Source organism: Drosophila takahashii, chromosome X (assembly GCF_030179915.1).
Source record: "Drosophila takahashii strain IR98-3 E-12201 chromosome X, DtakHiC1v2, whole genome shotgun sequence".
Taxonomy (NCBI): domain Eukaryota; kingdom Metazoa; phylum Arthropoda; class Insecta; order Diptera; family Drosophilidae; genus Drosophila; species Drosophila takahashii.
The window spans coordinates 13,693,076-13,831,686 of record NC_091683.1 but is presented as its reverse complement, the minus strand read 5'-3'; the positions used below and the strand labels follow the sequence as shown (position 1 = coordinate 13,831,686).

Here is a 138,611-nt window from a genome sequence, read left to right as displayed (position 1 = left end):
TAGTTGCAATAATACAAAAAAAGTTTAAAATATGATTCGATAATATTGGATCCCAATTCTTAATTTCTAGTAAACCTGACAGCGGTGCTTTATCTGCCTAATGAGTTGTGAACGAAAGGGTTGGCTACGGGAGGATGAGGATGAGGACGGGGGAGCACAAATCATCTGTGGCCAACACCCACCCAAAGTTGTGAAAATAAGCCCCACGATAAGGGAGTGTGAGGTGGGCAAATACCATGCCCGCCACCAGAAAACACACCTTTTGCACCGCCTACGCATCCACATCCGCATCTACATCCGCGTTATCAGCGGGACAGGCGGCTCCTTTGAAGCCCCCAGTGGGTGGTGATGGGGCGCAATAACTGGCCCAGATATCACACTGCAAAAAAAGGGGGTTTACGCATAGGGTTTATGGCCTAGACTCTGGAAGGTGCGAAGATAGAAGAAATCAGCATTCCTATATCGTAATTTAGATCGCCAAAAAACCCATGTTTATCATCTATTTAGTAGCAATAACTTTCCCCTGCTCCTCTTCCCCGTTTTAAATCTATTCGAGAGCACAAAGTGTGTGTTTTCAAAGCAATTGAAGTGTATAATCAGCGACAGATGTGCCAGTAAAATTGGATGTTGTTGCTCAAAAAATCTACAGAGATGAGAAAGTCAACAAACATGGGTAGAATCATTTTAGAGGCAGTGGGGGGGTGGGGGCAAAAAGGGTGGGAGTAGCGATGGGTGTGGGTGGGATGGGGAAATATATGTATTGTTTACCCAGCTTATTAGCAAACATTCTTATCAGTCAACTCGGCTCAGTTCAGTTCGGTTCAGTTCAGTCAGGTTGGGTCGACATCGATGACGCTGACGATCATCGGTTACAATAACGATGATAATAATGATAATTATGATAATAATGACGATGGTGCGACGAAGAGATGTCTGTGTTGGCGTTGGGAAAACAAAACTGGAAACTAGAAAAAAAGGAAAAAGTGACGAGACGAGATGCAATAATCGATAATGGGAAACAAAAGCCAAACGAAATCCAATGCGTCCAAAGAAAACACACAGTATCCGTGAGATAGAGATACAGATGCAGATACATTCAACTCGGCCGACACATGCGAGGAAAAAACGCGATTATTTGCTTAAGTGTATCTCAATGCGGCTGAAATCGAAAACTCCAGTCAGTCGGCCAGATACAGATACAGATACAGCTATAGGTATAGATATAGATATAGATACAGATACATACCGATCAGTTGACAATCAACGTTCAAACAATAAAGTCGAAAATGAAAATGAAGAAAACAACAAAACTACGAAACTTTGAACGTTTATTTTCACAGATAAAAGATACAAATAGCGCAAGGCAGCGCCACAGATACACAGATACATCTACAGCTAAAGATACAGATATAGTCAGTCAATATAATACCTTCTTTGGACCAAAGCTCACAGCAAAAGAAACCCTCGAAAGCTGAGGCTGCTCCTCATCATTATGATAATCATCATTATAAACCATCATCATATTAGCCATACCGTATACCATACCCATCCCATCCCATCATCCCATTCGCAATCCCAATTACGAGAGCATCTGTGTTGTCGCATTTACAATTCGCAATTACACTTGAGTAAATATCAACATCAGCACCCAGCCAAGACGATGTCTCCAACCTCTCATCGCAATGCCAATGTCTGGTGACAATAACCCAAAACCTAATGAGCAATGTATTTTGGCAGAGGAATACGAGTACGAGTGCGAGTACGAGTACGAGAAGATGAGACCAGGTACATAGGGAGAAAAAGTGTACTGAATATTAGCACACTTGCAAACAATATCCGAATATCACTTGTAATTAAGAAAAACGATTCTCCTAGATCCTTTTTTTCGGAAGAGTGAAAAATTAGAAGAAACTTAAAGGGAATCCCAAAATATTAAATAACTTAAAAAGGCTTATAGATTGATATGATATGATATGATATGATATGATAGGTAACCTAGTATAATTTCATATTATATTAAAAACTATCTATCAAATATCTATTATTCTTCCAATCCATGAAGATTTCCGTTCTGTGTAAGGACTGGTGAGAATATAAAACGCAGAACAGACTCCGATGACGATCCGCGAGATCGTCTCTGTTTCTGTTTCAGTTTCTGTTGTCGTTGTGATAAATATAAATCTTGCAATCGACGCCGCTCGCTCGCAGAGTTTTATTGCCTGATAAGGCTTGTGTTTCGCTCTCTGTGAAAACTGTGAAACTGTGGGAAACACATCAAGACATCACCCAAAAAAAAAAGTAACATCAAAGCACAAAACGCTGGCCAAACAATCCGGATTCCGGAGCAGTCCACACGATCACCGGAGTCAAGGCCAAAGCCGCAACGAAAGTGCTTATAGGATGGGCCCATGGGTTTTCTTAAAAAAGCGGAAACGGTAACAGAAAACCAGATTTCCAGATTTACGGAACTGTGACTCATATGTTTATTAGATAACGGGCGGAATTACTTTATCCAAACTAAAAGATGCCTGATTGTAATACTAGAAATCCGAGAAATATTATAGGGATATTATATTCAAGGTTCCACTTAGGTTTTACATACATGCAATTAGTTGCATGATTCCATACTATTTATTTTTTCGAATTGATATCATAATTTTTACATGAAACTCTGCCCCTTTAAAACTGCTGTAATAGTCAAAAACATAGGACACCTGTAAGATATAACCATTTCAGATGCACAATCATCAAAACTGCGCTAGGAAAAGTTTTTCCAAGACGTAAACAAAGGTGAATCACCATCCAGTAAATTGTATAATCTACGTACGCCTTGAAACTTACCAGGGAGTTTCAGATAATCCCCATAACGGGGTACTCCTAACCGTTCATCACCCTTGGAGGAGCTGCTCGAAACTCCCCCACTTATCTGAACCGCACACCTTTGCTTGTCCGCTGACTAAGTGCCGATAGATCTTACAAAGCGTTTTGTTATTTTATTTTTTTTTGGACACCCCCGTAACGCCCGTAATGCCCGTAAGGGCCGTAAGGCACACCCGCATGCGGCACCGATACTTTTCACAAAATTCCGCAGATCCCAGATAATGTGAAACCACAATCGAGTTAGCAGAACTTGGTAGTGAGTGTGTTCGACAACGATTTCGAGCGAAGTACTCCACGGCTCCTATCTGCCACCCCCCCAGCGCCCTGAACACGATCTATATGGTGTATATATACACTCATAAAAATAATTTTCTACATTTTAGAAAATCGCCCTAAAAAATTTTTCGCCTTTGAACTGAGAAAAATTTTCTATTTTCAAGACAAATTTGCCATAAATTTAAGGCAGGTGACCATAAAAAAATATTTTTAGGGTTAATTTTTCTATTTTTCTTATATTTAGGGCGATTGTTTTCGATTTGCTTCGTTTTGACCTTTTCTAAATCCAACGGTGAATTGCCCTAATTTTTTTTCTAAAATTTATCTAAATACAAGGGCGATTCGCCTTAAAAATCACTCCAAAAGTGTGAAATTCGGTAGCCCAGCGGTCTAATCACTTGCGCTTGCGCACTTGGTGCAGCGGTAGGACGTTAGACTCTAAACCGAGAGGTCGTGGGTTCGATTCTCGCAATGACCAAAAAAAGTAAGTTGTTTTTTCTCCTCATATTTATTTCCCTAATTCATTTACAAACATGATTTTTCAGTTCTAACGCCTGTGCTGTATAGATCGGGCCCCCTTCTTAACGCGGCTCCCATATAAGCTACACACCAATACAATAATATGAAACGGTGTCCTCCGCCGGTGTTGTTTAATTAAAGCAGTCCCAGTTCCCAGAATATAGACTATTAAAAAAAAAACATGCTTCCCAAATTCAGTTAAGCATGCTCAAACACGATTTTTTTTAATTTGTCTAATTTTTTAGGGCATTTGCCTATAAAAACAGAAAATTCGCCCTTAATTTTAGAAAAATACACCTTAAAATTAGGGCAAATCACCCTAAAAACAGGAAAATATTTCTTATTTCAAGAAAAATCACCCTAAATTAAACCAAATTTCCATCAGGATTTTTTAGAAAATTTTTCTAAATACACGGGCGAATCGCCAGCGGATACGATTTATGGGCGATTTTCTAAATCCACGGGCGAAAAGTCAGTTTTTTAGGGCGATTTAGGGTAAAAATTTCTATGAGTGTAGTATATGGTATAGCGCTCCAGCTGCTTATCGTTGGTGGAGGTGCCTCTCCGGGGTGCTTGGATGTTCGGAAGGTGCTCCGGTGGGTATGGGTGGGTTCGGTGCTCAATGAAAGCGTCTGATGACGATGATGAGGTGGGTGCTGCAGTGGTTTAGTGCTTGACTGTTTCACTGCTTGTTGCTGGTGGCTTGTACCCACTGGACGAATCTGATTCATAGCCGCACTCGAAAAAAAAGTAGCATGGTTGACATAGTAATGTTAATTACAGGACTCTATACAGTCCAGAAAAATGTAATACTTACATATGGGCACTTCCAAAAAAAAGTCCACCAAGCCAAAAACCTTGAAACTTGAATAAAACATATTTCCACATGATTTTGCCCCGATATTAGTTTCTAATTAGTTGGATACTGAGCTTAACTACAAATTTGGAGTACAGTTTGATTATTTTTATGACAAACCCCACCAATATACGCAAAAATCACTTTTTGGCTATTTTTTTGTTATTTTTTGGACCTATCTTCTTTTGTAAATTTATCCTATAGGAATGCTAATATGTGACATTTTTCTGTACTAAATGCTTCATTCACATGCTAAACTATTAAGTTAAAAGCAAAACATCCAGCAATTGAGAGATAGAGGTAAAGAAATCCGCTTTACAAAACAGTCGGAAAAAATGTCCCGAGCGACATGTCCCGAGCGAATGTGGTTGAAACTGCATTAAAAAAAAACGGCAAAGAATTTTTGAGTAAAACCAAAAGCATTTCATAGCGACATGTTTGAACGACATTCTAAAAAAAATCGCATTCAAATATTCCATCAGAATTAGCTAATTTCTGGTGTTGTATGAACTTCCCCGAAATCCACTTCTATTTTTGTCCCGAGCGAATACGGCAGTTTTTTACCGATAACTTAAAAACTAAAAGTGGTACAAAATCAAGATTTTTACCAAAAATAGAGCTTGGGAAGAGTGAAAGGAAAAGCCCATAATTAAAATTTAAATCCATTGTTTTACAATTTTTTTTCAACTTTAAAGGTGTGCAAATGTCCCGAGCGACATTTTGGAAGTGCCCATATACAGAATACAAAATTAAGTTTTAATGTTGTTTTAAATTAGAACAATACACTGCGATTTTTACCAGTTGTTTTAAATTATATTTAAAACCATTTTTTATTTTTTGGTTATTTTATGAAATTTTTTGATAAGTTTTAAGGGGTTTTAAGAATAACACAGATACACATATTATTATATCAAAGGTTCTAATATTTCTTGTGCTTTTAAGAACCCCCTAAACTTCCCCCAATTTTTTCATCGTGCAGATAGGAAACAGCCCCCTGAAACGAAAGCCACTGACCATGATGATGATGCACAATGGGCAAGGGCACAATGGCCATCCAAAATGAAGAGGTGTAAATTTAGAGCGCCGTGTGATTAGACGGATGGATCGATGGATCGATCGATGCTTTTGGCGCCCGCCGGTGACTGACGAAATTAGCACAACACAAAAAAATCGGCACGAGGTCTTTCATTCTGGAAAACCCCCAAAATAAACCCAGATACGACAAATGGTCGCTGGCCAACTAATGAACCTTATCTCGAGACCCCGCAAGACGTTGGAAAATCGGGAGAAAGGGGGTTACTGGGGGCTTTCGTTGTTCGGTCTTCGTTGTTCGTTATTCATCACGGGGCAATCAATTCCCGTACGGCATGATTTAGTGATATGAACGCGGTGTTGCATCAAGCGAAAACCATCCATTCAGCCATCCATCCATCTATCGATTGCCGCCGTCATAATTCCCGTCGCCGCAGTATCATAAAACCCGGTCTCTGGGGGAACAAACATACCATATAATATAATAACATCTACCTGCCTGAAGGAACCAAGAAACGAAGAAACGCGGCGCGTGCGCTAATCGGCGACAGTTGTCAGCCCAAAACTATCTGCTACTCGGGATATCCATATCTATATCTCTGGGTGCATAATGGCAAAAAATGATGGCCAGACTCGGTTTGCAGACCGGATCTCCTTTGGACCTTTGGAGTGTCGTTGATCCGGCAAAGTCAATTGGTTTCTAACGAGCTTAGCTCCTGTGCCGACAATGTCTGAGTTTATGGGTCCGTAGAACCATGAATGGTTGGGCAATAAACGTAATGTTAACCGGTCAACGGAAGTAATGATATGAGACTTTATGATATATTCAAATTTTAAATGAAAGAATAAAAGAGTTTTTTAAACTTATTTTTGATTATTAGCGGTATGCAAGGCCTGGACTCATTAAATACTGAAAGCTAAACTCACTACTCTTTCTACGCAAACAACTCTTATCGGTGGCATATCAGCATGATATTTCGAATATATTGAAATGATTTTTCTTTGACTTTCTTGATGAAATTATTAAAAATGTATGCTATGTTCGATATATTTAAGTTGTAGACTTAATCGAAACATCATATTATATAATATTATGTTTATAAATCACAAGAATTCTGACTAACCTGCGACTCCACAATTTAGAGAGAATTTTGATTCCGATCCGTATCACATTTTAAGGGACTTCCCCCAAACGCAAGGGAACTGCAATCTGTCCTTGTCACTTCCGCTTAATCCAATCCGCTTGCAATAGCCTGTTGGCTGGAAAATGTGGGGGCCCGACCAGTTCTGCCCACTTGTTGTGTCATATATAGCTATTTGTGCGGATCTATATGTTCTCCTTTCTGTGGCAATAAACACAGTCGGTCCCCCGTAACCCCAAACACAAGTTGGCGGGGAATTTCACCAAAAAGCAAACTGTGAACTGACGCATTCTGCCAGCTAGCGGCATTTGTTTGGCCACAAGTCGCTAATACCCTGTATCACTAGGGGTATATCATCGTGAGCTTATTGTGTTAAAAGTAAATTTTTATAATTATTTATGGTGGATTTTAGGGCTTGCCATTTAACAAGCAAGATGAAACATTTTATTGAATTTATGAGGTTCTTTACTATTAAATGTTTTCTAAGACTATTTCTTAAAATTTAAAAAAAAATGTCAAAATATCTAACAATACATTTTAAAATGAATCGCAATTTTAAAATTCCAGGGTATCAACCAGTTCATCCCCTTCAAGCCCTTTCTTCTTTACGATTTTCCGTTGCTTTTTCTGCCTTTATTGTTATTATTAAACAAGCTGTTTGGCTGGTCATAGTTATTGTTCTTTTGCCGTTGTTTCTAGGTTTTTTTTCGTAAGGGGCGGGTGTGCAAAGTTTAGGCAGAATAGCAAAAAAAAAACCAATAAAAAAGTAAAAATAAAAACTAACAAAAATGCGGCGCGCGCCTTTTCAATAATGTTTATCAGCTGGATGAGTGTTTTTTGGGTGGAAGTGGGTGGCAGGGTGGCGGTGGGTGCCCAGTCACCTTGACATGTCACTGGTGACAACAGCAATGGCAATAACAATAACACCCATTAAACACATTAACAAAACCACAACAACGGCTAACAGGCAAACGAGTGCGAATTAAAACAATTATGGGTCTGGCTTGGCTTTAACAAAATAATAAACCAAAAACGAAAGTGAATTTCAGGCATTGCTACGACAGAAACCATATATAAATGGAGAGCACTAAAAACAATTTATGTCAATTATAGTTTTATTGTAGCTATTTTTTTACTAGTATTTATATACATTTTATTTTTTATTCACTTACAAAATTTAAACATTTATGCACGATTTATGGGTAATAAATATTTAATTTTAGGCATACTTACAAATATTTATTCCTTTAAATATTTTAATAAATACCTTGAATATTTACAAGTCGTTATTATTTTTAATATTTTAATGGAATATTTTAAATATTTATTCCCGAATTATTGGCAATAATTATTTAATTTTAAGCAATTTACAGGTATTTATTTCTTTAAATATTTTATAATCTCATACTAATTAGTAAAATGTTAGCTTTTAAATGTTACTTATTTCTCTTCAAGATTTTGATAATAATATTATTATATTATTAATAATATAATTAATAATATTTTAATTGTTTTCTGTGTAGAAACTCCTACAACGAAGTGATAAACTGGGGGAATATTATATGGGGCAAAAAGTGCGGGTGGGGGGTGCTTTTCAAGTTTGAAGAGCAGAGCGTGGGACTTTCGGCTGCTGGCATTGTTTGCCATTTGTTTTATGCTAAATTAAATGCTAACTAAATGTTGGCAATTAAATGCTAATGTTGTCGCCTCTTCTTCTTCTGCTTCATATTTTTCCGCGGCGACTGCACTTTACCGTTATTACTTAGTACCGCCAACACTTTCCGCCTCCATTGAAAAAAAGGGAAATTGATACAGAAACCGAAAACGAAACTGAAACTGAAACACTTTGGTTTCTCAGCTGTTTGCATATGGCAAAAATGCAATATATGGCTTGGCTTTTAATGTTTATTTAGCACGCATTGCCATTACCATTATATTGTTGTTATTGTGTTGCTGTTGCTGTCGTTAATGTTATTGTTGTTATTGGGTTTTTATTGTGCCACCCACGCGCATGCGCAACCAACTCAAAATACAAAAAAAAAAAAACAGACTGTGACACATTCAACATTTCCAATTGGTCATCGATTTTTTCGATGTTTCTACAGTTTGAAAAAAATGTTTTTCTTTATAATTTAATATTTAATGTGCATAGGAAAATGTATAAAAAAAATTCTTTTAATATTTTAGAATTTAAGTAACATTAAAGTATTTATACATTAGTTATTTGGAAACTATTTACATTTTTTAATAACCAAAATACATTTTTTTTTATTATCGCTGAACCACTGTGCGAATTTTTCAAGTTCATTATAAATAAAACGTAAATATTATTAAATTGTGTACAAACAGCGCGATGCACGTGTCGCTATGTGTGTTTGTGTGCGTAGGGGCGCGTGTTTGTGTCGGTGTGAGTACACTAGTGTGGGTGAGTGGGCGAGTGTATTGAACTCTTGCTGCATTTTTTGCACAATTTTGCCGTTGTTTTATTTTACTTTTTTGTCTTTTGCTTGCATTGTTTTATTGTGTTCATTTATTTTATTTTTACTTTTGCACTGTTGTTACAATTGTTTTGTATTCTCATTTTGTATTAATTTTTTTCGAGTGGAGAATCAATTGAATGCATCGATTTTGGGAAGAGATGCTGAGGAAGGGTAGTTGGTCACCTAATTTACATTCTTTCGGCAGCTGACACTCTTTAGAGTTGACCTCTCGTCTTCCTTATTTTAAGTTCTATAAGGCGGTCAACTGTAACGACGACGATGTTGTCTTTTCATTGAAAACACTGAGAAAAAAAAAATACATCATCCAAAAATTTAAAAAAATATACAAATTCCTTATAGCTTTAATTGTAATAAATTTCATAAATATTCTGTAAAAATGTGAGTATTAATATCAACATTAAAATTAAAACTTTGTTTAAATTACTTGATTATCTGGTTTATAACTATTTACATACAAATATTTCTTGCGACATTTGAAAAAAAACTTGAAGGAGTTTTTAGTAATCTTAAAATAACTCGATTGTACTGATATCACAGAGTTAGGGGTTATTGACTTGTTTTTCCCAGTGCATTAATGTTAATTTTAATGCTGCTTGATTGTTGATGACACACCCTGAAAAGGTGAAAAGGTGAAAAGGGACCAAGAAGAGTACCGATCGTCTCCGACTTCCGTTCTGGGCAAAGTTAGAGGTTAAGGTTGAGGAACTGCCCAGGAAGTGTCCGCACGGGGGTTAATGGATACGGATGTGGATGTACGAAGATATAGATGTGCATATATGTACGTGTGCATGTGTATGTAGATGGATCTGGATGTGGATGTGCTCATCGCTAGATGATGTGCGACAGAGAGAGCAACAAACATGGCAATCGTGGCCAATGGCAACGGGATTTACCCAAAAATCCAAAATGCATCCAGACACATATGCATTTGTGTATGTGGGTGCTATATACAGTGGGCACTCGTAGTCGTAAGTCTCTTGAAAAATTAAAAGCTTTTTGTAACTCAGGTAACTCAAGTTAGGTCTTTAAATTTAATTATTATTATATTATAAAAGTTATTTTATCTTTAATGCGGTTAAAAGCAATCCATTATCAGGCCTTTTAGTCGTAGCGGTTTTCATCTAAGGTCAATGTTTTTAGATATCAACCGTTTAGTAGTGGAAACTATCATTAAACAGTAATATTTATAAAAATGTTATTTTTCATTCTAGAAAATACATAAATATTGAAGGACTATGTGGTATCCATTTCCAGTTCTCCAATTTGTTCACTGTACTTCCAATGGGCACAATTCTTCTCCTCTCTTCTTCTTGGCTCCTCTCCAGGAAGATGTGACCCTCTCGCTCTTCCACACACACACGCACCCAAAGTGTAATCCTACCCAGCGGGAATGTGAGAAGTTGGTTTTTGTGTTCTTGAAATCCTGTTCCTTTTTGCAGGCGGCGGTGTAGGGATAGATAATTTCTGAGCGCTAAATGAGGGTGGGTTTCTGAGTAGCATCAATATCGGGCCATTTATGCGCTGTGTGATTTCTGTGGCACTACGATTATAATATTTTTAAACAAGAAAATCACCAACTTATAATATTCAAAAATCCTATGATTTACACCAAAACCAAAAGACTTGTTCTCACATTTAGTTTTAATTTTTAGTAATTTTAAAAGTCGTAGAAAAAATATTAATAATTGTTAATCAAAAAAATTAAACTATATAACATTATTATCATAATGTCTATAATGATAATTTTAATTTATTTTACTCAACATTTTTCAAATAATAATAAGGATGAATGTAGGATTCAACCAAATTATAGAGAAAAGCCACGGTAAGACGATTAAAATATTTGATCACATTTATCAAGGAATTACATTAAATTACAAAGAAAACTATTGTTGCTTTTTACATTTTTAAACATTTTCTGTGAAATAAAATAATTTGATCGTCAGATCGTGGCCTAAGCCATTTTTAAGTGTTGTTAAAATATAAAAATTCGTGTTGGTGGTATTGATAACACGAAAAATGCCTAACATACCAATAATATACGTAACCTTTAATGATTACGGTCCCTGAAAAGTATTTTTTAAACGAAATACTTATTTGGCGCCAAAGTGTGACCGGACTTGACAACGAAATTTTTATCAAATCTGCATTTAGTATTATCAAGTATATGATGCAGGGTCACATCATTTTTAAATTTGTTGGAAAAAGTGAAAAAAAAGTGAAAATAGTTAATTTTAATCTAAAAAACAATAAAAAGGTGAGTGATAAAATGAATTTTGTCTTTTTATAACCTTTATTTCAGCGTTACAAAGGTTAGTATCACAGATATTTTCCCCATTAATAAATATACGCCTCCGGATGCTATCTTCAACACAAATTCTGCATTTCAGTGACACTTGAAATGTTTTTAATCTTTACCAGTGGTAAATGGTGTGAGGTGTTCATTAAATGGTTGTATAAATAGTACTTCAGTACTAACTTAGTTGTTTAACTTAATCAAAATATTACATTTATTTCAGCCAGGCCGACTGAGACTTCTTGGGACCAGAAGTGTTGCGCCTGCGATTGTCATATTTTATTTTTTCTTCTCATAGTTTTTGATATAGATACCCGACATAAAACAACTGAACAGAGGGTAAATGATCGGCCATGGCAAACCAGGCATAATTTCTGGAGAGATCCTTTAATTTTGTGCGGAGACCTAATAATGGTAATTACTCTTATTATTATTCCTGGTCTTAAATTCATATCTAAATTATGTTTGATATTTTCAGAAGACAGACAAGAAATGGATATCTAAGTACTGCATTCGGCCAAGCAAAACCCGGGAATGCTTCAGGCATTAAAAATTTGTAGTTCCAATGCTTCGATTGTAAATATTATTAATAAATACACAAACAAATATTACAAAAAACATGATTTTTATTGTGGAAAATCAGATACTGCAAAGCAGTGCAAAACCAAAACTGCGAGGGTCTGGAAAAACCAAAACTGGGAGGGTGTAGAAAAGCAGATATTACAAGTGGAGGAAAACCATAACTGGGTACGTGTGGAAAATCTATAATGCGGGAAGTCGAAAAACCAGTGGATTTTGTCCTGCATTCTTCTGCCAGAGATCCAGATAGAAACCTCATTTCCCCCTTACTTTTTGTGTCACCCCCGTGTATTTTGAAACCAGAGATGGAAGAAATGTAAGGGGTGAATGAGGTTTAGTCCCTTCCGCTTCTATGGAGAAACCTCTTGAAAATATGTTATTTTCCAGAGGAATTTTCCCGGTGGGTATTTGCGCCCAAAAAAGAAAAAGAGACGAAGAAATCCAAGCTGCGCTGCCTCCGCTCGAAAGCAGCGCAGTCGCCAGCTTTATCTAACACACACACAGGCAAAAGCGCCGAGACGCGCTCAGGCGCTCTCTCGCTCCGCAGCTCTCCGCTGCTCTCTGCAGATAACTGCGTTCGCTCTCGCGGGCAGAGACGCCGGCAGCGCAGCGGCAGGCGACGTGCTTTTATAAATACAACTCGTAGATACATCTACCAGTCGATTTTCATCTGCCGAATCGGTTGCGCTGCGGCTGCGCTCAAAACTCTGAAAACACTGAACTCGTGCGCGGCGCTTCAAAAACTAAAGACAACCAACTCAGAAAGCAGACGAATCAAATAGTTATTTGAAAAAAAAAACCAAACGGAATTTCTCAATTCTAATCCTACAAGCAAAAACATTTTTTTTAAGTTTCTCAAACACAAACCATTGGGAATTTTGGAATACCCCAAGCTTGAAAGCCAAAGAAGTGTGAAGAATATATAGTGAACCCAAACTTAACACAAAGTGCTATCAGAATTAAACCATCTGATAAAAATTACTACTCAACACCAAAAAGATACCAAAAACCATGGGTAGTTGTTCGACCCAGCTAATCGCAGGAAGAACTTGACCCAAATAAATTGGTACAAAAATGTATTGCAATATTGTGCACATAATATTACAAGAAAATTGAAAAACTAAGAGTTTATTGCAAACACGGTTATTCTGTTACGAGATTACAACAAGTCTGCAGTAAGTATTTGTGAATATAATATTAAAAACATATTCTTAAGACTGCTACATTTGTGCGATTTCTAAGGGCTTTTAAAAGTTAGTTTTTATAGAACTTTCGAACCTGTATTATTTAGAGTTTATAATTTTTCAAAAACTTTTAATATATTCTGCATTTTCTAAACGACTATTCCAAGTAAGAGAGAATTTTGAGAATTTTTCAATATCATGGAAATTTATATTTCAAAGTTAGCTTTTATATTTATTCAAAATTTATCCTTTTCATAATCCAAGTTTCCACTTGACTAGAGTCTCCAAAGCGACAACAACCAAAAAAATGTTTTAATCCAAAATAAATAGAGTAAAAAATATTACCTTAGTGCTGATTCAGTTGCGAAATTTTGTTCAACAGTTGCGACGGCATTTCGACTCCGGAATCGCTTCCCTTTTAATGACTGTGGCCAATGCCAAGACCCTTGAACTTTGACGCACGGTCCGAGAGGGCAAAGAACCAGAATATTCGGTCAGTAGGGTTGATGAGACCCCGTTTATAGGGTTTAATGCAGATTGATGATCTGCCTAATATCACATGGGGTTGTGCCGTGTACAACATGTCAAACGGTTCACTTCACTCGGTTTGATTTCGTTAGATGGCGATTAGAAACTTGTTTTTCGCTGACCAACTCGTGTTCATTGATAATTCCCAGGGTCATAAAGGTGTGAATTTGTTCTGAAATCGCCTTACGATTCCCCGCCCCAAAAATATGTGTTATTGGGAGGGAGTCTTTATCTCAATGACTCTCCATGACTCACGACGACGAATTTGAAATCAGCCAACCAAAATGAAAGGCCAAGCCGAAAGCCAATGGACAACAAAAAACTAACACACATCCACGAAAAATAAGTGATATATATATGTATAAATACGTATAGCGAATAGGTGGGCTCGTTATCGGTAGAAATTTTTGATCAGCCTCTGAGGTTTTTTTTTTTTGTTTTTCGGTGGGAAGTTAGGATTTCCAAATTGATCCACCCCGAAAGCAGCAACAACAACTGGAACACCGCTAATAGTCATAGCCTTGATAACGGTAAATGCTAATGAGCGTGCCCACATTTTTCACCCACATATGTGTGCACACACTGGCAACGAGATAAGCGTGCGGCGTTGCCAGATGCGTATTGAATTCAATTCCTCGCACCTTTTCCGCGGATGCACTTGCAACAGTCGCGAATTCTTCTTATTGGCTTTTCTCGCTAACACGATTTCAAAGTGATTCTTCGCTTCTGTTTTCTGTTGTTGTCGTTGTGTGGAGCATTGTTTATTTTCCTGGGTTCGAGTTCGATCAGCTGTTTATGGGAGCGAAGATTTAGTGTAGGATTACGCGACAATCGGAGAGTGTTATTATTTGATTATTTGAACTCTAGACGGAATAAAGATATAACAGCAAACGTAGTCAAAATAAAGGAATAGGATTTGTTTACGGTGGAAATCTTCAGCTTTCTGCAAAGACTTGTACTTTTGTCTTAAAATATTTTATTGTGAACTCTTATCTACTTACAAACACTAGTTCAAGTGTTGTGCTTGCTTTATTGAGTGTTATTGAATGACAGCCCACTGACAGACGGCGGAAATACCTGATTCCCCATCACTAAGAGTCCTTTTCTCTCTCTCTCCTCCCCAATTCTTTTCTGCAGACTTTCTACAAACACTTGGGGAAAAATGCTCGCCGCACAGCAACAGCAGCAGCAGCAGCACAACAACAGCACAGCGGAAACGGAAATGGAGCGCCAGCGCCGGGACTCCACCACCTCGGAGTCATCCCTGGAGCACCTGGACCTGGGTCGCACGCCCAAGAAGCTGGGTGGCAGCGGTGGCTCCGCCCAGACCACCTCCACGCCCCACGAATTGACGGCGGCGACGTCGCGCAAGCGCAAACTCCGCCAATTGCAGCAGCAGCAACTCAATCACCAGCAGCAGGATTTGCTGAGCGACGAGGAGGAGGAGGAGGAGCGCGACGAGGACGAGGAGCCCCGGAATCTGGGGCGGCACAAGCAGCGCCGCAGCACCCAGGCCTCCATTGTGGTGGACTACAGCGGCGGCGATGCCAGTTCGCTGCGCAAGAAGTTCCGCCTGAATCGCTCGGCGGCGGCCAGTCTCTCGGAATCGGGATTCGTGGATGCCAGCAGCACGGCCCACAGTGGCTATCTGGGCAACAGCAACAGCAGCACCGCCAATAACAACAACAGTACCACCGCAGTTTCTAGTGGTGCAGGTGCTGGGGTGGCTCCACCTGGCGGAGCCTCCAGCAGCAGCGGCAGCAGCAGCAGCGGCGGATCCGGCGGCTCCTCGCCGCAGGGCGGCCTGTGCCTCTCCAGCGGCGAGTCGGGCATCGGAGCCGGGGACGAGCACATGAAGTACCTGTGCCCCATCTGCGAGGTGGTCTCGGCCACGCCGCACGAGTTCACCAACCACATCCGGTGCCACAACTACGCCAACGGCGACACGGAGAACTTCACCTGCCGCATTTGCTCCAAGGTGAGTCATTGGGATCATGAGTGGGATTTTTTTTAAGATTAAGGGTTAGTTGTTGATAAATATGATATTTTATAGGGGGATTTAAATAGGGGTCTTTGTAAATTACCAAATATTAATTAAACTTAATTATGAGGTTGAACCTAAAACACATTTATTTATTTATTATCATTTATTATTATGAAAACCAAGAAACATTTAAACAAATAATTAAATAATAACCAAACAATTTAAAGATTATTTATTATAGCATATTATAATAAACTTAATTGAGAGGTTAACCTAAAAAAATATAAAACTTTTATTGACACTTCAATTTTGATTATCATCATTAGACATTTTTGATTAAAGATAAATTGTTCTTAGAAATTCAAAATTATATTTTATATAAAAAATATAAATTTAATAATTATAAAATTATATAAATATAAAATATTTGATTATCATTATTATTGGACTATATGCAAAACTTATTCAAAACTTTTGATTTCTATAGTTCTTTGATAAATGATAAATTGTTCTTAAAAATTAAAGGAAATATTAATTAAATGTTTAAATGTTTAAACTTAAACCAATATAGATTATTTGAAATTTAATTTTTTTCATAAAATCCGATTATTAATATATTATAATCTAGACTATTATGTTGAATAAATTAAGTAGATTTTTATTTTCACAAAGATCAAATACTAGTTGTTTCTCCAGTTTGTTGGATGAAAAGACAGGTGTGCCAGGGTTTTTTAATAGCTGTAACCCCCGATTGCCTGATTACTCACTCACCTGTTCTCCGCTTCTCCCACTCCTCCCTTCTCTCTCTTTCTCTGCTACCCCAAACAGGTGCTATCCTCGGCCTCATCCCTGGACAGACACGTGCTGGTGCACACGGGCGAGCGGCCCTTCAACTGCCGCTACTGCCACCTGACCTTCACCACCAACGGCAACATGCACCGCCACATGCGCACCCACAAGCAGCATCAGGCAGCGCAGTCGCAACAGCAGCAGCAGTCTCAGTCGCAACAGCAACAGTCGCAACAGTCGCAACAGCAACGCAGACAGCAACAGCAGCAGAATCCCGCCCAGCAGCAGCAGCAGCAACTGGTGGCCACCGCGGGACGAGCGGAGAGCTACGAGAGCGACGCCAGCTGCTCCACGGACGTCTCCAGTGGCCACAGTCGCAGCAGCAGCTCCTTCAACAACAACAACAACTCGCACAAGGCCAACAACAACCTGAAGGAGCTGGAGGACGAGGTGGTGGTGGTGGATCCGCAGGAGAGCAAGCAGCGCCGCCAGAAGACGACCATCAATAACAACAACATTATCGATCGGGAGGAGGATCGGGATAATTTAGATGACGAGGAGGATCGGGAGGAGGAGGCCGATGTGGCCATGCTGACCAGCACACCGGATGTGGCCACCTTGCTGGCCGGAGCCAGTGCCTCCGGCGCGGCCTCCCGTTCGCCCTCCCCCTCGCCGCCGGCCTCGCCCGCCTCCCTGCTGCTCAGCTGCCCCGCCTGCGGAGCCTCCGACTTCGAGACGCTGCCCGCCCTGTGCGCCCATTTGGATGCTAGGCACTCGGATATCCCGGCCAAGTGCCGCGACTGCGAGGTGATCTTCGCCAGCCACCGCCAGCTGCAGGCGCACTGCTGTCGCGGATCCTCTGTCCTGCCGCCGCTCCTGGGAGCCAGTAGTTCGCCCCTCCATGGGGATGAGGATCTGGAGGAGGAGGATGCGGACCGCAAGGAGCGCATGCCCAGCGACGACTTCTTCCAGCAGCTGTACCTTAAGCAGAAGGCCTCCGCCTCCTCTGGCGCCATCTCGCATCCTCCCTCGCCCATCAAACACGAGCCGGCGGACAGCAAGGATCTGGCCGACATCCAGAGCATCCTGAACATGACCAGCTCCAGCTCGAGCTTCCTGCGCAACTTCGAGCAGTCGGTGAACACGCCCAGCTCGAGTCAGTACAGTTTGGATGGCCGGGATCAGGAGGAGGAGGCCCAGGATGCCTTCACCTCGGAGTTCCGCCGCATGAAGCTGCGCGGCGAGTTCCCCTGCAAGCTCTGCAGCTGCGTCTTTCCCAATCTGCGTGCGCTGAAGGGTCACAACCGGGTGCATCTGGGTGCAGTGGGTCCGGCGGGACCCTTTCGCTGCAACATGTGTCCCTATGCCGTGTGTGATAAGGCCGCTCTGGTGCGGCACATGCGCACCCACAACGGAGATCGTCCCTACGAGTGCGCCGTCTGCAACTACGCCTTCACCACCAAGGCGAACTGCGAGCGGCATCTGAGGAACCGGCATGGGAAGACCTCGCGGGAGGAGGTGAAGCGGGCCATTGTCTACCATCCGGCGGAGGATGCCGGCTGCGAGGACAGCAAGTCGCGTCTGGGCGAGGATCTGGCCGATCTGAGCTTCCGTTCGATTAGCCCCACGCCTCCTCCATCGGGAGTAGTGGCGCCTCTGAATGAGAGCAGCACTAGCAGTTCCCAGCTGAAGCACATGCTCCTGGGTGAGAACCTTCATCCGGTGGCCCAGCCGCCGCTTAAGATTCAGGTGAAATCCCTCGACCAGCTGGTGGACAAGAAGCCCTCGGTGGCAGCTCCTCCCAAGCAGCAGGAAGTGGAGAAGGACTTCAGCATGGATGTGCTGGATCTCAGCAAGAAGCCTACAGCCTCTGTTACGCCCACACCCACTGCCCTGCCCACTGTGGTGCCAGGTGCTCCCTCGGATTTGGCTGCCCTCGCTTTGGAGCAGCAGCAGTTGCTCCTCGCCCAGCAGCAGCTGTTCGGCGCTGGCGGGGATGCCGCCTCCCAGTACATGCAGCAGCTCTTCCGCAGCCTCATGTTCCAGTCGCAGACCTCCGGCTTTCCCTTCTTCCCCTTCATGGCGCCCCCGCCGCCCCAGCAGCAGCAATCCCCGCTGGTGAGTTCCGAGAAGGCGCCCCTGGTGAGTCCACCTAGTCGCCTCAGTTCCCTGAATCCCCTGCCAGTGGGAGTGGGTGTGCCCGTGCCCGTTCCACCCGGTGGCCCCGTGAAAATGGTCATTAAGAACGGAGTGCTGATGCCCAAGCAGAAGCAGCGACGCTACCGCACCGAGCGACCCTTCGCCTGCGAGCACTGCTCGGCGAGATTCACCCTGCGCTCGAACATGGAGCGCCACGTGAAGCAGCAGCATCCGCAGTTCTACGCGCAGCGGCAGAGGAGCGGTCACCATGTGATGAGGGGCAGGGGAGCCTCCAGTGCGGCAGCAGCAGCAGCAGCCGCCGCAGCCGCCGCAGCAGCCTCCTCCACCACCTCCGCGAATCACCACCATGGCAGCCATGGCCATGCCCCCATCTCGGAGCAGGTCAAGTACGCCATTCTCGCCCAGCAGCTGAAGGCGCACAAGAACACCGATCTGCTGCAGCAGGCCTTGGCCCATGGCTCCAGCAGCGTGGCCGGGAATCCGCTCCTGCACTTCGGCTATCCCTTAACCACGCCCAGTCCCTTGGGAGTCAACGGGGGTCATCCCATTGCCATGGATGATGATGAGCCCAAGCTGATCATAGACGAAGATGAGGATCATGAGGTGGAGGCCGAGGCGGAGGAGGAGTTCGAGGAGGACGAGGAGGAGGAGCTAGAGGAGCTGGATGAGCCGGAGGTGGAGATGGAGATGGAGCAGCCCGAGCAGCAGCCAGTTGAAGAGGATGCCGAGGAGGAGGAGCTGCCCAAGCCACTGGAGCAAAACGAGGCGGCCCAGAAGATGGCCGAGACCATACTGGAGCAGGCCATCAAGGCGGGCAAGCCAACCGCCAGTCCACAGGAGAATCCTCAAGAGGAGAAAGCACTAGTGACCATGCAGGAACCACCCAGCTCGGCAAGCAGCCTCAAAAACATGATTGCCCAGGCCGAGTCCGTGGGCAAATCCCTCAAAGAGGTGGCCAGTTCGCCGTTCAAAGACGAATCCCAGGACCTGGTGCCGGTGGCCAAGCTGGTGGACAACGCCACCAGCCAGACGATGAGCTTCAACAGCTACTTCCGGCCCAGCGACGTGGCCAACCACATGGAGCAGAGCGACGAGGAGGGCCTGGTGGCCTCTGGCAGTGCCAGCGAGAGCAACAACAGCGGCACCGAGGACGTCACCTCCAGCAGTTCGGGCAGCGAGCCCAAGAAGAAGTCCGCCTACAGTTTGGCGCCCAATCGGGTCTCCTGTCCTTATTGCCAGCGGATGTTCCCCTGGAGCAGCTCGCTGCGCCGGCACATCCTCACCCACACCGGGCAGAAGCCCTTCAAGTGCTCCCACTGCCCGCTGCTCTTCACCACCAAGAGCAACTGCGACCGCCATCTGCTGCGCAAGCACGGCAACGTGGAGTCGGCCATGTCGGTCTATGTGCCCACCGAGGACGTGAGCGAGCCCATTCCGGTGCCCAAGTCGGTGGAGGAGATCGAGCTGGAGGAGCAGCGGCGTCGCCAGGAGAAGGAGAGGGAGTTGGAGCGGGAAAGGGAGCGGGAAAGGGAGCTGGAAAGGGAGAGGGAGCTGGAGAAGGAGCGTGAGCTGGAGAAGGAGAAGGAGCGGGAGCGCCAGCAGCTCATCCAGAAGCTGGCGGCCCAGATGAATGCCGCTGCCGCTGCCGCCGCTGCAGCAGGAGGATCTGGCGGAGCAGCTGCAGCGGATGCCCTGGCTGGCGGAGATCTGCCCTACAAGTGCCATCTCTGCGAGGGATCCTTCGCAGAGCGACTGCAGTGCTTGGAGCACATCAAGCTGGCCCATGCCCACGAGTTTGCCCTGCTCCTGGCCAAGGGAGCCATCGAGAACGAGTCGCTGGAGGCGGCCAATCCCCACCAGCAGCAGCAGCAGCAGTCGTCGTCTGTCCACTCCGATGACGAGGCAACCAATGGCAACGGAAGTCGCGGCAAGTATCCCGACTACAGCAACCGCAAGGTGATCTGCGCCTTCTGCGTCCGCCGCTTCTGGTCCACCGAGGATCTGCGGCGCCACATGCGCACCCACTCGGGGGAGCGACCCTTCCAGTGTGACATCTGCCTGAGAAAGTTCACTTTAAAGCACAGCATGCTGCGGCACATGAAGAAGCACAGTGGAAGGGCCCACAACGGGGACAATCCGGGATCCGATTGCTCCGATGATGAGCAGGTGATGAGCAGCCCACCGGGCACTCCAGCTCCAGTTGCTCCTCCTGCAGCCACTCCCAATCCTCCAGTGAACAACAACAATAGCTGCCATGTGAACAACAACAATGGGGGCGGCGCCGCCGCCAAGGGATTGGGCCTGAAGCTGCCCAAGCTGCATGAGCTCCTGGACAAGGCCAGCGAATGGAGGGCCAGTCGGCTGGGCGAGCACAAGGAGAACCTGGGCGAGGCTACTCCCTCGCCGGCGGCAGTCGCTGGTTCGGATCTAATTGGCAACCTGCTGGGCATCAGCGACCAGGGCATCCTCAACAAGCTGCTCTCCTCCGCCGACGAGGCGGCCAAGCTCCTCGGCGTGGACAACAAGTGAGGCAGTGAACCCATAGCCATACAAACTGATTCTGGAGCAGCAGCAGTCTTACACCGCCTTACGTATACCAAAGCTTAAATAGTTTTCATTAATGGTAGTCTATAGAGAAAAGTACTTAAAAGTAAAAAGTAAAATAGGGTGCTCGATTATATCGTCACAACTGAAGAACCCTGTTTTATAAACCCCATATCATTTTTTTTTTTTGAGACCTCTTCTTTTTTTTTGCCCACCCTTATTTTAAGCGGTCCAACCAACAAAAACCACAAGCTAATCAAAATCTTTGGAGACAAACACTATTTTTTTTAACACTTTTTTTTCCTAGCTATAGTACTTATTTAAGAATTAAACTTAAGTAGCTGCAATGACAACAAAAAGACAAAGAAATACCGAAAAACAACGAACATTTTAGCATGACAAAAGAAAGACTTGACACGAAATACAAAAATACACAACTAAAATAAAAATAATAATATAATGTACATTGAAAGAGGCCTTGAGAACCGCAGCGTGGCTTAAACCTAGTTATATAAGGAAGAGGGCAGGCGAAATAGTGCTGCTTGCAACTAAGTATAGTCAAGTAGTCGTAAGCCTAGATCTAGATACATTTTTTTTAGGATCTTATTTAACGAAACTCATTCATTGCTGTAGCCTAGAAAACAACACATAAAACATATTAAATATATAGCTATTTAAATATACGAAACGCATGATTCTTATATAACTAAATTAGTGGACTTCTTACAGCAATAACCAAAGCATTTCGCGTTTGTAGCGTTGTTTAAGCTAAACGAAAATAAACGAAATTACATTTACCCAATACATGCCTATACATATATATATTTATAAAAAGCACACCCCACTACTATTATATAGAATACATATATGGTTCTAGCCGCAGCCGCGAATCGGTTATATTTAATGTGGATGCAGCAGCAACAAACTACTGAACAAATTAAACTATGTACTTAGCGATTATGAATGTACTTAAAACCGTAAAAGTGTACTTAATTGTAAACTCAGAAAGACACACGCAACGAGAATGGATTACAAATTGAATTCAAATAAAATAACGATGAAAGAACAAACAATCTGCGATGGTTCTACATTTTGGGGATTTGTTTTAGGTTTTTTCATTTCACTTTAAGGACACTTTATTTTTTGCCATTTTTCATAAAAAATTATTTTAAAAATTGGCGAAAATTTTATTTTTCCAAAATTACACGGAAAGTTTTATGGATTTATAGCAAATTTTGTTATCTGTTCAAAACAGTATGAATTTTTGGTGTAGGACCATTTTTGGCCAAGTTACAGCAAAAAAACCAAAAGAAAAAATTCCAATTTTTGTCAAAAACTGAAATCGCGAATTTCCAAAAAAAAACCAAACCCGTTTTTTCGCTAAAACATTGCAGTTTTTTCGCTATAACAAAGCAAATACTGATTCAAAGTATGGATTGTCATACCTTTCTGAACTCGTTATTAAATTTCCTAACGATTGGCATTTAAACCTTGACAATTTATTCATTTTTAATTTTTCGCAAAAAATCATGGGGTACTCCCTTATAAAAAAATTAAAAATTGGCGAAAATTTTATTTTTCCAAAATTACACGGAAAGTTTTATGGATTTATAGCAAATTTTGTTATCTGTTCAAAACAGTATGAATTTTTGGTGTAGGGCCATTTTTGGCCAAGTTACAGCAAAAAAACCAAAAGAAAAAATTCCAATTTTTGTCAAAAACTGAAATCGCGAATTTCCAAAAAAAAACCAAACCCGTTTTTTCGCTAAAACATTGCAGTTTTTTCGCTATAACAAAGCAAATACTGATTCAAAGTATGGATTGTCATACCTTTCTGAACTCGTTATTAAATTTCCTAACGATTGGCATTTAAACCTTGACAATTTATTCATTTTTAATTTTTCGCAAAAAATCATGGGGTACCCCCTTATAAAAAAATTAAAAATTGGCGAAAATTTTATTTTTCCAAAATTACACGGAAAGTTTTATGAATTTATAGCAAATTTTGTTATCTGTTCAAAACAGTATGAATTTTTGGTGTAGGACCATTTTTGGCCAAGTTACAGCAAAAAAACCAAAAGAAAAAAATCCAATTTTTGTCAAAAACTGAAATCGCGAATTTCCAAAAAAAAACCAAACCCGTTTTTTCGCTAAAACGTTGCAGTTTTTTCGCTATAACAAAGCAAATACTGATTCAAAGTATGGATTGTCATACCTTTCTGAACTCGTTATTAAATTTCCTAACGATTGGCATTTAAACCTTGACAATTTATTCATTTTTAATTTTTCGCAAAAAATCATGGGGTACCCCCTTATAAAAAAATTAAAAATTGGCGAAAATTTTATTTTTCCAAAATTACACGGAAAGTTTTATGGATTTATAGCAAATTTTGTTATCTGTTCAAAACAGTATGAATTTTTGGTGTAGGACCATTTTTGGCCAAGTTACAGCAAAAAAACCAAAAGAAAAAATTCCAATTTTTGTCAAAAACTGAAATCGCGAATTTCCAAAAAAAAACCAAACCCGTTTTTTCGCTAAAACGTTGCAGTTTTTTCGCTATAACAAAGCAAATACTGATTCAAAGTATGGATTGTCATACCTTTCTGAACTCGTTATTAAATTTCCTAACGATTGGCATTTAAACCTTGACAATTTATTCATTTTTAATTTTTCGCAAAAAATCATGGGGTACCCCCTTATAAAAAAATTAAAAATTGGCGAAAATTTTATTTTTCCAAAATTACACGGAAAGTTTTATGGATTTATAGCAAATTTTGTTATCTGTTCAAAACAGTATGAATTTTTGGTGTAGGACCATTTTTGGCCAAGTTACAGCAAAAAAACCAAAAGAAAAAAATTCCAATTTTTGTCAAAAACTGAAATCGCGAATTTCCAAAAAAAAACCAAACCCGTTTTTTCGCTAAAACGTTGCTGTTTTTTCGCTATAACAAAGCAAATACTGATTCAAAGTATGGATTGTCATACCTTTCTGAACTCGTTATTAAATTTCCTAACGATTGGCATTTAAACCTTGACAATTTATTCATTTTTAATTTTTCGCAAAAAATCATGGGGTACCCCCTTATAAAAAAATTAAAAATTGGCGAAAATTTTATTTTTCCAAAATTACACGGAAAGTTTTATGGATTTATAGCAAATTTTGTTATCTGTTCAAAACAGTATGAATTTTTGGTGTAGGACCATTTTTGGCCAAGTTACAGCAAAAAAACCAAAAGAAAAAATTCCAATTTTTGTCAAAAACTGAAATTGCGAATTTCCAAAAAAAAACCAAACCCGTTTTTTCGCTAAAACGTTGCTGTTTTTTCGCTATAACAAAGCAAATACTGATTCAAAGTATGGATTGTCATACCTTTCTGAACTCGTTATTAAATTTCCTAACGATTGGCATTTAAACCTTGACAATTTATTCATTTTTAATTTTTCGCAAAAAATCATGGGGTACCCCCTTATAAAAAAATTAAAAATTGGCGAAAATTTTATTTTTCCAAAATTACACGGAAAGTTTTATGGATTTATAGCAAATTTTGTTATCTGTTCAAAACAGTATGAATTTTTGGTGTAGGACCATTTTTGGCCAAGTTACAGCAAAAAAACCAAAAGAAAAAAATTCCAATTTTTGTCAAAAACTGAAATCGCGAATTTCCAAAAAAAAACCAAACCCGTTTTTTCGCTAAAACGTTGCTGTTTTTTCGCTATAACAAAGCAAATACTGATTCAAAGTATGGATTGTCATACCTTTCTGAACTCGTTATTAAATTTCCTAACGATTGGCATTTAAACCTTGACAATTTATTCATTTTTAATTTTTCGCAAAAAATCATGGGGTACCCCCTTATAAAAAAATTAAAAATTGGCGAAAATTTTATTTTTCCAAAATTACACGGAAAGTTTTATGGATTTATAGCAAATTTTGTTATCTGTTCAAAACAGTATGAATTTTTGGTGTAGGACCATTTTTGGCCAAGTTACAGCAAAAAAACCAAAAGAAAAAAATTCCAATTTTTGTCAAAAACTGAAATCGCGAATTTCCAAAAAAAAACCAAACCCGTTTTTTCGCTAAAACGTTGCTGTTTTTTCGCTATAACAAAGCAAATACTGATTCAAAGTATGGATTGTCATACCTTTCTGAACTCGTTATTAAATTTCCTAACGATTGGCATTTAAACCTTGACAATTTATTCATTTTTAATTTTTCGCAAAAAATCATGGGGTACCCCCTTATAAAAAAATTAAAAATTGGCGAAAATTTTATTTTTCCAAAATTACACGGAAAGTTTTATGGATTTATAGCAAATTTTGTTATCTGTTCAAAACAGTATGAATTTTTGGTGTAGGACCATTTTTGGCCAAGTTACAGCAAAAAAACCAAAAGAAAAAATTCCAATTTTTGTCAAAAACTAAAATCGCGAATTTCCAAAAAAAAACCAAACCCGTTTTTTCGCTAAAACGTTGCTGTTTTTTCGCTATAACAAAGCAAATACTGATTCAAAGTATGGATTGTCATACCTTTCTGAACTCGTTATTAAATTTCCTAACGATTGGCATTTAAACCTTGACAATTTATTCATTTTTAATTTTTCGCAAAAAATCATGGGGTACCCCCTTATAAAAAAATTAAAAATTGGCGAAAATTTTATTTTTCCAAAATTACACGGAAAGTTTTATGGATTTATAGCAAATTTTGTTATCTGTTCAAAACAGTATGAATTTTTGGTGTAGGACCATTTTTGGCCAAGTTACAGCAAAAAAACCAAAAGAAAAAAATTCCAATTTTTGTCAAAAACTGAAATCGCGAATTTCCAAAAAAAAACCAAACCCGTTTTTTCGCTAAAACGTTGCTGTTTTTTCGCTATAACAAAGCAAATACTGATTCAAAGTATGGATTGTCATACCTTTCTGAACTCGTTATTAAATTTCCTAACGATTGGCATTTAAACCTTGACAATTTATTCATTTTTAATTTTTCGCAAAAAATCATGGGGTACCCCCTTATAAAAAAATTAAAAATTGGCGAAAATTTTATTTTTCCAAAATTACACGGAAAGTTTTATGGATTTATAGCAAATTTTGTTATCTGTTCAAAACAGTATGAATTTTTGGTGTAGGACCATTTTTGGCCAAGTTACAGCAAAAAAAACCAAAAGAAAAAATTCCAATTTTTGTCAAAAACTGAAATCGCGAATTTCCAAAAAAAAACCAAACCCGTTTTTTCGCTAAAACGTTGCTGTTTTTTCGCTATAACAAAGCAAATACTGATTCAAAGTATGGATTGTCATACCTTTCTGAACTCGTTATTAAATTTCCTAACGATTGGCATTTAAACCTTGACAATTTATTCATTTTTAATTTTTCGCAAAAAAACATGGGGTACCCCCTTATAAAAAAATTAAAAATTGGCGAAAATTTTATTTTTCCAAAATTACACGGAAAGTTTTATGGATTTATAGCAAATTTTGTTATCTGTTCAAAACAGTATGAATTTTTGGTGTAGGACCATTTTTGGCCAAGTTACAGCAAAAAAACCAAAAGAAAAAAATTCCAATTTTTGTCAAAAACTGAAATCGCGAATTTCCAAAAAAAAACCAAACCCGTTTTTTCGCTAAAACGTTGCTGTTTTTTCGCTATAACAAAGCAAATACTGATTCAAAGTATGGATTGTCATACCTTTCTGAACTCGTTATTAAATTTCCTAACGATTGGCATTTAAACCTTGACAATTTATTCATTTTTAATTTTTCGCAAAAAATCATGGGGTACCCCCTTATAAAAAAATTAAAAATTGGCGAAAATTTTATTTTTCCAAAATTACACGGAAAGTTTTATGGATTTATAGCAAATTTTGTTATCTGTTCAAAACAGTATGAATTTTTGGTGTAGGACCATTTTTGGCCAAGTTACAGCAAAAAAAAACCAAAAGAAAAAATTCCAATTTTTGTCAAAAACTGAAATCGCGAATTTCCAAAAAAAAACCAAACCCGTTTTTTCGCTAAAACGTTGCTGTTTTTTCGCTATAACAAAGCAAATACTGATTCAAAGTATGGATTGTCATACCTTTCTGAACTCGTTATTAAATTTCCTAACGATTGGCATTTAAACCTTGACAATTTATTCATTTTTAATTTTTCGCAAAAAATCATGGGGTACCCCCTTATAAAAAAATTAAAAATTGGCGAAAATTTTATTTTTCCAAAATTACACGGAAAGTTTTATGGATTTATAGCAAATTTTGTTATCTGTTCAAAACAGTATGAATTTTTGGTGTAGGACCATTTTTGGCCAAGTTACAGCAAAAAAACCAAAAGAAAAAATTCCAATTTTTGTCAAAAACTGAAATCGCGAATTTCCAAAAAAAAACCAAACCCGTTTTTTCGCTAAAACGTTGCAGTTTTTTCGCTATAACAAAGCAAATACTGATTCAAAGTATGGATTGTCATACCTTTCTGAACTCGTTATTAAATTTCCTAACGATTGGCATTTAAACCTTGACAATTTATTCATTTTTAATTTTTCGCAAAAAATCATGGGGTACCCCCTTATAAAAAAATTAAAAATTGGCAAAAATTTTATTTTTCCAAAATTACACGGAAAGTTTTATGGATTTATAGCAAATTTTGTTATCTGTTCAAAACAGTATGAATTTTTGGTGTAGGACCATTTTTGGCCAAGTTACAGCAAAAAAACCAAAAGAAAAATTCCAATTTTTGTCAAAAACTGAAATCGCGAATTTCCAAAAAAAAAAACCAAACCCGTTTTTTCGCTAAAACGTTGCAGTTTTTTCGCTATAACAAAGCAAATACTGATTCAAAGTATGGATTGTCATACCTTTCTGAACTCGTTATTAAATTTCCTAACGATTGGCATTTAAACCTTGACAATTTATTCATTTTTAATTTTTCGCAAAAAATCATGGGGTACCCCCTTATAAAAAAATTAAAAATTGGCGAAAATTTTATTTTTCCAAAATTACACGGAAAGTTTTATGGATTTATAGCAAATTTTGTTATCTGTTCAAAACAGTATGAATTTTTGGTGTAGGACCATTTTTGGCCAAGTTACAGCAAAAAAACCAAAAGAAAAAAATTCCAATTTTTGTCAAAAACTGAAATCGCGAATTTCCAAAAAAAAACCAAACCCGTTTTTTCGCTAAAACGTTGCAGTTTTTTCGCTATAACAAAGCAAATACTGATTCAAAGTATGGATTGTCATACCTTTCTGAACTCGTTATTAAATTTCCTAACGATTGGCATTTAAACCTTGACAATTTATTCATTTTTAATTTTTCGCAAAAAATCATGGGGTACCCCCTTATAAAAAAATTAAAAATTGGCGAAAATTTTATTTTTCCAAAATTACACGGAAAGTTTTATGGATTTATAGCAAATTTTGTTATCTGTTCAAAACAGTATGAATTTTTGGTGTAGGACCATTTTTGGCCAAGTTACAGCAAAAAAACCAAAAGAAAAAATTCCAATTTTTGTCAAAAACTGAAATCGCGAATTTCCAAAAAAAAACCAAACCCGTTTTTTTCGCTAAAACGTTGCAGTTTATTCGCTATAACAAAGCAAATACTGATTCAAAGTATGGATTGTCATACCTTTCTGAACTCGTTATTAAATTTCCTAACGATTGGCATTTAAACCTTGACAATTTATTCATTTTTAATTTTTCGCAAAAAATCATGGGGTACCCCCTTATAAAAAAATTAAAAATTGGCAAAAATTTTATTTTTCCAAAATTACACGGAAAGTTTTATGGATTTATAGCAAATTTTGTTATCTGTTCAAAACAGTATGAATTTTTGGTGTAGGACCATTTTTGGCCAAGTTACAGCAAAAAAACCAAAAGAAAAAATTCCAATTTTTGTCAAAAACTGAAATCGCGAATTTCCAAAAAAAAACCAAACCCGTTTTTTCGCTAAAACGTTGCAGTTTTTTCGCTATAACAAAGCAAATACTGATTCAAAGTATGGATTGTCATACCTTTCTGAACTCGTTATTAAATTTCCTAACGATTGGCATTTAAACCTTGACAATTTATTCATTTTTAATTTTTCGCAAAAAATCATGGGGTACCCCCTTATAAAAAAATTAAAAATTGGCAAAAATTTTATTTTTCCAAAATTACACGGAAAGTTTTATGGATTTATAGCAAATTTTGTTATCTGTTCAAAACAGTATGAATTTTTGGTGTAGGACCATTTTTGGCCAAGTTACAGCAAAAAAACCAAAAGAAAAAATTCCAATTTTTGTCAAAAACTGAAATCGCGAATTTCCAAAAAAAAACCAAACCCGTTTTTTCGCTAAAACGTTGCAGTTTTTTCGCTATAACAAAGCAAATACTGATTCAAAGTATGGATTGTCATACCTTTCTGAACTCGTTATTAAATTTCCTAACGATTGGCATTTAAACCTTGACAATTTATTCGTTTTTAATTTTTCGCAAAAAATCATGGGGTACCCCCCTTATAAAAAAATTAAAAATTGGCGAAAATTTTATTTTTCCAAAATTACACGGAAAGTTTTATGGATTTATAGCAAATTTTGTTATCTGTTCAAAACAGTATGAATTTTTGGTGTAGGACCATTTTTGGCCAAGTTACAGCAAAAAAACCAAAAGAAAAAATTCCAATTTTTGTCAAAAACTGAAATCGCGAATTTCCAAAAAAAAACCAAACCCGTTTTTTCGCTAAAACGTTGCAGTTTTTTCGCTATAACAAAGCAAATACTGATTCAAAGTATGGATTGTCATACCTTTCTGAACTCGTTATTAAATTTCCTAACGATTGGCATTTAAACCTTGACAATTTATTCATTTTTAATTTTTCGCAAAAAATCATGGGGTACCCCCTTATAAAAAAATTAAAAATTGGCGAAAATTTTATTTTTCCAAAATTACACGGAAAGTTTTATGGATTTATAGCAAATTTTGTTATCTGTTCAAAACAGTATGAATTTTTGGTGTAGGACCATTTTTGGCCAAGTTACAGCAAAAAAACCAAAAGAAAAAATTCCAATTTTTGTCAAAAACTGAAATCGCGAATTTCCAAAAAAAAACCAAACCCGTTTTTTCGCTAAAACGTTGCAGTTTTTTCGCTATAACAAAGCAAATACTGATTCAAAGTATGGATTGTCATACCTTTCTGAACTCGTTATTAAATTTCCTAACGATTGGCATTTAAACCTTGACAATTTATTCATTTTTAATTTTTCGCAAAAAATCATGGGGTACCCCCTTATAAAAAAATTAAAAATTGGCAAAAATTTTATTTTTCCAAAATTACACGGAAAGTTTTATGGATTTATAGCAAATTTTGTTATCTGTTCAAAACAGTATGAATTTTTGGTGTAGGACCATTTTTGGCCAAGTTACAGCAAAAAAACCAAAAGAAAAATTCCAATTTTTGTCAAAAACTGAAATCGCGAATTTCCAAAAAAAAACCAAACCCGTTTTTTTCGCTAAAACGTTGCAGTTTTTTCGCTATAACAAAGCAAATACTGATTCAAAGTATGGATTGTCATACCTTTCTGAACTCGTTATTAAATTTCCTAACGATTGGCATTTAAACCTTGACAATTTATTCATTTTTAATTTTTCGCAAAAAATCATGGGGTACCCCCTTATAAAAAAATTACAAATTGGCGAAAATTTTATTTTTCCAAAATTACACGGAAAGTTTTATGGATTTATAGCAAATTTTGTTATCTGTTCAAAACAGTATGAATTTTTGGTGTAGGACCATTTTTGGCCAAGTTACAGCAAAAAAACCAAAAGAAAAAAATTCCAATTTTTGTCAAAAACTGAAATCGCGAATTTCCAAAAAAAAACCAAACCCGTTTTTTCGCTAAAACGTTGGAGTTTTTTCGCTATAACAAAGCAAATACTGATTCAAAGTATGGATTGTCATACCTTTCTGAACTCGTTATTAAATTTCCTAACGATTGGCATTTAAACCTTGACAATTTATTCATTTTTAATTTTTCGCAAAAAATCATGGGGTACCCCCTTATAAAAAAATTAAAAATTGGCGAAAATTTTATTTTTCCAAAATTACACGGAAAGTTTTATGGATTTATAGCAAATTTTGTTATCTGTTCAAAACAGTATGAATTTTTGGTGTAGGACCATTTTTGGCCAAGTTACAGCAAAAAAACCAAAAGAAAAAATTCCAATTTTTGTCAAAAACTGAAATCGCGAATTTCCAAAAAAAAACCAAACCCGTTTTTTCGCTAAAACGTTGCAGTTTTTTCGCTATAACAAAGCAAATACTGATTCAAAGTATGGATTGTCATACCTTTCTGAACTCGTTATTAAATTTCCTAACGATTGGCATTTAAACCTTGACAATTTATTCATTTTTAATTTTTCGCAAAAAATCATGGGGTACCCCCTTATAAAAAAATTAAAAATTGGCGAAAATTTTATTTTTCCAAAATTACACGGAAAGTTTTATGGATTTATAGCAAATTTTGTTATCTGTTCAAAACAGTATGAATTTTTGGTGTAGGACCATTTTTGGCCAAGTTACAGCAAAAAAACCAAAAGAAAAAATTCCAATTTTTGTCAAAAACTGAAATCGCGAATTTCCAAAAAAAAACCAAACCCGTTTTTTCGCTAAAACGTTGCAGTTTTTTCGCTATAACAAAGCAAATACTGATTCAAAGTATGGATTGTCATACCTTTCTGAACTCGTTATTAAATTTCCTAACGATTGGCATTTAAACCTTGACAATTTATTCATTTTTAATTTTTCGCAAAAAATCATGGGGTACCCCCTTATAAAAAAATTAAAAATTGGCGAAAATTTTATTTTTCCAAAATTACACGGAAAGTTTTATGGATTTATAGCAAATTTTGTTATCTGTTCAAAACAGTATGAATTTTTGGTGTAGGACCATTTTTGGCCAAGTTACAGCAAAAAAACCAAAAGAAAAAATTCCAATTTTTGTCAAAAACTGAAATCGCGAATTTCCAAAAAAAAACCAAACCCGTTTTTTCGCTAAAACGTTGCAGTTTTTTCGCTATAACAAAGCAAATACTGATTCAAAGTATGGATTGTCATACCTTTCTGAACTCGTTATTAAATTTCCTAACGATTGGCATTTAAACCTTGACAATTTATTCATTTTTAATTTTTCGCAAAAAATCATGGGGTACCCCCTTATAAAAAAATTAAAAATTGGCGAAAATTTTATTTTTCCAAAATTACACGGAAAGTTTTATGGATTTATAGCAAATTTTGTTATCTGTTCAAAACAGTATGAATTTTTGGTGTAGGACCATTTTTGGCCAAGTTACAGCAAAAAAACCAAAAGAAAAAATTCCAATTTTTGTCAAAAACTGAAATCGCGAATTTCCAAAAAAAAACCAAACCCGTTTTTTCGCTAAAACGTTGCAGTTTTTTCGCTATAACAAAGCAAATACTGATTCAAAGTATGGATTGTCATACCTTTCTGAACTCGTTATTAAATTTCCTAACGATTGGCATTTAAACCTTGACAATTTATTCATTTTTAATTTTTCGCAAAAAATCATGGGGTACCCCCTTATAAAAAAATTAAAAATTGGCGAAAATTTTATTTTTCCAAAATTACACGGAAAGTTTTATGGATTTATAGCAAATTTTGTTATCTGTTCAAAACAGTATGAATTTTTGGTAGGACCATTTTTGGCCAAGTTACAGCAAAAAAACCAAAAGAAAAAATTCCAATTTTTGTCAAAAACTGAAATCGCGAATTTCCAAAAAAAAACCAAACCCGTTTTTTCGCTAAAACGTTGCAGTTTTTTCGCTATAACAAAGCAAATACTGATTCAAAGTATGGATTGTCATACCTTTCTGAACTCGTTATTAAATTTCCTAACGATTGGCATTTAAACCTTGACAATTTATTCATTTTTAATTTTTCGCAAAAAATCATGGGGTACCCCCTTATAAAAAAATTAAAAATTGGCGAAAATTTTATTTTTCCAAAATTACACGGAAAGTTTTATGGATTTATAGCAAATTTTGTTATCTGTTCAAAACAGTATGAATTTTTGGTGTAGGACCATTTTTGGCCAAGTTACAGCAAAAAAACCAAAAGAAAAAATTCCAATTTTTGTCAAAAACTGAAATCGCGAATTTCCAAAAAAAAACCAAACCCGTTTTTTCGCTAAAACGTTGCAGTTTTTTCGCTATAACAAAGCAAATACTGATTCAAAGTATGGATTGTCATACCTTTCTGAACTCGTTATTAAATTTCCTAACGATTGGCATTTAAACCTTGACAATTTATTCATTTTTAATTTTTCGCAAAAAATCATGGGGTACCCCCTTATAAAAAAATTAAAAATTGGCAAAAATTTTATTTTTCCAAAATTACACGGAAAGTTTTATGGATTTATAGCAAATTTTGTTATCTGTTCAAAACAGTATGAATTTTTGGTGTAGGACCATTTTTGGCCAAGTTACAGCAAAAAAACCAAAAGAAAAATTCCAATTTTTGTCAAAAACTGAAATCGCGAATTTCCAAAAAAAAACCAAACCCGTTTTTTCGCTAAAACGTTGCAGTTTTTTCGCTATAACAAAGCAAATACTGATTCAAAGTATGGATTGTCATACCTTTCTGAACTCGTTATTAAATTTCCTAACGATTGGCATTTAAACCTTGACAATTTATTCATTTTTAATTTTTCGCAAAAAATCATGGGGTACCCCCTTATAAAAAAATTAAAAATTGGCGAAAATTTTATTTTTCCAAAATTACACGGAAAGTTTTATGGATTTATAGCAAATTTTGTTATCTGTTCAAAACAGTATGAATTTTTGGTGTAGGACCATTTTTGGCCAAGTTACAGCAAAAAACCAAAAGAAAAAAATTCCAATTTTTGTCAAAAACTGAAATCGCGAATTTCCAAAAAAAAACCAAACCCGTTTTTTCGCTAAAACGTTGGAGTTTTTTCGCTATAACAAAGCAAATACTGATTCAAAGTATGGATTGTCATACCTTTCTGAACTCGTTATTAAATTTCCTAACGATTGGCATTTAAACCTTGACAATTTATTCATTTTTAATTTTTCGCAAAAAATCATGGGGTACCCCCTTATAAAAAAATTAAAAATTGGCGAAAATTTTATTTTTCCAAAATTACACGGAAAGTTTTATGGATTTATAGCAAATTTTGTTATCTGTTCAAAACAGTATGAATTTTTGGTGTAGGACCATTTTTGGCCAAGTTACAGCAAAAAAACCAAAAGAAAAAATTCCAATTTTTGTCAAAAACTGAAATCGCGAATTTCCAAAAAAAAACCAAACCCGTTTTTTCGCTAAAACGTTGCAGTTTTTTCGCTATAACAAAGCAAATACTGATTCAAAGTATGGATTGTCATACCTTTCTGAACTCGTTATTAAATTTCCTAACGATTGGCATTTAAACCTTGACAATTTATTCATTTTTAATTTTTCGCAAAAAATCATGGGGTACCCCCTTATAAAAAAATTAAAAATTGGCGAAAATTTTATTTTTCCAAAATTACACGGAAAGTTTTATGGATTTATAGCAAATTTTGTTATCTGTTCAAAACAGTATGAATTTTTGGTGTAGGACCATTTTTGGCCAAGTTACAGCAGAAAAACCAAAAGAAAAAATTCCAATTTTTGTCAAAAACTGAAATCGCGAATTTCCAAAAAAAAACCAAACCCGTTTTTTCGCTAAAACGTTGCTGTTTTTTCGCTATAACAAAGCAAATACTGATTCAAAGTATGGATTGTCATACCTTTCTGAACTCGTTATTAAATTTCCTAACGATTGGCATTTAAACCTTGACAATTTATTCATTTTTAATTTTTCGCAAAAAATCATGGGGTACCCCCTTATAAAAAAATTAAAAATTGGCAAAAATTTTATTTTTCCAAAATTACACGGAAAGTTTTATGGATTTATAGCAAATTTTGTTATCTGTTCAAAACAGTATGAATTTTTGGTGTAGGACCATTTTTGGCCAAGTTACAGCAAAAAAACCAAAAGAAAAATTCCAATTTTTGTCAAAAACTGAAATCGCGAATTTCCAAAAAAAAACCAAACCCGTTTTTTCGCTAAAACGTTGCAGTTTTTTCGCTATAACAAAGCAAATACTGATTCAAAGTATGGATTGTCATACCTTTCTGAACTCGTTATTAAATTTCCTAACGATTGGCATTTAAACCTTGACAATTTATTCATTTTTAATTTTTCGCAAAAAATCATGGGGTACCCCCTTATAAAAAAATTAAAAATTGGCAAAAATTTTATTTTTCCAAAATTACACGGAAAGTTTTATGGATTTATAGCAAATTTTGTTATCTGTTCAAAACAGTATGAATTTTTGGTGTAGGACCATTTTTGGCCAAGTTACAGCAAAAAAACCAAAAGAAAAATTCCAATTTTTGTCAAAAACTGAAATTGCGAATTTCCAAAAAAAAACCAAACCCGTTTTTTCGCTAAAACGTTGCAGTTTTTTCGCTATAACAAAGCAAATACTGATTCAAAGTATGGATTGTCACAAACCCGTTTTTTCGCTAAAACGTTGCAGTTTTTTCGCTATAACAAAGCAAATACTGATTCAAAGTATGGATTGTCATACCTTTCTGAACTCGTTATTAAATTTCCTAACGATTGGCATTTAAACCTTGACAATTTATTCATTTTTAATTTTTCGCAAAAAATCATGGGGTACCCCCTTATAAAAAAATTAAAAATTGGCGAAAATTTTATTTTTCCAAAATTACACGGAAAGTTTTATGGATTTATAGCAAATTTTGTTATCTGTTCAAAACAGTATGAATTTTTGGTGTAGGACCATTTTTGGCCAAGTTACAGCAAAAAACCAAAAGAAAAAATTCCAATTTTTGTCAAAAACTGAAATCGCGAATTTCCAAAAAAAAACCAAACCCGTTTTTTCGCTAAAACGTTGCAGTTTTTTCGCTATAACAAAGCAAATACTGATTCAAAGTATGGATTGTCATACCTTTCTGAACTCGTTATTAAATTTCCTAACGATTGGCATTTAAACCTTGACAATTTATTCATTTTTAATTTTTCGCAAAAAATCATGGGGTACCCCCTTATAAAAAAATTAAAAATTGGCGAAAATTTTATTTTTCCAAAATTACACGGAAAGTTTTATGGATTTATAGCAAATTTTGTTATCTGTTCAAAACAGTATGAATTTTTGGTGTAGGACCATTTTTGGCCAAGTTACAGCAAAAAAACCAAAAGAAAAAATTCCAATTTTTGTCAAAAACTGAAATCGCGAATTTCCAAAAAAAAACCAAACCCGTTTTTTCGCTAAAACGTTGCTGTTTTTTCGCTATAACAAAGCAAATACTGATTCAAAGTATGGATTGTCATACCTTTCTGAACTCGTTATTAAATTTCCTAACGATTGGCATTTAAACCTTGACAATTTATTCATTTTTAATTTTTCGCAAAAAATCATGGGGTACCCCCTTATAAAAAAATTAAAAATTGGCGAAAATTTTATTTTTCCAAAATTACACGGAAAGTTTTATGGATTTATAGCAAATTTTGTTATCTGTTCAAAACAGTATGAATTTTTGGTGTAGGACCATTTTTGGCCAAGTTACAGCAAAAAACCAAAAGAAAAAATTCCAATTTTTGTCAAAAACTGAAATCGCGAATTTCCAAAAAAAAACCAAACCCGTTTTTTCGCTAAAACGTTGCAGTTTTTTCGCTATAACAAAGCAAATACTGATTCAAAGTATGGATTGTCATACCTTTCTGAACTCGTTATTAAATTTCCTAACGATTGGCATTTAAACCTTGACAATTTATTCATTTTTAATTTTTCGCAAAAAATCATGGGGTACCCCCTTATAAAAAAATTAAAAATTGGCAAAAATTTTATTTTTCCAAAATTACACGGAAAGTTTTATGGATTTATAGCAAATTTTGTTATCTGTTCAAAACAGTATGAATTTTTGGTGTAGGACCATTTTTGGCCAAGTTACAGCAAAAAAACCAAAAGAAAAATTCCAATTTTTGTCAAAAACTGAAATTGCGAATTTCCAAAAAAAAACCAAACCCGTTTTTTCGCTAAAACGTTGCAGTTTTTTCGCTATAACAAAGCAAATACTGATTCAAAGTATGGATTGTCATACCTTTCTGAACTCGTTATTAAATTTCCTAACGATTGGCATTTAAACCTTGACAATTTATTCATTTTTAATTTTTCGCAAAAAATCATGGGGTACCCCCTTATAAAAAAATTAAAAATTGGCAAAAATTTTATTTTTCCAAAATTACACGGAAAGTTTTATGGATTTATAGCAAATTTTGTTATCTGTTCAAAACAGTATGAATTTTTGGTGTAGGACCATTTTTGGCCAAGTTACAGCAAAAAAACCAAAAGAAAAAATTCCAATTTTTGTCAAAAACTGAAATCGCGAATTTCCAAAAAAAAACCAAACCCGTTTTTTCGCTAAAACGTTGCAGTTTTTTCGCTATAACAAAGCAAATACTGATTCAAAGTATGGATTGTCATACCTTTCTGAACTCGTTATTAAATTTCCTAACGATTGGCATTTAAACCTTGACAATTTATTCATTTTTAATTTTTCGCAAAAAATCATGGGGTACCCCCTTATAAAAAAATTAAAAATTGGCGAAAATTTTATTTTTCAAAAAATTACACGGAAAGTTTTATGGATTTATAGCAAATTTTGTTATCTGTTCAAAACAGTATGAATTTTTGGTGTAGGACCATTTTTGGCCAAGTTACAGCAAAAAACCAAAAGAAAAAATTCCAATTTTTGTCAAAAACTGAAATCGTGAATTTCCAAAAAAAAACCAAACCCGTTTTTTCGCTAAAAAACTAAAATCCCGAATTTTGTACCCCCTAAAAGCGAAACGCTTCCTTCTACCTGTTACGTGCTTTTGCACGAATACAATATACCCTTTTACTCCATGAGTAATGGGTATAACTACTTATTTCAATTCATTTAATAACAAGTTCATCGAATCCGTGTTGATAAATTTATTTAATTTAAAAACATTACAAATTTAGTTAAATGCTGGTTGTACAGTATAAACATAGAAATTTATGTTTGTAGTTAACTAGCCTATAGCCTATATTCGATTTCAACGTTTCCTATAAACTAAAGCATTCCTTATTTCGCGGTTCAACAAGTGTAAACGATTTGTAGAGTTTTAAAAATAGAAAGCCTAACAATGGCACAAAAAAAGAAACGAAACTGGTGGGCTGTGTACTGGGGTATTTCGTATTTCCACCTTTGCTAGATGATTGTCCTGCTGTGATTTAGCGAGAGTTGTCCATTGGCCACGCGACTTTGAAGGCGCTAAAGGGATATAGGATTAATAAAATAATATAAATAAATGGAAAGGCAGGGAATTTCTTGCCTTATTAAAGACATCCCGCATCAGGCGATTGCAGCGACGCCTTCGCTCCTCCTTTTCGCGATTCTGAGCGGCCAACACTTCCGGCAAACTTTGACAACGTTTGGTGGTCATGGCCTTCATTTCCCTGGTGGTAAATACCCTTAAACGAGCTGTCAGAGAATAAATAGGGTTACTTTCTTTACTACAAGTTTGCTTATTATAGCAACTTACAAGTGGCAGGCGGCGGCAGCTGCTGCAGTCGCCTGTCCAGCGTCTCCAAACTGGTATTCTCGCCCAGCAGATTGTCCATCTCGCGGCGCCGCACATTCCGGATCATCTGCATCTGATTGAGGATGGCCTTGCGTTGCTTGGACTTGGCACAGAACTCGGGACGGGCCAGCTGCAGTTGATCCTGCAGGGAGCGCGTCTGGGGCAGCACCTCACTGCCGCCCGACGCGGTGAACTGGATGACGTAGGCGATGGCCTGGGGACGCACTTGCAGCGTCTGTCGCTGCATGCACTCCGGTTGCCGCCTCGCCTCCTTGGGCAACCTCCGCACCCGCTGGCAGGCCACATCGTCGTACTGATGCGTGGTGGTCGTGGTGGTCGTCTCACACGTATTCACCATGCCCATGGGTATGGATATGTCCGAACTGATGCACATCATCGAGGACGAGGAACTGGTGGTGGTGGTGGTTCTGCTGGTTCCTCCTCCCGCTGCCGCTGCTCCTTCGTTTGGCGATGTCCCTGCGACCACCATGGCTGCCTGCACGTAGCTAGAGGCTCCCTGGGAGTTGACCACTTGATAGTAGATGGCTGCCCCCTCGTTATCCGCACAGCTGTAGCCGGCACTGCCGCTCAAATGGGGCGTGGCATAGGCACTGCCCGCCGCCTGGGCGTACTGCATCTGCATGTATTGCTGCTGCTCCTGAAAAGGAAAGAGAGGGCATGAGTAAGAGGAAAAAGGATTGTGTCCTTTGTTTCTAACTCACCGAGCTGTGCTGCCGTTTCTGTTGCTGCTGCTGCTGGTGGAGCTGCTGCTGCTGGAGCAACAGCAACTGCTGCTGCTGCTGCTGGTTTTGGTAATGCTCGCGGAACTGCCGCTGCCTTTGCTGGACAAAGGAACAGACGCTCTCGCTGCGGCCACCGCCGCTGGTGGAGCTACGCGATTGGAGCACTGGCGTGGCCATCTTCTTGCGGCTCTGCGGCTTCTGCTGGTCGAGATGGGGCGGTGGTGGTGGCAGCTCCTTTGTTCCCACTGATTCTACTCTTACGGGGGGCTGCGGAGTTCTTCTCTCGGAATCCGGCATCTGCACCGAAGGCACCGCCGACAGCAGCTTATCGCTGGAGCACTGCGATCCCTTGTCCGTCTCGATCTGCACCGAACTGCGCGGCAAAGCGGCTTGAGTGGTGGTATCGCCCAGAAGTTTCTGCAGCGCCTGCAGCCGTCGAATCTCCGTGTCGATCCAGTTGAGCTGGTTCCGCCGCTCCGATTCGGCGCCTCCCTTCAGCCGCTGCTCGTACTCTATTTCGCTCTGGGTCATGGGATTCAGCCACTCCTGCAGATCGCCATCGGCATCCGTGGAGGCGGCATCGTTGGCCTTTTGGGTGATCACCTCGTGCGAGGCGCTCGTTGAGCCGCTGTTCGAGAAGCTGGTGGGCAGTGGCGAGGGTATAGATGCGGTGATTGCCAGCTTTCGAGGAGCGGGAACGGGCAGAGTGACGGGCTCCCCAATTTCCGACGTATTCGTGGCCATATCCTGCCGCTGCACAGGAAGTGGGTCTGCAAAAAGGGTCAAGAGTGAGTAAAAATTACGGTAGCTTGATGGATTTGCTCACCCTTCGGCTGTTCCCTCGTGTTGCTGGACTGATTGCTCCGCAGGGAGCGCAAACTGCTGCCGGATTCGGCCAAGTCCAGGCAGGAAATGCGCCTGGCTATGTCCCGCACAAGCTTCTTCTTCTGTCCCTGGCTGAGGCTGCGGGTTTTCACCAGGGAGCACAGCAAATCGATGCCCAGATCCAGTTCTCCCCGGGGCCCCGAACCCGATCCCATTGCCACCGAGGATGTGGAGGATGTGGGTTCAGCGGGTTCAGCTGCTTTCTGCGGCTGCTGATTCTCCTTGTTCTCGTGCCGCCGACTGCCCAGGATCCTCTCGAACTGGGCCGCCGTGTACTGGCGCTCCTGCTCGCGCTCCTTTTCCCGCTGCTCAGCTTTCCTCTGCTCCTTGGCCAGCTGCTTTGGTTCTCTATCATGCTCCTTCCTCTTTGGCTCCCTCTTTGACTCATTTTCCCTCTGCTGCTGCTCCATGTTGATGTGGTAATCGAAGCTACTGGCCGCCGAACTGCCATACAGCGAGGTGGCCTGGGATTCTCGCCTGGAACTGGCGCGGGAATGCTCCACTCTGGAGCTCATTTGTGATCCTATTCTCGAGCTGTTCTGCGAGTTGAGCCGCGAGTCGTCTCTTCTGTAGCTGCCCAGCGACTCCCTTTGCGAGCCAACCACCGATGCTCGGCGGGAACTGACCTGAGGATCCTGTACCCGTGAGCTGAGTCTTGGTTCCTCTTTCCTGGAGCTGCCGAGCGAGTCTACCTTCGTGGAAATGCCTTGGCTAACCTCTTTCGAGGAACTGCCCCTCGCAGACTCCTTCCTTGAATCTTTTGGGAGAGAACTAGCCGAGGAATCCTCCTTCCTGGACCTGCTGTGGTTAATCTCTTCGGAATCCTCCCTCCTGGAGCTCAGGGAACTCCCTAGGGAACCCATTCTAGAGCTCGAGGGCTTCCCGCGATCGCTGCGATTGACAAACGTACTCGAAGCCAGTGGTGGCGCCGGTTTATCCGGCATGGGCGACGGCTCCTCCGCCTCCTGGCGCTGCAGCCTATCCAAATCCGTCTCGGATCGCTGCTGGATGGGCTGACGCCAGCCGCACTCCTCCAGCACGGAGCGCTCCAGGGTGCTGATGTTGCTGGTGGACACCGCCCGCTTGTAGTAGCCCACATCGGCCGCCGGATCCCATTCCAGGCGCTTGTGCGACTTGAGAGCCGACTCGGGTGTCTGGGTTTTCTTCGTCTGCATCTCTTTAGGCGGCTTGGTGGGCGTGCGCAGATCCTCCACGGATTGGGACATGGTCTGAGTGGCGGCCACGGGACGACGACTGGGACTGCTGGACATTAGAATGGGTATAATGGTGTACTCATCGGTTTTCTCCCGGCTTCCTGGGGTTTTTGCTGTGCTCGGCTGGGCGGGATTGGGTTTACTCGTAGCCGGTGAAACTGGCAGCTGCAGGAGCTGCTCCTCCGCCGCTGGACACTCCCTGCGACGCCCTAGGACGCTGGCCAGGGGGCAACTGTGGGTGCTCCCGCTGGCGCCACTGCTCGCCGTCGAGGAGAAGGCCATGAATCGCTCCAGTTCCCGATCCTCGGCCAATTCCGTGATATATTCCCTCGCCTGCGGCGGAACGCGAGAGGATTTCGCCGGCCTGCGATGCCGGGAGCTGGACATCTCGACTCTACTGCACCTCCACTGGCGGTTCCCAAGGATTAGCCAGTTTATCACCTGGTTTTATGGCAGTTTTCGAAGCTGTGTTTTCTTGTAAAGCGCAATTGTTTATGTTTTCTGTATTCAATCAGACCTCCCGCCAAATGGTATCAAGCAACTAATTTTCCACTACAAAATGCACTTTCCTCCTTCAATCTAATGGCGCACTTTCCTATAGAAATCCTCCATTATTTTAAAGAATATTCAGTGTTTTTGAAAAATTAAATTATCGGACAGCAGATGCAATTGGTACGCGGTCTATCGTTAATCGATAGCAGGTAGTCTGTACATTTGGGGATGACAGCTTGTGCGATAGTTGGGCGGTTCAATTACCAAGCTCTGTAAAAGTATATAAATATAAATGTGCGTTCTTTACTCATTCAATATTCTTTACGTTTAAAAAAATAAAAGGTGAATTTTCAATTTAGTTATTTATATATGTAAAATAAATCGCACATGTGAAATAAAAATAAATGAAACTAAATAAATGAACTTAATAGTTAAGAAATGCATTTAACATAATATTAACATAGCCCCTTTTAACAGCAACTATCGATGACACGGCGTGCCATCCCTTGCTGAACCGGTTCGCTGCCAGTGTTGGCTAACGGCGCAATCGGTTCCAGCTGCCTGAAGGATTTTCAAAATGGCATTCTGTGTCGTCTTCGGTTGTTTATAATTGCTGTTCGCTGCGTGTTAATTCGATTTAGTCCCGTGTAAAGGAGCTAACTAAACTAATAAGATAAACAAAGTGACGCAGGAGCATGTTGGAAACGAAGAGCATAGCCGCCTTGGCTTTCACCGAGACGCCGCGCAAGCGCAAAAGGGAGACGCTAAAGGGGAATGCCGCCCCGCCCCCGGGGGCACAACAACAACCCCTGGAAAAGGACGCACAGGATGCAGCTGTCGCGGCAGCGGAATCCTGCTTCACAAATGCCGCATTTAGTTCCACTCCCAAGAAACTGATGATTGGTCGCCGTCGCTTGGAGAAGTCCAAGGAGAACAGCCACCCGAATCGGAATCCGAATCCAAATCCGAATCCCTTTCCCGGCCTGGAGGTCAAGTCCATTGCCGATCTGGCCCAGGAGCAGCTGCCGACGAATCCCTTCGAGGTCCTGCGCCAGCCGCCCAAGAAGAAGAAGCGCGACCATCTGGCCTGCTTCGAGAATCCTGGCCTGAACTTGGAGCTGCCCGAGAAGCAGTTCAATCCCTACGAGGTGAGTTTTTAAGTGGTTAGTTAGTCGCGATCGAGGTGGGTGTACTTTTCACCTTAGTTGGGGTACAGTTAAGTTATTTATAACTTTTTAAATAATACCTTGTATATAATATAGTTTATTATTAATGCATAAAATAGCAACTTAAATGGAATTTGACTGTATATTTTCCTTATTAAACATCAATTTGTTTGTATACTATTTTTTTTATAACATTTAAAACATAATTTTGTAATCATAATAATTAAATATCATTTTGATTGCAATTTGTCTGTTTATTTTCCTTACTAAACATCATTTTGTTTGTATACTATTTATTTTATTACATTTAAAAAATAATTTTTATAAAAAATTTATAAATTATAATTTATATCTATTATAAATGTTTTAATTTAAAGTGAAACAGAAAGCTAATAATTTATGTTTATTAATACTTTTTTTTTTAAATTGAAACCACAATGTATTTGTAAAGATGAAAAATATTTCTGTTTCGAATTTGAAAAGGCTAATTTAAATATATTACTAAATATTTTATAGAACTCATTTTAACAAATTAAATTTATTTATTTTTGTATCACATCAAATGAGTATTTTAAGAAATTTTAGAAATTAAATTTATTTATTTTGGTATTATATCAAATGAGTATTTTTAAGAAACTGTAGAAATTCACTTAGAAAAACTTGATGTAAAATACCTCCTCCACTTCGAAATGCACTAAACTCCTCTATTCGTTTTCCAGGTGATCCGCCTGGCAGCGGCGCCGGCCAAGGGCTTCGTTAATCCCGGCCTGAATTTGCGGGGCAGCGATGCACCCGCCTCGCTGAATCCCTTCGAGATCCACCGGCCCAGCGAGGCCTCGGAGGCGGCCTGCAATCCCACGGGCGTGGCCAATCCGGCGCTGGCCGAGAGGGATGCGGAGGAGGAGGAGGAGCCGCTGCCCACCAGCCTGAAGATCGGCCTGCCGTTCACCCCCACTCTGGGCTGCCGCATCGATTTCCACGGCATGTCGCTGGCCCAGTTGACGCCCAGCAAGCTGCTCGCCGAGAAGCTGGTCTTCTCACCTGTTCCGGCGCCCAAGAGATCGCTGGGCGCCATCAGCGAGGAGTCCTCCTCGATGGACATTGGCAAGGAGCTGGATCGTTATCAGCTGGAGCTGGAGAACAGCATCAACGAGGCCAAGTTGCGCAAGAATGGCGTTCTGGAGGTGGAACAGCTGCCCAAGAGCACCAAGGTCTCGCTGGTCATGGAGACGGATTCGCAGGAGCTGCTAGTGCAGGAGGTGGACCAGCTGGAGAGGCGACTGGTTTGCACCCGCAGACGCACTCTCACCGAGATCACCGAGGCGCAGGAGGAGCAGGAGCAGGAGGAGGAGGAGAAGGATGCGGAGGCAGAGAAGCTAATGGAGAGGGAGAAGCACTTGGAGCGGGAGAAACTGCAAGAGAAGCTGCACGAGCAGCTGAGGGAGAAGCTGCAGGAGAGGGTCAAGCTGCTGGAGAGGGAGAAGCTGCAGGAGGAGGAGGAGGAGCTCCTGGAGCAGCGGAACCTCGATGTGGCCTACGCCTCCGAGGATTCCGAGGACGAGGAGGAGCCCGACGACCTGGACTTCAAGGCTCCCGCGCGCTTCGTTCGAGCCTACAGACCTGCAGCGGCGGCCAGCAAGGAGTCCCTGCATTCCATCGCCTCCAGCAAGTCCTCCAAATCGGCCGAGGTGAAGCCCAGTGGTGGGATGAAGGGCATGATCAGGAAGTCCATTCGCCGGCTGATGCAGCCCACTCATCATCATACATCTCCTGAGAAATCCGAGAAATCCGAGGACAAGGAGGCACCTCATCATCACCATCACAACATCCTCACTAGCATTCGGCACAGCCTGCGACGGAGGCCCCAGAAGATCCCGGCCGAAGATGCGGAGCCACTGCCCGCCGACATCTCGATCATCGACACCAGCGAGCGGACCATGAAGCTCCGCTCGAGTGTCGCCCAAACGGAGTACATGACCATCGAGCAGCTGACCAACGAGAAGAAGCACTCGCTGAGGAACAGCATCCGGCGGTCCACGCGGGACGTGCTGCGTCATGTGTTCCACAAGAGCCACGATGCCTACGCCACCGCCAAGTGAGGAGGTGGTGGTGGGTCCAGGGATCCAAGGATCGGATTGGGTCGATTTTGGGGGATTTTTTGAAATTAATTTTAAACATTTTAGGGGCACGAACATCATACAACATCTATAGAGCTCTGAAGTTCTGTTAAAACCTTGACAAAAATTAATATGTTAATTTAAACTATTTCAAACCCAATATTTTTTTGTTTCCCTTCAAAATCGACCCACTCCATCGGGCTTTTAACTTCTTTGAAAACGATTTTTTAAGCACCTAGTTAAGTTTTTTAAATGCACCCAAAGATTGTCACACAAAACCAGCAAACCGAAAGGAAACCTATGTATTTTCATCTGAAAACCATATTCATCTTATCAATTTTTAAAGATGGAGAGTTTTTCAACTAGTTTTAATGCACTTTTTTTTGAACGTTCAAGGGAACTCCCTAAAAAAATTTATTCACACAATGTTTAGAATTTTAAGTACTTGATGTTTGCACGTTTATTCATATATGTATGTTTGTCTATATCTTTTTTATATGCTTTTTATAATATATAACATTTGTTTTTTACATGAACCTGTTGTGATTTTCTACTAATATGAAGGGAACAATGTCGAAAAAAGGGGTAATTCCATTTCCAGGATAAACTTCTGTAAATTACCTTAGTCTATTCTTGGACCGATGGTTCTGTGGGCTAATCATACAACTAATTTCTGTGTACATCATGTGTTTTTTAACAGTAAAGGAAAATAGTTGCGAGTAATTTATACTTATTTTTTGACTTCAAAACTGTTTTTCTAGGTGAAGTTTAGTTTTCTAATTAGCTTTATTTATTTTCCTTCCTTATATTTAGCTTAACTATTTCATAATAGGCTTTTCTGGACTGAGAAAATAAGTAATTTTAAGTTAATTTTATATTTTTTTGGGTCATATTCTCTTGAGCGGACAACTCCTCTAAAATAAGTAATTTAAAGTTCATTCTATATTTTTTTTATTTTCAATAACATACTTTTTATCTTTGGGTGATATTCTCTTGAACGAAAAACCCCTCTGACGGACAACTTTTAAAACCTCTTTATCTTCTTCTTTATCATATTCTCTTGAACGGACAACTCCTCTAAAATAAGTAATTTAAAGTTCATTTTATATTTTTGTATTTTCAATAACATACTTTTTATCTTTGGTTCATATTCTCTTGAACGGACAACATCTCTGACGGACAACTATTAATACCTCTTTATCTTGTTCCTTATCATATTCTCTTGAACGGACAAGTCCTCTAACGGACAAGCGGAATGGTCACTTTTAGGAAGGCTTATGGATAAATCTACTTGTAGACTGTTTGCAGGAGGGGTCGCCTTCGCTGGTCGATCGGCTTGTAGGCGTGCTGATAGACACTGGCCAGTCGCCAGTGCTCCGGATAGCCGCCCTGTCCGGCTCCGCCGGCCTGGCTCTGGAACGGCGGCACCAGGGTCTCGATGTCGTAGTTCTTCTTGGCATACGGCTGGCGGGGGCGTGGCACCACCAGGACCCTTCCGCCTCCGCCTCCTCCTCCGCAGCCCGGCTCAATGCCCACGAAATCCCCGGAGGCATTGTGCTTGGGCACGCCGGCTCGAAAGGCCGCCTTGCTGGTCAGGCAATGACCATGACCATGACCATGACCATGTCCTCCTCCGAAGGACGGCGGACAGCAGCGCGGTGCCGGGGCCACCTTGTGGCAGAGTCGACGAGCCGGTCGGCGCAGCAGGACATCCCGCTTGCAGGGCGGCCCTCCCGTTGGCCGGCAGTCCATCGGCTGGCAGGCATCCTGTCCAGAATCCGGGCCCAAGTACTTCTCCCTCAGCGCCTGATAGGCCTTGTCGCCCAGCAGGGGCGACGATTGATACTGCTTGGCCAGACGATCGGGCATTCCGCGCCCGGGTAGCTCCGCCAGATTGCCGAAGCTCACGCCGCCATTTGGTCCTCCCGGGCCAGATCCTCGCCTGCAGTGCGAGGCACTCGAGTCCCGGGAGACGCTGCGTGCCCGCTGCCTCGAAGGCGGTGAATAATCGCAGGCACACGGATCCTCGCGATCCAAGCGAGCACCGCCGAAATCCGTCCTCTTCCGCAGGATATCCTTGTCAAAGAAATCCGCCTCGCCCAGCGTGCTGGTGAAGACCCCAGCGGAGCGTCCCAGATCCGAGGATTGCTCCTCGCGCGGCGTTTTCACGCAGGTGAAGACCGCCGGTCCGGCGGAGTCATTGGAGCCATCTATGTGCCTGGCCAGCCGCGGCTCGTCGGCGGGATTGGCGGGCTTGAAGTCCCAGCAAATGGCCAGATCCATGGGACCCATTTTCTTGGCCGGCGCCGAGCCGACGCCCCGAAAGGGATCGCCGTGGCCCAGGGCGCGCGGCACAATGCCACCGCCCGTCTTCGGGCGGAACACCTTCATCTTGGTGCAGTGCGTCGGCCCCGCATTGTGGGTCTTCACGCCCACGCCCGTGGCAATGGGATCGATGTCCAGGGCCAGGCCGGCATGTCCGCCGGAGATCTGAGCCCGGCGAAAGGCCAAGTCCGCGACGCAGTCGGGCAGCGGCTGGTGGTCCAGGTTGTCCTGGTGCATCCGCTTGGCCAGCTCGAAGTTGGCATAGGCCGGCACCACCGGCGAGGGGCACCGCTCGTTCGGCTTCTCGGTGATCGAGTGCAGCGGCATCTTCCTGATCAAATCCGGCTCAGAGTCGAGGTTCCGCACACCACCCACACCCACCGTCGGCAGGGAGATGAGATCCTTGCCGGGCTCCAAGACCGCAAAACTGAGCTCGCTGCCCCGCTCCAAGTGATCCGAGTAGCGATGCTGGGCCGCTGCCAAGGCGGGAAACTGACGACCAGCCGCTGAACTTAGCTGCTCCCTGTACTTAATGGGCTGCGTGTCCCGGGTGTCCAAGGTGAGGCCACTCAGATCGGGCAGATTGCCCTCGGTCTTCTGGTCGAGGAGCAGCTGGTGCGAGGGCAACCGGAACTGCACCTCCGTCAGATCGCCCGGCGTGTAGCTCAGTTCCGGGAGGGCTGTTTGCGACATGGTTGGGGGGTTCGGGGTCAGGTTCACTTGTTACATTAGCGGATCGAATGGAGATGGAGATGGGATGAGATGAGTTGAGATGCAGATGAGAATGATGCCATGAGTTTTGTATCATACAAAGGGGTTAACTAACCGGAGGTTAGTCAAGTGGAAAGCTTTTTCGTTAGTATTTAGATGATGAAGAAAGTGCGGTGGTAATACTTAGAGAATTTTATTTCCTTCCGATTTGCCAAAATATAACAGACACCAAAGTGTTACGAATGGCCCTTCGATATCTTCTCTTTCTCCTTGCCCTTTTCCTTGACCTTCTCTTTGTCCTTTCCCTTGTCCTTGCCCTTATCCTTCGGCTTATCCTTCGGTTTGCCGGGAGTGGAGGTTGCCGCTGGTTTCTCCGGTTGCGGATACGGTTTGTGGCGACCCTCGTAGGATGCCGTGGATTCGTTGGCATGCATCGCCGGTCGACTCCTCGCAAAAGCGGTGACTGTGCGTTTGCGACGCCTCTTTTCGGTGGCCACACAGGCCACCTTGCATACCTTCGGTGGCATCAACACCGTCTTTTCGCTCTGGGAAAGAGTGCAGGTGCAGGTGCAGGTGAAAGTGTGAGTAAAAGTGAAAGTAAAAGTGCAGGGTGAATATTGGTTGGTTAAATATACCCAGAAAAGGGTTAACTGTCGGTTATTTATTTTTTTAAAAACTATTAATGATGAATTATTTTAATGATATTTTCTTAAAACGTTTATATAAGTAACCACTTTATAAAATATATTGTTAATAAAAAAAAAAAAATATTTAATAAAAAATTATAGAAGTTTTTAAGGACTGTTTTAGCTTGATTTTTAGATTCTGTGGAGGCTATTTTCTGGGTGCACTTAATAAGATAGTGTATAAGCTCTATAGGTGACCCCTATTCCAATTCCCATCCCGACTCACCACCACTTGGCACTTGGCCCGCTTGCAGCGCTCGCTCCGCTCGTGCAGCTCCTTGATCTGCTGGAGGCCCTCGCACTTCGTCTGGCACCTCTGTCGCATCCAGTGGGGATCCCCCGCCTGGCCCAAGGTCATCCGCTGGTCGCAGGCCAGTGCCCGGCGGTTCTCCCGCTGGCAGCTGCAGAGGTCACGCGGATAGCCGGCGAACTTGTGCCGCCCACTCAAGCAGGCATCGTAGTGGGCGCAAAAGCAGCGCGTTATCCGCCGGGGAAGTTCGTAGGTCCCGCGATATTGGCCAAAGGAGTTGCCCTCCCTGGGGATTGGGTTCGGGCATTATTAATATATTGAGAAGATTTAATGAGATTTTGAATCCCACTAACTAACTTTTAACTGGCGGTTAAATAAGAAAGTTCTATTCAGAAGATAATAACATTATTAACAATTAGTTAAGGTTTCTAATCTAACCTTATAACCACTACTTATATCTCACGGTTAAAAATACAAAGTTATATTTAAGTTAAGATTTTCAATCCAATCATCTAACCACTACCTGTATCTCAAAGTTCTTTTTGGGCGGTATTAACTCACAATTAGCTATGATTTTGAATATAATTTTTAACAACTACTTTTAACTGACGGTTAAAAATACAAAGTTATATTTAAGTTATGATTTCGTATCTAATCATCTAACCTCTAATTATATCTTATGGTTAAAAACTAAACTAACTAATATTAACTCACAATCAGTTAAGATTTCGAATCTACTTTTAACTGACGGTTAAAAATGAGATTTCACACATTCCCCTCATATATATTTTACCATAATTGGCAAGTATCGACTATATATTTTTTGATTGGCTAATATTAGTTACTTACTTTTTAACTCCAGGCAGCAGGTGTCCGTTGTTGGCGGCCACGACCTTGGCGTTTTTCTTGAGTCCTCGTGGGCGGGGCGGCGAGAAGCGCGGGTACTCCCAATTGTTGAGGCGCTTCGACTCGAATCGGCCCTCGAACTGCAATAAACAGAGGGGAAAAGGATGAGGAAACCAGGATACAGATACAGATGAAGGGGAGCCAGGGTTAAGGGGATTAGCCGGGAGTCGATAGACACCTGTTAGAAATAGAGGTCTTCTCGAGTAATTCCCTTATTTATGGTCCCCGGGCAAACAAACCAATTGATAAAAAAAAAAGCCCACCCCGAATCGAAAACCGGAACCAGGGACCAGAATTGAGGAACCAACCCCGATCCAAGAAGGGGGTGGGGCCAATTACACGGCGTAATCTCCACGCCGGAACATGTGTAGAAGGGCGTTTGTCTAATGCCACTTAATGCCTTGTTTGTGTTTGCCTTTCGAAAGTTTAGGGCTAAAAAACGAGACTCTGATCTTTAAGCCTGGGTCATTTATCAGGGGGATTACTTGGAAAAACAGGTATAGGAATATGGAATATAGAATATAAAAATATGGCAAACTCAAAACCCAGCAATATGTCTGCAATTCATGAAAATTATTTGTCATCATTAAAAGAATATTACACAATTGAAAAATATTTAACAATAAAGAGTTTGTTTTTTAGAAAACATATGTATGTTAGTTAAATAATATGTATAACAAAAAAAAAACACACATTTTCATAAGGAAATAAATAATTTAAGATAAAATAAAGATAATGGGTAAGATATCAATAAGCGTAAAACTTAAGCAATTAACCGAAATTGGCTAAAGAGGACCGAGGTTCAATCCCCACTCGAATTCTAAAAATTATGTAAAATAATCTATTTATAGGATGCAATATTTGGGATATATACTGAAGGCTAAATAATATGTAATACTTATATGGAATTTTAATTATTTTTTAGAAAGTGAAGAAGCTAAACCAAGTGAAGAATTCAAACTGAGATGAGATGGGATGTCTTCCCACGCGGACGGATTTCAATTAAGGAATGCAAATGGGCAACCGCTGGTAACTCGATACTGGGGAACACTGGGTTGTCAGCACTTGATTGAGGCCTTGATCGATGGGTGGAGTGGGTGGCGGAGTGGGTGGTGCAGTGGGTGTTCCGATGGGTGCCACAATGGGTGATTTGGGGGAGTGATGGAGTGGGTGACAAGGGGCACACGTTCGCAGCGCGTGCCTGATGGTTGGGTCACCCGCAATTCCACAATCGAGATGTTGCCACTGTAATTAAATTTGCACGGCAATTACACAATACATCCGGTTTCAGTTTCCCCTCTCTCTCTTTCGAACACTCGAACAAATTCCAGCGTGAAAAATACAAATTGATTTTAAACTCAATTAGCAACAAAGGAGCTGGCGTTTAGCGGACACCCGATTACAACACTTGGCCCAGATGGATGGGATTGTGATTAAGATTGCCATAGGATCGAATAAAATAGAAATAGAATAGATAGGATAGTTTGCACCCCTTGTGAGTGTGTAGAGGTCACCCCTCTGGAAGGCGAAGCGATGATTTTTATGGCAACCCTCTGGGGTGCAATTTATCACATGGTGTCCTTGCATTCGCATCCGCATCCGCATCCTCTGGATTAGACAGTCAAAAAGCTAGTTGGAAAACACGTGCAAGGATGGATGGGTTGGTGTGGGTTGTGTTCGGGTTGTTTTATAAGGTACTCTTGTATCGTATCTCCCGTCGCACTTGTAGATCAGGACTTACGGGTGGTAAGAGTCCTCCTGCCTCACTTATTTCCTTTTTTTCCTTTGTCCTGGTCGAGGCGACAAACACTTAAGCTAATTTCACGCTCTGCCACCGAATGTCCTTTGGTCCAAAGTCCCGTATCCTGTGGTTCTCCTGCTCCTGCGGCTCATCCAATCAATTTCCCAAACAGCTGTCGTCTCGGCCAATTGGAAAACCATTAGGTTTTTCAATTCCAATCTCGAGAATAGAATATTTTCCTCAAAATCCGATTCGAAATTCCTTCACCTCCTCAGTTAACCGATTCCGTTGCGATTGTGTGTGTATATGGGAAATAACTCTGGACTCCGAAATCGAGTTGCGTGGCAATCGAAGGGGGCCAAAAGGGCACAGGGCCTGGTCCAAAGTTACCGTTACCAAGTAAATAAACTTTAACTGTCGCTATTTGCAAATGTGCAAACAGGGCGAACAAAAAAGGGGAGTAAAGGTAACGGTAACGGTTACGGGATGCGTACGTCACTCAAAAACAAAGGCCCCAAAACAGGCGACATATTTTCAAAAGTTATGCAATTTTAATGCCTTAATGCCAAAAAAAATAAAAACATTTTTTATATTAATTTTTACAAACTATGTTTCCCCTTTTTAACAACGAAAATAAGTTTAAATTTAACAGGTGGAAGAGAAAACAACCTTTAAAATATCTTCTTTTTGCCAAAAAACCCAAATCCAGATTTTCCACTAAAACGAATCAGTATTTTGGTCGAAAGAAAGAAAATAATAGTCCAAATGTGGATTGTCGCACCTTTCTGAACTCTTTATTAAATTTCCAATCGATTGGCATTTAAACCTTGACATTTTAATTTTTGGCCATTTTTCGTGAAAAATCATGATGTACCCCCTTATAAAAAAATCAAAAATTGGCGAAAATTTTATTTTTTCAGGATCACCCGGAAAGAGTCATGGATTTATTTATTGTTTAGTTATATGTTCAAAACAGTATGTATTTTTGTTGTAGGACCATTTTTGACCAAGTTACAGTAAAAAAAATCCTGAATTATCAAAGAAAAAAAACAAACCCTTTTTTCGCTGAAACAATAGAAATATTTATCTAAATTTTTTTTTCCATTTTGTCCCGATTTTTGAATTTTTATACAACTTAAAATTAAATTAGTTTAAAACAACAACCTAACCCCTTTTGTCGCCTGGCTGTTGTTTTTGTTTATGGACGTCTGTACAGTGTACACCCACACCGACGGAAATAGCACTCAGACAGAGACAAACGGCAGACTGTCGGAATGCAGGCTTCGTTTTAACGGGATGGAAAGGGATGGCAAGGAATCGAAGTGGTTGCCATTGCCACGTTGTTGTTATTATTGTTATTATCGTTGCGAAAATGAATGCATCCATGGATTTGTATATATATGTACGGATATACCGTTACCCGTACCAACCAAATTAGGCCGTTATTTATAGATATAGAATACAGCCTCCCAATAAACCGAAATACAGGGTGTTTTTGTTTTAAGCTCACCTGCTGGGCGCTAAAATGAAAGGCCATCCTTAAAATTTAGCTTCAGAATTTGTAAATTAAATTAAAAACAAAATGTACACATTTTTTGTCATTAAAATACAGATTGAACATGAAAAGCGAGGCACAGCCCACTCTGTTTGTCAAAAAGGGCGGAGCTTTTCTCGAAGGACACGCCCGCTTTTGTGGGGATAAGTAGGTTGGGGGTGGTGGGGGTGGTTAGCATCTGGCTTTTCCGAGCAAAACGTCCAAACAAATGGAAAACTCAGCCACAGCAGCTGAGGTCCAAAAGTCAGGGGGAAATTTTGAGTGGAGAAGGTTGATAAAAGCGAAAAAACACTTAAATTAACCCATGAATAAGATTTTTATTCTTTTTACTATGCAATATTTATATTTATTGTTTGACTGGCTAAACAACACACACAGTTTAGTTAGATTATAAACAAATATCACGACTTAAGGGCTAGACAAAAAAAGGTATTAGTCCTACATTAAGTATTTTTACTGGTTATATTGTTATATTTGTATCATATATTTTCAAGTATTTATATATTTATATTACATTAATTCTCTCGAATTTTTTATTAGCTTTGGGTTAGTTTCTGCTAAGTTTTGCATTGGATAATTTTGTATTACATTTTTACTTAATTTAATGGGTTTTTTCAAAATTATTAAGCAGCTAAATAAATGTACAAAATTAACTTATAAACTATATTGCCATATTCCGCGTTTTTCTTTACAGGAAGTGGACACTTTATTTATAAAATTATAATAAGCATTTTAACCTTTGGTTAAACGTTGTTATAATAAGTTATCATGTCTTAGGAACATGTATATCTATACAAAAAAATGTAGATACAAAATGAAACAAAAATGTGTACTGGACAACCCAGTTTCTCAACAGTTTACCATCCAGTGGTTACAAGTGTAGGTTAAATAGCCGGTCAGTTAGTAGTTTTAGTTTCAAGTGCAGGTTACCACTTCACTTAACATCCCGATTTTTGTGCCGAAACTAATACCTCTCCTCTACTGACATCCAGTTTACCAACCTGCGGTTAACCTCTGGTTAAAAATAATATTACACCCTGATCGGTGGGCCAAGGGCGTCATCTGATATAAGATGACCTCCTCTCCCGACCTCCGATCTCGGGTGCACCGCCCCCCCACCTCCTACGGGGGGGCGAAGAAGTTGGCCTCGTTGAAGAGGCAGCTGGTGGCGAAGCTGGAGGCGCCGGCGCTGTCTCAGGGCGTCTCCAGCACGTGATTCAGATAGGCAATGTAGCAGATGGCCAGCTTGAGGATCTCGATCTTGGAGAGCTTCTTGTCCGGCGGCAAAGTGGGCAGCAGCTTGCGCAGCTCGGCGAAAGATACGTTGAAGGCCTCCACGCGGATCCTCTCCCTCGTCGCATGGGCTGTCCTATATTTAAGGGTTGCCCTCCTCCTGCGACGTCGCTCCTCCCGCGAAAGGCCCACCAGTTCCGAGGGATCCAGGTGGGCGATGGGCGTCGTCCGGCGGCGGGGTGCCGGCGTGGGCGGCGGCGGAGGAGCCGGTTGGGCAGCCGTCTCACAGGCCATCCGCGCCTGGAACCGCTTGTCGACATCCAGGGTCGTGCTGGCCGCATAGTCCTCGCTGACCAGATGCGGATTGTTCGGGCCCACCATCTCGTCCTCGTCGGGCAGGTAGTAGCGACTCAGCGCAATGCTCTGCGGCGGCCCAGCCGCCATGTGGGTCATATCATAGACCATTTTCTGGCTTTTCCCTTGGCTTTTCCTTTGCCTGCTCCTGATAGCTGGAAAAGAAACAAAAATCACCGGTTAGATCAACAGAATTGAAGTACTGAAAAGTTTTCGAAATGGTGACCCAAAACTGCACTTTTAAAGCCTATAAGTTCGCTAAAGAAAATCCAATTTTAAAGTATACAAGTTTTGGAGGCCTTTCTCCAAGCATCTATATAAACAATTTTGTTTTTCTTCAGGTTTACAAAAAAAAGGTGACCCAAAAGTGCACTTTAAGAGCCTATAACATCGCTAAACAAAATCTGATTTTTAAGCTTTATAGCTTTAAGTGTTTTGGTGACCCTTCTCCAAACAAATACATTAACATTTTTATTTTTACTTCAGGTTTAAAAAAAAAAAAACGATTAAATAACCAAAAGGCTACCATTTTTAAAGTGGAAAATCTCTTAATATTTTTGTAATTCTCCCAATCAAATCTTAGTGTAAATCAAAATGATATAAAGCAACCTTAAATAATTGTTACTTTTTAATAAATCTTAACCCCTTAAGCTGCAGAACCCCAAATCAAATAGTTCGCCACTTGCATTATTTATGGTTCATTTGTGGACATTTGTGATGAGGGGTGTGCATGCTCGTGTGCGTCGTCCTCCTCGCAGGACACACCCCTTTCGTCCTATTCTGTTTGCGTTTGCTATTATTTTCATTTATTTTTATTGTACTCATTGTGCTTATTGTTTATTCGCAGCATATTTTCACACCTACACAAATAGCTGAACAATCGGCACGTTTACTTGCCCCCGGGAGTTGGCAAACCTCAGAAATCGTAACCCCTCAACTTGGGAACCCTTTTGTGTTCCTGCGGTTTACTTATGATTTTATATATGTACGTAAGTGTATGGATTTAATGGGATTTTCTGAAAAGTCGCACAAATTGCATCAAGTCAAAGACGTGAGCATTGCTCTCTTGGGTTTTGTTTTCGGAAAAGGGAAGGAGTCGGTGTCGCCGAATCGATGGAAATCCGATCTAGTTTGAACAACTTTCACTGGTGTCACATAAAATCCCCAGGGATTCTAAAACTGCAGTACTTAATGTCGAAAAGGGCACAATAAAAATACAAATTCTTCCTATTTATTCTTCTAACGATATATGAATTTTTTGGATATGAAATTAAATCTATAATAATTTATTTAACCAAAATATATTTAAATTATAAACTTTAAGTTTTAATTTTTTAAAAGTTTGCTACTGCTTTTCGTAGCTATTTTTAAAGGTATTTGGTTTTTAAAATCACTTTAAAAATAAGTTTAATTTCATTTTTTAACAGTTGTTTGCCGCTTTTATAGCACTTTAAAAGCTCATCACAATTTTTAGTATACAAAAAAACTTGATACATTTGAACCATTTAAAAACAATTTTTTTTTTAATTTTTTATCCGTTTGTCGTAGATTTTCCTAAAAGCACACCTAACAATTTTTAATTAAGGAAAAACACTTTAAAACTTAAACTTACAGCAGTCACAGGTGCAGAGTATGTATAGATCCCAAAGTTTGCTCGAAGATATCCTTGTTATTCACTGTTGTTGGCTGTTCGCCTGAAGGATACGCTTATCGAACTGACTTCCGGTCAGGAAGCTGCAGCTTCCTTTATAGCACAAAACGAAAACATCCCCCATTTTGTGGAAAGTCCGCCAATGCCAAATAAACCACCCTGGTTGACAAGCGCCAATTGTAGTTGACAAAATGGCGGTGATTTCTCTAAGAGACCGCCCCTTTTTCAACCCCTGGATGCTGTTTACTTTTTTGAATATCAATCTTAAGTCTTGTTTTTATAAGGAAATTCGAAAGTATAACTAAATTGCATTCAATATTATATATTAGTAATTATTTTGTCTCTTTATTTGTATTTTTTACTATATCTTACACTTTTGCCGCCATTTGATTCAAACATTACGGTTAACAGCAAGCGGTTAACATTTTAGCGCCTAGTAAGTTTTTTAACAGTGGAGTGATAATGTTAACTTGACAGTGTGCGAAAGTGCCTTAAACCGATATCAAACCGCTCATCGATGTTTTTAGAGTGACCACTTGGAATAATTTCATAACAGCAGCGAGGAGGCTGTTTTTATTTATTGCAATATTAAAACAATTAATATAATCACTTAGAATGAACCTCGGTCGCCTGCTGACCCCGCTGAGGAGCAGCACCTGGTCGGTGCGCAGCTATGGAAAGCACAACAAGAAGTTCCTGTACAAGGACGGGCAGAAATTCGAGGGAATCACCTACTATCCCAGGTGGGTTCTTTGGTCAAAATATAGAAATTGAGGTTTTCTAAAGGATTGCCTTGTGTTTTCAGGACCTCGGATCACCAGGATCCGCCCGTGGAGCCGGCGAAACTCTTCCGGGTGCAGCGCATCAAGCCGGTGAAGGGTAATCCCTACTGGGAGAAGCGAATCCTCAAGGATCTGGGCCTCGATGGCAAGCAGAGCGACTTCACGGTGGTCAAGAACATCCCGGAGAATAACGCGCGCCTGTGGAAGGTCAAGCACTTGGTTAAGGTCACCCCGGTGACGTTTCCCTACGGAGAACCCACCGCCCAGGACGTTCGGCACACGATACTCAAGGAGAACGGCGAGTGCCTGGTCACCAGGGACCTGGGAGCCATCGAGAGCCGCCTGGAGGCGCGACGGGAGTACGATGAACAGCCCCGGCGACTGGACACCGACCTGCTGCGCAAGGATGCCCGCCTCAAGTGGCTGAATCCCTGGTAGTTAAATGCCCGTTCACTTTATTCCTTAAAATATTTTAAAAAAATACACAAAAAACACTTCGTGGAGGAGGCATCACAGTGGTTTTCGCTTTCGCTCTTCCCTAATTAATGGCCATGGCCACCTTCTTCTCCAGCGTCTTGCAGCCCGAGATGGCGAACAGGCCGTGCGTGCGATCGTAGCTGATGGAGGAGCTCAAGATCTCGTCGATGATCGCGGCATTGGGATCGCGATGCCACCGGCGGAACTCCGCCTCCAGACACTTGACCACATGCGCCTTCTCCATGGGCAGAAAGGGAATGTAATGATCGATCACATGGGCCTCGATCAAGGTGGTCTTCTTCAGTCCGCCGTCCAGATTGTAGGCGGCCTTCTTGAGCAGCGGCTCAAAGTCACTCAGTCGCGTATCCTCGCGCAGTTTGCCGCCCCTCATCAGGTTGCCCAGATGATCGGCTATATGACTGCCCGCCGTGTTCGAGAGGAAGATGAAGATGGCCTTCGTGTTGTCCGTGCCATCGGCGAAGGCATTGTAGTCGACCAGCGAGGTGAGCGTGTCGAAGACGCCGCTGGGCATCTTGTCCACCTCGTCGAAGATGAACAGGGAGCGCGGGCAGGAGCGCAGCTGCTGGCGCACCTCCCGATTGATTCGCGCCTTGTACTCGCCCACCCGCTCCGCCTGCGGGAAGTCCGCCTGCCCGAGGTACTTGGCCACGTAGCCCGACTTGGAGCCCTCGAGGAACAGCGCCTGGGCAATCAGATCGGCCACGAAGTTCTTGCCCGTTCCCGGCTGCCCGTGGAAGCTCATGACCAGCGGCTTCCTGGAGCTGCTGTGCCTGCCGACATGCGCCTTGATAGCGGGCACCACATGCTGGGCGACGATGTGCTGCCCGAAGAGGTGGTGCGACAGGGAGGCGGCCAACGCTGCCGGGGAATACCCACTTTAGATTTAACCCACACACATATGTATATAAAACTCACCGTATGTATCTGCGGGAATGCTGCGGTCATCGCAGCACTCGGCGAACCGGCAGTAGGTGTGCTCCTTGAAGTAGGTGCCCAGTCCCAGGGCCCCGAAACCGATGGCGCCCATCGTCAGCGGCTCCAGGGATTCGAGGGGCCGGGGCAGGGTCGCCAGGAGGCTAAGGCACAGTGGCAAAATGGATAAAAAGCGCATATCGGTTGCACTTCGCTGACTGGGATCGTTAAACTGTAAGAGGCCTATCGATACGTGCAACAAAGAGCGCGCCTCGTGATTCGATTACTGGTGCCGGTATCGATAGTTGGGCAGTGGCGGGTCCAATAGAGGGTTATGGATTTGGGGGTTATTTGTTTTTAATTATGTGGGGTATTTTAGGCTTTAGGAATTAAATCAGCTGCCTATCAAGTATTTTATAACAGACATTTTAGCTGTTTATGATATATTAGTTTAATTTTCAGCGTTTTATTGAATAACTAAAATGAAAAAAGTTTCCAACTTCAACAAACTTTAGAACACAATTGAACAAAATATATCTATATACCATTTACCTACATTTAGCCCTTAGTACGAAAAATAACTTAATAAATTGGTGTAAAGGAGAAATATAATACATTTGATTTGTTTAAATATATTTAAAGTCAAGTAATTATAAATTATACACGTTATATATTATGACTTACTTTTTTATTTATGTACAACTTTACTGTAATATTATAATAGTAATAAACTTACAACAACCATATAATTATTTAATTAAATTTTAAGGGGCCTACAACCCCAATCCCCTTTCTGCCCACCCCTGACCACGTTGCGGCCGCCGCTCATCGCTGTTATCGATAAACCCGCCAATCGCTGGCCTGGCAAAAAAAGAAGCATCGCGTTTTTTCCGTGAAAATTGTCGCAAGGGCGTTTCGAAAGTTGCCCCGCTAATTGGCACTCGCTAAAGGAGAACTTAGCGCAGCGGCAGGATTGCCAGCCAACCGAATCCCGTCCAGGATCGCCGCAAGAGTCCAGTTCGAGCAGCGTGCTTTAGTGTGAGCCGGTGGCCAGGGAACGCTACTCGGTGTTTTTGGGAAGTTCGCAACGAATTCGCGGCAAGATGAGTCGCCGGAGGGCACACGACACGGAGGATGAGGGCTACGGTGAGTGGGAATCCATATAAATACAATCCCTGCCAGAACTGAACCGAAATCCCTTGCAGATCACCGGCGCAACAAGCGGAGGCGCGTGTCGGAGAACCAGGAGATCGAGGATCGCCTGGAGTCGCTCATCCTGCGCGTGGGCGAGCGCAGCACCTCCTCCGTGGAGTCCAACCTGGAGGGACTCGTCTCCGTGCTGGAGGCCGACCTGGGCACCTTCCGCCTCAAGATCCTGCGCATCCTTTCCGATTGCGCCGTGCGAATGCCCGAAAAGTGCACTGTTTACACTACGCTAGTTGGTCTACTGAATGCCAAGAACTACAAATTCGGCGGCGAGTTCGTCGACCACATGGTGAAGACGTTTAAGGAGTCGCTGAAGCTCTGCCGCTGGGATGCCGCCCGCTATTCGCTGCGCTTCCTGGCCGATCTGGTCAACTGCCACGTCATCTCGGCCACCAGTCTGCTCCAGCTGCTGGACACCATGATCGATGTGTCCAACGAGGACACGGTGCCGCAGGTGCGCCGCGACTGGTTCGTCTTTGCGGTGCTCTCCACGCTGCCCTGGGTGGGCCGCGATCTGTACGAGAAGAAGGAGTCGGCGCTGGAGTCGCTGCTGCTGCGCATCGAGGTCTATCTGAACAAGCGCTCGAAGAAGCACCACAATGCGCTGCGCGTGTGGTCCTCGGACGCGCCGCATCCGCAGGAGGAGTACCTGGACTGCCTGTGGGCGCAGATACGCAAGCTGCGCCAGGACAACTGGGCGGAGAAGCATATACCGCGTCCCTACCTGGTCTTCGATTCGATCCTGTGCGAGGCACTGCAGCACAATCTGCCCGCGATTGTGCCGCCGCCGCATCATGATAACTTCGAGTACCCCATGCCCTGGGTGGTCTACCGCATGTTCGACTACACCGACTGCCCCGACGGACCGAATCTGCCCGGCGCCCATTCGATCGAGCGCTTCCTGATCGAGGAGCATCTGCATCATATCATCGAGACGTACCATCACGAGCGCAAGGACTGCGCCGCCCAGCTGCTGAGCTTCCCGTTCAAGCACAAGATACCGCTCGAGTACTGCATCGTCGAGGTGATCTTCGCCGAGCTCTTCCACATGCCCACGCCGCGCTACCTGGACATCTGCTACGGCTCCATCCTGATCGAGCTCTGCAAGCTGCAGCCGGCCACGCTGCCTCAGGTTTTGGCCCAGGCCACCGAGATCCTGTTCATGCGCATCGACTCGATGAACACCTCGTGCTTCGACCGCTTCGTCAACTGGTTCTCCTACCATCTGAGCAACTTCAAGTTCACCTGGTCGTGGGACGAGTGGGACAGCTGCCTGCTGCTCGACGGCGAGCATCCGCGGCCCAAGTTCATCCAGGAGGTGCTGCAGAAGTGCCTGCGGTGGGTTGGGAGGCTTTTTTTTAAAGCAGGATCTTTTGAACTTATGTAAATATATATTTTTCCAGCCTCTCGTATCACCAGCGCATCACCGAGATGATGCCCACGACGTACGCCAAGCTGATTCCCATGACGCCCGTGCCCAATTACAAGTACGCCAACGAGGAGGCAGGTGAGTTTATTACTTTAGTTTATTTGGGGATTTAGTCAGGGTTCGGAAATTGACACACATGTTAAAAAATTTTTAAATTTGTTTACATTTGTGTCAAATACAAAGGTGTTCAAATGTGAAAAATAATTATTGACACACATTGCTCATTTGAGTTTTTTACACAATGTGTTATTAACACGATGTGTTTTTCTACACAAATGAAAATTACATATTATTGAAAAACTAATATAGGACATGAAATCTCATATATTTCAAAGCATATGTGAATTTTTATACTCTAGAAAACCGTGAATTTTTCAGTTCAACATATAATTCTGACACTTTAATGTCAAAAACTCATGGTGTAAAAAACACGCTGTGTAAAAAACACGTCGCGTTAATAACACAATTGGCATGAGTGTGTTATTTATGTTTCTAACATATGTAGGATACAATTTTTTACACACAAGTCAATAACTTTGTTTGAACTTAACACATTTAACATATTAATAACACAAGTGTTATTTTCCGAACCCTGTGATTAAGTCTGCTTAAGACTAGGCTTACTTATAAGATTATTAAGTATAGGGTGCTATTTATTTGGTACTGGCTTCACCTCGTTCTCCTCGTCGTCCACAATGATAGGTATCTCCTCGCCGTTCTCGCCCACCTTGATGCTCACCGAGCGGCTGACCGACTTCTGGGTGAGCACCTCCACCACCTCCCTGGGAGGAGCGGGTGGATCAGGTGGTGGAGTAGCTGCAGTCGTAGTTGGAGGCGGACTTGGAGTAGTGGTTGTAGTAGAAGTACTAGTCGAAGTGGTGCTGACGAAGGCCTCGTGGCGAAGGCTGCTCTTCCCCTTGCTGTCCTGCTGCTCCTTGCGCCGCTTGGCCCACTTGTTTAGCGGTGGTTCCGTGCTGGTCGAAGTGGTTGTGGTGGTCGATCGACCGGCAGTTATCTTCGGTGTGGTGCGATATCTGCTGATGGAGCGCAGGGGACTAAAGTGCGTGGAGGTGGACACGAAACTGGCCGCTGTTGTGGGGATCACCTGAGTGCTGCGCTCAGTGGTTGTGGCTTTAGTGGTCGACGGTTCCTGGGGCTCTTGGGTACTCGGCGGTGCACTGGTGGTAATTAGTTCCCCTCTTTCCTGCTCCTGCTCTTGATCCTGCTCCTGCTTGTCCTGCTGCAGCACATCGATGGGATTCTGGTGCACATACAGGGGATCCGGTTCGGAATACCGATAGATAGTCTCCTCCAGCGGCTCGCTGTGCACAAAGGACTTGTCTTCATCAGGACTACCCGGATAGATCAGCAGCGGCGGCAGCTTGGCCGTCTGGTACTTGGAGGCCTGTCCATAGATCTGCGGTGTGCGGAGGAGTAAATCCTGCTCCTGCTCCTCCAGAGACTCCGATGAACCGGAATTCGAGCTGGGAAACTGGACGGTCTGGTGATGCGGATAAAAGCTAGAAGGCGTGGTCAGTTCAGGAGGAGATGAAGAGGAGGAGGAGCCAGGCAATCGATGATACTCGGGCTCTGCTCCAGGAGCCACATAGAAGTGGTGATGAAAGTGATGAGTTACGGCGCCCGGCGTGGCACCCACTTCACCAGGACTTTCATTGTGGCTGCTGGGAAACCTCTCCAATTCCGGATGAGGCACAAACTTCAAGGCAGCCGGATAGTTGGGACGAAAGGTCGTCGGGGCCACGTAATTGGGACGCAGTCCCAGATTAAAGAGACCCGGGAAGAGCTCCAGCTTGGGACTCCCTTGAGCCACCGCTCCCTTCAAGTACTCACCGATGTTCAGCTTCGGCGGAGGATTAGGAGGAGCGGGCTGAAAGATGCCATGGACAAAGGTGGCCTGCGGCTGTTCGGCTGCATACCTCTCCCGATCCTGACGCCTCTGGAATCCCTGATCGTGGGCCAAACGCTTGAAACTGCCCGGATAATCGGACTCCTTCTGGATGTAGCTCATCGGATGGTGCGGCTGCCAGGCCTTCGCATCCAGCGGCGTCACACTGAACTTCATCTCGTAGTGGTAGTGACGACCCTGCTCGCCATCCCGATGGCGGATGCGCTGCACCTGCCAGAGAGCCCGCCGCTGGTTGGGATTCGGCGAGGGGCACTTGAGCTGGAAGCACGTGCCGCCCTCGAGGAAGCGATAGGAGGAGGCATTTCCCTGGCCAGACGGCACCTGCTCCAAATATCCCTTGGCCAGGGTGATAATATCCCCGAAACGCGACGACGGCGGCGCTCCTCCCAGCGAAGCTCCTCCACTTTGGACATCCGCCGGCACATAGGGAGTCTGCAGGAAGTCGTGATACTCATGCAGCTGACTGCCAGAGCATAAACTTCAGTTTTACCATAGAAGCACAAGGGATTTTAGATCAACTTACCTCAGGTTTCCGGCTGCTGCGCCAACGGCCGAGTCCGTGAAGAGCGTCACATACGTGACATGCTTCAAAGTTCGCTCCCAAGGACGCTCCAAGGAATTGCGCCTCTGGTTCGGCGTCCTTTCCTCCACAGGCTCCTCGTAGAAAATCCGCTTGCCCGTCAACTGATGTCCTTGCTTCGGCGTCAGCAGAAAATCCCGTCCAGTGCCCACAATGGCCGAGCCCAGGGGCAGCTAAAAACGACGGGGTATTAATGTAGAAACACCCAGAAACTTATCTTCAAGCATATTTTAAACAGTCTATGGAAATCCATAAACACTTTTCTAAAAATTACACATAAAAGGCTATTTTTGTCATTAGAGTGTTTTTTCAATACCATAATTACATTATAAATATTCTTTATTTTATCAACCAAGATACACATTCGAAAGAAAAGTATTGTAGGTATTATTAAAAGCTCTAATATCCTATGGAATATTATAAATTCTATAATTTACAAAAAGAAGACCACTGGAAGATCACTACCATTTAAATAGCACAACGATTTTTTAATTAAATTTCTAAGTTTTTTGGCCATAACAATGGAAATAATGATCCAAATATGGAATGTCGTACCTTGTTGAACTCGTGATTTAATTCCCTAACGATTGGCATTCAAACCTAGAAATTTTTAAATTTGAAGGACTATTTTCGTCGAAAATTCGAATCCATATTTTTCATCCTTAAATATCAGTTTTTTGGTCGTAACAATGGAAATATAGATCCAAATATCGAATGTCGTACCTTGTTGAACTTGTGATTAAATTCCCTAACGATTAGCATTTAAACTTAGAAATTTTTTAATTTTGTCATTTTTCGCAAAAAATTGTGATCAAAAATTTATGAAAAAACATTTTTTTTAAGAAAGTGATGGGGATTTTTAGTACAGGTCACTAGATATTTAAAACAGGCGGTCTTTTAACTGTAGGCCTTGAACTGTTCAAGTTACGACTAAAAAACCATAAAAAAACTTTTGGATTCTTCACCAAACTAAAGATCCCTGTTTTCTCAGCCACTTGTCGATGATTTGCCTATCCACTTACGATTGCCATGGGAACAGCAAGAAGCCAGCAAAGATTCCTCATTGTCTGGGCTAATAGCACATCGGAAAATAGATATCCGCACACAAAACAAAAAGCAGTCACAGAAAATAAGTAAACGAATGCGGCAGCGATTTTCTAAGATGCGTTTGAGCTGCGCGCGCTTGGAAACGCGACTGAAACGCGTCCGCCAGTTGCGCTCGCTAATAATCCACGATGACGTCTGGAGTGGCGGCTTCTGTAGCTTTGGTAGCTTCTGTGGCCATCAGCCAACTCCATCCATCCACTGCTTTCGTTGGGGCAGCCAAGCGATGCGTCGCCGGCGGCGGAGGCTTTTTGCGCAATCTGCAGCCGACGATGTGTGGTGTGTGTGTGCTTTTCGTTAGCTTCTTTGGCTTTTTGCATAGTTTGGAGTGGAGTCCATAGCCCAGAGCCCAGAGAAGTTGGAGTCGCTGGAATCGGAGGCATTTATGCAACACTCTCGGTTGGAGGGCGGATCACCAGTACACCAACACACCCATCTAACCTGTAATCCAGCATGTGTGTGGATGTGGAGCACGTCTGGATACCCTCCTAAAAACAATAGAGGCCTTTAAAAGCCACTGGGAAGTTGGTCATATTTCAAATGTTTACAATAGCTCTTGAAAACCATGTTTAACGCTATTAAAAAAGTCCCTGGATTGAAGTTCTTAAATATATTTGTTACCAATTACAGTCTTTAAAAACCTTAAAATACCATCAATATAATATCATAATATTACAATATTATTTTACAATTATATTTCGGTACAATATGGTTTAATAGGATTTATTATATACCAAATATAATTAAATTCTTTTTTCATTACAATCATTTGATTTTAAAAACCTCCAAACATAAGAGGGTATAAAATATTCAACCATTAAAATAACGTTAGATCTTTTTGTGCTTCTTGAGTTTGATTTCAATTTGGCTATAGCCTCCATTTAAGCCCAAAACTTTGCCTTAGATTTCCATTGAGATATGAGTTGTGGTTCGCTTGGCTGGAGTTTCCCTTTCGACGAAAACCACCCACTCCTCTTTTTGGAATCCCTCGCTTTTGGCGTTCTCTTCTGGCGGTTCCGTATGGCGATTTCACCTTGCCGGGGTTCTCTGCTCTGGCTTTCCTGTTCCGAACTCGCGATGACCTGGTAGATAAGATGAACCGAGCCAAACCCACTCGTCAACATTGAACTACGAAAGTACTTCCCCCTTTTGGATACGCTCAATTTGAGCTGGAAATCAGATTCCCGTGAAAACATCTTTAATTCTGGCTTTTAAGTGAAGTTATTTGGAGGCGATGGCTTGGATAGTCGGGGTTTTTGGGGGTACGAACCGTACATATATGCTGTTATTATTATTATGGGGCCCCCGAATATGTGCGAATTTTTCCACTGCCTGCTAAACAAAAACCATCGCATGATCTTGACACATGCAAACTCCCAAACCATTGACATTGTCTAGAGATCGTTGGAACTCTTGGGGTTTCGAACTAAAGGTTAAAACTGGTGATAGGAAGGTTTTGAAGAGTGCTTGAAAATAATTATGAAGAATTTCTTAATTTTGGAATAGAAGATAATATTTTTTTAAAATAATATAACTAAGTAAACCAGCTTATAACCCCGAATTCAAGGAATATTTTTGAATAATCCTGAAATAATTCCTGGGTAATTATCCCCAACCACCCGGGGTGAAAATCAGTTAATGACTTGGGCAAATGAATTGCGTATTTGCCAATACATTGGCTTGCCAAATGGCCGCATAATTAGCTCCCCCGAGAAGAAGACAACCCTTCCCGATCCGATCTCCACTTTGACATAATTGACGTAAGTGCCAATAAACTGCATGTAATCGGGGAGCAGGCGGGGAAATGCGGAGCTGGAGCACAACCGTCATTAGTAACGCACCACGCAGAGCTCATTCAGAGCTCAAGTGGATTTATTCGGTGGTGTTGTGTATACTTGGGTCTCCATGTGGAGTGGTGCCGCTTGGTTCCACGCCATGAGCCACATAACCAAGCAATGAAATGCGAATTGCAACGAAAGTGTCACCTAACTAGGGGCAACATGGTCGTAAGTCTAACGACGATGGGGTTCTTTATTAAAATAAATATATATAAAATAAAATATATCGAAAGAGTCCCTTATAAAATCAGTAATTAAGGGTATTTATCTACTTATAGAAGAACAAACCAATATTAATGATTATGTGTATGTATATATAAAATCATACATATAACATCGCAAAAATAATAATTTTCTTCAACAAAAGTATAAAATAGAATTTTAAACACAACAATATACCGTCTCAAAATATACATTTTCTTCAATAAAATTATAAGATAGAATTTTAAAGCTATAATCCACAATATCATCCATATACCATCTCAAAATATACATATTTTTCAAAAAAAAAAGTAAAAGATATAATTTAATTAATATAAAAGAATATTATAAGTTCTTACAACTGAATTAGAAGGAGATGGCAATACCATATTAACCTAATCTTAAAACCAATATACCCCGAAAAATATAGGGCAGCAGCATGTAAACAAATTATCTGAATCATTTCCTCACCGAATCTCTCTCTGCTTTTCTCCCCGCGAAAACAGCAAGTCTGCCGGGTACAACGGTGGCCCATCAACTGGTGGTGGCCATCCGGCAGAAGTGCACGCCCGAGGAGGTGGTGAACATCCTGAAGGACATACCGAGCAGCGGCTACAGCGGCGAGGAGATGTCCGACGGCAGTTTCAATGCTTTGAAAATCGATGTATTCGTTCAGACGCTGCTGAACTTGGGCTCCAAGTCGTTCTCGCACAGCTTTGCGGCCATTTCCAAGTTCCATTCGGTATTCCGCGCCCTGGCCGAAACGGAGGAGGCACAGATCTGCATCCTGCACAACATCTTCGAGCTGTGGTCCTCGCACCAGCAGATGATGGTGGTGCTGATCGATAAGCTGCTCAAGCTGCAGATCGTCGACTGCTCGGCGGTGGCCACGTGGATCTTCTCGAAGGAGATGACCGGCGAGTTTACCAAAATGTATCTTTGGGAGATTCTTCACCTGACGATCAAGAAGATGAACAAGCATGTGATCAAGCTGAGTGAGTTTGGAGTTTATTCTTGAAGGTATTTGATTTTATATCTATGATTTTACTGTAGATTCCGAATTGAGCGAGGCCAAGGACAAGCTGGCGAAGGCGGACTCTTCGTCCAGCGATTCGGAGGATGATTCGTCGCATAAGAGGAAGAAGCCCATCACACATGCTGACAAACCCTCAGAGGAGGTGAGATTATCTAACTATATCATGATTATGTTTCTTTATCTAAACTTTTTTATAACTCACAGGTGGTGGAGCGCATGGAGGAGAAACTGGAGGCGGCGAATGTGAACCAGAAGCGTCTGTTCCTCATCGTCTTCCAGAGATTCATCATGATTCTCTCGGAGCATCTTCTGCGCTCCGATACGGACGGCCGCGATCCGGATACGGACTGGTACCGCTGGACCATTGGGCGCCTGCAGCAGGTCTTCCTCATGGTAATTGAGCTTCTTCTAAGAATCTATATCATATATTAATTACTGGCACTTCCCTTGCAGCACCATGAACAAGTTCAGAAGTACAGCAGCACTTTGGAGACGCTGCTATTCACATCAGACCTGGACACACACATTTTGGAGGTGTTCCAACAGTTTGTGGCCCTACGTGCCTAAAGGAGGAGCAGTAATCCCAATAACCAACGCCCATTACCCCACCCAAACGTTCTTTTATATACTATGATGAATTTCAGTTTGTAACGTTCGACTTGTTTGCCCTGAGAATATGATTTCGGTCAAGTAGTCGGCTTATCCACATACCCAAACACAGAAAAACTTTGTATTTAAGATACTTTTTTATTATTTGTAAACGACGCGAAAAGTTAACAACAAGAAAGAGAAAAGATAACGCAAATAAAGTCGAATAGGGAAGTTCTTTATTACAATGATAAAGATCAAGAAGGACATTAAAGTACAATAATAACCGAGAGATTCAATGGGTGGTTACTGAAAATTAGGAACCGATCTGAAAAATCCCAAGAAGCATACCTTTGGGCGCAAAAGAAAAACACTCCATTACTCTGATCTTGGTAAATATATTTATTTATATGTACGTTTCGCGTGTATATATATAGATCTGTTTTGTATGCGTTCAATATATGAAAATATATATTTATATTTTCGCCATCTAGTTATGATCTTTGGCTTTCGTTAGCGTTCAGGTTTGAGAATTGCAATCGAGGATAACTACAGCTAGTGGATAATCTAGTGCCTTGTAGATTTGTAACCGTTTCCATGAGTCCGTGAGCTGGTCCAGGTCGTCAACTTCTGTGTTTAAGAGGAGGTTCTCGGCTGGCTGGGCACATACTTCTCCGACGGCTGGTACTGCCACTGGGCGCAGATGGCCTCCTGCTCCGTTTGATTGTATCCGGCTCTAGTCAAATCGAATCAAATCGGATAACCGGAAAGGAAAGAGCGTAGGCATGCGATTCTCAGTGAGTTTATTTGTACAGCACAGCTATGGGTGACTGATAACTGGTGACTACAGGTGGAACTAGGTAACTAGTGAACACGGGACATGCAGAACATTAATGGCAATCACACATGCAGCTAGGTGGCTAGAACTTATGACTACTAATACTAAACGGGAACAGTGAGGTGAGTCGATTTTTTGGTCCTTCAAACCATTTAACGGGCGGAGAGGGTCCAATGTGATATTCGAAATGGTTTGGGTAATATTTCCTTATTTTCTGATTTAAAACAGTTATTCCAAAAAAAAATTAAATTCCTTCTAAAATTAAAAAACAAATTTTTAAAAGAACCCCTGGTTTTATCATAAATTGTAATCCCCTTAAAAACCTATATCACTCAATTGCTCACAAAGGGAGTCTTGCGAAAAACCCATTTATAGCATTTAATTTAAATGCGTATTGTATGAGAACAATACAATACGACTTATTCTCGATTCACACGAAGATGGTAAGACTATGATAATGAAACTTTTCCTTTCCAGAATAATAAACACCTTTAATAAAGAAACTCCAACGGAATACCAAGCAGGATAAAGCGAATATATCTGCGTCATTAACTTGGAAATCACGTCTTTTGTCTTAAGACGATCTGGAAATAAGTGGACGATATGTTGACAATGCAATTTAGTTTAAGTGCGTTTTTCTTTGGCAAAGAAGTTCTTTTCTAAAGTTATGTGACTTTGAAAATCCCGAAAACAATAAGATTTTAATTTTAAACTATACAAATAAAACCCCAAAAACCCCTTTTTTTGTGACTGAAACCCTACACATAAAAAAGTATGTTCCCGTAAAATCGATATGGCCATGTAAATTTCAGGTCATGCCAAACCCATATCGTTTTTACATGAAACACTCTTTTCAACCAGTTCAAATTTACCTGGCCGCATATCAAATTTAAAATTGATCTTAAATAATGTAAAACCGAACTACGTTTCATATCGTTTTTTTTTTTGGGTGCTATTATAATATTCTTTGGACTTCTCTCCGACCGCTAAAGGCGTTTAGATACCAACGAATCGACCCATCCAGGGAACAGTCTTGGACGGGGGCCTTCGTAACCCTGGCCATTAGCTCCAAGTGGAATCGAAGCCCCCGTAGCCGTATCCACCATATCCGTAGGACGAGGGCCCGGGTCGCTCGTAGCGATAGCCCTGCTGCCGATACCCAGCGGCAGGTGGGAGCTCCCGGCTGACCGGCGCCTGCAGGCTGTCCCACAGGAGCCGGGGTCGCTGCACCACCTCGCGCAGGATATTGACCGCCGCCAGGCCGACGCTGGCCAACTTGACGCCCCAGCGGCGGGCCGTCGACTTGGCGGGCGCGGACCAGGCGGGAGCGGCCAGGGCCCGACCCTGCGGATGGGCCAGGATCTTGGCTATCAGATTGTCCCCGTGCGGCGGCACGTAGAGATCCGCCTGCCGGAACTCCGCCGGGCAGTGGTCGGTGCGGTAGTAGAAGTCCTCGAACCTCTGGTGCGCCGAGCAGGGACTCCGCTCCTGGAAGCAGGTCACCTGCACCACATTGTAGAATATGGCGCCCAGCGTGTTGGCCGTCTCCGTGTTGGCCGCCTGCAGGCAGCGCCGGAATCGAGCATCGCAGTCGCAGTGGCTCCTGGTGAAGGTCCCCCGATTGCACAGTCCCCGCCGGCACTCGCCCACATTGAGGACATCCGGACACATGTCGTGCTCCCGACAGCAGCGATCCTCGCGAGCATGGGCGCCCAGGTCGTCGTAGCTGGTGGCCGCCGTGCCCGGACCACACCACTTGGTACCCGGATAGATGAAGCCCAGGCCGCCGCGGAACTCGTGGCCGTAGGATCCCTGCCGGCGGCACACCTCCTCCAGCTCCATCACCGACTCGCGCGGCACCTGGCGGATGCGACGCGGATCCGACTGCAGCAACATCCGCTGGATATCGCCGCTGGTGGGGAGGAAACAGAAATAATGATTAGTATATGTTATTTTATATCCTTATAATTATATATATATATATTAGTTCTCAATAATAAGTTAAGAAATACAAATAGTTTCTAACAAACTTTTTCTGTATCAAACAAAATTTTAAAAATATTTTAACAAATTGTAAGGGTTTTCTCCCTTAAAAACATATTTATATCATTGTGATATAATATTTTATAGGGAATAATAATAGTCCTAAATTATAAGATAAGAAATACAAATAGTTTCTAACGAACATTTTCTGTATCACAAAGAATTTTAAAAATATTTCAACAAATTGTAAGGGTTTTCTCCCTTAAAAACATATTTATATCATTGTGATATATTATTTTATAAGGATTAATAATAGTCATAAATTATAAGATAAGAAATACAAATATTTTTTTGTGTAATGCCGAACTTTTTCTGCATTATTAAGAATTTTAATAATATTTCAACAAATTGTAAGGGGTTTCTCCTTTAAAAATATATATAAATCATTGTGATATATTATTTTATAGGGATTAATATTAGTTCTGAATTATAAGATGAGAAATACAAATATTTTCTGTAATACCAAACTTTTTCTGGATTATAAAGAATTTTAATAATATATTAACAAATTCTAAGGGTCTTCTCCGTATATGTGGAATTTCTAAGATAAAATAATTCTGAATTATAAGATAAGAAATGAAAATATTTTCTGTAATATTAATATTTTTCATTATTATAAAGAATTTTAATAATAGTTCAACAAATTCTTAGGGTCTTCTCCGTATATAAGTTACTAAATCCAAATATTATTTAAGTACATTCATGGAAGTTCTATGATATAATAGTTTATGATTATTTAAAAAATAATAATAATCTAACTTAAAATACAATTTGTTAGTAAACTCACCGATCTGTGTGCATCTTGCAGAAGGGATGGCGGGAGGATAGCTCCACCATAACGCTCATGGTCATGTCGGAGATGAGCACCGCGGATCCAGAAGTGGGTGGCACCGCCGAGCCGAACCACAGGAGCAGCACCACCGTCACCACCGCCACGGGCAGCGGTTCCCTCATGGCGCCAACTGATGTCCGGAAAGAAACAAGAAGATTCGGGGGTTCGGATTTCAGATATATCTTTTGGATTTCGGAGAAGGAAGGGGCGTGACCGATCCGGCGCGAGATCTGCTTGGCCGAACTGACGACGCGATAATGAGGCGATACGGTATGAGGGTATATGGTATGATATGTGGGCCATCATTAACAGCAGAGTGCCGATCCGATCGCCCGCAACTCGCTTTTTGCATTTCTATGGACCGCGTAGATGACCTCTGGCCACGAACAGAATCAAATATCCATAACTGTGCACAGTGGTTTGGAGTCCATAACTTCCAGTCCATTGAAGATCATATGAATCATTAGGCAGATATCATCGCAAAGCCCTATCAATATCATCTACATGTATGAATAACAAAGCTTGACATTTTGTTATGATAATCACTTGTTTTATATGCTCAAATTATCATTTTTATGCCGTCTTGTTATGCTGCACATACAGTGAACGAAAACTGATGCTTTAGTTTAGGGTTAATTGGGAAAAGATTCCGGAATAAAATTCATAAGGGTTAGGTATATTTAAGATTTGAACAGTTATAGAATTTTTGAAAAATTATATTGAGGAATTCACAATAATTTTTTCTTATATTTTCTGTTTTTGATTGAAATACTTAAAAAACTAAAAAAATTCTTATAATTATTTTGGAGCCTGAAATTGATTGATTGATTATAATTTCGCACCACTGTAAAGCCAACGATCAAAACAAAAGGCAGCGCAAAACAAATGATCGTGGGCAAAGATAAAAAAACGAAGACGGGCAAAACGATTTGCAAAATAAAAGGCAATGGCTTACGAACGAACGGTATTAAGTTGGTGATGGAGAAGGGTGAGGGGGAAGAGACCCCGAGATAGTGACCTACCCCAAGAGCCGCTCTTCAGGCAAAACAAAAAAAAAATATTTTTGAATTGTAAAAAAAAACAGTCAGGAAGACCGGCGCCGCTCTTTTTTTTTGTGGGTCAGTTGAAGGTGGAGGCGTCAGCTTGTTACCAATTCTTTGGCTTCTCTTCTTTGCCTTCCTCACCTTTTCTGTTGGCCAAACTCGCAAAAGGTGAAGGTCACCGGCCAGGCCGGCTCTGTTAATTAGTCAAAATAGAAAAAATAGTAAAAAATAAGACAAAAAATAACGACAATTTATGACTATAACGCTAACTTGATTCTTCTCTCTTCTGTTTGCTTGGCGTTTACTTTACGTTATTATCTGGTTACTTTTTTTTAATGCCAGGCCAAGGAACAATTTTACCCATCACGTTCCACTCAGCTTGTAAAGCGGGAGAATAATTAATGATGACACCTTGCGCCCGATTGTTATATGTAAGTATTATTTATGTTGTTTGCACAATTGTTCACTTGTTCCCACTGTGCGTGGGAGGGAGAGGGAGAGAGCACTGCAACTGGGGCGAAGAGAGGTGCAAAGTGGATGGAAAAGAGGGGAGCGTGAGAACTTTGGACCATGTGCGTAGGTTTGTTCCTAATAAGTTTTAAAATATAAAAATATTTGTCCTAATCTATTTATTTGTTTTGTTTCCCTAAACATCATAATATCCTATAATTAAAGAAAACAAATAATTTCGTTTAAAGTTTTGTATATTCACTATCATAAAACTGCTAAATAAGGGGCTTAGGCTAATTAACAAGCCTTTTAAATATGAAAAAGGGGGTTTTTTTCAGAGTTTTACCTCTCTTCCTAGCCAAATTTTTAAATGACTACTAAATGATTAAGCAAATTCAAGAAGTATTAACATCATACTTATTTATTTTAAAGAAAAATACATAATAATACAATTCGTAAAAAAAAACAAACATTCTTCGAAGAAGGACCGATAAAATATATCTCTGATTCGTGATTGATTAGGGTTTCAAAAGGTTAGTCTTGAAATGGAATGGAAATAAATCTTATACACAGTAAAAACATGTGTCCGAAAGACAGAGACACATGTTATTGAGATATTATCAATATCCCCCTGCAAGTAATCGCACTGCGCCCCTGGGAAAAGTCAGAGGCGGAGCCTTGCCCCCTTGTCATCGGTTGAACTTGGCTGTCACTCCGTTCGCGAATTGTTTCGCCCGCAGATCAATTGTTATTTGATGTTATTTATGGTTATTTATGGACTCCATCAATCGCAATTCGCATTAATAATTCGCACCGACAAGTGACAACAATTGGTAATCAATTACCACACCATTCCATTTTATTCTATCGGTGAACGCCAGTAACTCTGTGTAAACACATTATTATAAAGCATCTTCTCTTCTTTTTTCTTGTCTGAAACATATTGGATCTCTGTTGTCCGCATAATTTTCAATGTCAATGCTTTTGCTTTTTGGCTTTTTAATTTCATGGCATAATAAGCCAGTCTTTCGATTTTCGATCTTTCCATCGCGCCAGTGCAAAAGAAAACGAAAACAACAGATTCAAAATCAAAAGCGAATCGAGTTCGCTTACTTGCAATTCCAACGGAGTGTTTATAGACCTCAAGTACATTGACCAAACTCCCAAATAAATTCCGAAAAAAAAAACAAAAATAATAAACAGATACTTAAACCGTTTATAGACACTATAACTTTGGCTTTAAGCCGTCACTCAGCAGAAAGAGATCAACATCGGATCAAATCGTCTGGGATTACAGTCAAACTTCTTATGACTTTAGACTACCCACAACTGCGGTCAAGAAAGTAAGTACCTTTAATCTATTATAATAAGATTTTATATTTCTGATCTAGAACCTATTCCGACCCCAAGAAACCTATCCTGAAAGTCTAATTATTTTCGTAACCATCAAAACTTTGTGTAAAAATTAAATATAAAGTAATTACTTGGTAAGCTAAAAACGTGTAGACAAAACGAATTAAAACCCTTTTCCGAAATGTTTAACGATATGAGTGCATGTAATTCAAAGCCCATATGACCGAAGTTTTATTTGGCAAATTGTGACCCGCGTGTTGGAGGTTTCACTGTGGCGCTTTGGGGGCCGTTAAACCCCGGGGAATGTTTCTGTACCTTGGTCAAAGTTTGAACTTTGATATGTCCACTAAAATCTTGAGCGTCAACAGGCGTGTCTTGAGTCCACAGATCGGATCATCAATCAACGATCTCCTGTTTTTGGATTTTTTTTTTATTTTTATCTTTTTTTTTTTTTTTTTTGGTGAAGCCCTTCACTTGGACGCATCCGAAACTGGTTTTCTGAGGTGTTCGTTTGCATTTTGAATGTCACGCTGCAGATGAAAACGCTGGTTCTTAAAAGCCACAATAACAAGTTGTAATCCCCCCTCCACTCCAGTTGAAACGTGGTAATTGCCGGACTGTCACAGCCGTGTATCTGTATCTTTCGGCTGATAATCGCTGTAATTGCCGCCGAGCAGACAGACCTTTACCTTCCGACGTGCCCCGTTCATAAAGGAATCGCCGTCCTTGTCCTCTGGACAAAATGAGGTCAAGTTTAAGTACAGAATACATGCGTTCAGCCCGCTATTCTATACAGAAATCGATAAGGGTTTTCAGTTATAATTGCTAAGTGGATTTTTATAAATTTTACATATGTATACTTAAAAAATATGTAAAAATTTATATCTTAAATAGAAAGAAATTATCTTTTCATAATAATCTAATGATCATCTCAAGTCGATTGGGTTTTTGTGATAAATTAATCTATTATTTTAATATTGATATATTAAAAAGTAATATTATTAACACTTTCAATTATGAATATTTGTTATATTCACAATTAGCACCCCATTAAATCATTAACAAATTGAAGATCACACTCATAAAAATTAATTTCTAAATTTTGGAAATCTCGCCATTGAATCGGCCTACCTTTGAAAATAGAAAAAAAATTTCTTGTTATTAGAAAATTGTCCTTTGATTACAGAAAACCTTTCTTGATGGAAAAAATTCAAGAAAGAATTTTTCTTAAAAATAGAAAAATGAAAATCTCATATGCTTGTTTTGCCGTCGCAGCCAAAACATTTTTGTACGTATTTAAGGACAAAATCACCTTTGAATATATGAATGAAATGACCCTAGAATATAGGAAAGTAGCCATTGACTTCCTTCGGCTGCCGAATGTTAACGACAAGAAAAACGAAGTGGGACGAAGGGCCTACTCGGCCCGACCATGGTGGAACTATACAAGGTGATCTCGTCGCGAGAGCTGCCCTCTTTTGAGGACGTTATTTGTGTCAGTCTCTATCTAGCTATCTCATTCTATCGCCTAAGAGAGACAGAGAGGTAAACATATTTAACGTCCTCAGCAGAGCTGACGAGACCACCTTGTATAGTTCCACCATGGGCCCGACTACTACCCGGCTACCGACTTCTCTGATCCCCCGAGCGTCAGTTGTGAAAAAAATTCGTGAGTGATGGACGTGATTTTCAAGCGGATAAGAGGTGAAGCCTTTTTCCGAATATTCTAAGGTATGTAAATATGTATATAATTTTTTGTATAGCGGGCGTACAATTGTATGTATGTAATTAAAGGATACATTTCAAATCTCTTTACCAAGCGTATACCAATTTAGGTGAATTGTTTTTTAGCTAAGAGCTACGTACATACATACATTTGTACATAAATTTGTGGGTGTACAGTTCTATAATAACTTTATCTTATTACTCGCATTTTATTTATTTTTCAGAGTGAAAATACCTGCAGTTGCATCAGCCAAATAATTTGTTTGTCGAAGCTGTAATTTTGTTTTAAAACCTTCTAAGGTAAGAAAAATATGTTGTATTTGTTTGACATACTTATGTATGCATGTAAATATCTATGCATGTACGCGGCTCACCCGATCTGAAACCCGATTTTCAACCCTTTCATATTCTGCTCCTCTCTCTCGCTCGCTTGACCTACGCGTCGCGACGTTTCTCTCTTCACCTTCTTAAAACTGACACTATCTGCCCTGCTTACATTCGGTCTCCCTTCGCGCAAAGGACTGTATGTAAATATATATGTATGTATGTACGTGTCTCTCCCGTGCCTCTCTCTGTCTGAAATTCGATTTTCAACCCTTCATTTTCTACCTGTCTTGCTCCTCTCTCTCGGTCGTCTGTCCAACGTGTTTGTATTTTGGCTATTATTAACATTACATTATTTCAAAAAAGTTATTTATCTAAAAACAAATCATTGATATCCCAATAACTCTTTTTTTATAGATGAGGAAAGGCGAAGAAAATGGATCACCTTAGGTCATATGAAGTTCAACAGACCTTGGGTAATAATAATGTTTTCTTGAGTCAAAAATGTGTTATTTAAAAATGTTTAAATGTTAAGTGTTAAATGTTTTAAATGTAAAAAAATATATTATGCAAAAGAAAAAACCAAGTTACATTTTATTTTTAGGGTTTCAGTGTTAATATAAAACTTCCTTTCAAGAAATATTATTTCTTAAATCAAGAAATAAAATTTCTTGAAGGGAAATTTAAAGAAGAAAGAATTTTTCTTGTTTAAAAGGTGCCTTTCTAAAAAACCCTTTCTTGTTTTAAGAAATTTAATTTCTTGAAACAAGAAACAAACCACCTTTGAAACAAGAATCGCCTTTCTTGTTTTAAGAAATATTTTTTCTGGTTTTAATGGTGCCTTTCAAAAAAACCATTTCTTGAAACAAAGGTGAGGTCGCCTTTGGCAAAAATTCAAGAAAGAATTTTCTAGATTTTAAGGAAATTCTTCGATTTTTTTTTATGAGTGCATAAAGAGAAGATCGAATTAGGGGCGATATCTTATTTTATAAGAAGCATGCGATTTGGGAAAGTGATCATAAAGTGGTGTCATCCGGAGACGATCGAATTAGGGCCAATCAAAAGCCAAACAGAGGCGCGTCTTTGTGTTGGCACAAATCTCGATCGGAAGGCGGATCAATATGCATAAAGCTAACTGGACAGTGCCGGTCATTGAACGCCCCCCTCCCCCGTTCAAGGTCGAAAGACAAAAGGTGGTCTATACTATCGGAACCTCAGACTCAGATTCAGAGTGAAACTTAAACCAAAAACCGAAAATCGAAAAAAAGACGAAGGCGTTAATTGCCTGAAATAGAGGAAGCGACTCTCACAGCTCTTAGACTTTTTTTGGGATGGGTAAAACCGATCGGAAGTTAGTCAAGAACATATTGTTGACTTTCGCAATTGGCGAAAACGGTCAAGAATATTTAACTAAACCACAGAAAAAATACAAATCAGAAATCACTGACCTTCCCGCACAAATGCGATATATCCACGTGTGCTAATCGCTGAGCAAATTTCACGGCTTGTCGAGGTAATGCCATCGCGGATTGAATGTTGGATGTGCCAAAAAAATGATGGGCAGATCTTGCTTATCGACCACTCAAATATTTAACCAAGTTGCCAGTTAGATATGTCCACAAATCGGCCGACTCGAGATGAGAAGTGTTTGACATGCAAATGCTGGCCAAATGCCAAGAGGTTCTTCCGAAGAGACGACTTTTTTTGGGACACTGGGTGGGGTTTCCAAGTGGTGGGTTTCATTACTACATGAAAGGGTAATCTTGAGAGATAAACCATGAAAATTCATCAAGAGTTCATACTGTGTTCAAAAAATGCTAGAAAATACGGAGTTTCTATTTAGAGCTTTCTAATCCTCTCTACAAGTTCCCATTGTATTTAAATTTTTTACTACTTCAGGACTGATTATATTCCTCCCTAAAGAGTGAACAAAATAACATATCTTAATTAATTATTTCTTAGAACTAGAAAACTTAATAACACTAAATCGTATTTAAAAATAATTTAATATCATCATATTCTTTACTATGCTGGTTTAGTCCTGTGAATTTAAAATCTAACAAGTGGAACACATTTTTTTGTTTAAAGGATTTCCTTGCCTTTGATTGATGATTTTAAAGTTTAAGGCATATTCCAAAATTATTTATTTTTTTTTGGTGGAAGCATTTTTTTGGTGGAAGAATTAAAAATCCTCCGTAAACGATCATAAATATTAAACTAAAATTTTAAGAACAATATGCCTGGTTTTGTAAAATTCTAGATCATCGATCTTTATAAAATGACTTTTGTTTTTATGTTCTTCAGCTTCCAATTCCTCTCACTTTCACTTGTCAGTTGGCAGGGAAAGCTGTGCTTTAATCCCAAGGCCGCCTGGCTGCCTTCACCTTTTGACATTTGGCCCACTCGGCCATTCCGCCCCCCACATGGGCCACCACCCCCTGGGCGCGGCCTTCGTGCGTGAGTGACCTTCAAAAGGCAGCAGCAGGAAAAACCATAACAAAACGGCAAGGACAGCTGTACGCACTTCACATTAAAAACTAAAAAAAAAAACGCACACAATTTTTACCTGAGAACGGTAGGGGAAAAAGTGAAATATTTAACGGGTTAGTTTCCCGTTTCGCTGTATCGGTTTTTTTTTTGCTAACGGTTGACAAGGATGCGGGAATTTTGGTAGGAATTCTTTCAATTGCAGGACGGCGGCGCGTTCGTTTAATTCATTTCAACTGAAATTTCAATTTCGATTTCTTTGGGACGGTTTGCAGCAGCAGCAGCGAAACATTTCCGCGACGCGTTTGCGGCGCAACTGAACTTGATTCTGGCGCGTCGAGCGCTGTTAAACTTGGACTTGGCCAAAAACCAAAAAAAGACAAGAAAAAATCATGAAAACAAAAACACCAACAAATCGAAAAGCAGAGAGCCAGGCCAAGAAACAGAAACCGAGTTACAACTACAACAAAATCGCCGACGTCGTCGCCAGCGGAAGCTGCAGGCCGACCAGAGGCGTGGCCCAGGGGGTTTTGGCCATACAAAATATTATTCAATTATTATAACCAAGAAAAAAGTATTTGTTTATATTATTAAAAATGTAAATTTAACTACGATTTTTGGTTAAAACGAATTATTTGAAAAATGTCTTAATATTAATTATATTACTATTTATAAACCATTTATCAACCATTTTTATTGATTAAAGATTAAAGAAAAAAAACCATGAAATTTCACTTTTTAAACCTTGTATTCTAGTATTTTGCTTTTAGAAAATTCTTTTAATTGCCTAAAATTAAATTGAAAGTGAAACTATATTGTTATATTATATTGCAATTAATCTAACCCCTTTCTAAAGCCTACAAATTTGGTTCAAAAACCCCTTTGCAGCCGCCCTTGCCTACGCCCCTGACCACGCCCACGAAATCGAAGATGAAAAAGTGCAAAAAGAATAAAAATAAGAAGAGCTTTTAGCAGACACACGGGCTCCACCCGATTGGATTGAGCCTCCACTAAGCCCCAAAGCCGCGTAACCGTTTCGCGGTTTCAAACTCCACTAAGGCCGAGGGATAAGAAAAACAAGCATACTTTTTTGGGCACATTTTGAAATTGTATAAATTTATTTAATATACATAGTGTGTTCTGGTATGATTGTGGGTGGTGAGTGAAATGGGGGGATATAAATGTTGGCTTGAAATAAAGTTAGTTACTTATGGACTAGCAAAAAAAATATATATGTATCCAATTCTCTTAGGTGTAGTGTACAAAAAAAAGACACATAAGAAAAGAAACAAAATATGTAAATTATATATAGATTATGTGAGTGTGGTATTGTTGTTGTTATTAATCCAATTACTTACAATTTCCATATATTTATATGGGCCTATATAGACTTAGTTTCAGTTTTTTTTTCAGTTCTTGTTTCAGCCATTAATTGATGTTCCTTCTTCATAAATTGCATGTGTTTTCCTACATAAATGTTGCTAATAACCGTTCTATACAGAGGACTTAACTTAAATTTATTTAAACTATTGCTGCTGTGGTAACTAAAATGTACTAACGACCGATGAACAAGAATCGTTTGTATATATAGCATATAGGCTTGTTGATTAGTTGGTTTTAGTTGCTTGCTTGGTTTTACTTTTCATATTCTTTTGTTTTGTGTAGTGTTGTGTTGCCTTTGGCGCCTCGCTCAGTCTTCGGTCCTTGGATTATTGTCCTTATCTGATGTTGGCAAACAGATTCAGCACGGATTTGTTCTCCTTCTGGCTGCGCGCCTTGCTGAAAACGTTCCAGAATCGCAGCGTCTCGTCGCCGGCGCCCGTAACGATGGCCTCGCCATCGGGACTGAGTGCCAAGTAGAGCACGCGATACGAGTGGCCCGTCAGCTTGGCCACCTGCGTCAGCGACGGGTACTTCCAGACGAGTATCTGGTTCTGCGAGTAGCCGTGCGTGGAGACCAGCTCCGAGGAGTGCTTGGACCAGGCAAGATTGCACACCTGCGAGCCCGTGTCCACGCACTGCATGGGCTGGCCCGTCAGCGTGTTCCAGAAGCGGATGCACCGGTCCGCCGTCCCGCCGCCGCTGGCCAAAAGTCCGTGGTGGTGCGGCGACCAGGCGATCGCCTTCACGGCCGCCATGTGCTCCGTGTACGATTGCACGGGATTCACGGAATGCTGGTTCCACACATACAGCCGATTGTCGTTGCCGCCACTGGCCAAGTACTGATTGTCCGGCGACCATTTCAGTCCGCACACCTCCTGCCGATGCCCGGCCAGCCGTCGCTCCGACTGCAGCTGCGGCGTCCGCGTGTCGCGCTGGATAATCCAGCGATCGCGGGATCCGCTCGATAGGATGTCACTGTTCCAGGCCAGCGCACCCACGCGTGCCGAGTGGCCGTTGAGCTTGTTGATCTGCTTGTTGGCCGCCACATCCCAGACGGTCACGTAGCCGTGGTGGGTGCCCACGGCCACCGTGTTGCCGCGCTCGTTCCACGACACCGAGGTCACCGTATTCGCATCCGGACTGAGATCACACAGGCGGGTAACCTAGAAGGGCAGAGGAGATTGATTAAGATCATGATTAAGGGATTTCCTCGTAGATTAACTCACCTGACTCGTGCAGGCGCTCCACAGGTAGACACAGCTGCCCAGGCCCACGGCCAGGACATTCTGCGATGACCAGTCGACCAGATTCAGATAGAAGTCGTCCTGCAGCTCCGGCGCATCCAGCACCTTGAAGGGTATGCGCGATATCTTGCGCGTGGCCTTGCGGGGCGATCGCAGCAGCTTCTGGCTTTTGGCGCTAACGGGAGACAATGAGTACGGGCACTCGCCATTGTAGTCCTGAAAGAAAAAGCAAGAATATAAGTTTGAGTAAGTGGATTCGAAAATAGAAGCTTAGTTTTAGATTGGCTTGGATTGATTGTACAAGCAATTAGCAGCTGGCGTTCCAGTTGCTGCAGCAGAGCAAGAAATTGCCAAAGCAAATGCCCATCTCAATTGGGGGCTCTGTGAAAAAAAGAGGGAAAAAGCGGAGTTCGCTTTGTTTGCTGGCCGCGTACTTGGCGTTCAGCAATTAACGCCATCGTGCTAAGAGTTGCGACCGCGTCGTAATCCCTCCCCCTGGTCACAAGCTACTCCTCCTCCCCATCAGACGCCTCACCTTCTATCGTACACCTAACGAAAAGATAGCTATGGTATCTAAAATCTATGTAGATCTAAAAAATAAATGCGGTTGTCTCATAAAATATTAAAAAAAAACTTGTAAATAATGTAATATTATAATAAGATATCACAACCGTACTTATATAATATCATATGTAAATCTAAAATCTATGTATCGAAATCTCATTAATAAAAGTGGAAATGTCTTTTGAAAAATCTATATAAATCTCATTAAAAAGTGTGTGTTATCATATCATATATAAATATAAAAATATTTATGTATCTAAATCTCACAAAAAATGGGATTGTCTTTAAAATCCAGAAATATTATAAAATAAACTTAGAAATAAGAAGAGTGAATTTTAAATAATGTAATATTATATCATATATAAAATCTAAAATATCCAAAATCGATCTATATCTCATATCAAAATACGGTTATCTATTGAAAACATTGATTAAATGAATTATTAACAAATATATTATAATGTAATAATTGTAATTAAAGACAAATAATGGGTTTCAAATATTACAATAATATATTATATAGTTCTTCTTCACTTGAGACCGGAAATATATAAACTGAATATATAAACAAACTTCGTGTTTTAAGTACAAATATCTCTGTGTAGCACTTACAATTCGCATTTGGCACACATTCCGCTTCGCTGGGAGCTCTTTTGTTTGCATAGAAAATGCGGGCAGAGCAGAGAAGTGTGTTAAGCGTATGCGTAAAAAGGGCCAGTAGTTAAAGTCATCGGACCTCCACCTCTGCCCCTCTTACGCAACCAAATTACATTTGAAATGCGTGAGTCTCGAAAACTATTCAAGCCTAAACGGAATTGTGCGTGCCAAATGCAATGTGGGAAAAATGAAGAAAAGTTCGTGGCGGATGGAGATGTAAATTTAATGAATAGGGTGCTTTCTCTGGAATATTTTACAAGGGAGTATACAACTCTAAATGCATTCTATTAAAAGGGAAGAATATTCCCCATTCGTTTCCGTGTCGCAAGACATTTGTTTTTAATTTATGAAAATGAATTCCCAGGTTGATTCCTAGATTTCCCTTTCAAAAGAATTATAATCTTAAAACATACACCGAAAATTTATACACAAATTCCACATTACTTGGATAACAATTAATTTATAGAAATGATTAAAATAAAGTTCTGCACATTCGTGTCGACTAATCGCTACCATTTTTGAGCTGAGTAATAAGTTGACGCATGGGTTTCACAGTCATTTTTAAAACTTTAAAAAAAGTTAACTTGTTATAAATACTTGAAGCTCGACTCATGTCGCATATCGCTTTTCGTAATGCCCGAAATGTAGTTTGGTTTCTTTTATTTGGAACGGCATTTGTCATTATGGGTTTGGTCAGGTTCTCTCGCGCTTACGACTCCGATAAAGTGAGCAAACATCCCGGCAAACATAGCGAACCCCCAGATAAAGTGAACACGTAAGTGTGCACATATCGGAATACCATATGGGGTGTATGGTAGATAGGGTTGAGGTGCTTTGACCTGACCCCAAAAAAAAAGAAGCACTTGACGTCATGCCGCCACTCTTAATTCGTTTAGCAAATTAAAATGAAAATTTAATTCAATTAGCAGAGAGAGGCCAAAAGCAAACGAGATGAGAAACACAGAACTTAATTACAGAACTTGGTTTGGGTATTTTTGGGATTTTTTTTAGATATATATATCTTAATAAATGAGTGCGTGTGTGGAGATCTTAATGGTCACTTTACACTTTGGAAAAAAATGGCATTACAGAAATATATCACCGCAAAAAAGAAGCCAGCAATTTAATGGTTTTCGGGGTCTTTGCTTCCATTTTCTGGGAATGTTATGAAGGCAGTTAAAAAACTTCAGATACCCCTGATTCCCCTTTTTGACCACCAACCACTCTATAAAGCGTACAAGCAACTGCCATTAAATTTAAATGTTTTTCGATGCCATGCAGGGCGCAGAAAAAAAAGAAAGAAAAAAAGCGAGGTGGTAAGCCTATTAGAAATTCAATTGTTAAAACGCTTTAAGTTCGAGGGGGATAAAGGGGGTTAAAGGGGCCGTAAAGCCCACTGACAAATGACCAAAGGAAATCCGACAACTGGTAACCGATTAAAATCGCACAGTGAGCTCTTGTTTTAACCTTGCGGCTTTACCTATTTATCAGATATTTTTCAACTTTTTAGTTTGCTTTTTAACTTTTTTTGCCTGTTTTTAAGATTTTGATAACATTTTTTTTACTATTTTAATTACAATATTTAGCGTAGTCTGTTTTCTATGATTTCCTGTGGTTTTACAATCAATATTTTTCGAACATTTATTTTATTATTTTCCAAGATTTTATAATCATATTTTGTGTATATAAATCTTTTGAAATGTGTAATTTTAGTCCCTAAGTTGGTAATGGTTTTATTTAATTAGTGGCTTTCTGTTAATTGCAGTACAGTCTGGTACAAAATAGAATGTCACAGTGCCGCAAAACAATCATCATTCATTCATTCCGCTCAGCAAACGCCAAACAAAAAACAAAAATGCGAGTTGCTAGCAAAAAAAGAAGAAAAAAACCAACTTGCCGGCCGGCATTTGTTGTTAAGTCTTGCTTTTTTATATCTTCTATATTTTTACTCTTTTTGTTTGTGGGCGGCGCTTGGAGGCAGGCTTATAAATTAAACAAATAAACAACCAACCAGCAGCGAGAACTGAGAAATGAAATGAGAAAAAATACAACAAAAATACAAGAAACAAAAAAAGAAGGGGGGGAAATAAAAGCGTGATTTTAAAAAGAAGTGGTTAACCCATGTTTAATGGTAATGCTGAACCTGTCGCTCCGATCGTTTGGGATCTCGGTTCGGATCGTAGGATCTCGGACCAACTTAATCACGCTGCCACGAAAATAGTCATCGCTAATGCGATGTTAATGCAAATGTCTGCTGCATAAATTAATAATTATAATAACAATAAAAGCGGAGACAACAAAAACAAACTATAAACGATGAGATTTCGATGGTATGGGTTGGTATCGTATGGTATGATATGGGGGCTGGTGAGTAGTCGGTTTTCTATAATTCCCCTTAATGGCTATTCGAAATGGGCAGCCAGACGGATGGAAAAAAAAATAATACAACAGCAGGTGCACGAAATCGGTTGGTAAAGGGGTGTTAAATTATAGTTACTTAAAGCAGCAGTGATTGGATTGTTGAAAAAAAAAAGAAATAATAGTAATTACTCAAATATAAATAGCTGGCACGAAATTCACAACTCTACGAGTAGAAGAAAAAGTAATTAAATCTGAGAAATTACAACGAAAACTTTAACAGGCTTTCAAAACCATTAAAAAAATATAGTAATTCAAAGAGATAAAAATATAAAAGAATAGTATCACTCTAATTTCTAATTAATACTATAAATATTCTAATCAAAATAGATTACCACACATATTTCCTACAATATTTGACTAACAATGAACCCCCATTCATAGAGAACTAAAAATTCCAACATACTTCTTTCAACTCGTCAATGAACCCAAAAACCCAAACCAATCCCCAATTTTTCAATCAAAACAATGGCAAACGTCTAAAAAAGTGTTGAGACCATATATTTCGGTGACTGCTGGACAACGAGAAACTACTGTACGAAAAAACCTTAGGAGATTGGACTCCCTCCTCCCACCTTCAACTACATTATTTATGACAATAACTTTGCGACCGCACATAATTGAATTACATATTGTTTGTTGTGACCACAGAGGCATATGGAATATGAAAAAGTGAAAAACATAAGGGCCCTATGAAAAAAAAAGGGGAGTGGCGTGTTAATTGTGTGGGCGTGATATAGATGAATGGACGGCGATTTGTGGGTGAGTAATTGAGCTGGGGCGACAGACAGAGAAAATCGAGTTAGCTCTCGACAGTTGCCAATTGGCAAAAGCATTAGGCCCAAAAGAAATCAACTCGCTATTAATCAAGAACCAAAAAAAATGAAAAAGAGTTGCTCCAAGTGATTTCATCCCTCTTTTCGTGGGTTAAATGGGCACACAGAGATCTCAGTTATTGACTCAAGTGTCGTTTTAGACCACTGAAGTAGTAGTTGAAGATGGAGAATTCTGTGGTCCGGTCTCTTTGAACCACTTCAAGTTTCGTTTCTTTCAGTCTTTCCATTAAATATATATACCCTGTTATTACAATGGGACGTTTGGGTACTCATAAAAAATATATTTCTTATAAAAAAAATCCTATTTCAACCTATAAATAGACCTTAAAAATACCCAAGAAGACATAACTTTTCATATTAAAAATATTTAAAATTATTTAACTGGATGGAAGTGAAGTAGAATATAATTCTTATAAAAACATCCTAAATCAACCTGTAAACAATACGACACCTTGACATAAGAAAATCTTAAAATATTCCAGGAAAATATACGTTTGTTTAGGAAAATGCAATTAATCTAGTAAAAGAAAAAAAAAAAAAAACCTATTAATCTAAGCGACCCAATTCAAAGGGTATTCACCGCGTCGCTTTCAAATAAACGTCTATTTTTGTTGTATTTTTATCTGAAGTGAGTGCGTGTGTTGCTCACTTATTTGTTTCCAACTCGCTTTTGTTATTTTTGTTGGCCATTTGGCTGTTGGCTGCTGATGATTTTTCTACCGCTTCTGCTGCTACGGCAACGTGTCAACTGTCAAAAATCAGTCAAAGCAAAATATCCAACAAAGTCAAGAAGGGCAAAAGACAACGACGGACGGACGGTCGGTCAGCGGACGTGCCCCACACGTACCTCTTTATTTATTTTTTCATTTAATTTTTTTTTTCAGCATTTTACCGAGCGGCCAATTGAGGCAACATAAATCTGATAAGCAGGCAAATATGTCAGGTCTGCAATAATAATAATTATGATCGAGGATGGCGATAATGTTGACGGGGGAGATCACCGGCGTAGCCACGAATCTAATGACAAGTGGCAATAGTTTCCCCCCACTTCACATCTGTATTTCTGTTTCTGTTTGTTTTTATCTATTTATCTACTTTATTTTTGGTCCAAACACTTGAACAATCAGTCCACCAGCTATATGTATATATATGTATACAATTAAATGACGATGGAGTAGATCTATATACTACTTATATGGACGGGGAGAGATCTCCAAACACGTTGGCCATCATCACGCGCGCACTGGAATCAAAGAGAGTGTGTTCACCTCGGGTTTTGGTCGAACAACTTTTCTCCCGATTCGTCTTAGACTATAAGACTTTTCACAAAACAAAAAAAACCGGTTTCCACGGATCAATAGATTCTTAGATGGACGCAGAAGGGGAGTCATGAATGCCGGTCAAGATTTTTCCCGGCAGGGAAAACGTTTTTGGAGGAAAATCACAGAGACAAGTTTATCAAATACCTATTTTTCAAAATATTACTGCAAGAATTGAACAAACCTAAACAGAATTCACAAAAAATCTCCATTTCCCACGACCTCATCTCTCTTGCTGTTTATTCAACTTTCCGTTTGAGATCTTTTCTTTTTCATCTCAAGGGAGTATAAGAAAACCTCAATTAACACCGACTGCAAATTCAATTAAATGCATTCTGCAGCACACAATGCCCCTGTGAAACTGTGAAACCTCAATCAAAAGTCAAATTCGCTGACCTTTATAGCTTAGAGAATTCCCAGCATTTTTATGGGGGACATTTTCTACACAAAAACGAAATTTAGTAGATTTTATGATACCTATAATTTCGATATTTTTTGCAAACGATATATTTAGTTTTACTAAATATTCCGATCTCAAAACATAAAACAACATTTTGTTGATACATCAATATTTAAACCGTTCTTTCTTTGAACTAAAAAATCGATATTTTCGATCATTAACATTTCGATTATTTTGATAATTTTGCAGAAATCTCTAGTTTTATTTATTACCTACTTTCATTCTCAGTTACCTTAAATCTAAGTATCGTTTTTAGCGAAACTTCTCTCCAAATTAAAACCAACATAAAAAAACCTCCGGGTAAATGAAAAATGTTAATGGAAAACTCACCTGCTTGGTGGGTGACTGGTACTTGAAGAGACTCCGCTTCGCGGCCGGCGTGTAGGCATTCTCATTCCGCTCCTCGCCGGCGGTCTTCACATCGTCGATCGCCGATCCCAGGAGCTCGTTCTTCAGGAGGCAGGAGTAGGCCAGACTATCGCGTGCCGTTTCCCCGCAGTCCCGCTGCTTCTTGCTCGTCTGCGGCGAGTTGTCATTGGACTTGTTGATCGACGCGAAGTTCGTCTGCCAGTTGTTGTTCGCTCTGCAGAAAAAAGGCGGAAAAGATAGGAAAACACGAAAATGTTAATGCAATGAAAATGCCATTAATTATCGCTAGAACAGGAAGAACCTAGGCGGTCATGGGGCGTAGCTAGGATTTCACAAAAAAGGGGGATTATATTTCAGATTTTATGTCTATACTTTCTTGAATTATTTAATTTTTGTTTGTAATTTTCAAAAATATTATTAAATCTTTGAATAAATTAATAAATGAATTTAGAAGATTTCCCCCTAATTTCCCCATTTTTTTCTTAGATTTTTCGACGACCATGACCGAAGGAAGATATCGTTTCGTTGCAACAATGGGATAAAGAAGAAAAGTAAATGAGAACATCAAAAAATACTTAGCCTTACATAAATAATTTATATAAAAACCCCACAATGGAATCATGGGAGGGCACTTCACAACTCACAGAACGTAGACTAAATAAATTTATGCAAACGCGTTCAAATTCAATTTAGCCATATCGTCTGGCACATTATTCCCCACCAGGCAAAACAATTGTTATTATTTCTGCCCATTAAAAACATAAAAAACGTGTGCAACGTGCAAAAAAATTATTGACGGTCGAATTGTGCAAAATTGGCGAAACACAACAACTGAAAATAATAATCATTTGCCATGAAATTTGGCCAAGTGTGAGAGAATTGCACTGCACTGTGAAAAACTGTTTACGAATGCAATAAGCGTTGGCTTTTGTTGGTTTTTGCTGTATTATTTTTTGTACATTTGAGGATCCCCCCCTTTTTTGATGATTATATCTGGCAAACGCATTTGAAGTGCTCACTTCCACCTCGAATAAATCAAATTTCATAAACGGATGGGGGACACATAAAATTGAGCGAGGAAAAATATACATATAGGTATTAGGTATATACAAAATGCAGGCGCGACGAATGACAATTCAATCAAAAGGGGGCTAAAACCTCTATCGAGTTTCGGCAAAAGGAAAAAAAAATAAACATCTCTTAACCGGAAACTAATTAAGTTTCAACGCGGTAATTAGCCATCTGAAAAATGTTTCGCTTCTTTTGCTGGCCAACTTTTTGCTGAACTCTCACGTCGTCTTTGGGTTTTTGTCATTAAACCCAAAAACAAAACGAAGAAAAAACCTAAGTTGGCACACAACAAAGTTCAAATTTCCCCGTTTTCCCATGAAGTTTTTAGTTATTCACTTTGTCTTTTCCCTTCTTTCCTCCTTTTCGTGTTTTCTTTCTACGCGGAACTCATTAGCGAGTGAAGATGAAAAATATTCAAGTTCTTTGGCCAACAGCGGTGCCAATTTTTGGTTTCTTTGGGCTGAAGAGCCTACAGATTGTGGCCAAATGCAGGAAGAAATATTTCAAATATGCATATAAGAATTTACTTTACTGTTTCATAACCCAAAAATAAAACAAATGAAACCAGAACATACTAACAAAATTAAATTGAGTCCCCAAAAAATATTTCTTAAATGGTGAAATAAAATATGAGTTTTTTCTCTTCTTTTCTTTTCTTTACTACTTAAAAAAAATATTTTAACATTAAAACCCACTGGTTTTCCGCCTATTACAATTATATTTATGTAAATTACGGCTGACCATGTTTGTCGTTCGTGTTTGTTGCTTTATGTGTGTATAGTTGTTGTTTCTGTTTGTCGGCGGACATTGAATTACCGTTAGCTAAACAAGGGGCAGCCAGGCGGGAAATTCTTAGGTTGGTAATTTGTATCCGCCGTTGATTATTCTTTTTTCGCCAGTTCTTTCGCCTTGAAAGCGGAAAAGATGACGTAGCAAAAAGAATAACGGCTTGTGCAGAGTTCAATGCACTCAATTAAAATTACAAAATATTACTATGCCAACCATTAAAGTTGTAACACATTGGTATTGGGGTCTACAAAGGTTTTAATAATGTTTACAACTTATTTGGAAATAATTTCACTAGTTAAAGTCTAAAATATTAAAAAAAAAAAATTTTTTTTAATCATTTTTAAAAATTTTATAAATAAAAGCCCAAAATCCAACTCACCTGCAGGGTATGAAGCGATCGAGTGATGTGGGCGTGGTTGACGACTCGAGGTTGTCGAACAGATTTCGGGCCACGGGACTGCAGTGCTTCAGGATGCGTTTCTCATATTCGGGGCTAAACATCTTATCGGCTATTGTTACTAGCCACGTGCCCTCGCCTGTGCTTTTCGTTTACTTGGAACGCCTTTGGTTTTCAAAAATATAACACAAATTTAACCAAACAAAACTTGGAAAAATAAAACTCCAATTAAAAAAAAAACAAAAATTTTTAAATCTGGTAGAAAATATATATACGAATTATATACGAGTGCTGCAAGAGAGAAGAACAGATAAACATAATTAATTAGAATGGTTTCTCTATTTTTTTTTTCGAATTTGAATAAAATTGTAATTTATTTGTGGTGTTTTTTCGTGTTTTTTGTTGACTACAACGACATTTTGGCTTTAAAGCCATTAATCAACGTCTGGGATTGAATTTGGGCTTTGGGCCTGGCTAATCAGCCCGGCAATTGCCTTTCTATTTTCGAGTCTTTTTCGCACCCATTTCGTTGGGGGCGTATCAATCACAGAATAGAATAGAATAAATAGGGGCGACGAGGAGACAGCGAGTTGGCTGTCATGTATTTTGGATGTATCTTCCCTCGGTTGCGTTCTGCATACGAAAAGAAATTTCAAAAAAAATACTGATCTTAAAGATCGAAGCTTGAAATACCACCAAAGAGCTAACAAAATATACATATAATATTTAATTTAATATGTAATATTAAAAGTAACTCTGATTTACAATTTATTTTGTAGCCACAAAATTGTAAAAGAAATATGATCGGCCCTTTCGGCTGCTAATTAGATCCGCCCCAGCGATCTATTCGAAATTCCGAGGCCCCTTCTCCACTTTTTTTCTATAGAGCTCTTTTCTTTTATATTTCTGGCGTGCTCGGTGGTAATTAATTTATGGGCGTTAAGTGTTGCTTGTTTGCGGCGGCGCTGCAAGCTTTCCTCCTTTGGACTAGGTGTTTTCTCCCGGTTTTTAGGAACCCTTAGAGCCACAGCCGCGTAACCAGAAACCGAAACGGAAAACTTACTCAGGCCAAACACTTCCGCATCGAGGTAAGTAGAAGTAGTACTGCGCTAGTTTTTTTTCCGTTTTTCTATTAAATTTTACGATTTTTTTGCTTTAGAAAATATATAAAATATATGTAGACACCGATACGGAGAACTATAAACTGAGGACTGTCAACAGACAACAACCGACAGGTTACTGATCCAACTCCAAAATAAAACTCACTTTTTCGTCGGCTGTCGGGGGTTGAATGAAGATAGAGATAAAGCTATTGACTCGCAGGTACCGCCCTCGGCAGGTACTGAAAACTCCGAGTGCTGATAACTTCGAATACCGATACAAAGTAAACATTTGTTTCCCAAAATATACACACATGTGCATGTATACCTACTTGTATTAATATTAATCCATGACTCAAGCCCCGGGAACATAATTAAAGCCGGCGACTTACTGCCGATAAGCGAGAAATGGAGGCACTAGCGATAAGGCTAAGAAGGAGGCGCCTTATAATACCCGATATGGGGTGTTGTAGGGGGATACTTTGGGGTAGGGTTCGATAACAGGCGTGTGAAAGTTGGGGTAGTGTAAATAAAAAAGGGGGAATATTCTTGGATTTACCAGTAGTGCCCTCTGGGGGAGGTGTAAATAGGCTTACGAAATGGGAAACCCCTAGTAAACAAGAAAAGGCTTTTTCTCAATTGAAGAAAATGATATCACACTTTTATGATATGTGATCTACTAGATTTTCTTCAATTTATATTTAATTGAGGAGGATCCAAGCCATGTAACTTTTAGGTTTTATAGGAAATATTTATAAATAATGATCATAAATAACGTGATCAGCTAAATAGTTTTTAAGGATCCACGATGGATAATATTTATTTTTTTTAATTATTATTTAAGGGGAATATATTGAGTTAAAAATATATATTTAAAATTCTAGGTTTCTTTTCTAAGATTTAGACTATTAAACGGACTTTATCAAGACCAAAAGTAAACAAATTATAGGGGATTTTTCTGGGGGGTTGAATTACCACCCCCTTGGCTGCTTTTATGATCCCGTTCGCCCCCTCTCTGTCGCACCCAGTGCATTCGATGGAAGGTGACACGTCGCTCGGGGGAGAGTCACTTTCCACTTTCCACGACCCCGCTCTCTCTCCCTCCCCCTCCCGCACACTCACACCAGGCGATCAAGGACAATGAACCTGGCCTCTTGCCGTCCCCCTCACTCCGTCTGCGATCTAAGACAATCTGTTTATATTCTGTCCATGTGCTTGTACTATTTTTAGTGCACGTTGTTGTGGCTGCTGGAAGTGGAAGGTCAGCTTGGAGGGAGGGATAAAGATAAAGAGCGCTCCGTGGGAGAAGAAAATGCCAAGGAAATTCCAGGCACTATAAATACGAGAAAACCGCAGTGGGCGATAAGAAGTACAAGTCCGAGTCCGTGGGATGTGGTTACTGTGGCTTCTTTTCATACACTTTGATTCCTTATCAAAAATGAACACTGGAATGATAACGGACCACAGACAACAACAACCCCCTTTTTCCAGTGGGAAGGCGAGAGGGAGACGGGCTGAGGTTGCATGGGAATAATCGATGGCCGTAGCAACTTTTCGGTTGCAATTATGTCAAGGACATCGCGCATCTAATAAGCCAAAAGCAGACTGCGTTTAAATATTTAACTTGGCAATTTGCAGTCACCTATGTATGTACTTTTTTCACCATTGTTATTGCTTTTCCTATTGTGCAGAGAGCGAGAGAGGGAGAGAGGGTGAGATCGCACTACTCTCCCAGGCCCCGTCGCCCCGTCCCGCTCGCACACAATGTACAGCTAGCAGTGGAAAACGCAATGGAGGGGAGCGGCGGAGCGAGGGAGAGGGGAGAAAATGACGGTTAACTGTGCCAGACGCACAGACGTAACCGTTAAAACACACCGACGCACAAACACAGGCACACTTTTCCACACTTTTCACGTTTTCCACCGCCTAGCTTGCGCTTTCCACTTACTTTTTTGAAAGTTTTACGCGCTAAAGACGGTTAATTTTGATTCTCGGCCAGCAGGACGCTACGCAAACGCGTTCTTTTCCTGCGCTTCCCGTTTGTTTGTTGTTTGTCGCCGCTGCCGCTGGAAAACCCCGTCGCTCTGGGGGTTGTTGTGGCCGTCGCTCGGAGTTTGAGTCTCGTTACACGGGCGGTTTCTTGCTCTACGTTCGTGACGGCGGTGCGCGGATTCGAGTTGGTCGGCTGCGCTGCTACATTACAACAAAAAAGGTTGCGTTTTTCACAAACAAGCTGGTTGAAACGGGAGGAATTGACTAAAAAATGCCAGGAAACCGCGAGGGCTGCAGAGTCATCGGTGGAGCGATGATGGTCACCCTTTTCGGAAGTATCGATGTACTATCGCCGTCTATCAGTGTTTTCACATCCCTAATTAACGGCGTTTTCTAACAGAAATGTTAAGATGCAACGTTTTCTTACATTGGCAGAGCAGCGGCAGAGCATCGGCAGCGACGCCAATGTAAGAAAACGTTGCATCTTAACATTTTCTGCTAAAAAGAGAGCGGTGAAAGAGAGGATTGCAATAGGAGAGAAGCATCGATGGTATTCCTTTTACTATAAAATTGCTGAGAATTAAAGATAAAATTTAAAAAATACCTAAGTTGTTTTTATTGCTTTCTTAAAAAGCCGAGTTGCTGTCGTTAGTCCGCCAAGAAGTAATCATACTAAGTACTAATATGTTGATACTTTAATTAAATAAGCCTGATATTTTTGTCAATTAAATATTGGACAGCTGACCAAACTTTTATCAGTTTAAAGAATACCCTAGATATTTCTCTTTTGTATTCCTACATTACAACAAAAAAGGTTGCGTTTTTCACAAACAAGCTGGGTTGAAACGGGAGGAACTGCCTAAAAAATACCAGGAAACCGCGAGGGCTGCAGAGTCGTCGGTGGAGCGATAATGGTCACACTGTTTGCAAGTAGCGATGTTTTATCGTGGACTATCGGTGTTTTCACATCCCTAAGCACAGTTCGTTTTTTACATTCTACACTTTTTTACATTTTACATCAACGGTTGCCGCGCCACTCATTTTAACAGAAATGTTAAGATACGAAAACGTTGTCGAAAACGTTGCGTCGCTGCCGAAGCTCTGCCGCTGCTCTGCCAATGTAAGAAAACGTTGCATCTTAACATTTTCTGCTAAAAAGAGAGCGGTGAAAGAGAGGATTGCAATGGGAGAGAAGCATCGATGGTATTCCTTTTACTATGGAATTGCTGAAAATTAAATATGAAATTTAAAAAATACCTAAGTTGTTTCTGTTGCTTTTTTAAAATGCCGAGCCTAAATACTTTATACAATTTTCGATTTCTTTGTCGGTGGCTGTCGAGAATTGTTAGATTTTAGCCAAATAATTCAATCTGTGGTAATAAGTACTAATTTGTTGATATTTTAGTTAAATAAGCCTCGAGGATGCAGTTTTGCTGATATTTTTGTCAGTTAAATATTGGACAGCTGACCAAACATTTAACAGTTTAAGCGATACCCTAGATATGTTTTGTCGTTGACTATCGGTGTTTCTACATTGCTAAAATGAGTGGCGCTGCAACCGTTGATGTAAAATGTAAAAAAGTGTAGAATGTAAAAAACGAACTGTGCTTACACTGAAATACATTTTGTATACCCTTGCCAGAGGGTATTGTATTTTTGGTCAGAAGTTTAAAGGTCGATAAAGTATATATGTTCTTGATCAGGATCACTAGGTCGACCTCAGTTTAAAAGCTAGTAATCGGAAACCTTCAGTCGTCCTAAAGTATGTAAACAGATCAAATTTGAAAAGCACACGGATCGGATATATTTGTTTCAGCAAAAAAAAACAAACTGCAAAAATTCAATTTTTATCAAAAACCCAGATTCCAATTTTTAACAAAAAAATTATTACTTTTTTGAGTGTAACAATGTAAATATTTATCAAATTATGGATTGTCATACCTTTCTGAACTCGCTAATAAATTTCCAATCGATTGGCATTAAAACCTGGACAATTTATTTTTTGGCCACAAAAAAAAATTAAAATTGGCGAAAATTTTATTTTTCCAATATCACCCGGAAAGTGTTATGGATTTATTTCTTATTTTATTATCTGTTCAAAACAGTTTTCATTTTTGGTGTAAGCCCACATTTGACCAAGTAGAAGTACTTAATTATTTGTTTCCTTCCTTTTCCAAATATTTACCATTTGAAAACTTCCAAAATCATTCCCCCAATTAATAAAGAAGACTCCAATTAATTATGCAAAAATATCATATGTATTTCATTGGATAATGACAATGCTTAATGCACGTGAGCGCGATGACATGAAATTAATACGCAAACGCAAGTAGTAAACGTCTTACAAACGAAGCACAAAAAAAAGAAGGGTAAGTGATTAAAGTAATTAGCATCTCTCGTGTTAACTTAACTTATGAGCTAGCTTAGTCAACTTAGCGTAAAAAATATAAACCATAAATACTTTCCGATGTTGTGTTGTGTGGTTCCTAAACTCACAATCGATTTAATTAGAAAAAGGGCATTTATATTGAGGAAAACTGTCGGATGTTGGAGAACTGCTTACTGCAGGCAATACAAAAAATATATATATATATCTCTACTATATACTAACTGCGATTTATAGCTACACTATGAATTTGTTTTATTGTTTAGGCTTAGGTATAAATATATTTATATATGTGTGTATATTATGTGGTTTATATAGCTTCTTCTATATACAATAAAACGATATATCCGATGTCTGCGTGTGTGTGTTGTGCACATAAAAAAATCTGTTAGATTACACAATTTAGCATTTTGGATAAAGTAGAACTAGGATTTTAGGTTTTCCGTTGCTTGGGATTTGTACTTGCAAGTTGCTCGCCCCGCTTGATTTTGGGTTTTATTTTTTTTTTGTTATTCTAACGCCTTCGCGTGGCCACCGGGGATGCGGTTAAAGATGCTGGTCCTGGTGATCCTGCTGCAGATCCTGGGGCTGCTCCTCCTCCCGCTGCCGCCGCCCTGCTCCTGGCACTATAGCAACTAATGGCTGTTATCAGGTTGCCGCCGGAGTTGCCGCTGCTGCTCCTCAGCGACCACCGCTTGTTCAGGTGATCCGCCGCCGCCGCCAGAGCAGCGGTATAAGCCCGCGTTCCAATGGCCAGCGTGGGTACCGCTGCATTCAGCTTCTTGGGCGAAGGTGGCGGTCGCGCGGAAATGGCTCCTCCATTGCAGGCCTGCAGGCGATTGGGTTTCGAGTTGGAGGAGGAGGAGGATCCTCCACCGCCACTTCCGCTGGCCGCGGCACTCAGAGTGCTGCGTCGCAGGCTCCTCCGCTGCTCGCGATCCTCGTGACTGCGCTTCAGGCGACCCGCTCCATTTCCCCTCGGCGTGCTGACTGGATTGTTTGGACTGGCAAAACCGCCGGGAGAACTGCCTCCACCGGCTGACGTAGATGAGTTGCCAACGGGAGTGGCTGCTCCTCCGCTGCCCGCTGAAACCGGAACATTTCGCGTCCTCAGCGTTCGCTTGGTCATATCCAAACCGAGTTGCAGGCCCAAACTGCAGAGACTGCTGCGCAGCTGCCTCTTGCTCACGCCACCGCTGGCTGTCAAGCTGTGGCTGCGTCGGGTCATCATCATGGAGCTGCTGCTGCCGGGCACATTGCCACCGCTCGAACTGGCCACGCTGCGTCGTCGAGTGGCGGCTGTAGCGGAATTGCTACCGCTGCTCGCTGATCCACCGCCGCCCACTCGATTCTCTGCCGGATTCCCAGATGATCCGGCTGCCACTGTTCCACTGCCATCGCCATAGGCCACCAGGGACTTGGGTTTGCCGTGCCTGAACATCTGGCGACGACGCGTCTGCATGTGCTGGTGATTCTCGTTGGGTACATTGCGATAGCGTCGCATTTGGCGGATTCGCGGGGCGGACATGGACTCGCCACTCGGTTGGTGATTCGGCGATTCAGCGGCGATTTCGGTTTCCTGCAGCTTCTGGATCTGCTCAAATAGATAGTGCACAGTGTGGGCATCCTCTTTGTGGATTTCGGCCACTGTTTCCAGAACGGCAGCGAGTCCTGGCTTCTTCTCCATCTCAACTTGAAGCTTTTTTGGATCTGGATCCACTAGAGTGGGTGTGGCGGGCAGCGTGGAGCTCACTTCGTTGTCCTGCAGCTCCTGTTCGTGTACATGTTCCTTTTCCTGTTCCATTTCTACTTCTATCTTCTGCTCCTCCACTTCCTCTATCGCTGCACTCCACTCAACAGCATCGGCCACTTCCACTGGGAAGGCGGCAAACTCCGCCGAACTGCTGATGGCCTCCATTTGCTGCTCGCGCTGCAGCTGTTGCTCCAGGGCCACCTGCTCCTCCTCGGCCCGCTCCTGCTGCAGCAGGGCGTCCAGTTCGAGCAGCTCCGCCGGCTGTTGGGGCCACGATGATGACGCTGATGATGTGGATGCCTCGGTCAGACGCTCCCTTTCGCGCCTGGTCTCCAGCTGGGTCAGCGAATAGCCCTCCTGTTGCTGGTAGTGCTGCTGCTCCTGGATAATCTCAAACATGCTGCGATCCACCACCACGGATGGCGAAGAATGCTGCTCGGCTGCGGCTGCAGCGGCCGCCGCTGAGCGGGATCGGGCCTCCTGCTCTTCCTGCTCGTTCAAAAGGGTATTGTAGGATTCGGCAAAACTATAGCTACTCTCCAAATGCTGCTCCAGTTCGCTGAGCTCTCGATTCTCAGCCCTTTCCGCTGGACTTGGACTTATCGGAACGGGCGGCACTATGCTGTCGGCGTAGATGGCGCACTTGTCGATGCTGGTGTGCGAATACATGTCCAATCGATCTGGTTCGGGATCGGGATCGGGCTCAGGTTCGGTTTCGCCACTCCAGGAATTGTTAATCGTTGACTTGCGCCACGTTTTGCGCGGACTAAACAGACTCTGCTGCAAGAGACCAACCGGCTTGAGCAGCTCCTCCTCCTCCGAATGCTCCTCCTCCACCGTTTCGTCATCCTCATCGGGCTCATCTTCGTCCAGGCCAAAGTAATCGAAATCACGAAAGGCTTCGGGCGGCAAATGCCGCTTGGCCAAGGCACTGTACGGCTGTTCCAGCACATATTCATCCTCCTCGATCAGAAAGTCGGGGTAATTGTTCTCCGCATCCAGCGGCGGCAGCTCCTCGTCGTCCTCCTCCAGCAGGAGTTCCACCTCCAGGTCGGTATCGCGTGCCAACGCCGATTGCGAACGCGCCGGCGTTGTGGTGGTTGCATTATTGTGGGCAGCTGGCGATAATATCACAGTCACAACGGACGTATTGTCGGCCCGCATCTTCTTGGCGGCCCAGGTCTTGAGGGCCTGATCCACCAGCGCCTTGCTGGGATTCATAACGTCCTGTTCGTTGAGTATCTCGCCGATCAGATGCTCCTTGCGCACACTGTCCACCGCCTCCTGGGCGGTCACCACGTTCCACAGGCCGTCGGTGCCGAAGATTAGGCATCTGCAATAGATTTAATAGCGAATTAATGTGTTTTCTAAGAAATCTTGAAGAGAAATACCCACCTAAAGGTACTGGGATCGATTTTAACCACCTTGACATCCGGATCGGGACTCACGACAAACTCCTTGAAGCGGGAATTGTAGCTCCACAGATCGCCCAGCGAACGGGCAACGGCCAGAAAGGGTATATCGTCCACCAGAGTCCTCCGACGAATGGGACCGCGATGCATGGGATCCCTGGGTCGATTCCATACCACTCGCGGAACTCCCGACTTGATGGCCACATTGCCGCCGGCTCGCTGGATTCGCGTCTTCTCGGCCAGCGATTCCGGCTTGTGATCCGTGGTCAGAGGTCGTGCCCGCCAGTTGCGTTCGCCCTTGTTCTGGTAGCCCAAAACTATCCCGGAATCGCCCACATGACCAATGTAGATCTTCTCGCGACGCATAAAGGCCACTGTGGCGGTGGTGCCAGCGGTGCTCAGGTGGCCATTGGCGGTGCGGGGCCAGTTTTCTGTGGGATTGGAATTGGGAAATCAATAAATAATTGTGTTTTCTTCAAATAAAATAAATTTTACTTTAACAAATAATCAGATTAGCTGATAGTTTCATGGGATCGGGTATCTTTTTTTATTAGATTGTAAGTTCAATGGAATAATATTTGTAGAATAAGATGTAATAGAATTTTATACTTGAAAACTATATAATAAATATAGATTTCACCCCCTTGTGAAATTGTTAAATACAGGAAAACTTGAAGTAAATACTGAAATAAGTTTAAATCATATAAGATAATGGTGATATAAAATATTTATAATCTTCACCTAAGCTAAAAACTAATATTTTACTTTATTTTAAGCAAAAACCTTAACAAGTTTTTTATTATATCTAAATTTATTTTGGGGTTTTCCTAAACAAGCAAAATGTATTTTTAAAATGAAAACAAAAATATCTGTGTCACCATGACAATTCCCGCTAAAAGATTTAATAATAAGATTAAAGATTTTTCAAAAGAAACATCATATCGTGAAAACAGGTATTTTCGAAGGACCTTGGAATTTTGGCGGTAAAATGGATATGCAGGAATATCAAAACATCATCAAATATTGATGTTTTCCCCCACTAAGCGCACACAGATACACACATGTATCCGCGTTTCTGGCATCCCTTGGATTTCTGTGTACTTTGTTTTTGTTATGTGAAGAGGAAATGGGCACACATTTATTTTCTCTATCCAACCTCTCTCTCGCTCACCCTCTCTGTCTCCCTCTTTCTCGCATTTCGAAACGCCTTCGAGAGTTCGCGCCACCATATAGTGGCACCGCTCTAACTCACAGCGGGGTTGCCATGCTTGGCGAGAGTACAGCCATATGGCAAGCCCGTGGAATATTCCACTGGCGATAAGTGTGTCTGTGTGTGTATCTGTATCTTTTTTCGGTGTGGGCTGAGCATAGAGATGAGCGATTGAACGATGGTTGAGTCACCGCCGCCGCACACACGGTTGCATAATTACCTAGAGATGGGAGACCCAGGGGAGCTGCTGGGGATTTGGGGTCATTTGTTTGTGGGGGGATGAAATGGCAACCCTGATAACGGGGATTTACCCACCAAATGGCAGTTATTAAATCTGAAGCGCGGGCTTAGGTACAAATTTTTTAAACTTTTGAAAATATAATAGGAATCTTTACTCACCTTGCTCCCGCCACATGGCGAAATGTGTGGCGATATAGCCCTCGCGTATGGCCGTTAGGACATCCTCATCCCGATCCGACCAGAACTGCTTCCGCTTGACAATCTCGAGCATGAGGTGTTCCTTGGCGAAGAAGGCGGCTTCGGGGCCGCCGTGGCCGTCGTATATGCCGAAAAATGCATATTCCAGTTCGTGGGTGATCGGCGACTCTTGATAGGCCACCGAGAACTGATCTTCCATGTATTTCCGACCGCCCTGGCTGCATTGTCCCGTTACGCGCATATTGACGCCCAGGGAGGAGCACGGGGAGGGATTGGAATGGGAGTTGGAATTGGAGGTGGAAGCACTGGAACTGGAGTTGGAATTGCTGCTGCTGCTGCTGGAACTGCTGCTGGAACAACTGCTCTCTGGAAGTGATCGCGCTGGAACGACGGCCGCCGAGCGGCGCAAACGACTTTGTGCCGCTCCACCGCCGCCCCGAAAGCGATGTTCCTGTTTCTTTGGGTTTAAAGGCTTCGCTGGTGATCCCCCCTCCACATCCACCTCCATTTCCTCCGACTCCTCTGCCGCTGCTACTTCCAGGACGGGAACTTCCCTCTCCCCTTCCAGTTCCTGTTCTCTTCCCGCTGCCGGCGCCACAACAACAACAACACTACTGCTGCTGGCATCCAGTGCTGGATGGCACCCACTGTTATTGTTATTGTTGCTGCTGCCGCCGCCGTGGCGAGAAGAGGACAACTGCTGCTGCTTGTTATCCGCGTAGTAGTTGATAATATCGTATTCCAGGCACGGCTGTTCATCCGCCTCCGCATCCTGGAAGGTACCGCTAAACGTGGCGGCCGTCTCCTTCAGCCGAACTACCGTTCTTTCAATGGCCGACTTGATGAGGCATCTGTTGGTATTGGTAGTGGTTGTGGTCGCATGGCTGCTGCTACTCCTATTATTATTGGCGGGCAACATCTTCGCTCGGTTATTTGTTGCTCCTCCGCTGTGCTTTTGTTTTTGTTTATGTTGCCGTTGCGCTGGTGCCGCTCCTGCTTCCTCTTCTTCCTCCTAGTCACGCAGTGTTGTAATTTCCGATGACATTTGGCACTCTCACACACACGTACGGGAGCAGCACAAAAAAACAATAAAAACCATATATATATAAAGTACAAGAAAAGGCGATTTGGCTCTCTGTCTCGCTCTGGCCGACCCGGCGCTCACAGGCAGAGCAAGCGAGACGACTATCGTGACGCCCGTGTCTGTTTGTGTTGTGTATTTACGTTCGCCACTGTGCCCGTGTGTGTGAGTGCTCCATCTAGCGTATTTAGTATTTTGTGTTTGCAATTGGCCGCCAAAACTGATGAATTTTCCCTTGTTTCGAGTGGGGAGTACGGGTCCTGTGGTCTCTGGATTGCACGGGGCAGATTGCGCCCCCGTTGCGACGAAGACGAAGAAGACTCAATGCCAGGGCGCGCGGTTTCACCTTGATGATTTGTTGTTTGCCAGCATTTTCTGCCGTTGTTTCTCCGCTTGTTCGCCCAGCACTTGCGCACTTTTCCCCTTTTCTTTCCCTTTTTTGGTTGCTAGCACGTACACATCCACACACACAACAACAAAATTCACGGTAAATTGTTTAACAAAAATTGTGTTGAAAAAAAATCAAATAGAAAGCGTGTGACCGTTGTGAAAGTAGGCGGAAATACCACGATAGCTCGTGGGTGGGGAGCGGACTAATCGATGGCTGCGATGGTTGTAATCGATTGATGTTCGGGAAGTTTTGGGAACAAATATTTTTGTACTAAGCTAGGTTTTGAAAATATTTAGAGCAGTTACCGAGCATTTTAAATTAGGACGTAGTTCCATTTATTTTGGCGTCCTGATTAGGGTTATTGCTGGATTACGTCAACGTTGGTGAAAATACAGATTTGTTGGAAAAAACTGTTCAAAACTGCTACTTTTAGTTTTTTGCGATACTTTTTTCTGGTAATATATTAAGGAACCCAAAAAAGTGGGTCTGTTGGACCACTCTATAAAATTAATACAATCTTGCCCTAAAAGTACTTCGCACTTTTAAAGACTTTTTATGTTCCCCATTTTTTGAATGGAATTTCCTCAATAACAATTAAAACCAAATAAAAGGAAACATATTTTTGGTTTGAAAAATTATGCTTATTACAGCCGTTTAAAAATTCAACACAAATTAATGGTTTCTTTAATTTAAGCCCGCTCAGCTGATTTGTTTTTATCGCAAGCAGCTATGTCGATCTTTTTGGAATCAAATCAACCACTTTATCGAATAAATGTGAATAAAATAATAAAATAATCGATATCGGGTGAGGAGGTTTACCTTAAAAAATCAATTTTTTAACGATAATTTAAAGAAAAAGCTTTTTTTAACCATGCGGCTTTAAAGAATATAAAAACATCACAGGTTTTGGGAATTTCTTATACAACACTGGTAACCAAACCTAAAAAAATATTAAAAAATTATTATATTAAAATTATATTCAAGTCTTTTCTTACAAATATTTAAAGATTTTACCGTTTTTATTAATAATCCATAAGAATATCAAAATCGATAGCACCCCACTGCCCAGCTGTTTTCATCGGTTGGCAACTCTGCGGCCAGTGATGCCGGGCTGCCTATCGAATACCGAGTGTGGACTATCGAGTGGGGGATTCTGCCGAAAAACCATGCTTTTCAGGGCTCAACTCCAGTCATTTGCTACTTTCCTCCGGTAGTTAATAGCCTGCATCCCTGCCACCAACAAAAACCGCCCACTGACAGCACTACCCACCTGGCGAAACACCGATAACCGCCATCACTGCCGCCAGAAGCCGCCCGCCAGACGCGGCCTGCCAGACGCCGCCCGTCGCCGGCCAATCAGCGCGGCGAGCGACTCGCATGTCGGCGCCCGTCGCCCGATAGACCGAAATCGGAGCCCGAAACCGAGGCGCTCGCCCGCCCGCCTGTGCTTAGTTTATCACCAGCCAGCAAACCTCTCAGTTCCAATCCGCTCAGTAGCCCCAGCTGCGAGCTCCACCACTTCCAGTGAGTCCAGGCGCCTTCTTAGCGGTAAAGCCCGAACACAAGCCGTGGGCACCAAACACCCACACACCCTCGCAAGTGGGGGCACTTTTTTGTTACTGTTTCCCGGTGTCAAAAACTCAGATCGCCTTTTTTCACGTTCCCTGTTCGAAGAAGAGGAAGAAGAACGAAGAGGAGAAGAGGAAAAAGTGCAAAAAGCCGCGGCGTGCTAAATTTGTATTGCGTGCAAAATTGCTAACAAAAAAGAAAAACAAGAGGCACGCACTGTTTTTTTTTCTCCTGCCACTGGCATTTTTTTTAAGTTCGAGACGAGTCTTGTTTCATTAGAACAATTTCGGTGACAGCTGTTGAACTCCAAGTGAAAAAATCGCGCGCAATCGGCGAGAATCAAAGGTAAGTAATAGAAAATAGATAAGTGGCGAACAAAAGGCGAAAATGCCGTGTGAATGTGAATGTTCTTGAATGCGGAATTCAAAATGCAACGTTGTGCAATTTTAATAGTGCGAACAGTTCCCATGGCGCAAAAGTATGTGGGAGAATACAGGGCATATGCCGTGTTTTTTCTTCTGTGTTTTTTTGGAGCTACGGTGAAATCAAGTTTTCGGGTTGACGTCATTTTAATTATGCATAGGAACGCAGGTAATGGGCGAAAATTTTGGCCAGCGGTTTCGGGTTTCGTTCGTTTCCGCTTCATTTTTCGCGAACTTTCCAGCTAATGATTGATCAGCTGTCGCGGGTTTCAGGTGCCTTGTTCCTAATTAGAGGAGAGTCCTGCATTGAAAATTCGCGGGTTTCCAATTGCAAACGGGAAATTCAATTACCCTGCGTGTGCACAGGCATGTGTGTGTGCGGGATGGCCAGCAAAAAGCGTTGCATACTTGCAGGTGCAGGACCCGGTCCATGTCCACTCTTCCCGTCTCCCTCTCTCGCCTCTCTCTTTTCGCTGTCAGCCTGTCATTTATAATTTCATTTCATGTCAGAGTCTGTGTGCCTGTGTGTGTGGCGACCCACCGGGAAAGTGAGAAGGTGGTTCTTTGTGTGCTGAAAATCCTGTTCCTTTTAGCAGAAAGTGTTGGAAATCCTGTTTCTTTCAGCAGGCGACGGTGTAGGGAAAATGTAAATTCCCTTGGAAAACCACATAGAAACCTCATTTCCCCCTTACTTTTTGTGTCACCCCCGTGTATTTTGAAACCAGAGACGGAAGAAATGTAAGGGGTGAATGAGGTTTTGTCCCTTCCGCTTGTATGGAGAAACCTCTTGAAAATATGTTATTTTCCAGAGGAATGTTCCCGCTGGGGAACACTGCACAGAATGAAAATAAAACAAGCACAGTTTCGCGCTTCTTCCCTTGCTCATAAATATACAACTTGTGCTCTCTTCCGCTTCCTGTCTTCCCTCTCCCTCTCGCCCTCTCTCTCTTTCTGCGCTTAACTGTCAATGCAGTTTTCTAATTGACTTCATCAGAAGAGCAGGAAGCTGTAGATGTAGCATCCATACACATACACACGTGCCGTCCCTCTCACTCCATTGCCTTTGGCCACCTGTCAACTCTCGGTTGTCTCCATCTCCCTCTTCCGCCTCCTTTACCGTTATGATTTGTCTGCCCTGCACTTTACTGTCAAACGTCAAAAACACGAACGAACCTGCTAAATCGAAACAAATTTGAAATTTCAGTCGTCGACAAATTGCTTCTGCTTGAGGGGAAAAGTCGTTCCAGGACTGAAAATAAGCGTACAAAAATATCGAGTTAATCGGAAATTAATCCCGTCCATCTGTTCCTGAAGGAAGGATCCGCTGAAATCGGAGAGGTAGCACATTGCAAGTTAAACTACCTCAGACTCTGTTTATCGTTTATAACACTTTTACCATATCTAAGAAAGTGAGTCTGATAATGGTTGTTAGTTGTGTAAATAAACAAGGGGTTTATCAGAAGTCAGATAGGCACTCGAAAAACGAGTTAGAGTAATCTAGAAAATTTAGAAATCTTAAAAAAATTATATTTTTTATTATTATTTTTAATATTCCTTCTAGGGAATACCGACTGTACTTGCAAATTTGTTTACCCAAAGGGGAGATATTTTTCGTTATTAGCTTGTGATGTCGGACTTTGCTGGTCGCTTTAACTTTGGTGTGTTGGCGTTGTCAGTAAATGAGCGGGAATATATTGGATAGTGCGAGTGTGTCAGTACAAAGAGCCGGGTAACCTAGCGACTAAATTTGGTTGCGGTTGCTTTACCACCTTGCCACCCACTCCACCCAGCACCTCCCACATTTTCCGCTCGCTGATTTTGAGGTTGCAATTGCAAAATACCAAGCGCACTTAGTGAGCTCTACACACTGGTATTTTGTGCTGTTTGCTTTGCTTTTCCTATGCTTTCCGCAACTAATAAGCAATGCCACTGCTCGCAAAAGTATGCTACGAAAAAAGAGCAATTGCAATGGGATATCGCTATGCATGTGTGTAAATGTGTGTGAGCCTTGAATTTGAATTAGTTGTTGTTGGTTTTTTCACAGCAGCGGCAGAAGCAGCCTCTCTGTCATGGCCATGCGTGTGTGGCTGTGTGAGAGAGCATCTGCTCAAGGCCATGTTGCATTGCACTGCCTGTGCTGCCATCTCGCTCGCTCTCGGCCATTTAAATGCACGCTGCATATGCATATTGCCTGTTAATTGCCATTGGTATGCGTGCGAATGCCTCTCCGACTGCGCCAGTGTGTGTGGTAATATGTCGTCCTGTGGCTCTGATATTTGATTTGTAATATTGCCGCTTGTATTGCTTGTGTTTCTTTAATTAAATTGCCAGGCTTGTGCTGTGGAAACTGTCCCGAAAAAGTATGCAATGCGCCTGCGTTAATAAATCGTACACAGATAGAATAAAGGGGGCTATAACTGCATCAAATATTTTAATCATTTTACTAAAATACTTATTGTTTCAAAAAGTATTGAATGAAAACTGGTACTTTCGCGATGGACTAATTACCAGATAGTAATATAATGAGTATTGCGAGGGTGTTAGGATAACAACTAAAATTTTAACTACTTGTTATATTAAAAAAAAATTTCAAAAAATGTCCCTATCTAATATCTATCAGTAGGAAGATCAAATATTAAATATTAAAATACTAAAAAACGTCTTGTAGGTAGGCTCGCACAATTATATGAAAATTGTATATAAGTATTGGATTTATTTTTCGGTGTATGTATGTGTGTGGGAGCTAACTTGATTAAAATCCGCTCTTTAATTGAAGAAAATGCTAATAATATTTCACGATGCGCTCGCCTCCCCTCAGTGGCGTTGCTCATCTCTCTCTTTCTCCCATCTCTCTCTCGTTACAGTTACAGAAGTCAAGCAGCTAAACAAAAAAAGCGCCATTTTCAAAACAATTGGATCCGAGTGAAGTTGTAAAGACAAGAACACAGAGTAAAAAAAATCAGCCAAAATGTCTGATCGCAAAGCAGTGATTAAAAATGCCGACATGAGCGAGGAGATGCAGCAGGATGCCGTCGATTGTGCGACACAGGCCCTCGAGAAGTACAACATTGAGAAGGTAAGCTAGAAAATATAATTTAAGATTTTTGGGGTCTATTATTAGTCTAGATTTAAGTTAGAATTTTTAGGACCTTTTTTCGTCCCAACCTTAAATGTAAAATAGGCTTTTAACTAATAATAATATTTTAAATGATTAATTAAGATTTTGTTGACATAAATAAAAGGCTTATCATCTCAATAAAATCAAAGATTTAATGGAATTTAATAGAATTTTCAAAGAATATTATTATTATTACGATAGCAAAACCTTCAGTGTTATTTGTTAAAATAAATCATTAGATTGGGTGTCAATAGATCTCATTCCAGTTATAAAAATAAACACATATAAATCGTGCCCCTTGTTTAGGGGATGAAAAAAGGGTTAGGAAAAGAGAATAGGCAGGGACAACAGGTGTTTTTTAGTGGGTGGCATTGGAACACCAAATCGTATTGCATTGAATGCTAGGGAAAATGCTGTAAAATGATTTTAAAATACCATATTAAGTTCACCTGTTCTGTTCTGTTGTTGGTCCACTAATTAATCAACAGAATATGCACAATTTTAGTTTGTACGGTTTCAATTTGACTCAAACAAACTTTGTAATTAAACAGAAATGATTAGGTGGCTTCTCCTTGGTTCGGAGTATTGTTTTACATGCAGAATTAATTAGATAAATACGGAACTCTCTCTCTCTGGCAAAACCGACGGAAATTAAAGGCTAGATTTTAGTGTTTTGCAAACAAGGTTATTAGAAATAAGAGTCGGGCAGCAGGCAGGATTATTATTTCGGACAAAATCTGTAATTAAATTGGATTTACTCGCACAAGCGAGCAAACACACAAACACACACACACATGCGTACAATTTGCTTTTCCAGGAGTTTTCCCTCGGTTCGGACATTGTTGCATCTCTCGGGCAGTAGAAACATAAAACCCATAACAACCGCCCACTCTCTCTGTAAACTTGTGGTTTGAACTGCGTTTGGCAATTTCACAATTTTGCGGTGCAGCCTTTGGGTTTTTCCCGCACACTTCCGTTCAATCCCAACGCCGCCTCGCCCACTTTTCCATTTCCCCTTCCACTTGCATTTCCACCATCGGCGTCCTACGCCCGCAGAACTGCGTCGCAGTTTTCCTTTTTGCCTGGCTGGCTCACTCCGGGGTGGAAAACTCCTTTCGCAAACAATGTGCAATATTTGCCTGCATTTTCCCGGAATTTTTGTAATTTTATCACCCTTAACCTTTGCCCTTATCATCATTCAGCTGCATTTTCTGGCAAAGGCCAAAGCTTTTCCATTAACGGTTTATAATTTGGAAAACAAATTTTTTCCATTATTAGGGATTAAAATATATATAAATAGTTCAATTAAATGTAAATGTAATACTGCAAAAAGTATTAAAATTTTTAAAAGGAAAACCATGCGATTCTGAGCGGTAATTTTCCGTGTCGTCTAACCTTCGGTGAAAGTAGTAAAGTAGCCCTGACTTAAAGAGATTTTCCCAGAGGATGTGGGAGGTGAGAAGTGGTGGTGTGGAAAATCGGCGGAGGACTGACCATCATTAACAATGTCCAATGTTGGGGCGAAACAACAACTAAAATAAGCTCTTGATTTAGTCGGCTGCGAATGCAAAGAACAACAGTAACAATAACAATAACAAAGCGAAAAAAAAGAAAAGAAGACAAACAAAATCAGCCAGCAATGTCAACAAAGTCGAAGAAATTGAATAATCAATAGATGTACGGGGGGGCATTGGATTGCGATTGAAGGAGAACTGCCAGGCACACACACTACTTACGTACACAGGAGAAAATGCATTGGGGGCAAAAAAAAACATATGTATAACCGTACAAAAAAGTCTAGAACTAGTTTAAAAAGGAATTAGTTTTAAGTTATTAGATTAAATATTTATTAAGTACAAAATATGACAAAACATATAATTTAAAATTACTGTAAAAGTTAAAACAAATTGTTCTAAATGTATGAATTTAATCACTTTTGGTTTAAACACATATTGTTGCATACTTTTTGACACCTATTTTTTTTTACTTTTAAAGTGATTTTAAAAAGCAATATAATTCAACAGTATTTTTTTTGTTTTGCGTGTATGCGCTGGTCAAAGTGCGGACCCTGACTGAGGTCAGTGAAAAATATGGCTGGCGGAAAGTGGGCGGGAAAGGAAGGAAAGGCCGAAGGAGGAAAAGCGGGTGGGTGGGAAAGAAAGCTGCGGGGGATTGCCATCAACTAGCGGGCCTTTGTCAATGCCAATGGCAGAAGACAACACACTGAGACTGCGACTGAGACTGTGAGACTGAGACTGAGACTGCGATTCTGAGACGCAGGGAAAATGAAAATGGAAAATGAGATGATGGGAAAAGCAAAGCGCGCGCGGGCCTTGAAAGCAAAGCAAAGCAAAGTAAACTTGAAATCACAGCGGAAGTGGATAAAAGGCTAGGGGAAAATTGGAAATACGGCGGAGTGGGGAAAACCCAGAGAGAAAGATTTTGCTAATTGAGCAGTAAAAGAGAAATGTGCGTATACAGTGGATATTAACTAAAAAACACTAGGGTTTCCTAGAACAAAATGTTCACAAGAAGAACTTGCTTTGAGCTATTTTCAAAAATGTTATTAAAATATTATTATTATTATCATATCTAAATCATATTAAATCAAATAAAAATTAAAAATGTCAAGATTAATATTTCATATCTAGTTGTGAAGTTTATTTGTTTTTGATGAAAATGATAAAAATGATTTTTTTTTTTTGGAAATGTTGGGGTATAATGGTATTACACTGTATTCCAGGATCCCTGGCCCCTAAAAGTATGCCACACATTTTGCTTTTACTCGCACACTCTTCCTGAATGTTTGTCATTGTGGTGAGAGGGGTATGGAAAATATCGGGAGACTTTTGGGGGAGGCGGGTGGCATGTAACGCCCACATCCAATGCAAAAACACCTGAACCACCCATTTCGAGCCTACCTCTTGTTGCTATAAATAAAATATATGCCGCACGATTGATTGCCTTTTTGTCTTTACTCTTCCTTTCTCTGTCTCTCCCGCTTCCCCTTCCTCTTCCTCTTCCCCCTGCTTATTGCATAATAATAAGTTGGCCATTATTTCTCACTGTGTGTGTGTGTTTTTTGTAGGTAATTAAATATGGATTTTTGTTTTTTTTTTTGGTTTTGGTTAGCTGTGAGGCAAAAACAGAAATTTAATTGCTTAGATGAAAATTGAAAAATTGCCGCCGTCTAATGGAAAAAAATGAATAATAAAAATAGAATAAAATTGTGGAGGGGTGGAAAAAGCAAAAGAAAGCGAACTTTAACCTTTAGAAGATGCTGCGGGCCATTTTGGGATTGTTTTGATTGGATTAGAATGCAAGCTTGTTTTGCCAATAGTTTCGATATTCGAATCAATAAATGACCTGGTAAATTCTTTAGGTTTTCCCTATTTCCTGGCTGATTATAAGTTCAAAATTCCAATCAGAGCGACACAAAAGCGAAAAGGGGGGCAAAAAACAATTTTTGGTATCCATTAGATACGCAACTAATACTACTGAAAAGAGTGGTGGGGTGGTGGTGGGGTACAGGTCACCCCCTGGGGGCACACAAGGGTTAAGCTCGACCCACTTGGTGTGTTGTACCTTGTGTATATATTTTTAGGGGCGCGCAACCTTTCAACCAGCTTAAATCGTATCCATAGGCATTATGTTGCCCCCAGTATTTCTATGTATTTTTGTATCTGTATGTGTGTGTGTGTGTGTGCACGCCTGTCTGTGTGAGCCGCGATTTAAAGGCAAAGCCCTAAATAAGCCAACAAGAGGGCCAAAAAATAAAATGGAAGAGGGAAAAAAGCAGCAGCAGCAGCAGAATATAAATTTCCAATTCAATTATTTTTTGGCTTTAAGTTTTTGTTTTTTTTTATAAATTCAATTAGTTTTGAAAACAGTTTCAAATGGAAATTAATTGCTTTTACAATTTTTTAGTTAAATTAAGGTTTATTCTATTAGCCGATACAATTCAAAGTGGAAGTAGAAATGTAGTGTTTTAAAATATGTCTGATAGTTTACTTAACTCGGTAGTATTTTATAAAAAGGGAGACAATGAGAAAGATAAAGTAATGATTATACGAGCGTTGAAAATAAGACAACTTTGATGGAAGGCTAGTGTTTAAAAATGGGAAAATTTGGTAATGACACTCGGATAAATGAATTTAATTAGTTTTTCCTTGCGTTTTGTTTGCATTTCAATGGCTCTATACGCTGTTAAAATGCTTTCAATATAATATCCTTTTTTTCTCGATAGTTTTCTTGTGTCGCACAAAAGGCAGAACCCTGTGAGCAAACAAACAATATAAAAAACAAACTGATATTAAAACGAGGAGACAAACATTTTTGCATTCAATCGCTGCGGGAAGTTTATGCATTTTTATTATTATTTTTTATGGCGTTTATTTGTGATTTTTTGCGTGGCCAAAAATGTTTAATCAATATGCGGGCAGCAGACGAATATTTGTATGTAAATATATAGAGTGTGTGTGTGTGTCTGTATGTGTAAAAAGCATACACACATGCACATGCATTCATTTTTATTGACACACATTCATCGAATGCGGAGTTTTTCCGTTTTCCGTTTGCCGCCTGCCTCCTGCCGTTTTTATCCATTCCTTCAAACGTGTCCTGGCATATTTGTTGGGGCTCAGAATCCTGGGGATATTTTCCAGGTGTGGTCTAAATGGACTGGGAATTATCCTGTTGTTTCTTGCATAAATTAAATGAAGTGTTTTTAGTTTTTCCCCTTTGTTTTCTTTTCGAGTAGTTGCAGTCTTTGATTTAAGCGCACTTTAAAGGTGGAAAGAAAAGTTTATTTTGGTATAGAGAGTGAAAAAATGGAAAATAATTCCTTATCACATAATTACTAAGCCCTATAGAGTTAACCTTTACCAGAAACCTCTTCATTCCCAAATAAATAAATACAAATACGAATTCCCTTTATGTCAATCAAATGTTAAGAAATTCCTTTATTATTTCGAAGGCAGCTCGCAATCACTTCTGACAAATTGTGTGAGTTACCTTTCCTAAAAGCATTGCAAATTATATGACCAAAATTGCAATGTCGATTTCATTAGGCTACATATGTTATAATATATATATGATATATATATATATATAGAGTGGCACAAACAAGAACAACCCACTTGATGGTAACACCCACCGACTTTTAACCCCCTGTTGCCACTTTAATGTATGTGTGTGTGTGTGTCAGAATGTTCATTTTGTACTTTTTGGCGTTGCCAAAACAAAATTCCATGGCATTGCTAGGGGGCGGTTGCAAAAGCGGCCTCACCCCAAACCAAATTGAATATAAAACAATCAACTTTATATTGTCGTCTGACACGACACGAAAATATACACGCAATAGGCTGAAAACAAAAAAAGTAAATGGAAAATGGAAAACAAAGCATGTCTAAAAGAAAGGCCCAAAAGGAAACTCCATAGAAAATAAAGAACGGCTGGAATGACTTAATGATCGCTAAAGGATTCCTTTACAGTCGAGCTTCTATAGAAAAAACATCTATAACCCAAAAAAAAAGATTTAAAAAAATTGGTTTTATAAGATTGTAAAATCATGCAACAAGTTTCTCCATTTAAGATGGTAATAATATATATATTTTTTTAAAAAAGTTCTTATAAATCTGTGATTTATAATGGTACCAATCTTTCAAATTACCAGTATGTTATTACTTTCTACTAAAGTATAACAAAGTATAGAATGATATTGATTTAATACTAATATTAAAGTAAATATTAAATAATAGTGGCGTTTAACTTACCCAAGTATGACTGTATAATACGACAATGATGACGACAACTTTGATTGAAGGATGGCCAAAAAAAAGAAGGATAATGGCACTCAACTAAATCAGCTTTATATTGTTTTTCCTTTCTTGTTTTGTTTTAATCTATTTTTTTTAGTTTTCTTTGAGGCTCTCTCCTTTCTTCGCTTGTCCTGTTTGTTTTATTATTGGCTCGTTATTTTCTCAGTTTTTGTTTTGAGGTTACCGGGTTAAGTTTATGACTTTGCACGCATTCCCCTGCAATAACGGTGGACCCACCTGCGCTAAGCCCCCCAATCCCATCCCCGTTTTTTGACCCCCCCACCCATGACTAAATGAAATCAACTCCAAGTGTGGCGCCCAAAAGTATGGCAAAAGCAAAACTTTCAGATTGCCTGAACTTTCGGAGCAGAACAATTTTATTTTTCCCATTCTGTTCTTTTTTTTCTGCTTTTATTAAGCTAAACATTCCCCATCTGCTTTTTGCATTCTTTGCGTTTTTGCCACAGATGTTGGAAAACATGATAATTGGACAAGAATATAATAGTGGCAAAGGAAATTTAGTTAATTTTGTATGGTTAAAATAGAAATATTTGTATTTTATAATGATGAACCCCCTTAAAATATATTTATTTCGTGTTTAGTTTGAAAGATCCTTTTTTGGGCTCCCCAAACTAGGCTATATATTCCGGCGAAGGTTATGTTTCATATTTATCTGACCTCCATTGTGTTTTCACTACAAATATATATATATAGAAATCTTTATAGAGATATGCGGGTTGTGTTGGCTGCTGCGTGTGCCTGCGAATGTGTGTGTCTGTTGGCGTAACCCTGGATTTAGCCGCCAAAACGACTGACAATGACCTTTGACATTTGTCACACTAAACTGCATGGCTTTCCAACGAGGAACAAACGCAGTGCTTCTAGTATTTTATACTCTATGCCCTATACCCCACATTTTGCAACGTTTTAGCACTTGATTTTGAGCCTTTTTTCACCCCTTCTTTGGTTCTGTTTACCCTGTTCAACCCTTTCTTACCCACTTCTGCCTAATTTTCCCCATCTTGGCCACATTCACTTTGCGGTTTCTTTAGTGCCAACATGCATAATACATAATTAGCCTTTGCCTCAAGAACTGGCCTTTAATTTCCAGCAAATTGCTTAATGCGAATAACAACAACAATCATAACTAACTCATTAGCACAAAAACTTTTACCCCAAAACAACACACACACTACTCCGTTCTCCGTTTTTGAGGTCACATTTTGGGTTACCCCAGTGACAGACCCCCTGGAAAATTGTGGGTTGGGTGGGGGAGTTGGGAGGTCTGGGTGGAAAATGAGTTTTTCGTTTGCCATTTTATTGAGTTTGCCGTTTGCCGCTCGCTTGCCGCTAATTTCGAAACAGTTAGCAGCCACTTAGGCATTTGTTTTCGCCTGTTTTGACTTGCTTATTGCTTATGGGCACTTTTTTGCTCGCCTCCCAGTTGAGTTCTCTTCTTGCGATTGCATTTTTGACAGCTTTATGGAATGTGGCGTTAACTTGTTCGACAATTGGCAGCTGCACAGGGGAAAAGTGTGCTTAGATACTCTGCGAAATTGAATTCCTCTTCAATATTGGATGGGAAAGTTGGGAAAAAAAGGGAATTTAATAATTGAAATCAATTGAAAAGTATTAACAACAACTAATGTGCACTTTCGTTTTGCAATTTCAGGACATTGCGGCCTACATCAAGAAGGAGTTCGACAAAAAATACAATCCCACATGGCATTGCATTGTGGGCCGCAACTTTGGATCGTATGTCACCCACGAGACGCGCCACTTCATCTATTTCTATTTGGGCCAGGTGGCCATTTTATTGTTTAAGAGCGGTTAAAGTATTGTCGAGTCGGATGAAGTGGTGGTGAGGAGGCTGATGGAGATGCAGCAGCAGCAGCAGCAGCAGCAGTCGCATTTCGGGGCATCAGAGGACGAGGATCTAGAGCAGAAACAGCAACAACCACATAACCAACAACAACAGCAAACAACACAGCACCAACAAAAACAAGAACAACCACAACAAGAACATCTCAAGGATGCGGAAATGATGACCGATAAGCCAGAAGAGGAGCTGAAAGAAAAAGACCAACAACACACGGAAGATTCGGATATGGAACTAACTGACGATCAAGATGTAGACGAAACTGAAACGGATTTGGATGGGGAGAATGACCAGGAAGCAGAAGGTGGCGGCGGCAGCGGCGACGAGGATGAGGATGAGGATGGCACCATCGTAGAAGACAGCGATGCCACCAGCTGCAGTAGTTGTCGTCGCGCCGAACTGGAGGAAAATCAGGAGGATCAGGAGCCACCACCAACTGCTTCCCCCCAAAAACATAAAGATGATGTCAACTAGATCCGTAGACGATATCTTTCGATTCCCTCCCCTCAAATAAAGAAGATACGCGCACGCACCATTTTAGCTTGTCTATCGAATGCAAGAAATACCTATTTGTTGGTGGTATTCCTTACATCATTATATGCCGCTCTGGAAAACTCGAAAGGCGGCGAAAATCATAAAAAAAGAGCGATTATTATGTCCACACAATTATACACTCGAAGAAAAGAAATTGTAGACAAGCATGAACCAACGCTGTTTAGTTTTGAAATCACCATTTCCCCATCCCAAACCTTTAAGAATTGGTCATTTGGATTGCATTCGCGCCCCATGATTCTAACTTCTGTTGAAATTTCTCATTTTTCTTTCTTTAATTTTTTTTTTTTTTGGCTACAAATGTATGATGTGCTGGCGCTTTGTTTGGCCTTATAATTTATTTATAAAACCTGCAAATGCGTAATTAAACAATTGTTAACTAGAAATTAACCAAAAACCATGTGTTGTATTTATTTGTATAGTTTTTATGATTTTATTTCAAATTCGTTGGAGCTCAGCAGAGGCAAGAACCACACACACACACACACACACGTACACATAGCACAGGCAACAACCACCACTACAACCGAACGAGCAAAGTAAGAAAAGAATTAAAAAAGAAAATTGTAAGGAAAACTCACATATTTTTCTGTCCGATGGATTATTTATGTGTATTGAACTCTCCTCTCAACACTTGTAAACGGAAACCAAGCAGAAAAAATAAGAAAAAAATAGTATAATGTGAAATTTGCATACACACCATGCACACACACACACTAACACGCTCACAGACACTCTCTGCACACCTAATAGATACACAGAGAAAAATATCATGAATTTGGCATATGCTTTCCCCATTCAAATTGTATTTTTCTTACCATATTCTGTATTTTGGAAGATATAATATTTTTTAATTATTAAAAAATTACGAAATGACGCTTTTTAGCTTTTAAATATTTCAAATATTTTCTTGTTTCCAAATTAATATTTGTTATAACTCAATAGGTGCTTCTATTATATGGAAATTACTTTAAAATTTGTTTTAAAACAAATTATTTTTTTCAGGATAGGAACAAATTGGAAATAAATTAGATATGATAAACAGAGAATTTTTTTTTCCTGATAAGTTAAGGTTTTTAATAAGAGATTATTTTAAAATGATTAACTTCTTTTTCGTTGTGTGTACTTAAGCAATGTTTTATTCATTGCTTACGTGTAAAGCAAATCGCCCCAAAAGGCCTCCTTTTTTCGCCGATTTACTCCTTTCTATCCGTTATTTTCTAGCCAAATCTCCTTTTTGCTTTCCCTGGACTTTTCCAAGAACAATATGAAACAAGAAAATACAACAAATTACAAGCAAATCGAATATTATGTGTGTATGTGTATATGTTTGTGGAGAATTTTATGGAGAGTTTTTTTGGGCGGCGCAGCAAAGTATGCAACAAAAATTTTTGTAGAAACTGCAAGCAGCAATATAACAAATAAAAATGCCAAAAAAAAAGCGGAGAAAGCCGAAAGAAAATGCAAATGCAAAGAAAGCAAAAACAAAAGACAAAAACCAAGAATAAGAACAACCGAAGGAAAATATATTTATCATCTTGTCGTTTATATAAATGTGTGCTATGTGTTTCTTCGAGTCGGACTTATGTTATGCAGATAAACAGAAGAACAAACAGTAAGGATTTAAAATAAATGAAATTTAAAGGAATGAAAGCGAACAGTAATAAGAAACGTGGAAACCAAAAATAAATATATATATTCATGCAAGAAATACAAAATAAAGTAAACATTGGTGTAAAATAAGCAAGAACTTAAGTAAAACCTACTAAAAAACAAAAATTGAAGCTTAATACGTAATTTCCTAACAACAACAAACACAACAACAGAAGACATTTACATATGCAGCACTCACATACACACACACTCGCAAACGAAAGGACACGGACGTCCATTTACCGTTACTTTTCACACACACACACACACACAGCACCTCTCTCTCTTTCCCCTTTTGGCTATTGCGTTTTAGATTATTATTGCTCAGCACGTTTTTGCGTAGACCACACAAAACTATTTATGCTAACGGTAAGATACGACCTCCTCTCTCTCACCCACACTCACAAAAACACACAACACTCACAAAAACAAAAAGAAGAAGACGAGAAAAGCGTAATTTTTTTTCCAAAAAAATCGGAATGGCGAATTTCTAACGGGAAAGAAAACACAAGAAACACACACGATAACTTCTAATAAGTGTTTATATATACAAATATATATATATGTATACATATAAAAAAAGGATAAAAGAGCATAATTTTTTGTCATAATGCAAAATATTTGTGTGAGAAACCAATTTTTGATGTAACGGAAAACCGAAAACCAGAAAAACGCGCGATAAAATTAACGGTAAAAGGGCAAAAGAGAAAAGAAAGTGAAAAATTAATTTGTTTCCTTAGTTTTTCCCAATCGATTGATCCATTTCCTCATTTTCCGTTAGTAACTTCAAAAACTCAAATATTTTAGCTGCCATTTCTGAATACAAAAAAAAAAAACCAAAAACCAAAAAAAAAACCGAGAAACTAACAAATATAAAAACTAGTTTAAAAACTTAGTTCGTAAACCTTTTATTTCGTTTAATCTGTTAAATTCTACTTTGTCTATTTCTATTTAACTGGTTTTTTGTGCAAGAAACAAACATTACTTAAGTTTTTGTAAGAGATTAGTAAATTATGTGTGTTGAGGGCGATATAAGGCAGAATTAGCGACTGCGATCGCGAACGCGGATTTATGGAGGCAATTTCAAGTAACAATACGAGTAAGAAATGAGAAAGCAAGCAAAAACCAAATGAGATCTTCAATGTGAAATAAAAGTACTTCTTTGAAACCAGGGGTGCGTATTACTTGGCTTTTTCTTGGGCGGGAAAAGATTTTAAATGTGGCTCTGAAATTTATCACTCGTACGCAGTGTTGTCTTTGATTAAAAAGTTATTTCAGTTTAGGTGGCGCAGATTTAAGTCATACATTTCTTTCATTGCTCCCCTTTTTTAAACCAATTGTTCAACTGAAATTCAAAACTTGACAAAATACCAACTGTCATACGTGTCGTATGAGTAATTTTTCAAGGAATCTTCAGGACCTTTTCTTTCAACCTTGTTTCAATTAAACTTGAATCAATCGATAGGTGTGTGTACGTGCTATGACTTAGCGAGGACACCCTCCGCAGTTAGGGATATAGAAACGTCGATAGCCGTAGAATCGATGTTTCTCCACCCCCAATATACTAGTATTTTTCGCACGGTCCCACCAATCGGCAAATCGGTATTTTTCCTCGACCGCTCTACGGTTTCTATAGTTGTGCAATATAGTAGTTGATAAACTAATCTTGCTACCTTTTTTTTGCGATTGTTTAACTTACAACGACGCGCGGCGGTGCGACTGAAACACCCGATATATAGCGTGCGATTACAGATCCGGATAGTCCGCATATAGGAGCCCCCATTCAGAACCGATTTTAGTCAGTCGAACGAGAAAAACACAGCGAAAATGTTGCGTACTCTGTCGCGCGTTAGCGAATTGCCCATTATTGTTAAGCAACTGCAAAAAGTACGTAATCCAAAACCCGCTTGGCACCCACTAACTTTCTTAATTGTTATCACTTATCACTAAAATCTAAAAAAAATAAAAAACCCACATTGCAAAATGAAAACACTAAAAGCGTTGCCATAACAACAACAACAACAGCGGATGGCGGATATATAGCAACAACAACAACAACAACGAAATCATCGGGAATGGGAGATATTCATCGTCGTTTTTCGGTTTATTCCAGAATGCGGCCCAAGCAGGTGTCTCAAAGACCAATAACTATGCCACGGAGGCCACCATTCAAGTGAATCGGGTAAATATACTATAGTGAATAGGTAGTATAGCTGAGAAGCCGAAAAAAAGGGGGATTACATAATGCGCTTTCTGCCAGATAGCAACGGTTAATGGGGGATCTGTCAGTATGTGTGTGTGTGTGTGTAAATGTGCAGGGTTGCATTTGCGTGCTTCCATTTTGCCGGTCAATATGTTCATTTTCAAATGACAAGGTCACGAAGTAATTCGTAGCTTTCCGTCTCCCACGCTCTTCATCGCCGTCTGCGCTTTGCGTGGCCGCCGCGTGACTGTTCACGCACTATAAAACATATAGCCTTATCAGCCTCAGCCGATCCCCCGATTTTCCGCCTCTCTCTGTCCGTCTGCCTGCCTCTCTGTTTACGTCGATTCTCACGCCATAAATTAGCCTAGCCCGCCATCAAGTGCCATAAAACCGAATTGGCCAGAAATCTAAGCTGGGGTAATTTTACGGATGCCGTACTTCCGAAAACACCTGACTTTAATCGGGATTTTAATACTAGATTTTCATATCAGAATAAAAATTTACAAAAAAATAGGAAATATGTCTGACCTGTTATCATATCATTACTTATCTTACTTCCTTGGGGCGTTACAAAAAATGACATCTTATGAAATGAAATCGGATGCCGTATATCCGAAAACCCCTGACTTTTTTTTTGAGATTTTAATACTTAATAATTTCATATTACAATAAAAATCTAAAATAAAAATAGGAAATTGTTCTGAAGTACTATCATATCATTACAGATCTAAGTTTCTTAAGGCTTCAAAAGAAGGAAATCTTATAGAATATCATGATTTCATTTTATTTATTATTTTAATATATTGCAAAGGAAGAACGATCTTAAAGTTATCTTAAAAATTACTCATACGACACGTATGCCACTTAAAACTCTACTTGAGACTAGTGCATATTTTATTTTATTTTTAAAATTAAATAATATATAAATTGAATTAGGAAATAAAAACTAGTCAGAGGCACCTTTGTAATGAAAATTATGATATTTTATCAAAGGCAACTGTGCGTATGAGTGATTAATTTTAAACCCAATTCTTTAGAAAATATTTTTTTTAAACATTGGTTTTTTTGTAAGAATAAGAATATTACCAAAATGTACAAAAAAAACCCAATAAATAGCAGATATAAGTCTAAAATCACCTTACTATAATATGCTTTCCCATTTCGCAGCCCTTCAAGCTGCACCGCCTGGACGAGGGACCCGCCACGGAAGTCAAACTGACCAAGGACCAGGCCCTCAAGTACTACACACAGATGCAGACGATCCGTCGCCTGGAGACGGCCGCCGGCAATCTGTACAAGGAGAAGATCATCCGTGGCTTCTGTCACCTGTATTCCGGCCAGGAGGCCTGTGCCGTCGGCATGAAGGCGGCCATGCGGGATGTGGATAACATCATCTCGGCATACCGCGTGCACGGATGGACCTACCTGATGGGCGTCTCGCCGAGCGGCGTTCTGGCCGAGCTGACGGGCGTTCAGGGCGGCTGTGCCCGCGGCAAGGGTGGCTCCATGCACATGTACGCGCCGAATTTCTACGGCGGCAACGGCATCGTGGGCGCCCAGGTTCCTTTGGGCGCTGGCGTTGGCCTGGCCTGCAAGTACAAGGGCAACGGCGGCATGTGCCTGGCCCTCTACGGCGACGGTGCCGCCAACCAGGGACAGGTGTTCGAGGCCTACAACATGGCCTACCTGTGGAAGCTGCCTGTGATTTTCGTCTGCGAGAACAACAACTACGGTGAGTGAGAAATATTGAAGAAGAATAGGAAAAGTTCTTAACTAAACTTCGAAATCTTCAATAGGAATGGGCACCAGCTCGGAGCGTGCGTCGTGCAACACGGACTACTATACCCGCGGCGACGCCTTGCCCGGCATCTGGGTGGACGGCATGGACGTGCTGGCCGTGCGCAGTGCTACCGAGTTCGCCATCAACTATGTGAACACCCACGGACCTTTGGTGCTCGAGACGAACACATACCGCTACTCCGGCCACTCGATGTCGGATCCGGGCACATCGTACCGCACGCGCGAGGAGATCCAAGAGGTGCGCCAGAAGCGCGACCCCATCACCTCCTTCAAGGAGCTGTGCATCGAGCTGGGCCTGATCACCACCGATGAAGTCAAGGTGGGTAATTGAAGTCCTTTTTCCTGGAAGAGATTAAATACTATCCCTGTTTATAGGCCATCGATCTGAAGGTGCGCAAGGAGGTCGACGAGGCCACCGCCTTCGCCAAGTCCGATGCCGAACTGGGCGTCAGCCACCTCTGGACGGACGTCTACTCCAACAACCTGGAGCCCAAGCTGCGCGGCACCATCGCCTACGACATCGATCACATCCAGGAGCGCAAGGGCGTCAATCACTAAGTCAGTCGGGCTAACGAATCTGATTCGGGAACTCACAAGACACACAAATCGAAGAAAACAAATAGGACGACACCAAACTAACAGCAATCACAGACAGACACGAAGACACAACTCAGACACTTAGACACAAGCGAAATCTCTAGCTCTTAAGCCGAATGTTGAATGATGAGAACCCCGTAGACCGGAAGACCCGAAGACCCGAAGGACCCACAAAAAGAAGCTTAGCTAATCGGAGCACTCCAACCACATCGTAGCGCACCACATTACTCTGGGGAACTGCATTGGATATTATTATATTGCGAACGTGTTCAATATGGATAAAGCGAAGTGTAAATTGTTGAAAATATACATACCTAGAAAAATTAAACAAATATGTGTAGTTGTAATTGTAATTTTCGAACTAAAAGTAGCTGAAACTGACAGCGGTGATCGTGAAATCTTTTAGATAATATTTCATTCAAATTATTTTGGTTCGTTTAAAGACTTCATATAGGTAATATTTGTTTGGCACTTTTTTAGAATCTGCAAATGCATTATTTTGAAGAACTTTACTGTATAGCCAGTTAAACAATTCGGAGCTTTATCAGGTATAACATTTCGTACTTTTACGACGTTATTAATACCAAGTGAAGATATTAAAAACCATGTTGGATATTCCTCCACACAACAAAAAACATGTTAGGATCGATTTGATATTCATAGTATTTCACAGAAGAGAGCGAGATAGCGCCTTAAATTAATACGGGTAAGAGCGAGACAGCAATTGTTACTGGATTTCATTAAATTGATCATCATATCGTATTATTTTTTTGGGTGTAGGGGCTTTAAAAAACGCTCGATTTAAGTACCAACTAAAAGTGGAAGTCACTGAAGAGGAATTTCAAGAGGAAGCTGGACAATCTTAATCTTAAGTGAAGAATAAGCCCATTTAAAAAGATCCTTTTAGAGAAAGAAAACAAAACCGAGGATATTGAGGAGTATGTCGTGGAAAGAACTGACAATCCATACTTTAAATCAGTATTTTTTTGTTTCAGCGAAAAAACTGGTTTGTTTCAGCGAAAAACCCGTTTTTTTTTTTAGCAAAATTCGAGATTTCAGCTTTAGACAGAAATTGGAATTTTTTCTTTTGGTTTTTTTGGTGTAACTTGGCCAAAAATGGTCCTACACCAAAAATACATACTGTTTTGAACAGATAACCAAATAATAAATAAATCCACCACACTTTCCGTGTGATTTTGGAAAAATAAAATTTTCGCCATAATTTTTTGCGAAAAATTAAAAATAAATAAAATGTCAAGGTTTAAATGACAATCGTTAGGAAATTTAATAACGAGTTCAGAAAGGTATGACAATCCATAAACCCGGTTTTTTTTTTATTTTTGTAAATTCGGGATTTCAGTGTTTGACAAAATTTTGCTGTAACTTGGTCAAAAATGGTCCTACACCAAAAATACAAACTGCTTTGAACAGATAACAAAAATTGCAATAAATCCATAAAACTTTCCGTGTGATTTTGGAAAAATAAAATTTTTGCCGATTTTTAATTTTTTGAAAAGGGGGTACCCCCATGATTTTTTGCGAAAAATTAAAAATTAATAAAATGTCAAGGTTTAAATGCCAATCGTTAGGAAATTTAATAACGAGATCAGAAAGGTATGACAATCCATACTTTGAATCAGTATTTGCTTTGTTTTAGGTTGATTGTTGTAATATATACGTTTGTGTGAATGAATGTGAATGAGTCAATATTCAATAAATAAATCTTTAAAAATACGTACAAATATGCTAAACGTTCTATATGAATAGTAATTCAGCTGTGAAACTCCATTGTTAGATATGTTTAATTAAATCTAAACTATAGACTCCGCTCTGCAGCTATTTCCAACTGCCTAATGCGAATTTGAAGTAGGCCAACATATGTTGTCATGTCTTGTCTGCACTAAATAAAATGCAACTTTTCGCCGGATTATGCGCATGTGAGTAGAACACGAAATGACTTTTTTCTGTTATTTCGCTGTGGCAACTGTTTCTGCCTGTGCATAAGTGTATGGGTTTGAGTGCGTGCACTGAAAAAAAAAAATATATAAAAAAATGTAAACTTAATTCTAAAGGCTTAAACTCTTAAATAAAATAATATTAATAATTTTTAAATCGTTTCTTAAATTTCTAAAAATTAAAAAAGGTATAAAGGTATTTAAAAAAACCAACAGGGAGAATATATTTTTAAACACATTGTTCAGTTATCTAAAATCTTTAGATATTTATTTGTATAAAACCTGCTTTTAAAAACCCACATTTTTTGCGCCCTGCATGTGTTTGCCTGCAGCTTTTCACTTTATTCATGCATAAACTTGCCTGAGAAAGTTTTCGCGTGGCAAAAAGTTGCCACGGGATTTGCTTGGGTGGCGGCGCCCCGAAAACCCCGAAACGCCACCCAGAAAAGCCCCCGCTTTTGGACACATGCAAATAACATATCGATGCTGCTTTTTCAAATAAACCCCCTCCTGTCGCCTCCCCCGCCCTCTCCCGCTGCCACGCCCCTTTTTGTGGCTTTCGCCTGTCGCCTGTTGTCCTAGAGGGGATTTAGTGGCATTGCCGGAACGTGCTGCTGCACATGCATCAATTTGGGCGCCACCGCAGTCCCCGATTTCCCAGGCCCCCTTAACCCCCTTAACCCCCTTTAGCCCCCTTCAACCCCCTTAACCCCATAAGCAACATTTGCCATACCATACCCACCCCTACTCACGCACATTAACCCGCTGCCTGTCCACGTGACATATGGGCACTCCTTATACTTTATGTTCTACTTTCATTAGGTCGAAAATGCCATCCATTTTGTAAACATGGCTCATTTGTACATATTATCTTTTTCCAACATGAATGAAACGATAGTAAATATAATACGGAAATATTCCTAATTTATTTATATTTTTTGTAAATTATAATTACAAGATTCTGGGTGAAAAAAAGAGTCACATCAAATACAAAAATCTTTGAATTTACTATAAAAATATTTAAAACATTATTAACTATGCGCCATATACGATTTTACTATTTTCATGTTAGGATCTATTTCGCTGGGAAAAATATTTGAAACAATGGTAAAATAGTGGCATTTACCATTTACCATTTTTTTACCAGTGTGTTCTATATTTCAGTTATTTTTCAGGAATATAATATACCCTTTAACTCTACGAGTAACGGGTATAAATACAAGGGGTCGAAAAAATTATGTGCGGGCTTTATAAATCATAAGTTGAACACAATGTTGCCCTGCATTTGATTTCTGTTGATTAAAAAGCCGCAAAATTTAATTTTATACCATAAATCTTTGGCCCTTCCGCCCCCCTACGCCATTATTTATATAAATTTGTTTGCAATTCGGCCTGCAAATAATTGCAAAGTGCGGGTCGAAATGCAAATTTCATAAATTTCCTTCGCCTTAATTATTTATATTTATTTGATTGGTTAATATCTTCAAAAAAGGAATTCCTTTTTTTCAGTTCTAAAATCGATTTATTTTGTTGTTTCTTATGTAATTTTTTAACTATAAACCTAAAAGATTTGTTATTTTATATTTATTTTCTTGCATACAATTTCATATTCCTTTGCATTTTTCCACAAAGCTAACAAATTGACTTTTTAAACTAGAAAATAATAGATTCCTGTTTAAAACTTGCTCTTGCCTTAACTTTTCCCCCAACATTATTTATTTATTTTAATTTTTATGCATTATACGCGCCCCCATGGCTTTGATTACATAAATTGCGTATACGCAGTGTGTGTGCTAAAGGGCAGGTGTGTGTGGTGTTCTGTGGCCTCTCTTAGGTGTAACATGTGTGCCAAGGTGCAAAAAAAAAAAGAACAGAAAAAAAACGAAATTGGCAAAAAAAAAGAACCGACTCAAGGCCAAAACACTTGGCTAGAACGAGATAGCACCACAGACAGTCAGACATGAATATGAATGGGCGTCGGTTGTGGGCGAAATGGAGGGGTTAGGGGGCGTGGCAGGTGTGCGTGTGAACCACCGAGAGGTGCAAAGTAGTTGCCACTTAAAAGGCGCACAAAAAAAAACTTCAAACAAACAGCAGCCAAAAAGCTTTGAAGGGTTCTCCTCTCTCTCTCTCTTTCACTCTTTTACCCCCTGCAGCTGTTACCGCTTTTCTTCGCCCTTCTTCTTCATCCCCTGCCCTACGGGAAGGACGGTGGCGGCAGGGGGCGTGGCAGGCGGTTAGACATAAACTGGGTTTCGTTGCTCCGGGCCATTGACAGTAAATCTGTTCAAGTTGACTTGCCAGAAAGTATGCAAAAATGCAAGATGCAACACAAAATCCACCATTAAATGTGGCAAGAAATAATATGAAATGTATATAAAACATAGGAAAAAACCCTATATAGAAATTAACGTAATATCACATAATATTTACGTTCATGTGGATGTGAAAGTATTTTAAAAAAGTAACATTCTAAGAATAAATGACTAAAAATTAGTAATGAATAGGATCTAAAGGATTGCAAGTTTTTTATTTCATATTATCATCATATTATTATTATAAATCAACTAATATACTTTAAATGTAATATTACAAAAAACAGAAATTCCAACATACACACATCAATTTCGTTTCTGTGCATAAAAAACGTATAAAAAACGTGCGTGCACAAACATGCAAGAAATAAGGGCTGCAGAGGACGTCAGTTGACAGGCATCAGACAAATGTGAGCCGACAGAGATATGGCATCAATCGGAAAAAATAAACAAAATCCTACAAAAATATGCAAATCATTGTATACTTATTTATTTTACAACATTGATTCGATGCAGATAGAGGAATTTAAGCAATGGCTGCATAAATGATACAAATATGTTTGAACATTTCAATTATTGAAATTTACGGAAAAATCCGGATTCATTATTTACAGTACTCTGATTTTAATCATTTCAGTAAGTTCTTTATTGAATTTTAGAAGTTTGATTGACGCTTTGGGGTAATATTTTATGAATATATTTACTAATACATTAAAAAGTTAATGAATAAAGACTAAATAGTCATCTTAAAATCTTTGGAGTCTAACTAAACTCGAAAAATGCAGTTCATAAATGACTTTTCCCCCCTCAAATTTCGTATGATTATTCAAAACTCTGGCTCCAATATATCCACCACAGTTGACTGAGCTTTAAGCAAGTGTATTTCCCTTTTTTCCAACTGTCAGCTTTGTTCCGCTCACTTTTAAAATATATTTTTTCTACCTGTTGTGCGGCTCTGATTTATTTAAAAGATCTTAAATATTTAATTGCCTTTTGTTGGTTCACGGGCTGGCATTTATTATTAAAGATTCAAGCTAAAAGCTTAATGTTCGTCATTCATATTTAATTATTTTTTAATTTTGTTGTTCTTTCTGGCTTTTTATTTGTTTTTTTTCCACATCCAATGAATATTTTTTGGTTGCACTTTTTGTGCCTTTGAACTAAATTGCTCTCCCTTTCTCTCGGGCTTTCTCTTTTACTTTCTCCACGTGCGAGTGTGTGTGTCTGGCCACATTGTTGTTGCTGCTACTTCTGTGGCTGCTCTGGCATCATTGCCACCATCATCATCATCATCATCGTCGTCGCGGACGCCTGGCAACCCTGACCTGAATTTAACTCTAAATTTCTGCGAGCTCTGGTATTTTTTCGCCTTTATTTCTGTGCGGTAAATCAGTAAGCGTGTGTGTGAGTGTTAATTTAATATTTGTTTGTGAAACAAAAAAATAAACGGAAGCAACAAAACGGGCAAAAAGAGTTAATTTAAATTCTTCAAGTTAGTTGCACTTTGTAAGCATGAAAAGGTGCAAAGCGTGCAGAAGGAATTCCGTTTAAAAGGGAGCCAGAGAATGAAAAAATTACTTCATAAGAATAAAATAATTTTGTGGAAGTTTAACTAGAGTTTAGGTATAATTATATAATTATATAATATCAAATATATTTTCTAAAGCCAAGATACTAATCAAAATTGCTCCACACTGTACCCTAGATTTTTAGCTCCCCCAAGAAGGGCTAAAACTTCCCCATCGTAAACATGTCCAGGCAACTCAGTTGAAGCAGTTCATTAATAAGTGACCAAGCGGTGTCATAAGCAGTTCATTAATTAGGGACTTGAACTCCCTCGCAAGCAAACAATCCGGCATCCTTTTTCCTGTACATTTTCCAGCGTGTTGTCCTTCCTGGTCGAATCTGTCACGAAGGAGCTTAAACACAGCTCGGATCGCCAGCTCCTGGCATTTATGCTTTGTGCTCGACTCCTTCTGTTCCTGTTCCTCCAGTTTTTCCATGAGCTCTGCCCCCATTTCATTCCATTTTCCGTTGGCACTGCCAGTTCCTATCCCTTGTCAGGTATTTCAGCTTGTTGTTTGCTGCAGTTATGTGTTTAACTGCCACACACATCCAGCAGAGAGACGCCCCCTTCGAGTCCCTTGGCTAGTGGTAAAGGGCCATGTCAACTGGCATACGAAACCAATTTCCTTTTTACGGCAAATGAAATGAAAATTTGAAATGACCACAAAACCGGAGAGAAAAGGAAACTCAGCGAGATGGAGCGGAAAGGAGGGGGTAGGTGCACTGGGAAAAAAAGTTCTGGTATATAGTAAATATATTCTAGATATAGTAAATATCATGTCATATTATTCCATATCATATCCTATCAATATCACATATCAAATAATATTTTATATTATTAATGTAATTGTTTTTTTTTTTCAGAATACAATCCTTCTTTTGGAGACCTACTTTAAATATAATTATGATTATAAAATCGTGAAAAACGGTTACAGTGCCCGGTTGTGGGACAAAGCGTGGTCTCTCGCAGGTGGTATCTGCACAGGAAATGGGCACTCGGACATGATGCGACCTTGTACTGGAATGCCACTCGCTCGGCTAACTGCCATCTCCTATCTGGTAACTTAACCTACACATATCTCTGGGTCTCCGGCGATGAGGACCGACACATTAACGATGAAAAGTAGCAGAAATAACTGAATTAGCCATGCACCGACAGCTCAAGGAATTCCAGGATCTCCTTCCTTCTAAATGGTTATGTATCCCATTCACCACTCTCTGGGCATCCGAACAGCTGCTGCCCCGTTTCCAAAGTTTCGCCCCACCTTCCTTTTTGGGGTCAACCAAGCAATCTACCCGCAGCGGCTTTGCGGTGGATTTATTTTATTGCCAAAAATGAGAAACCAACAAAAAACACGGGAAATGAGCAGAGTTCAAATAAACGACGCTGTTTGCACTCTCATAAAACGATGAAACCATAAAGCGATAACTGACTGGATATATATTTAATATATATTTTTATAAAACTGTGATTTTATTGGTTTCGAATTTTTTTTGTATTAAATTTAAAAAAATATTAATAAAAAAATACTAATAAAATTTTTAAAGTAATTTAAGATTATCTCCTAAAACGATAACTAACTTTTTATATATTTAATATATTTTTATGGTTTTAGGATAAATAATACATTTTATTTATTTCATATTTATAATGTATAAGTTCAATATAATATTAATAACAAAATACTAATAACATGTTTAAAATATTTTAAAGATGATATTATTTTTCTAAAATGTATATAAAGTTATGTTAATTTATTTAAAGAGCATTACTAGATGAAGAAACTAAAACGGCATCTCGAATTGGGATAGGTTGCGGTTCCCCAGCCAAGTTGCCTTTTTGTGCGGTCCTCGCTTTAATCCTTTCGCCATTCCTAACTAACCTAACCGACTCCGAATCCTTGTTGTGTCCTTTTCTGGGTGTCTTCTGCTTGGAAGGCGGTGCGCAGCTCATAAAACGCCATACGTATGCGCATTTCATTTGATTTGATTTAATTTTATTGCCTTTTATGTACGTTACTGCTTGGCTGCTCTTTGTTGCCAAAAAAAAAAAAAAGAGAAACGAATAAGGAAAACAAACACAAAAACAAAGGGATGCGAACAGGATATGCCACTTTGTGTTGGAATTAATTTAATTTGATTTTTATTTATTTATGCCAATGGAAATTGGTTTTTGTTTTGAGCCAAGCCAGCCAGGCGAGCCAATTTACAAAAATCCCTGGTCAAGGCCCCACAAAAATGTAGTGAAAATGGGGTTTATTTAATAAGCCAAATTTGAACTAAAAACTTGAGGACTTTCTAAAACTGATGGCGACTTAATAAAAAAATAATCATTAATCTAAGATTTCGGTTTTACGGTAACTAGTCTCCTTATTTTCTACATTTCTTTGTTTTTTGTTCTTTTTGCTCACTCACCCATTGTACAACTGTCAATCTATTCCAGCCAAGTCAGTTAGCCTGGTTCAAATGTTCAACTGCTTTGTCCCGGAGCTCCAGCTCCCAGCCTATTTGTCTGCTAGAGTCTTCTGTTTTTCGGCGTCTTCCAAGGAGAAGAAGAGTCCGTTTATATGGCCAGTCATGTGGCACGCATCATCATTTATCAAACAACGCGGCCACAATTCGCAGGGCTGACAACAAGCCAAAAACCATCCTCCAATCTTCGAAAACGAAAAACCCCCAAATTTGCCCCACCCACAAAAGTCGTCGCCGTTTTCTTGTCGCTGTCGCTCCTATTTTTTCCCCACTCTTTCGATGATATTTTTTTCTTTTTTTTTTCATCCATTCGGTCTCCTGCGTTTCCTTCGGTTCTTTATTGTTGTTGTCGACGCTTATCTTGGCCGTTTGACATTGATGTGCAGGGGTACAGTGGTCAAAATTATATAATTATCGAAATAACCAGAAAATTGCCTTAAAAGTAATGTTAAATAAATGGTTCTTATTAATTTGCTAGTTATATAGAGAAAGAATATGATATCATTAAATATCCTTGACGACCAAAAATATTTAATAAAGTTCTCCCATTTTAATATTATTATATCCTATTATTTCTATACTATTTATTTCCATCGAAATAACAAGAAAATTGCGTAAAAAGAAATGGTAAATAAATTGTTGTTGTGAAATATCCTTGGAGAACACAAATATTAAATAAATGTAATATTATTTTATTGCTCCTATATATATTTATGATTAATATTTTATTCCCATTAAAAATGATAATTAAAATTGCCCTCACAATGGGCTCCACTGTAGCAACGGCAACGTTTGTTGGTCCTGTCATGTAACGGTTAAATCTGCATGAAAAATTAATGCTGTGTTGTTGATACGGGAAAATGGTGGGGGAAAGTGGGTGCCGTATTGCGTATATCTGTGTCTGCGAGTTGTTGTTGTTGTGTGTCGGAATTAGCATTGGCTTGCGGTATTTTCCAACTACATTTTCCGTTGCCCATGCAGTTCGCTTTCTCTTTCTCTCACCATCTAACTATCTCTTTCACTTTTTCACATTTCGATTACTTAGCACCTTTTGCAGGAATTGTATTGGAATTTAATTGTCTGATGAGCGTAATAATTGATTTATAATCCCCTTATTAAACCTATTTTGTTAAAAAATCGTATTAGTTCTTTAATACAGCTTCAACATTTTTTTTATACATTTTATTGTAGTGTTAGATTTACCGTTACAATCAAATTTATCTCTTTCACGCTCTCTACTTTGGGACAATTACCGCGGTAGTTGGTAAATGCGGGTTCGCAGTGTCGAAAATGTAGGCGGACAGTGAACACTCAGTAGCTGGGACGCCACGGGGGATGGGGGAAATGAAATTGCCGGCGCTGCTGTGCCGACGGCGACTGCGACTGCGACTGCGACTGCAACGGCAACTGCGACAGCGGCTCGTCGGCGTCGCGTCGCTGCAGCAGCGCTGCCGCTGCGCGGTTAACCGTTTCGCGACGAAAGCCGAGCAGCGAATTACCGCTACGCGACTGCTGCTGCTGCGCAGCCAGCGTCAGCGCCGATCGGCGGGTTTTTGTTGCTACCGCGGGTTCTGTTACCGCTCGCCGTCCCGCTACCGCTCCCCCACCTCCTCCTCCTGTTGAGGTTTCCATCTTCATTGATCCCTTTTTGGCCGCAGTCATTTGCGCAGTCCGCTTTGCTGTTAAGTGCGCTGTTACGGGAGCCGCTGTAAAGAGTTAACAGAGCATAGTTTACCGTTACAATTGATTTAAGAATTTTATGTTAGTAATTAGGTAAGTAAGAAAATTTGATTTAATATTTTTAGAAATAATAATAATTTAAAAACATCAACTTAATGTGACTAGCGCGATAATTATAAGTGTGCACTTGTAGCGATGGGATATAAAATAAAAAAATTTAAAATAAAAAGAATTTATATCTTTCTTTCGGTAGTTGGGAAATGCGGGTTTACAGTATCCCATTATTATAATATAAACTTTTAAAGCCCAGTTTACAAAGGACTATTTCTATGTTTTCTTCAGTTTACCTTTTGTCTTCACCGGCAATTCCTGAAATGCTTTCTTTTTCAGTTCCAATCCCTTGGTTCCAGCCCCCGGTTTGGATACTCCTTTAGTCAGCGGAGGAGCCTTAGCTCCTCTGACAATCGTCGATCGATTGGTGTTCGGGATCGAACCTCGGTGGCTCCGTAGTTTGGGAGTCTGCTTAGCCTGTTCCGTCGGCTCATTCTTCTCGGATTGCTGAAGGTGCTGCGCCTGCTGATGAAGGATCTCCGCCTTGAGCACCTGCTGCTGGGTGCGGAAGGCACGCTTGTAGGCCGAAACCTGCCGTGGATAAAATAGTAATATATATGGTGAACTACTAGTGATTTAATGGAATACCTACCTGCGATGCACTCGCCACCAGCAGCTGATTGGCTCCTTTGAGGGAGGGCTCCCGTTTCTGCTCTTTTTGCGGCTTCTTCTGAGGCTTTTCTTCCCTGGAAACTTTGCTTTGGGGAGGTTGAACCGCCGGAAGGTCAGGCTCTTCGGATGGCTGGAAGAATGACCGATGGCTGGAGCGGCTCACCTGATTGCTGATCACCTTGGTCACCCGCGGCTTGTCCTGCTGGCTCACCAGCTTCATCTTCTTCTCCACGGGCTTATTCTTGACCTCAAAAGGGGTAATCGGCTCTTCCTCCACTTTGGCCGAGGTCTGAAGACTTCGCTGCTGCAATTGCAGACGACGCACTGGGGCCACGGTGGCTCGACTGGGCTCATCTTTTCCGGAAAACGATCCAGTTTCCGCTTTACACTTCTCTGAACTTCCTGCTGTAGATCCCGAAGCTTCACCTCCACTTGTTTCCCCAATCGAGCGTATTTTCTTCTCTGGTCCAGAAGAGATTCCAAAGTTTCCCCTACTTGTTGTTTCAGCTAGTGTTAAATTTGATCCGAAACCTGTTCCCAATGAGCTGCTCGATCTGGGGTACTTGCACCAATCCTCTCCCGGCTTGGCATCCCAATCGCCCGACGTTTCTTCTGAACTCTTTGAATATCCAAAGTTGACCGCCGATCTGTTGCCCGGATCGTCTGGAAAGGTTTCTAGGAAAAGCAAGATGGGTTACGTATGTATAGATTTATTTTAGATATCATATATCATAGCATATCAAAAAAGAATGTTCCCGTAAAATCGATATGGCCATGTTAATTACAGGTCATGTAAAACCCATATCGTTTTTACATGAAATACTCTTTTCGACCAGGTCAAATTTATTAAAATTGATCTTAAATAATGTAAAATTGATCTATGCTGTACACTTCTCACCTGGATTTCTTCCCAAAGTATTCGACCAAGTTACCGTCGAAGTTCCGGTCTTCAGGCTGGTCCGCGAACTGCTGTCCAGGCTGGATCCCCGTGTGTATTCCCCGATTCCCCGAGGACCTAATGGAGTTTCGGGTCGCGTTAAGGGTGCCAGGGACAGGGACTCCATCAGCTGGACCGCTCCGGACTCCAGGCTCCGGCTCCTCTGGCGGTAGTTGGCGTGCAGGACATTGTGGAAGCTGAGGTGGCGCGGTTGTTGCCTCACATCCAGACGGCGGGTGGCGGTGATGTCCGCCGAGTCCTCGAGGCGACTCCTCGGCGAATGGGCGGTGCTGGTGATGGGTCTCCTCTGGCTCCGATTGAAGGCGTAGGTGGCCACGGGTCCGTCGGCGAACTGAATGTACTCGAACTGCTTGACGCGATCGCCCAGAGTCTGGAAGCGGAAGCGCATCTCCGACGGTTGGCGGCCGCCAGTGCTTCTGCCCGATGACTCCAGATGACTCAGCACCGAGATCCTCCGCTTGAGGGCCGCATCCACCGGCATCAGGCAGTCGCCCTCGCCGCGCGGAACTCTCGTGGGTTGGGAGAGAGCCGTCTTGGCCATGGCCGCCATGTGGTGCTGCCTGCTCGGCGGCATCATCGCGGGCAGGGGAGGCAGGCTCATGGACCGGGCACTGAACATGCCTCCCATGTCCTCCCTGGAGGAGTCCCTGCTCTTCTGCAGCGACCTCTTGCGCTCCCGCCGCGCCTTGCTCTTCCGCAGCGAACCCACCATGATCTCGGTGCGGGAGGATCGCCTGCTGCTGGCGCTGGAGCAGCTCGAGCTGCCGTTCCTGCGGCCCACGAATCCTGGGCCGTAGGCCGAGGCGTAGGGACGAGCCGCCGAGAAGGACATGGAGCGCGGCTGACTCGCCTGCTTCATCGTGTGGAGCAGCTGGTCCGCCTGCAGGACATGGCTGCGCGGATAGATCTCGGCCGGACTGGGCACCTCCTGCGATTTCTTGACCCTGCGCAACGGACCCACGTTCTCCGCCCGAAAACGGGAGTGGCGATTGTCTGGGGAGTGAAAGTCGGGGTCACCAGGTGAGAAATAAATCGTTTTTTGACCGAAACAATAGAAATATTGATCCAAATATGGATTGTCATACCTTTCTGAACTTGTTATTAAATTTCCAATCAATTGGCATTTAAACCTGGACTTTTTATTTTTTGGCCATTTTTCCCCCTTATAAAAAAATTGAAAATTGGCAAAAATTTTATTTGTTAAAGATCACCCGAAAAGTGTCATGGATTTATTTATTATCTTGTTACCTGTTCAAAACAGTATGTCTTTTTGATGTAAGACCATTTTTGACCAAGTTACAGCAAAAAAAGCAAAGAAAAAATATTAAAATTGTTACCAAAAACCGCGATCCCAATTTTCACAAAAAAATAATTTGTTTTTTGACCGTAACAATGGAAATATTATGGAAATATGATGTAACTGTTGAGGTTACCAGGTGCGAAATATGTAGAATTAACCCCATTTATACATTCTCTACCCTGGGTTCCAAGATCGAAATGTCTAATAGTCTTAAGATATCAACGCAATACCAATTAAACTTCATCAAAAATATATTTTTACTTACGTTCGTAATAGGTCCTAACGGCACTTTCGTAGAGCTCGCTGGTGTTGCGCAAAAACCAGGGTTGCATTCGCGTATTAACTCTGATCAGTCGGTTCAGCTGGTCGGGTTTCATGGTGAAGCCCTAGTCGACTCAAACGAAGGGTTCAAGGGATATTGGGTCTTGAGTTCTCAGTTTTCAGGTAGTGGAATTTGGCGGGTTGCCTTGAATTGTTGGAAAAGCTGCTGGCTTTTGCTGGGACTCGAATAATTTTGCTTTGAAAATTCACCAAATCGGATAGAATATTTGAACTGAATTTTTATTTGCCTGTTGCTCAGACCACTTTTTGGAACTGCTTGGAATTTTTTTGCTTTTAACGAATGACTTGGAAAAACCAGGCGAAAGTCTATAGAAACGTAACTAACTGTGGTGTCCTAAAACATGCCGGTGCGTGAAACTAACTAAGTCTGTCTAAGGTGTATTTTGAAGAGCAAACAAAAGAAACTCAAGTAATGTTAACGTCAAAGCCAAGTAAAAATAAATGTATAATTTTGGAGCACATCAAATTTTAACATTACAATCGAGGTATCCTGAGTTTATTTATTTTACTGTATTATTTATTATGAAAATATTTTTATGACAATGAATTAACACCTCTTTCAATGGCATTAGGATGGTTTAATATTCCTAAGATTTGGACCTTTCAAATATTTTTTTATAGCTTCTTAGCCAAGTGAACCAAATACAGGATTAAATGCTAATGACTCGACTGCATACCTCTGTGAACTGTTCGACTGCCCCGAGGAATGGAATTCCGCATGGGAATAGGATTCCTCTTCCGTAATCCCCGACACATTTCATCCGAGAGCCGTAACTTAGCTGTACAATTATGTGTGTATTTCAATCAAATTAGCCCACACCGGGCATACATAATGCACTCATACTCACTCATTCGTTAGTCAACGCTGCTGCTAATCCCATCTCCATTGGGCCACGAAAAACACCCATTTGACATTGATTTATCAGCGGCTGTCAAAGTGCCTTCATCTGCACCGCCCACGTTCCGCCCCCCGCCCCCTAAAGCCATGTCCACGGGGCGTGGTCAAGGTAAAAATGTAATAATTAGCCGCAGTGATGTGATGATGTTCGGGGTCACCTCTCCGCCTCTTCGCCTCGTTAGCCATCTGCTCCTCCCGCTGGCTCGATTTTGAGCTTGGCCAGCAGCAATTTGTCAAAGTTTGGCCTGAAAAATGAATGCTGGTCGCCCGATGGGTGCACTTGGAAAAAAAGAACTGACCAAAGAGTAAAAGCTTCAAATAAAATACAAAATATAATGGTTTCTTGATGGTAATAAATATTTTCTAAAACTTACACTACACAAAAAAAAGACTAAAATTTAAATTTAAAAATTTAAATATTTATTTTGCATTCGTTTCCTTTAGATTTATTATATTTATTATTTGTGGCTTATTTAAAGATTTTTTTAATAACCTTCTAAAGCATAGTTTAAAAGTTATTAAAACTTATTTATCTACCATCGAATTTCTGGATTTTCAAGTTAATTTAATTTATTTTAACTTAATATAATTTTAGTTAGCCAGTTTTTCGGCCAGTGCCTTTCCTATGGTCAGGTGGAGGAGTGGTGCCAGTGGTTCCCCGGTTGAGTGCGTGTACGACGGGGATGAGTCCATCGGTTGACCAGTCCATTGATGATGTTGTTTGCTTGTTAGTTATTGCCGCCCCACCGCACTGCCAATATCCCAGCAGGACCGCTGGCGAAAAGTGCGCAAAATGCACAAAAATGGGGGGGAAATGGGTGAAAGTGTACGGATGGGACAGCAGGAAACCGGAGACCCGGAGACCAGGATCGTGAAACCCGAAACCCGAGACCCGGATCCAAATCCGGAGCAGCTGCATCAGATCCCTGGCTAAAAATTGATTTTAATTCAATTACAGTGCGTAATTTATGCATTGCCGAAATCGACCACTAACCCTAGTAAAACACCCTTTGCAATTCGGCCGCTTTACCAGCAATTTCGGTGTTCATTTCCATTTTGGAATTTGACTTTCGAGGAACCCAAGAACTTTAAAGGTGATTTCGGAAGGAAAAATTGGCTTTGATTTAAAAAAATACATAATTAAAGTATGTTAAAAAAATATAAATAAATTCTATCGTAAGGTAAAATAAAAATAATAATAAAAATGTTTGTATAATTTTTCCAGTGTCTGTAAACTTACTTTTGCTTTTGAAAAATTTTGTTCTTATTGTTTTGTAAAAGTTTTGGCTGAGCTACATTAATTAATTGACACACTGCTACTTTTTGCCTTACTTTTCCTTCGTTTCGTTTTTTTTTT

The 138,611-nt window shown here is 40.6% G+C and overlaps 16 protein-coding genes and 2 long non-coding RNA genes across 24 annotated transcripts; 8 read left to right on the top strand and 10 right to left on the bottom strand.

Moving 5' to 3' along the window:
• Window positions 1-12,750: 12,750 nt before the first annotated feature.
• On the top strand, window positions 12,751-22,343 carry peb (pebbled). Its single transcript, XM_017138494.3, has 3 exons — window positions 12,751-13,256; window positions 14,931-15,771; window positions 16,606-22,343. Exons 2-3 carry the CDS (start codon window positions 14,956-14,958, stop codon window positions 21,253-21,255), a joined length of 5,466 nt encoding a protein of 1,821 aa, XP_016993983.2. The 5' UTR covers window positions 12,751-13,256; window positions 14,931-14,955; the 3' UTR covers window positions 21,256-22,343.
• Window positions 22,344-38,288: 15,945 nt separating this feature from the next.
• Alms1a (Alstrom syndrome 1a) lies at window positions 38,289-42,461 on the bottom strand. The gene is made up of 5 exons (XM_070218820.1): window positions 40,505-42,461; window positions 39,658-40,448; window positions 38,897-39,593; window positions 38,687-38,835; window positions 38,289-38,625 (listed from the first exon to the last, which is right to left on the bottom strand). The coding sequence occupies exons 1-5, from the start codon at window positions 42,162-42,164 to the stop codon at window positions 38,563-38,565; spliced, it is 3,360 nt and encodes a 1,119-aa protein (XP_070074921.1). The 5' UTR covers window positions 42,165-42,461; the 3' UTR covers window positions 38,289-38,562.
• Window positions 42,462-42,814: 353 nt separating this feature from the next.
• Window positions 42,815-46,017, top strand: pon (partner of numb). The gene is made up of 2 exons (XM_070218788.1): window positions 42,815-43,417; window positions 44,155-46,017. The coding sequence occupies exons 1-2, from the start codon at window positions 42,965-42,967 to the stop codon at window positions 45,532-45,534; spliced, it is 1,833 nt and encodes a 610-aa protein (XP_070074889.1). The 5' UTR covers window positions 42,815-42,964; the 3' UTR covers window positions 45,535-46,017.
• A 100-nt stretch (window positions 46,018-46,117) lies between these two features.
• LOC108054802 (uncharacterized) lies at window positions 46,118-48,597 on the bottom strand. 3 transcript variants are annotated; one of them, XR_011419696.1, is made up of 2 exons: window positions 46,522-48,581; window positions 46,118-46,466 (listed from the first exon to the last, which is right to left on the bottom strand). XR_011419696.1 is itself a non-coding variant. In XM_017137876.3 (1 exon), the coding sequence occupies exon 1, from the start codon at window positions 48,568-48,570 to the stop codon at window positions 46,840-46,842; it is 1,731 nt and encodes a 576-aa protein (XP_016993365.2). In that variant the 5' UTR covers window positions 48,571-48,597; the 3' UTR covers window positions 46,118-46,839. The 3 variants fall into 3 exon arrangements, 1 of the variants encoding a protein (XP_016993365.2); XR_011419697.1 differs by having other exon boundaries at window positions 46,118-46,629; window positions 46,684-48,581; XM_017137876.3 differs by having other exon boundaries at window positions 46,118-48,597.
• A 227-nt stretch (window positions 48,598-48,824) lies between these two features.
• Window positions 48,825-53,825, bottom strand: LOC108054801 (protein Flattop homolog). Its single transcript, XM_017137875.3, has 4 exons — window positions 53,682-53,825; window positions 50,374-50,510; window positions 49,501-49,810; window positions 48,825-49,133 (listed from the first exon to the last, which is right to left on the bottom strand). The coding sequence occupies exons 1-4, from the start codon at window positions 53,706-53,708 to the stop codon at window positions 48,825-48,827; spliced, it is 783 nt and encodes a 260-aa protein (XP_016993364.2). The 5' UTR covers window positions 53,709-53,825.
• A 988-nt stretch (window positions 53,826-54,813) lies between these two features.
• HLH4C (Helix loop helix protein 4C) lies at window positions 54,814-57,023 on the bottom strand. The gene is made up of 2 exons (XM_017137874.3): window positions 56,926-57,023; window positions 54,814-55,468 (listed from the first exon to the last, which is right to left on the bottom strand). Exon 2 carries the CDS (start codon window positions 55,422-55,424, stop codon window positions 54,921-54,923), a length of 504 nt encoding a protein of 167 aa, XP_016993363.1. The 5' UTR covers window positions 55,425-55,468; window positions 56,926-57,023; the 3' UTR covers window positions 54,814-54,920.
• A 463-nt stretch (window positions 57,024-57,486) lies between these two features.
• On the top strand, window positions 57,487-58,261 carry mRpL30 (mitochondrial ribosomal protein L30). The gene is made up of 2 exons (XM_017137892.3): window positions 57,487-57,707; window positions 57,770-58,261. The coding sequence occupies exons 1-2, from the start codon at window positions 57,580-57,582 to the stop codon at window positions 58,182-58,184; spliced, it is 543 nt and encodes a 180-aa protein (XP_016993381.2). The 5' UTR covers window positions 57,487-57,579; the 3' UTR covers window positions 58,185-58,261.
• On the bottom strand, window positions 58,185-59,399 carry Torsin (torsin family member). The gene is made up of 2 exons (XM_017137891.3): window positions 59,160-59,399; window positions 58,185-59,102 (listed from the first exon to the last, which is right to left on the bottom strand). Exons 1-2 carry the CDS (start codon window positions 59,353-59,355, stop codon window positions 58,285-58,287), a joined length of 1,014 nt encoding a protein of 337 aa, XP_016993380.2. The 5' UTR covers window positions 59,356-59,399; the 3' UTR covers window positions 58,185-58,284.
• Window positions 59,400-59,987: 588 nt separating this feature from the next.
• Cbp80 (Nuclear cap-binding protein subunit 1) lies at window positions 59,988-69,351 on the top strand. Its single transcript, XM_017137884.3, has 7 exons — window positions 59,988-60,302; window positions 60,362-61,700; window positions 61,766-61,869; window positions 67,948-68,436; window positions 68,495-68,619; window positions 68,682-68,870; window positions 68,931-69,351. The coding sequence occupies exons 1-7, from the start codon at window positions 60,260-60,262 to the stop codon at window positions 69,042-69,044; spliced, it is 2,403 nt and encodes an 800-aa protein (XP_016993373.1). The 5' UTR covers window positions 59,988-60,259; the 3' UTR covers window positions 69,045-69,351.
• On the bottom strand, window positions 62,223-65,362 carry LOC108054807 (uncharacterized). The gene is made up of 3 exons (XM_017137885.3): window positions 65,321-65,362; window positions 64,242-64,471; window positions 62,223-64,181 (listed from the first exon to the last, which is right to left on the bottom strand). The coding sequence occupies exons 1-3, from the start codon at window positions 65,360-65,362 to the stop codon at window positions 62,441-62,443; spliced, it is 2,013 nt and encodes a 670-aa protein (XP_016993374.2). The 3' UTR covers window positions 62,223-62,440.
• Window positions 69,352-69,583: 232 nt separating the features above from the next.
• Window positions 69,584-80,595, bottom strand: LOC108054808 (acidic phospholipase A2 PA4). 2 transcript variants are annotated; one of them, XM_017137888.3, is made up of 4 exons: window positions 80,240-80,581; window positions 72,734-72,908; window positions 71,363-71,815; window positions 69,584-69,801 (listed from the first exon to the last, which is right to left on the bottom strand). In XM_017137888.3, exons 2-4 carry the CDS (start codon window positions 72,898-72,900, stop codon window positions 69,702-69,704), a joined length of 720 nt encoding a protein of 239 aa, XP_016993377.2. In that variant the 5' UTR covers window positions 72,901-72,908; window positions 80,240-80,581; the 3' UTR covers window positions 69,584-69,701. The 2 variants fall into 2 exon arrangements, with proteins under 2 accessions (XP_016993377.2, XP_016993376.2); XM_017137887.3 differs by lacking the exon at window positions 69,584-69,801 and having other exon boundaries at window positions 70,676-71,815; window positions 80,240-80,595.
• LOC138913906 (uncharacterized) lies at window positions 77,044-78,206 on the top strand. Its single transcript, XR_011419786.1, has 3 exons — window positions 77,044-77,355; window positions 77,574-77,649; window positions 78,091-78,206. It is a non-coding gene; the product is annotated as an uncharacterized lncRNA (long non-coding RNA).
• A 651-nt stretch (window positions 80,596-81,246) lies between the features above and the next one.
• Window positions 81,247-94,960, bottom strand: fzr (fizzy and cell division cycle 20 related). Of its 2 annotated transcripts, none has more exons than XM_017137889.3 (5): window positions 94,716-94,960; window positions 91,650-91,958; window positions 89,372-89,624; window positions 82,770-83,003; window positions 81,247-82,706 (listed from the first exon to the last, which is right to left on the bottom strand). In XM_017137889.3, exons 2-5 carry the CDS (start codon window positions 91,769-91,771, stop codon window positions 81,879-81,881), a joined length of 1,437 nt encoding a protein of 478 aa, XP_016993378.1. In that variant the 5' UTR covers window positions 91,772-91,958; window positions 94,716-94,960; the 3' UTR covers window positions 81,247-81,878. The 2 variants fall into 2 exon arrangements, with proteins under 2 accessions (XP_016993378.1, XP_070074624.1); XM_070218523.1 differs by lacking the exon at window positions 94,716-94,960 and adding an exon at window positions 92,731-92,872.
• Window positions 94,961-96,994: 2,034 nt separating this feature from the next.
• On the bottom strand, window positions 96,995-103,613 carry Pp2C1 (protein phosphatase 2C). The gene is made up of 3 exons (XM_017137883.3): window positions 101,920-103,613; window positions 100,294-100,741; window positions 96,995-100,231 (listed from the first exon to the last, which is right to left on the bottom strand). The coding sequence occupies exons 1-3, from the start codon at window positions 102,875-102,877 to the stop codon at window positions 97,660-97,662; spliced, it is 3,978 nt and encodes a 1,325-aa protein (XP_016993372.2). The 5' UTR covers window positions 102,878-103,613; the 3' UTR covers window positions 96,995-97,659.
• A 3,023-nt stretch (window positions 103,614-106,636) lies between these two features.
• ctp (cut up) lies at window positions 106,637-119,610 on the top strand. The gene is given in 3 exon segments (XM_017137882.3): window positions 106,637-106,759; window positions 108,286-108,497; window positions 116,031-119,610. Coding segments are annotated over 2 exon segments (789 nt in total). The 5' UTR covers window positions 106,637-106,759; window positions 108,286-108,389; the 3' UTR covers window positions 116,712-119,610.
• A 428-nt stretch (window positions 119,611-120,038) lies between these two features.
• On the top strand, window positions 120,039-123,377 carry Pdha (Pyruvate dehydrogenase E1 alpha subunit). 2 transcript variants are annotated; one of them, XM_017137877.3, is made up of 5 exons: window positions 120,039-120,329; window positions 120,442-120,624; window positions 121,816-122,380; window positions 122,445-122,767; window positions 122,824-123,377. In XM_017137877.3, exons 1-5 carry the CDS (start codon window positions 120,270-120,272, stop codon window positions 123,004-123,006), a joined length of 1,314 nt encoding a protein of 437 aa, XP_016993366.2. In that variant the 5' UTR covers window positions 120,039-120,269; the 3' UTR covers window positions 123,007-123,377. The 2 variants fall into 2 exon arrangements, with proteins under 2 accessions (XP_016993366.2, XP_016993368.1); XM_017137879.3 differs by having other exon boundaries at window positions 120,042-120,329; window positions 120,556-120,624.
• Window positions 123,378-128,756: 5,379 nt separating this feature from the next.
• Window positions 128,757-130,346, top strand: LOC138913870 (uncharacterized). Of its 2 annotated transcripts, XR_011419738.1 has the most exons (4): window positions 128,757-128,938; window positions 129,021-129,379; window positions 129,435-129,595; window positions 129,746-130,346. It is a non-coding gene; the product is annotated as an uncharacterized lncRNA (long non-coding RNA). The 2 variants fall into 2 exon arrangements; XR_011419737.1 differs by having other exon boundaries at window positions 129,021-129,595.
• Window positions 130,347-132,526: 2,180 nt separating this feature from the next.
• On the bottom strand, window positions 132,527-136,815 carry LOC108054797 (uncharacterized). The gene is made up of 5 exons (XM_070218805.1): window positions 136,280-136,815; window positions 134,655-135,707; window positions 133,737-134,431; window positions 133,381-133,675; window positions 132,527-133,059 (listed from the first exon to the last, which is right to left on the bottom strand). Exons 1-5 carry the CDS (start codon window positions 136,389-136,391, stop codon window positions 132,665-132,667), a joined length of 2,550 nt encoding a protein of 849 aa, XP_070074906.1. The 5' UTR covers window positions 136,392-136,815; the 3' UTR covers window positions 132,527-132,664.
• Window positions 136,816-138,611: the final 1,796 nt, after the last annotated feature.

What these genes read in the sequence shown, in the direction of transcription:
- Pp2C1 (XM_017137883.3), bottom strand. Translation starts at nt 102,877, where the DNA reads ATGTTGCCCGCCAATAATAATAGGAGTAGCAGCAGCCATGCGACCACA. An exon ending in CGCCATGTGGCGGGAGCAAG is followed by an intron (nt 100,742 to 101,919) that starts GTGAGTAAAGAT and finishes CCAATCCCACAG; the next exon opens with AAAACTGGCCCCGCACCGCC. An exon ending in ATCGATCCCAGTACCTTTAG is followed by an intron (nt 100,232 to 100,293) that starts GTGGGTATTTCT and finishes AATCTATTGCAG; the next exon opens with ATGCCTAATCTTCGGCACCG.
- LOC108054808 (XM_017137887.3), bottom strand. Translation starts at nt 72,900, where the DNA reads ATGAGGGAACCGCTGCCCGTGGCGGTGGTGACGGTGGTGCTGCTCCTG. An exon ending in TGCAAGATGCACACAGATCG is followed by an intron (nt 71,816 to 72,733) that starts GTGAGTTTACTA and finishes CCTCCCCACCAG; the next exon opens with CGGCGATATCCAGCGGATGT.
- Pdha (XM_017137877.3), top strand. Translation starts at nt 120,270, where the DNA reads ATGTTGCGTACTCTGTCGCGCGTTAGCGAATTGCCCATTATTGTTAAG. An exon ending in CCACCATTCAAGTGAATCGG is followed by an intron (nt 120,625 to 121,815) that starts GTAAATATACTA and finishes CCCATTTCGCAG; the next exon opens with CCCTTCAAGCTGCACCGCCT. An exon ending in CTGCGAGAACAACAACTACG is followed by an intron (nt 122,381 to 122,444) that starts GTGAGTGAGAAA and finishes AATCTTCAATAG; the next exon opens with GAATGGGCACCAGCTCGGAG.
- LOC108054802 (XM_017137876.3), bottom strand. Translation starts at nt 48,570, where the DNA reads ATGTCGCAAACAGCCCTCCCGGAACTGAGCTACACGCCGGGCGATCTG.
- LOC108054807 (XM_017137885.3), bottom strand. Translation starts at nt 65,362, where the DNA reads ATGAGGAATCTTTGCTGGCTTCTTGCTGTTCCCATGGCAATC. An exon ending in TTGCTGTTCCCATGGCAATC is followed by an intron (nt 64,472 to 65,320) that starts GTAAGTGGATAG and finishes CGTCGTTTTTAG; the next exon opens with CTGCCCCTGGGCTCGGCCAT. An exon ending in GCAGCAGCCGGAAACCTGAG is followed by an intron (nt 64,182 to 64,241) that starts GTAAGTTGATCT and finishes ATGCTCTGGCAG; the next exon opens with TCAGCTGCATGAGTATCACG.
- Cbp80 (XM_017137884.3), top strand. Translation starts at nt 60,260, where the DNA reads ATGAGTCGCCGGAGGGCACACGACACGGAGGATGAGGGCTACG. An exon ending in CACGGAGGATGAGGGCTACG is followed by an intron (nt 60,303 to 60,361) that starts GTGAGTGGGAAT and finishes AATCCCTTGCAG; the next exon opens with ATCACCGGCGCAACAAGCGG. An exon ending in TGCAGCAGGTCTTCCTCATG is followed by an intron (nt 68,871 to 68,930) that starts GTAATTGAGCTT and finishes CTTCCCTTGCAG; the next exon opens with CACCATGAACAAGTTCAGAA.
- peb (XM_017138494.3), top strand. Translation starts at nt 14,956, where the DNA reads ATGCTCGCCGCACAGCAACAGCAGCAGCAGCAGCACAACAACAGCACA. An exon ending in CCTGCCGCATTTGCTCCAAG is followed by an intron (nt 15,772 to 16,605) that starts GTGAGTCATTGG and finishes TACCCCAAACAG; the next exon opens with GTGCTATCCTCGGCCTCATC.
- pon (XM_070218788.1), top strand. Translation starts at nt 42,965, where the DNA reads ATGTTGGAAACGAAGAGCATAGCCGCCTTGGCTTTCACCGAGACGCCG. An exon ending in AGCAGTTCAATCCCTACGAG is followed by an intron (nt 43,418 to 44,154) that starts GTGAGTTTTTAA and finishes TTCGTTTTCCAG; the next exon opens with GTGATCCGCCTGGCAGCGGC.
- LOC108054801 (XM_017137875.3), bottom strand. Translation starts at nt 53,708, where the DNA reads ATGGCCTTTCATTTTAGCGCCCAGCAG. An exon ending in TTCATTTTAGCGCCCAGCAG is followed by an intron (nt 50,511 to 53,681) that starts GTGAGCTTAAAA and finishes TGTTTATTGCAG; the next exon opens with TTCGAGGGCCGATTCGAGTC. An exon ending in GGGCCAAGTGCCAAGTGGTG is followed by an intron (nt 49,134 to 49,500) that starts GTGAGTCGGGAT and finishes ACTCTTTCCCAG; the next exon opens with AGCGAAAAGACGGTGTTGAT.
- LOC108054797 (XM_070218805.1), bottom strand. Translation starts at nt 136,391, where the DNA reads ATGAAACCCGACCAGCTGAACCGACTGATCAGAGTTAATACGCGAATG. An exon ending in CGTTAGGACCTATTACGAAC is followed by an intron (nt 135,708 to 136,279) that starts GTAAGTAAAAAT and finishes TTCACTCCCCAG; the next exon opens with ACAATCGCCACTCCCGTTTT. An exon ending in ATTGCCGGTGAAGACAAAAG is followed by an intron (nt 133,060 to 133,380) that starts GTAAACTGAAGA and finishes AACTCTTTACAG; the next exon opens with CGGCTCCCGTAACAGCGCAC.
- mRpL30 (XM_017137892.3), top strand. Translation starts at nt 57,580, where the DNA reads ATGAACCTCGGTCGCCTGCTGACCCCGCTGAGGAGCAGCACCTGGTCG. An exon ending in GGAATCACCTACTATCCCAG is followed by an intron (nt 57,708 to 57,769) that starts GTGGGTTCTTTG and finishes TTGTGTTTTCAG; the next exon opens with GACCTCGGATCACCAGGATC.
- Torsin (XM_017137891.3), bottom strand. Translation starts at nt 59,355, where the DNA reads ATGCGCTTTTTATCCATTTTGCCACTGTGCCTTAGCCTCCTGGCGACC. An exon ending in CATTCCCGCAGATACATACG is followed by an intron (nt 59,103 to 59,159) that starts GTGAGTTTTATA and finishes ATTCCCCGGCAG; the next exon opens with CGTTGGCCGCCTCCCTGTCG.
- HLH4C (XM_017137874.3), bottom strand. Translation starts at nt 55,424, where the DNA reads ATGGTCTATGATATGACCCACATGGCGGCTGGGCCGCCGCAGAGCATT.
- fzr (XM_017137889.3), bottom strand. Translation starts at nt 91,771, where the DNA reads ATGTTTAGCCCCGAATATGAGAAACGCATCCTGAAGCACTGCAGTCCC. An exon ending in GATCGCTTCATACCCTGCAG is followed by an intron (nt 89,625 to 91,649) that starts GTGAGTTGGATT and finishes TTTTTTCTGCAG; the next exon opens with AGCGAACAACAACTGGCAGA. An exon ending in GGAGCGCCTGCACGAGTCAG is followed by an intron (nt 82,707 to 82,769) that starts GTGAGTTAATCT and finishes CTGCCCTTCTAG; the next exon opens with GTTACCCGCCTGTGTGATCT.
- Alms1a (XM_070218820.1), bottom strand. Translation starts at nt 42,164, where the DNA reads ATGTCCAGCTCCCGGCATCGCAGGCCGGCGAAATCCTCTCGCGTTCCG. An exon ending in CACGAGGGAACAGCCGAAGG is followed by an intron (nt 40,449 to 40,504) that starts GTGAGCAAATCC and finishes CCCTTTTTGCAG; the next exon opens with ACCCACTTCCTGTGCAGCGG. An exon ending in GCTGCCGCCGCCTGCCACTT is followed by an intron (nt 38,836 to 38,896) that starts GTAAGTTGCTAT and finishes ATTCTCTGACAG; the next exon opens with CTCGTTTAAGGGTATTTACC.